The 144179-nt window shown below is 32.7% G+C and overlaps 1 protein-coding gene across 1 annotated transcript; it reads right to left on the bottom strand.

The window, feature by feature from the left end:
• Positions 1–45019: 45019 nt before the first annotated feature.
• Positions 45020–140753, bottom strand: LOC143914732 (zwei Ig domain protein zig-8-like). The gene is made up of 7 exons (XM_077435036.1): positions 140645–140753; positions 50282–50420; positions 48242–48377; positions 47406–47499; positions 47148–47335; positions 45218–45323; positions 45020–45129 (listed from the first exon to the last, which is right to left on the bottom strand). Exons 1-7 carry the CDS (start codon positions 140751–140753, stop codon positions 45020–45022), a joined length of 882 nt encoding a protein of 293 aa, XP_077291162.1.
• Between the last annotated feature and the right edge of the window lie 3426 nt (positions 140754–144179).

Here is a 144179-nt window from a genome sequence, read left to right as displayed (position 1 = left end):
TAACTGACCATATATGTATGTACATATATGATCCAATTTAAATTATATACAGCTCACATATAATGGTTAACGTTAAAACATTTGATTCAGATATGTCGACGAATACTTACATAAATGAACTGTTTTTCTCTCTTTGCTCAAAAAAAAAATCATAATTTTCGAAGAATTTCACGTTTTTCTGCAATTCAGATAATTTTATCGCTTCCAATGTTCACTTAATATTATGAGCTGGTTTTTCAACAAGAGAATCATCATACTCGTCTTATGATTTCAACATTTCGGTTGCAAATCTTATCAATTGATCATCTATTTAAAAAACGGTAAAAAATTTGCGTAATTATCAAAGCATTGAACATTCTTCTGAATTATATGAATCTGAAATTAAAGCAAGTTTTAAGCGATAAACGCATACAGATAATTTCTAACGTTCACCAAACTCAACCAAACGTATCATCAAACTCCTCTCGTGAGATGATCATGAGATTAGAATAAGATCATGATCTTAATAAAAACACTTATTTGGGCCAAAGCGGATTATTTAGAAAAATATTTTAGTTTTAAGTCAAAGGTTAGAATACTACTAAGTTACAATACATTGGCGTCAGTTTATGACAAAACATTACTCACTTTAAAAACGAACGGAGAAACGTAAAATATAAAATAATACATAAGGTGAATCTTCAAGGGATTGAATCTGCTTTAGGGATTTTATAGCTACCGAAAGAAATTGAGCAAATATTAATATATTTTTTTTTATTTTAAAACTTAGTATGCCACCACCTGTGTTTAGGTAATCTGTGTTTATATCTGAGGGCTTAGACATTTTATTGACATCACCGAAACTCTTCACAAGTGTGTTAGTATGCTTATTAGTGATTCTGTCATAGAATCTACTGGTTATTTTGTTAGCAATGTCTGCGACTAACTGATTATTATTTATAGGCATACAGTTTTTTCAAGTTAGTCGTATTTGAGGCGTTATTCCATATAGGTGAAGCATAGGTTAATTATGGTAATATGATCGCGCGATATGATTTTATTTTATTTTGAGTTGATAAATATTGGGTATATTGAGGATATACCCGGCATCGCCTTGCATTTCGCTGCCTCAATGTGATGTGTCCATCGCATTCTTTTATCGAACATTACTCCTAAATATTTTATTACTGATTGCTATTTCAGAATTTCTCCAGACGGGGATTTTCAGATCTGAACTTGGCTTATGCTTTCTTACACTAAAGTGTTCCGTCATTGTTTTAATTGCAAATTCAAGATTTTTACTAAGTGTCTGGTTTTTATACCTACATAGGTGTGTTATAAATTATTTTTAGGGATCTATTTTGTATTATTTGGAGCTTGCAAAGGTTAGTATTGGAATTTTGAAGATATATAATGACAAAAGTATCAAACAAACTCTGAATCGTTTTAGCCAGCAGTATGGCTTAATGGTAGCGTGTATGTTTAGCACCAAGTGATCAGTGGGTTCGATCCGCCATACCGCTGGGTTAGATTTGGGGGTATTTGTGACTCCAAATCGATCGTTTCTTATCAGATATTACAAATTTTATCTGATCATTATTGAAACGGTTCCTCAAATTGGCAAAAAAATCCTTTCCTGTTGTCACAAATCTTCTGTATTTATTGTGTGTATAATTTGTAAAAATTATGTACAAAATCTAAATCCATAGATGTCTCAATGGATTAATTCTGTAATTAATCTATTAATTGTTATTTCGTGTTCTTTAGCTTCTGGAAATACAGTGATTTATGTAATAATAAAATGCTGCATTGTTTGTAATCAAATGTCCAGGAAGGCGCATTGGGGTCTTCCTGGTATATATCTATGTAAAAATAAAAAAAATAAAATATATATGCAAAGCTGTGAGGGGGGGAGGGTACAAATTCCAGGGGCCCATGCAAGTGATCAGTGGGTTCGATCCGCCATACTGCTGGTTAGATTTGGGGGTATTCGTGACTCCAAATCGATCGTTTCTTATCAGAGTTGGCCAATTTTATCTGATCACAGTTCTTTTTCGAATGGCTCCTATTCCAAGAGCTATTCGACTTCTTAATGAAATCGTTGCTGCCGAGACTGAATGTGATATTTTCCACCTTAGTGAGCGTAAATTGTCGGAAATTACTCCAACCCATTTATCTGGTAGTCTGCGCTCATCATTGTTTTCATGATTGATTGTGATTTATGAGTGAAATTTTGATTAACTCTCTTCCATTTGGGCCTTACAGGGATGTTTTGTATTTGTAGTTGTTTCTTACATATTTATTGAAACTGGCTGTAGGTGCAAGGCATTCCTTATGCTATATTTTTTATTTGATATTTTTACTTTATCTGTTATTATTAAATGCTATTTTTTATGTTTATGTATGGATGTATTTATGTTTATGTTCAAATGTATTTTTTTTATGTATAATTGATGAGTATATTATTTTATGTTTAATTGTTATTTGTTTTTTTTGTGTTATATTTTTTGATCATTGTGGCGCTTTAGGAATTCCTGTTATGCCACAATAGTCTGTTTAGAATAAATAAATAAATAATGAAACGGTTCCTCAAAATTGGAAAAAAACATCTTTCCTGCTATCACAAATCTTCTGTATTTATTGTGTGTATAATTTGTAAAAATTATGTAGAAAAATCTAAATCCATAGATGTCTCAATGGATTAATTCTGTAATTAATCTATTAATTGTTATTTCGTGTTCTTCAGCTTCTGGAAATACAGGGATTTATGTAATAAAAAAATGCTGCATTGTTTGTAATTAATTGTCCAGGAAGGCGCATTGGGGTCTTCCTGTCAAGCCTTCCTGGTATACATATATCTATGTAAAATAAAATAAAATAAAATTTATATTTTTAATAACCTATTGCATAAATTAAAACCTATTACATACGTACATACAAACATATATGATGATGATAAAACTTTTAAAAATCAAATTGACTCTATTTTCTTTCATAAAAGTTTTCCATTCATTTCAAGTGATAGTTGAGTCTTTTTTATGTGATTTTAAGTGAGCGAGAGTGCAATAAAGAAGTCGGCATTGTATATATACTGCAAAGATTTTTTTCTTTTCGTAACTCAAACGAAAGAGACGTGCGTGGGGAACAATTTTTATTGTCCGTCTCAATGCGCTCTTCGACAATGAGGTTTTCGCGGATGAAAGGATAGAGGGCGCTAGTGGAGACTTACCTCTCCCGGGGGGAGGCTGAGCTGGCGGGGGTGTGAAGGAGATCCAAGGGTGGGTGGGATGGGGTGGAGAGGTGCGTGGAGTGATTGCGTTAGTTTCGCGGTGAAAGCGGCCAAACCTCCGTGCGCCTATAAACGTGAAATAACACTCCTTGGGAGCCCACTCGAAATGATTTACAGGGCCTATTGTGAGCGCCGACCCCTAAAATATCGACGTGGCCATTTCGCACTGGCCCACCTATATATCTTATATAATAATTTATATACAATATACATACATACATACATATATGTACAGGTATACTATTGCGTTTTTACGATACGCTCGCAGCATAGAAATGTCGTATTAAATTTGCAAATAATTCATTAGTCCGAGAGAATTGAACTGGCATGTATCGAAGCCGCCCACCGTAATGATTCATAAGCCAGCAGTTTGGCTTAGTGATAGCGTATATATTTAGCATCACTGAGGTCATAGGTTCGTGTCCTCGCCACTGCTGGTTAGATTTGGGGGTTTTGTGACTCCAAATCGATCGTTTCTCTATCAGAGTTTGCCAATTTTATCTGATCATTGCTGAAACGGTTCCTGAAAATTGGTATTAAAAAAATCTAATCATGTTGTCACAAAAATCTGCCTGTGTATAATTTGTATTAATTATACACAGTAATCTGAAATCCATAGATGTCACTATGATTATTATTTCTGATTTGTTTATGTATTTCATTATTGTTATATTCTATATATTCTGATTGTATATGTATGTATTACTGTATTTCTGATTTCTGATTGTTTATGTATTTCATTAACGTACACCCGTCGCATTGGAGCAAATCTGTAATGGCGAGTGTGTATTGATTTGTGACAATAAAATAAAATAAAATATGGTCATGTTATTGTATATAGAATTTTGGGACTTGAATATCGATAGGTATGCTGATATATCGATAGGTATGAGTTCGCCGTCGTTCGTTGTCGATCGATGACGCATTTGCACCGTTATTAGCTCTTCCATAAATAATATTTAATTAAAGTACCTAAACGGTCTTAAAAAATAAAAAAAATAAAAAAATCTGTCAACAAAGTTTGTTCCTGTTGTGCTATTTTTAATTCGTACTTATAAAATATACTCAATATACTCATAATAATTACAAAAAATATAAATTCAAGTTTCAAGTGGGTAGTCCATACATTCTCGTTCGCAGAGTGAATTTCATAGATTGTCAACCTTTAGTTCAATTCAATTTGGCAATCATGCAGTGTTGTGCATCTTGTGAAACGCAATTTTCTAATGGTGTTCAATGTGCTAATTGTAAGAGGCATTACGATTTTAATTGTGCCAAAATTACTGAAGGCGGCTACAATAGATTGGGAGCTACTAAAAGGGCTACATGGAAGTGTCCAAGATGCCGTAATCCACAAAGTCCTCAGTCTTTGACCGAGTCACCTTCGCCGTCATTGGGTACACTACTTAAGGAGATCCTTGATATCAAACGTAACATATCATGAATGCCGTCGCTTGCAGAGGACATAAAAACGATAAAAACTGATATTAGCGACCTCAAAGCAACATGTGAATTTAACAGTTCAAAGATTATTGAGGCCGAAAGTAGGATAAGTGCAGTAGAGGATAAAGTGAAAGACATCGAGTCACTTCAGAATATTGTTAATGTATTACAAAATAAAATCGCAAGCAATGAACAGAGATTAAGGCTCAACAATGTTGAAATAAAAGGAATCCCTTGTAAAAATAATGAAAACGTCTTTAATATTTTTGACTCGATCTCCAAAACTGTAAATTGTAATATTCCAAAATCAGAAATTAATTATATCACAAGAGTTCCCACCCGCACTTTGGATAAACTACTTGTAGTGAGCTTCATCAATAGATATATTAAAGAAGACTTTGTTGCGACTACCCGTAAACACAAGAATCTCACAGTTAACGATATAGGTGTTGGTGTTGATAATACCAAAATCTACATAAATGATCAATTAACCATTGCCAATAAACAACTTTTGACCAAAACAAAATCCTATGCTAAAGATAAGGGGTTTCAATACGTCTGGGTAATAAATTCAAATATACTTTTAAGAAAAAACTCCACTTCAAAGATTCTACACATAAAGACTTTGGACGACCTAAAAAAGATTATATAAATATTTTTTCAATGAATAAGCAATCAATTCAAATTTTTTATTTATATTTTTCTTACCTCCTCTTTTATGTGATAATTATATTTACCGATCCTGTTATTCTCTTCTCTTTATTTTATATCTACATTTCTTACTTTATTTTTTACTGTATTTTCCACCATATTTTTTTACTATATTTTCACTTTTATTAATAATAATTATTTTAATAAAAATATTATTATCAAAGAATATACACTAACTAATTCCATATTTTATTTTACTAATACTTATTTCAATTCAATTGCTATCATCAATAATTGTTGTTGGATAATTGATTCTATATCTTCATTTATAATTACATATACTTGTACATGCAATTACATTTTTTACTGTAATTTCTTCCATACTTTTTGCTCTATTTATAACTATAGTTTCACTTCTATTATTGAATATTGTCTTAATATTAATATTATTATTAAAGAATATAAACTGGTTAATTCCATATTTCACTTTGTTAATATATGTTCAGATTCATTTACTACCATCAATGATTATTATTTGAACAATAGTTCTATATCTTTGTTTATAATTATTGATGCATGTTCATTTGTATACATATGTCTATGCTTACCTACGCATGTAGGCTTATACGTCTATCTTTACGCACTCTATCAATTCTGCCCATATATTATGGTTTTTGTTTTCATTATTAATTATTGGTTCTTTCTTATATTTCTAAACGCACTTTATTTTCAATTCTATCGTCAATTGTCATCTAAATCATTGTTTATTATTATATTATGAACAAATACTTGCCAAAAAACTATTTAATTCGCTTTATTAATTTTATTTTAACTCAATTGGTATCACGAGTGATGGTTTGCTCGGTAATTCCGTATCGCTTCTATGGATGCACGTATGTATGTGTATATTTATATTCATATACACATAACTGCTGATATTTATGCTTCTGGATATCTACACGTCTATCACTACGTACTCATCAATTGCCAATTCTATTTACGTTTTACAATTTATCTTATTTTTATTACATTGCTATATTTTATTCTGTGTACTTTCCATGTTCCTTATTTCCATGTGCTTTATTTTCCTACTCTTTTCTTATTTTAAATGTTTGAGCTTTTCTTTTTTTTACCTATATGTGAAAATTATTAATGGTTTACTTAACATAATTATATTTTTTTTACTATCAATCTATGTAACTTAATAAACTGTAAATTTTCCAAATAAATAAATAAATAAATAAATATAGTCATGTTCATTTGTGCTAATTGTACATACATACATAATACATATGTTTTTACAAACCTCCTTTTAGCTTCACTTACGAAAAAATTCTGAAAAAAATTTTCCTCTTATCCGATCGTTTTCATACTTTGCCATATCACTCATTTTGGTCATCAATATAAGTAAATGGATCCTTCGCCATTACGATGGTGCAAAAATATCGCGTTAGACGGGTTTGAAACTTCTCCCACGAAACAATGCCGGGTTTTGTGCATCCGCTCTAAAATCGCCAGATTAACAGAACGGCAGCTTTAAACGTAATTCTCGTTTTCTCGAATGATAGATTGCACATCAGATGACGAGTAACCTTTCGATGTGCACAGATGCAATTATTAAAATTGAGTTGGATCTTTCTGGCAAGTTTAATAAGGCAAGATTCGGAATTCGGAATTCCAAAAATGCCTGACGTTTATCCAGCGTTTGTTAAGACTCTTCTCACTTTTCGCCATGTCAGATTTCAATTGTTTAAACGCCTATACCTTTTTCTTTTTTCACTCTATATTTTTTCATTTCGATATTTTGGTTGAATAGATGCAGAATCTATGATAGTATATAGGATGTAAAGATGCAGAAGACAAAATTTATGATAGTACATAGATATAATGCAAACAGACACCGGTGATCTAACGTTGGATGGAGAGATGGACCAAGGTATAGATACCTGGGTACATGGCTGATTGAAGAGATGGACCTAGATGAAGATCTAAGAATCAGCATTGAGATGGCTAGAACAGCATTTATCAAAATAAAGGCGGCGCTTACTAACAAGCATCTCAATCTTCATACTCGTTTGAGATTCACGAAGAGCTACGTCTGGACAGTGTTACTACATGGATGTGAAACGTGGACTCTGAAGACCAGGATAATCAGCTGCATCAAAGCTTTTGAGATGTGGGTCTACAGGCGTATGCTGAAGATCTCGTGGACCAAAAAAATATCAAATGTCTTCGGCATGATAAGGAGACACAGGGAACTTGTTTCTGTCATCAAGAGGAGAAAGATGGAGTACCTCGGACACATGATACGGGGTCCAAAATACGAATTTCTCCGTTTGATAACCATGGGGAAAATAGAAAGTGAAAAATGAATTGACAGGAAAAAGTTGTCTTGGCTTCGAAACATGCACAGGCAGACCGATATGAGTGCCGAAGAACTGTTCCGAGCCGCTGAAGACCGATGCGTTGCAATGCCACAATAACGCATATAATTCCCGTTCCCGTTACCGTTTCAAGTGATTGTTGGAGCTCAACTAACGTCTCTTCAAAGCCGTGTCGTCATAAACCAACTGGTAAGGTTTTTACCAACAAACACATTTCCTTGACTATAAAATGGTGCTTCAAACTTTTGCGTCGGTAAAATCGTAATTACGAATATTACTATTAAGAGGTTTTTTTCACAGTAAGCATCCCGGACATGCATACAACAAATCCTGAAAATTCCATCGTAATCAGTTGAGTGGTTTAGGAGCCTATACGAGACAGACAGACAAACAGACATTCATTTGTATTACTAGCCTCTTCTTTGATTTTTTTTATATGCATACATATGTATATAGATTTGAGAGGTTTATAAAAATTGAGTTCAAGAAAACGACTATTATTCTTTTGAGTTCGTCGAGTTTATAATGTATGTATGTATATTTAGATAAAAAATGTTTGAATAAGTTTTAACACCTTTTTGAATCTACTTAACAATAAACTACGATCGTCTCTTTAAAGGAATTTTTATTTTTTCAATAAATACAAATCTCTTTGTATGTTTTTCGTGTTGTGAATATTTTCTTTTGGGAATATAAAATTCACATATATTTTTTAAATAACGTATTCAAAAAAACATGTTTGTGGTTGAGATTTTTTTTAGATATTTAATGCTTATTTTACTATCCTAAAAGAAAATAAATAGGCTATGAGCTTTCAGAATTTTTGAAAAGACTTTTCTGCTATTGTATAGCTTATATTATATATTTATACAGGTAACGTATATATGTATATATGTATATATCCACTTTTTTAATGCTTTTTCTCTTTTAGTTTAATTTAGACCTATTAAATTAAATTAAATCAAATTTTACTGTTTTTTATTTTCTTCTTTATTTTTTTTTTATTTTTACAAATGTACATGTACATATGTAATCAATCAACACACACACTCGAAATGTTTCCAAATAAAAATCAAATAAACCTGTATGTAAACAGTACAGAATTTCACAAAGCGTATATGCAAACCCGTTTCACAAGCCGAACGAGGAAACTTATAATTGAAAGCTAACATTCATAACTGAATTCGTGATGAATTAATTTAAAAGTTTAACTATACCTGTAAACATTCAGATGGATGCGCTCGCACGCCGGGTTATGCGCTTCTCAATATTTCACGCCATTTAATTCGAATTATAATACTACAGGTAAGTTTCATTGAAACGAGCCAGCCGTTTTTCGCTAAATTAATTATTTATTAACCAACAGTTTGGCCAGACTTCTGTGACAACAGGTTGATCGTTTCCTATCAGAGTTTGACAATTTGTCTGATTTTCATTGAAACGGTTCCAACGAATGGACAACCTTATCAATTTCTCGCAATTCAGTGTTAAAGTGTTCAGCATCTCGTATTTCGCTGATTTGTATAAAAAGTTGCAAATTCCAACGGTTTCACCATCTGGAAATTTGGCCATTTATATAAAAAAATATGTCAAATTTATTCATAATAATAAATAGTGCGATCCATATAAATAATATAAATATTTATAATATATATGATGATATAATATTTTTTTACATTTTGCAAGGTTTGTATGTATGCAAAAAAGTCCTACACTATACAGATCGCTTTGAAACTTTGCCATTTTGCGAGATTTGGCCACTGATAGAGATTCCAATTGGGTTTTCCAAGTCGATGTTGAAATATAGTCGTAATAAACACGTTTAAGTATCCAAAAATTTGACAGAAAAAGGTGACAGCTCACCCACTGCCCAGTAGCCTTGTTTGTTTGACTTTCTGCCCCTCACTCGTTTTATCAGATTGTAATTGTTTAAACACCTATAACTTTATCTTTTTCACACTATATATTATTTCGAAAGATCCTTTGAAAAGGTTTGGGTGGTACAATCAACCTGTATATACATATGTATGTACATATATACAGGTTTTTCCATGTCGATACAAACAATATATATTGTTTCGATACGGTGCAAACGATCGAAAAGCGCCAGACAGACTGAACCATAGATTAACGACACGTGTACCTTATGCGTGCGCACTGCTCGCACTTACACTAAGCGAAATCTACCCGAAGTCCCGACATATCTACCCTGTATACGTTATGTGCTTCTGATACTTTAGTTCCGAATTTTTCCTTATTAAATTATTAAAAACTCGCCAGAGAGATCCAACTCAATTTTAATAATTGCATCTGTGCACATCGAAAGGTTACTCGTCATCTGATGTGCAATTTTTCATTCGTGAAGTCGAGAATTGCGTTTAAAGCAGCCATCCAGTTAATCTGTGGTTCAATCTGTCTGGCGCTTTTCGATCGTTTGCACCAAACCCATATTGTTTGTATCGACACTTCCTCTTGGAAAATACACAAGCATTTAGCGCCATGTATTGAAAAATAATTTAATTTTAAAAAATTAATTGAATTTAATTTAAATAAATTAAATTAATTTAATTTAATTTAAATTAATAAATTTTTCTATTGCCGTTTTATATTGTTTATATGTAGGTATATAGGCTCTCAATGTCTCTCATATTTTTACTTCACTAATAGGTTATATAATGAATTTTAAAATGTTTATTTTATAATGTTGATAATTCGATATGCGTGCTATGGCCAACTCCCCATAATTCACTTTACTTTCTTTGACGTCTCTCTGCACGAACCAGTCTATCTTTGTTTTAAACTCTATTTAAAACTATTTTTTATAAGCGATTTGTTTACTTACTTGCATTGTAGATTTTTAATGATTAACAACTCTTCTGTATTTCAAGAGTTCGTATGCTCTTGTACAGGGCGCCGAACTTCTAGGGGCATAAGAATCTTAATTATTTGTTGCTTTTTTTTACATGCCTCTTTTACAAGGTTCTTTTATATTTCACTTTGCAAACGATACAGCTGAAATTCCTACATTCTTCTGATTGTTTTTGAAACTTTGCTATTTTGCACGCACTGGTCAAAGATATTTTTATTTATTTTATTTTTATTGTTACAATCAACATACACTCGTCATTACAGATCGCTCCAATGCGACGGGTGTACGATAACGAAATACAGAATACATAAACAATCAGCAATCAGAAATACAATAATACATATACAATTAGAATATATAGCATATAAAAATTAATTATATAACAATTAATCAGAAATACTAATCATAAAGACATGTATAGATTATTTTTAGATTTTTGTGTACAATTTTTATACATATAATAAATACGAAATTATAGAGATATCTATAGATTTCAGATTACTGTGCATAATTATTACAAATTATACACAGACAGATTTTTGTGACAACAGGAAAATGATCTAATAGCAATTTTTCAGGAACCGTTACAGCAATGATCAGATAAAATTGGCAAACTCTGATATAGAAACGATCGATTTGGAGTCACAAAACCCCCAAACCTAACCAGCAGTTTTGACGATTCAAACCTTGGGGCTCAGTGGTGCTAATTATATACGCTACCATTAAGCCAAACTGCTGGCTTAAAATATATACATATTTTAAATAATTCCGCCAGTACGATGGTGAAAAATAATCGTACAAGACACGTTCAAAATGCAAATATTTTAGTCATATTGACGTTTAGTGGTCAGTAGCCTTATATGTTTGACGTTCCGCCACCCTCTCGTTTTGTCAGATTTAAATTTTCTGTTTATGTATGTGCAATGAGAAAGAAGCGATACCGATCTTCTATCTCGTCCGTGAGATTACAATGGTATAGTATGTATGTTTTAGTACTTTTCATACAGCAAACAATGAAAGCTGTGGACATTTGAATATTCCATGAATTTTTAAACTTGGGTAAACACGCCTCTTTACATTATGTAGACGGATTGTGGATGTTTCCTGTAAAAATATTTTGTATTTAAATAGGATGCTCAGCTTTGAACAAGTTTTAAATTAAATATGAGAAAATTAATATTCGCCAGAGGCACATTTTCAATTGCGAGTCTTTAAGTTCTCCTTAATTAGTTTTTTATTGATGTCAAAAGAATTGTCGCGGGTGTAAAGATTTTTTTTAAAGTTGTGTTACAAAGTGTTGTTAGGGCGAAATCAGACAGCGGTGAACGTGGTACGTGGTTTTTTTTAGATATAGAAAAAATTTCATATATATGTAGGTCGAAAAAATGTGTCGTTTATGGGATAGTCCTTTCAAAACGATACATTCGACCCATGTCGTTGAATTTGTATGGTAGTGTAGCATATGCTAAAAGGAACCGCCGTTATAATTGGTTTTCAAGGATTATCTCCAGGCTTAAGTGCAAGTCGGCTAACAATGGAGACCCCCGAATGGTCTTAGTGGTCCAAGTCCGAGACCGTGGGACTGCATATCTGTTACGTGAATATAACAAAAGGTAAACAGACGTGTCGAGAAAGATGCACTGAGCAACCTGCCCCTTATAAGCAGGTACTACGGCCATACCAAGGCATTCTGAACGAGCACTGGCAGTGCGTGGATCTCCTTGATCACCCAATAAATGATGTGAAGCGACTTTGGCCTTTTATTTGGATCCCCCACCCACCCTTACGCAACATTATAATATTAGAAGTGGCTTTAGGCGTCATATTGTTGTCAAGTGAGGAATGTCTACAGACCTTTTCAAATAATTTTGGCATCAGTCGTATTTTTGATTTTTAAATGCTTTTTATCATTACAAAATTATGTTAACAATACATCTTATATCTATTTTAATAGCTACTGATCATTTTCTATTTTACAATTTAATTTAATTTGGTTAGTAATCATAGTATTATATTATTCTAATGTTAATCTACAGCATAATAGGGAAAAGAGCTCAACAATCTATTGTTTTGGTTTGATTAATTTGAATTTTCCACTTGAAGTGAAGTGTTCAGTCATTGTTTTAATTGCAAATTCAAGATTTTTAAGAATAGTGTCTGGTTTTTTGGTACTTGTGAAGCAAGCGGTATCATCTGCATATAGGGCTATGTGACAGTTTTTTGGAATAGGTATGTCATTTATATACATATATGGAGAACAAGAGTGGGCCAAGCAAGCTCCCCTGCGGAACGCCAGCTGCGATTATTTTTGGAGACGATAATTCATTATTTACGCTAACCACTAGCTTTCTACGGGTTAGGTACGATTTGATGATGAGAATTAGGTAGTTTGGTATTTTCTTAATAAGGAGCTTATGAATGAGTCCATCGTGCCAAACCGTGTCGAAAGCCTTTTCTATGTCGAGACATACCATTCCGGTACTTCTCTTCATATTAAAGTTCTTCGTCACGTATTCATTTAGTCTTGTTAGTTGTTGGGTCGTGGAATGTCCAGTGCGAAATCCAAATTGTTCATTTATTAATTTCTTATTTACGACTTTAAGTAAACGTGTGTAGATTATTTTTTCCAGAATTTTTGAAAGCGTGCAAAGTAAGCTAATGGGTCGATAATTGGCCGGGTTTTTTGAGCTTTTATCGAGCTTAAGTATGGGAATTACGTTGGCTGTTTTCCAGTATTCTGGGAAATACCCGGTGAGTAAACATGCGTTGAATATTTTAGATAATGAGACTAAAGCTTTAAATGGAAGTTGTTTGATTATGATGTTATCTATTGAATCTCGCCCAGGTGCCTTTTTATTTTTTAAATTACGTATTATATTTTGGATTTCACACGGATGCATCAATTTTAGTTTTTGATGCTTGGTGCTCGACGTATATCCGATAAAAACTTCTCTGTTTGTTTATATTACTCGCAAGCACTGGACGGAGCACTGGCAGTGCGTGGATATCCTTAATCACTCAATAAATGCTGTGAAGCGACTTTGGCCTTTTATTTGGACGCCACATTTTTTCTATATATTTAAAACTATCTAAAAAAAACCAAGTGCCACATTCACCGCTGTCTGATTTCACCCTTATGCCGTTTCAGGTACCGTTTTTTTTTACTATATTTACAACTCAAAAGTTAATTAATTGAATTTCAACTTTGTTGAAGATGCCCTGAGCGCTCAATCCATCCCTGGGTATATGTGGTGACAGTACTCTTTGCGCGAGAGATCATCGACGCTGTGGCTCATTGTCTGCGCCAAAGTTTTGATGAAAGCCCCACAGCGGAGGCTTTAATGCCCGAGCTGCGTCGGCCTTCGGAGGCCACTTTGTGAGACCCTGGGCCTTTGTGAGCCCCTCTGGCCAAACAATGATGGCCGGGAGAGGGTTGAGGAGTGGGCCACCCACCCCTCCCCCTCGCCGTTAGCCGAATGCGAGATGAATATGGATGTGACCCAGTGTCCGACTGGCCCTGTCTTCCCCATTGTCTGTGCGGCTTTAAACTACCACTCTGGTGGCCGCTTTAAACTCTCGAGAAATGCTTATTAAACACTCTGAGATGGAAGGAGCTTCCGCATGAAATTAGCGCGATTGCTCTTTCGATATTAAACTTTTCAAGTTTTATCTCCGACTCCATTTTCAATGTGTACGTTTGTTTTAAGTTTGCCCGGCTCTCCGTTGCCTTTCGCAAAGTGTTCGGATGGGAATGGAGGTGTTGTTTTTAATTATGACTGATTTTTGTGTTTCGCTTCACTTCTTGTATATTTGGTTAGCTCTATTTCTTTTGAATGGAAATATTTCGATTATTTATTATTATCATTTATTTTATTCAAATAATCATGTGCACTCGTCCGTGCTACATAGTTTAGTATGCGGTCTATCTTTGAATCGCAGTTAACTATTTTTTACTTCATCTATGTACATACATACATATGTAACAATAGATGAAATTTTGTTATCATGCGGAAATTCTAACTTAAGATTTTGACTGATTCGAACTCAGAATCGATTACTGATCACGTTTTCATGATCTAGAAAATGTGTGTATTTTAGAGATTTATTGAAGATCGTTAATCCTATCGAACTAAAACTTAGTATTGATAACTGAAATTCTTATAGACACGACGTAAATTTTTAAGTTGACCGGAAATGGTACATCCTCTTATAGATCTCCCAAACCGCTAACTGAATCGGCCTAATTTTTTTTACATGTAATAGAAATTATAATTTTTATGGCCTAATATTTTATAACCTAGTACTTTTACTCTAGAGAATCGAGGTTTTTATGTCTTTCTCAGAAACCTTTTGGTTTATTGAATTTAAATTTCATATCTAGAAGTAACAGCTTAATACCAAGACAACTTAATCACCTTAAAACTAACAGCTTAATACCAAGTAATGTATCCTTTAGCCGGAAGTGGCAGTTAACTCTTGTTCTTCCTTTTTTTTTTTTTTAATATTTCATTATTTTATTTTGACCTTTTTAATTATTTTTATTTTCTTGACATTTAATGTGTATAGTACTGAAAGTAATAAATTTTTTTTAACAAAATCCGACAACCGGAAGTAGATCTTTTATCTTTTGCAAGTTTTTTTATTTGTACCGTAGCAACGACCTGTTGATTATAATTTTTGTTTTTTGCTGCCGCCCCATAATGTTGTCGAAGCATTTCTATCAAAATATCGTCAGCAGCGAAGAAAATACTGATCCTAACAACCTAATGTTAAATGAATAGGGCCAACCCTTACTTAACCTTACCTAACCTGACCCTTAAATAAATAGGTGTTGGCTGCTTATATATGTTTTTTTTTAAGTTTTATTTCATCAACATTTTCAAAAAATTCTCACGAGCCGCCACTGCTTAGCGGGTAGTACTATTGTTTATTTTTTGTGAAAGATAAAATACCCGACTATAGATTTCAATATTCTTTTTGAACAGGAAAATGACAGATTTTGAGACATCGACCGAACAACACCAAGTATAGAAAAATCGCGTGATTTAAAAAACACATACATATATCTCCGAATCTCGAGCCAATCAAAATTTGTTATTACCAGATTCGTGTTTACTGGGCATATATTCTATAAGAAAAGTCATATCTCGTCTCTGAACCATTTTTCGTGTCGAACAGTGTTATTAATAAAAAGCATGGTAACATTTATTTCCATAACTAGTATATGAAAAATTCAGTGCGGAAAAATAGAGTGCGTGAAAATTTACTCACCATCGCTAGGTATTTTTGGAACAATAAATATATATTTTCTTTATTGCTTATCATCTCCATAAGCGTAATAGGTGAAACGTTGTAGAATAATGTAAATGTGTGCATGATTTTCTTTTTATTGTGCAGAAAATGAAAAAAAAGTGTACACGTCCTGAAGAAGGCGAGAGGGGGTGGGGGTGTCCCCTAAATTAATCTCCATTTTGTTTTCGGCTTCGGGCCCATTAGCGAGCAAAGCAAATAACATCTGTACGTAGGGACGGGCGGGTGCAAGACGCGAATTTACTACACTCGCCCAACTTTCTTCATATTTTATTATGCCAAGCTGAAATATGATTATTTTGCTTCCAGTTTTATTATCGTCCCCGGCGCACGCGGCCGCGAGGACGTCTGCGCCGACGACGCTCGAATATGATTAATACTTGTTTTACTTTTTTTTTTCAAGTTTTCGCATTAGTCACGTTTAATGGGGCGAAACGCCGATTTGCGGAACAGACGTTGCCCCGGGTGAGATATGAAGGTAAGTGGTGGCTCTTCTGCGTTTTTTTATAGCCAGTGTCTGTCCTAGACTGCGCTCTGAGGGTAGAGAAAATTCTCCCGAAACGCAAAACTGGGTCGGAGGAAAATCTTCCCCTCGCACGTACATACATATTATACAGATAAGGGTAAAAGTGCGCGTCAATCGTTCCTCAAAAATATATATACACTTTCCCAGTCTCCTCCAAGTTGAGGTAAAATCCACCGAAGAATATTAACTGTTCTTAATTCGAAACAATTCATAGAAAATTGTCTATAGAAATATTTTTACAATATTATGCTACTAGTTTTTTAACCAGCAGTATAGATCGTATTCCTATCGACTCGGATTTTTAACTTTGGTTAGACTTCGATTGAATAAAGAGGACACCTGTAAGGGGAGGTACCATTTCCGGTCAACTTGATTAGTAAGATATATTATACATATATATTGAACCCGGGTCTACACCACGGGATCGAATTAGAAATGCACGAAAAACTAAATATCGGAAGGCAAAGATCGAAAATCGAAAGATCTTAAGTCGAAAGATCAAAAAAAAAGAGTGCATGGTAAACAGTACATACTCACTTAATTTGCGCGAGCAGGATACAACAGGAACAAGAGGAACGGGCTTTTCATCCCATATTAATGTGCGCGCGCAGAATACGGGAGGAAAAGCCTGTTCCTCTTGTTCTTGTTGTATCCTGCTCGCGCAAATTAAGTGAGTATGTACGTGAGTATGTACCGTTTACCATGAACTCTTTTTTTTATCTTTCGACTTAAGATCTTTCGATTTTCGATCTTTGCCTTCCGATATTTGGTTTTTCGTGCATTTCTAATTTGATCCCTTGAGGTGCACCCATTGAACCCATTTGTATTGAGAAAAGCTATATTTTGATTTAAAAATACTGGGGTCTTACTCGACCCAGGTTCGGGACACTCATTCGATCTCAACGCTCCGTCCTTCAAAGGTTAAGTTTAAACTTCTAGATATGAAATTTCAGTTCAATAAACCAAAAGGTTTTTTTAGAAAAATATAAAAAACCTCGATTCTCTAGAGTAAAAGTATTACTTCCGGTTCAGATAAAAATATTTAAAAAATATTATATTAGGTTATAAAATTTATAATTTATATTACATGTAAAAAAAATTCAGTCCGATTCAGTTAGCAGTTAGCAGCAGAGATAATTGAATTCAAAAACTTTAAAAAGGGGACACCTACATATAAGGGGATGTACCATTTTCGGTCAACTTAAAAATTTGAAAAAAAATTACAAAATACACAGACACACACACAAATTTTTTCTAGATCATGAAAACGTAATCAGTGATCGATTCTGAGTTCGAATCAGTCAAAACCTCGAGTTCGAATTTACGTTGATTCTAATCATACGTTGTATGATTTGACGAATTTCTGAGGTGATTCCGGTCAGATTTGAATATATAGTTTCTATATAAAAGTCGAGTTTTCACAGCTATGAAGTTCTTACGAATGCTTTAGAATTCAAACATGCGTTAATATTTGCTAGGTTTTATGAATAAAGGTAACGAATATCGTATTATGACAGCTCTAAGAATGTGTTCAAAACAAAAAAAAATGACTTTCCAACTCAATTTACTAAACCTATTGACGTTTTCACGTAAAACCTTACTTCTCCATCTAACCTGATATCAACTTGTAATTGAACTGTATCAGTTATAAAATATTGTTGACCAGTTAGAATATAATTCGCCATATGAATCAACTTACGTGGGTTAGACGGAATATATTCCAACTTTGTCAAAGTATATTACAACTGAAATACACTTCCACTATAACGGTAGTTGGTACCAAGTTAGTAGGAATATATTCTAACTAGTCAAAATATATATTACAACTGGAAGATACAGTTCAAGTGTAACATATGCACTGAGCTTTTGTATGTATATATTCAGAACATTTTTTTTTAATTACTACCCCTAAATGCTATGTACTTACAATGTAGATGGGTTAGAATAGAAATTTGTAAGCCAAAAGGTTTGATATTTGAAATACTATTACATAAAAATTGATAACAAATATCTTTTATTCGGATTTGAAAGAAAAAAATGATGGAGATACATACAGTTACCTTATTTGACTAATCAGGTTTTGAAATAACTTTTAATTTGCGCGTGCTCCGTAGTTTATGTTTTTTTTTTCGAAATTGACTTTTTTTCTCGTAGCTCGCTTGATTTATGCGTTTGCACGCTTAAACGCAATTTTTTGCGAGTAAACTTTTCGCTAACCGTCCACCATTGATCCGTGAAATTCGATCGAAAAAAGAAAACTATGCTATCAACGCTGAGGAAATTTGCGTAATGTTTTCTATAGTCGTATTAAATTTAAACCGTCGATACAGCTCACATATGAAATACCAACTTTGCGAATATTGATTTATTTGATAATTAAAGTAACAAAATAAATACTTCACTCTTTGATTTATGCGGTAGATGAGTTCAACGTTAATCGAGGCAAATAACTATATAACTATAAAATATATTAGGTGATTCATTCTAGATAGTAGAATGCAGGTGAATCGAGATAATTATCTCATTCAATATTTGAAGACATGCATGTATTTAAAGAATAACACGAAAGCCATGTGAAACGTATAGGAGGTATGTAAAAACTGATTCTTTTACTTAGTTAATTGTGACATTTAAATTTTCCACAAGATTTCTTCCTCATAGAATTAAGTATTTATTAAAGTTTGGACCATCGTGGAATTATATAAATCCCTAATGCGCCACAATGGTCGAAAATATAATAGAAAAAAGAAAAATACACATAAATACACACAAAAACACATTAATAAATAATTATTAAAAACAATAGCATTATTAATATTAGATACAATAAAAATATCAAATAAACACAATACATACTTTAAAATGTCCTGCATTTACAGCCAGCACCAATATACATATAAGAATCAGCCGTAGGATAGAATATCAAAATTCCTCTCATACTTCACGTACAATTATAAAAAAAGTATGAGCGCAGGCTACCAGACAGATAGGTTAAAATAATCTACGCTCACTATATGATATGAGATCTACCATACAAGGGTGTTCATTTTCAGCTAAAAGTCATATATTTGTGAAATTAATTTGCAATGCTTTGATTTACTAGTAATTGGGCTGTTGAAAGTTCAAAATAAAAGTTCAATAAAAAATTCAAAGTTTGGACCATTGTAGCATTACAGGAATACCTAATGCGCCACATTGGTCAAAAAATATAACAGAAAAGAAACAAAATAATAACTAAAGAAATTAGACATGACATAAATCAGCTGGTAACTAAAAAAAAGTGTATGTGATGTATGTATTTAAGCTTATTGTAAAAAACTAAATGTATGTAAGCTTATTGTAAATCATATTAACAATTAGACACAACATAACTTCTTATTGAATACTTATCTCGCAGATAAAACCGACTGAGGAGATACACAGTGAAATGTCAGATTTGACATATTTGGCCAAAAATCAATATATATCGTGTATTACATTACATGAAGCTAGACGCCAAATTTGAAATTTATATATACATATGATAGTTAAAACTATAAATATTTAAATATTAGAGATAACGAGAACCTATAGAGCAAATTTTATAAAATATAGAGTGAATTATAGGCATTTAAACAATTAAAATCTTATATGGCCATATCAAGGCGAAAAGGTTGGAAGACACGGAACGAACGCTTATTAAACGTCAGGAAGGTTTACGGGCCCCGTTTTTAAAACGCGTTGTATACGATATTTTATCTCCAACGTAATGGCAGACGATACATTAACGTGTATTGATGACCAAAATGAGCAATATGGCAAAGTATGAAAACGATCGGATAAGAGATAAAAATGACCACTAACACGAAAGCCATGTGAAACGTAAAGGAGGTATGTAAAAAATAAAATATACATGTATATACACAAACAACACATTTAACACAATCATAAAAATAATAAGCTATATAATAGCGGATAATAATAATAATTACGAATTATAAAAAACAACAAAGAGGGGAATATCTTATAAAGAAAAAAGAGAAAGAAAAATAAATATAAAAATATGTATATACACAGACAAAAATACATTTATACATAATCATAAAAAACAATAGTGATTAATAATACCAGATATCAAATATGTATGTATGTATTTATGTAAATGTAGACACTGTCAATTTATTCGAAAGAATATATCATTATTAAGAATATATCGTTGTTGAAGAAAGAGCATTGATATATGTATATATGTATATACATATATATATATATATATATATATATATATATATATATATATATATATATATATATATATATATATATATATATATATATATATATACATTGAAAAAATTCAAACATTTCATAATGAATTCGTTGAACTTTAAAAATTGACATTTAAATTGCCTCACATTAAAAAGTATCAAAAAAAAAACTTCCCAAGCGCTTCTTCTCGTTGTAGAAAAGCTTCGAAATAACATTCAAGTTTTTGAGAAATGTACAGTTTTGTAAGTATCAAAATGTAAGTATCAAAAAAACATCTCACAAAGTCCCAAGCGCTTCTTCTCGTTATAGAAAAGCTTCGAATAGCATTCACGTTTCTGGGAAATGTACAGTTGGGTTATTTGATACATAATCCGGCTACTTAACGGCACAAATCGTGTTATTCGAATATCAATCGGGATTTCACATCGTAAGCGTATTGTATATATTCTATGCGAAACGTTTTCCGTTTTATTGTAATATTACCGTATTGAGCAGGTAAACCCGTTTAGAAGCATATCTCCTTTCACCCGCTTCGCAACAAAGGACACAATAACGACAATATTTAATTATACGAGCGTATCCCATGAATTGAAAATGAGTTTTTTTTTTATATTTCATTTTATTTCACGGACGTCTCTGTGTGCGATAACAGAAGTTAAGCAAATTACATTACGCTCCTGTGACGGACGCGAGGCCGAGAGCCCTTTGCATAAAACACTCGCCGGCAAAATAATTAAACGGAAGGGAAAAACCATTCAGGACGCAACAACAAAGGGACGAATTCAATTTGAAGCATAACATTTTAAGAGAATCATTATATAATATTAGGGATTGTGGGGCAACAGTGAACGCGCTGAAAGAAAAGGTGTAACGAGACGTTTACGGTTCACCTACTTTAAAATTGATAATTGCCTCAGCAAAAAAATAAAATAAAATTGTATATTATATATTTTATTTTTTCCCGAGTACTTTGTGTTTTATACCATCTAAAATACAAGTATGTATGAAATTTTCTGACGAAATCCCAATTATAATTAATAATTCCAGGTATTTTTCAATTAATTTGGCGACCTTCCATATTTTGTTTATCGAATTACATTTTTAATTAAAATTCTTACGTTTGAAGTTTCAATTTTCAAAACGTTAACAATATTAACAATGACAACTTTTTGCAAATTTTACAATATTTGATTTTTGAATATATGTATCTCAAGCAGCAGCATAGATCAGTAGTTGACGTGTAATGCTTTCAACTGAGTGTTCACAGGTTGAATCTTTGGCCCAGTGCTGCTGGCCAGACCTTGAATATGTGACTCCAGGTTGATTTTGTCTTACCAGAGCTTGCCAATTTATCTGATTTCATTGAAAATGTTCCAACAAATTGGCAACATTCTCCTATTTTTGACAAAATTTGAGTTTTCAGCATTTTGAATTCTGTAAATTTTTTTGTCAAATACATTCATATATGTCTCTTTAATTGCTCCATAAGACCAGGGAGATGCATTGGGCTAATCTGTTAGGCTTTCTTGGTATATATATGTACATACATACATATTTACTTTATTTTAGCTGTTTTCTTTTCTTTTCTGTTATATTTTTGACCATTGTGGCGCATTATGAATTCCTGTAATGCTACAACGGTCCAAACTTTAAATAAATAAATATGTATGTATATAGATACATACTGGACTAGTGGTTAGTATATTATGCTTTCGAGCGGAGTAGTTACCGTTCGATTCCCACTAGAAGCTGTTGGCCAGACCTTGGCTTGTGACAACATGTCGACCGTTTCATTTCAAATTTGGCGAATTTTTCTGATTTTCATTGAAACAATTCCTTTAAATTGGCATTTTCTTTTCAAAATTTCTTGCAAATATCAAGTTATTCAGCGTTTTGAGGTTCATCAATTTCTATAATAAAATGCTGCAAAAATTTCTTCATAGATGTCACTGTGGATGATGTTTGTATGAACTCGCATTGCATAAAAATGCTTGTATTAATTGTATTATTATTGTATTGTGTCTGTATTAGTATACATATCGCTCTGGAGCGATGTTTAAAGGTGAGTGTACATGTTCGATTGAAATAAATTGTATAAAAAAAATTAAATTGCAATTTCTAAATTCAGTCGTGAGAAATCAACTTAAAATTTACATAATAATTTATAGTAAAATAAATCTCATTGACTATCCTGTAGTATTAAATAAAACAATCTTGTTTAATGTTTATTTATATTTATATTTTATATGTATGTATGTATTTGTCAGTTCTTTTACCGAACCTTTTCACGTATTTTCATTATATGTAGTTTAAAATCACAATGGAATTGGTCTCGACCTTGTAAAAAAAAACAATTAAGGAGTTTAAATAACTTTCACCACGTGATCAAAATAGATAAATAAAATAAATAGTTAATAAATAAATAAAACAATTAAATCTCTGTGCGAGCAGAATTCCAACTTAATAGTATAATACTTAATTGCATGTTTGCCAGCAGGATACGGAATATAAGCTTCTTCTACAAAAAGACCCTAATTCCAACATTATGTATGTAAATATGTTACACATAAACAACTGTTTATGAATAAGCAAAGCTTGCTCTTCCCATTATTATATTACACTTTGAGACAAAAAGTGTGCAGTCAAAAATTTTCAACAGTTCAATTCCGTAATCATATGACTGTTAAAGTTTATCCCGATTTTCATCCTTCAGTTAAATTATCCTCCGAATCGTCTCATTGTGGGCGGGCGGTTCCTGGTGGAAGGAGTGGTAAAAAAGGGATTTTTAGTAAACCTCGAAAGCCTTCTAATTATAATTTCCATCCGCCCGCAACCCTTCCGAGGGTTCACTTAACGATGCCCCTTCACAGCTGCCGCAGATTGCCCAGTTACCCTAATATAGTCGAATAAAAAAATTGGCCAAGATAGAGCTGGTGCCGCCCCCGAATCCGAAAACCCTCATCTGCCGCCCTCGGCCCGATTCAAAAGGAAAAATTCAATAACGGACGACGCTGGCCCCCCGGTCTAGGTAATATCATATCGAAATTAAATTTTATATCGATGCAAATCTTGCGGCCGCCAGCTCGCCCCCGGGGGAATGCGATAAAAATGACAGCGTAATTTATATTCAACGTGAATGTAACCCCGTTTTCATAATAGAAAAGTAATCTGATTCAGATTATCTCCTCTGTTCACTTATAAATGATCTAGCGGGTCGGGACGCTTTCGACTGTTTCAAAAATTGTCACATAACTGTGTATGTAGATATTTTGTGTTTGGTCATTTCATTTCATTATTATGTTATTTATTTATAGTTTTGGACCACTGTGGCATTACAGTAAAAGCTTATGCGCCACAATGGCCTACATTTGAAAATGAGAAGAAAACAAAAATAAAATAATGTAAAATAAATAAAATAAAAAGAAAAAAGCAAAAGCAGAAAAACATGATAAAAAAATAGTAAAAGAAAAAAAAGAACAGAAAAATAATACATAAAAATGAACATAAGGTAATAAAATCAAATAAAAGAATAAATAAAATCTTCAAATCATATTCCTAGTTTCACATTGAATATAAAGTGTGTATAATATTTATTTAAACATTAGTTTGGACCATTGTGGCACTACAGTAAGATCCAAATGCGCCACAATGTCCTCCACAAGAAAATAAGAGAGAAAAATACAAACCATAATAATAATAGTAATAATTCATACATTGAAAAGAAATAAAAGGTAAAAGCAGAAAAATACTATAAAACAAAAGAAAAATTGTACATAAAGAAAAAAAGTAAAAAAAATCACAGCGAAGCCCAAATGGAAGAGAGTTGATTAAGATTCCGCTCATACATCACATTCAAATTAAGAGAATAACGATGAACGCAGCTTACCAGACAAATATGTTAAAATAATATCCGATATACTGTAAGCTTACCACTGTTTATTCTAACCACAGAGCGGGTTTCAATGTTTAAACTCTGGGTTGACTTCGATTGAAGATAATAAATTCCGAGTATTTCTACAGTGCTGCTGGTCAGACTTGGATATTTGAGACTCCGAGTCGATTGTTTTTATAAGAAAGTTTGCCAATTTATCTGATTTCATTGTTGAAACGGTTCTTCATCAAATTTACAAAACCACCCTATCTACTATTTTTCACCACTATTTGAATATGATTTAGAAATTATAATTTATAAATGTATAAATGTCGACGTCTAAAATAAACATAATAATATGGCTGAATGGAAGTGTTATATTTAATTATTCTCCTATACATGCATATTTAAATAGAAGATTTCCTAAGCGAAAAAAATAAACAGATAATATTAAAAAACTATTAAAAATCAAATCGAATGTCTATGAAGTATAAACATTTCAGTATATTCTTTTAAATATGTATTAAAAATCCATAAATAAATATGTACATATTTCAGCGGTTCTTACCATTTCGTACTCTCAAAAATAATAATTAAATATCTTTTCAAAAAATTGAAAAATATAGAAAAAAATTTAATTTTTAATGAGATTAAAATTTACTCTTTATCATTTACAATCATTTTCATATTAAAATGTCTCTTTTACCTGCATATTTATTCTTCTTCTCAATGCCCTGTCCGCATGCGGACGTTGGCAACCACCTCGTCGATTATTTGAAGATATCCGCATCGGTCTTCAGCGGCTTGGAACAGTTCTTCGGCGCTCATATCGGCGCTCATTTCGAAGCGAAGATAACTTCTGCCAATCCATTTTCTACCTTCTATTTTTCTCATGGTTATAAAATGAAGAAATTCGTATTTTAGACCCCGTATCATGTGTCCGAGGTACTCCATATTTCTTCGCTTGATGACAGAAACATGTTCCCTGTCTCTCCCTATCATGCCAAGGACAGCTTCATTTGATATTTTTTTGTTCCACGGGATCTTTAGCATATCCCTGTATATCCACATCTCAAAAACATCGATGCGGCTGATCATCCTGGTCTTCAGAGTCCACGTTTCACATCCATGTACATATAGTAACACTGTCCAGACGTAGCTCTCTGCAAATTTCAAACGCGTACGAAGATTGAGATGCTTGTTTGTAAGCCGCCTTCATTTTGATTTCATATTTCAGATTTATACTTTACCTGTATATGTATGTAGGAATGATTTTTAAACGAGCCGAGCCGTATGTGTGGTTGGTCAAACTGCTAGGGATAAAGTATGTGTGTGGTATGCATGGGAGAGACCGGATGCGTGTTGCTATGGTCACTTGTTGGAGAACAGGCCGGAAGACATGTTATAATAAATAGTTCTGACTTAATCTGCGCGTTTCGCTTGGAATCCTTCACATTTGGATCCTATATGTATGTACATGACTTCTTTGATATTAATGTAGAGTTCGATGGTATAGGGAGGATTGCGGGAGAGATAATCAAAGGCGATCTTTGTCCATCAATGTACGTTTATTGTACATTAAGTATACACACGTGCACGTACGCACCTACCGGTGGCCGTCCGGCCAGCGGCTCTACTACCAACTGTCAGTTGGCGTCACACTTCTGCCAACTCCCAAACAGTGTACACTCATGTATACCACTGTTTGTACATCACTCCTCAACATTACTCATTACATAATTCACTCACACACATAAAATCCCACATTAATATAATAATAAATATACAATTTCCAATCTGTAGTGTCGGATTGAGAAGATTCTTAAATTTTTCAATCCATCACATGTCACACTCAATATTACAGTTAATATTTGAACAAATTTATACACATTACAAATTTGAATTAAACCAAAATTTTTCACATAATATATTTAAGTATATTTTATTTTATTTTATTTTACATATATACCAGGAAGGCCTTACAGGTAAATCCCAATGCGCCTTCCTGGCCAATTACAAATACAAATGCAGCATTTTTTTATTATAAGTCGTTGAATTGCGAGACACTGAAAAAACTCGCAAATTAACGAGACATCTATGAATTGTACATAAATTTTTATTGTACATCCATCAAATTTCAAATAGTGGTGACATAGTAGGTAGGAAGGATTTTTAGCCAATTTTTTTTTCCGGGAACCGTTTCAACAATGAAATCAGAGAAAATTGGCAAACTCTGATAGGAAACGATCAACCTGGAGTCACAAATCCAGGTCTGACCAACAGCATACTCTGAAAAATTCATTTTCATTCAGGGATAGAACCCGGCACCTTCTTGACGGTAAGCAGAAGCTTAACGTCCGAGCTATGCTGCTGGCTATATATATAATTAAATAACTTTAATACACCCCTCAAAAATAGCAGACTTTTAACGATCACATTTCAATCGACAAAGTTTGCCACATAACGTCGTTTCTCATAACAATTCCAATAGAAATTCATATGTAAATCACCCATTTTTTCATAGACCCATTACGCGCATACTTAGCGTACCACTTTAAATACAATTTGCTTTCGCTTGGTGACCCACTATTTCAATTTCGATGCCGATGTGTGTCAAATCCAAATTTATTCGTCCCCATATCGTATTCGTCAAATCACAAATAAAAAAAATGCACCCCCCCCCCTACACACACACGACTGGAAAGCTCGATTTTTATCGATCATGTCGCCGTGGGGATGATCACCCACCCCTTTTCCACCAGCGACAACATGTAAAGGGCGTATTTTATTATTGACTTTATATACAGGTCGAGTGCGTTAATGTCAACCGTGGAACACACATACTTTTATATTATACACATGGGGCACGAAAAACGTATATTTTTAAACATACATACATGTTTATATACATATATTATGTACTATGTATGTTTGTACATCCCATTTCTTTTAATGCTGTTTGACCTTTTTTATTAATTCGCTAATTATAAATGAAAATTTTTAAATCAATATTTAAACTAGCGATGAAAAGAGATGATGGTTTGATTAGTTTCATTCAAAAGTGATTTGCAAAATGATATAATTTGAATTGCTTACAGTTATAATAAAATTATTTATTATTTCGTTAACTATTGAAGTCTGTGAACATCGTAGAAAAAATAATTATTTTTAATATTTAAATACTCGGTAATTAGTATTTGATTGATGGAATTTTAAAATTCTTTAACTCAAAGTATATTATAAAAATTGAATGCTCAATCATAGAGCCATTTATTTTTTACTTATATTTAAATTTAATATTAAATATACATTTATATTAACTGATATTAAATTAGAACATAAATAATTGTTATGATTTTTTTTGTACAGCATTCTAGTCATAATAATTAATTTAAATCCAAATCATAATGCCTACAAAAATAATTAAAATAAGCGATCTAACTCAATAAATAAATATACAAAAGAAAATGTGCATAAAAAATAAACAGTGATCGATTCTGAGTTCGAAACAGTCAAAATTTTGAGTTAAAATTTTCTCATGAACACAAAACTTCATCTATTATTACTACGTACATAGATATAGTAAATATAGAGCAGCATAGATTTGTGGTTGGCGTGTATTGCTTTCAAACCGAGTGGTTATAGGTTCAATCCCTGCCCAGTGCTGCTGGCCAGACATTGGAAATTTAACTCCAGGACTCCAGACATCCTATTTCTCGCAAATTTTGAAGATTTCAGTTACTCGAATTCGCTGATTCATAAAAATCTTAAAATCAAATTTGTCAAATATGTATATCCATAGATTTATCTATGATGCTCTTTAAATTACTCTATTTATATATTATTTATCGATGATTATAATTGACCAGGAAGGCGCATTGCCTTTGCCAAATCAGTAATATGTAAAATCATTGTGTAATGATTATTTCAACTTTGAACTACATACATATGTACATTATATTATTCAAAAAGTGAAAAAATACTCAATATGACCATTCAAACAAAAGATTACCCCTAATTTCTAACCCTGTTTATTTTCAGCTTATTTCTAGATCTTAGTTTCGATATATTTATTTATTTATTTTATTTATTTATTTAATATACTTGGGGGAAGCGGCAAAGCCGATAGACCTAAGGGGTTTGATCAAACATATTTTAACAACTTATACATATACATATGTATAAGCAATTAAAATGAGAAAAATTAAAATACATTAAAAAACAATATTAAAATATAAATAAGAGAGCAAATAAAATATAAACAAAAAAAACAGAAATACGATTATGGGAAAGAAGAATTACAGAAATCCTTTAGTTTTAAAAAAATATCAAGATTATTCTTAAAAATATTAAAATATTATCAGAGGTGACTATATCATTGGGAAGACTATTCCAAACTGAAACCACACTGTATGAAAAGAAGGAATCTCTGATCAATTTATTAAATTTTTCTTTTTGGAGTCTAAGCGAGTGACCTCTGAGGTAAGTGTTTACGTTGAATGTAATAAGATTACACATATGACAATTATAGTGATTATTAAGTATGTACATACATACATAGTGTTAAGTACCTGGCTTATCAATGTAGTTCCCACAATAATCAAATTCATTTTCTTACATTCATATACGTGAGTAACAAGTCCATTAAAATTCCTGTACACGGACAGTCAGATAAGACGAGAGTGCCAGACTTTGTCCAACCTAGGAATGCCAGACTTTGCCAAACCCAAAAGATAAAAATCATTTATATAGATCACAATTCGATCACATAAGTTAGTCATCACCATCGAGACTCCGAGAGTGGTAGTCATTTATATCGACCCCGCAAGTGACGGTCAGCACAGCAGCAGAACAAAGTTAGCCAAAGTTAATTACACTGTTCGACACGAAAAATGGTTCAGAGACGAGATATAACTTATCCCAATAAACATGTTTCAATAGAAAATGCTCATTATAAAATAGTATTAACAGTGGGAAAAAATCCCAAATGAAAATACGTACTTTTGACTTGATTTGAACTGGACGACTACTTAGAGAGACTTGAAAGCTGAAAAGTACTACAAATGAAAGATGAAATATCCGACTATAGATTACGATATTCATTTTGAACAGAAAATTGACAGATTTTGAGACATCGACCGAACAACATCAAGATATAGAAAAATCGCGCGATTTAAAAAACACATATATCTCCGAATCTCGAGCCAATCAACATTTTTATTACCAGATTCGTATTCATTGAGCATAGATCTATAAGAAAAGTCATATCTCGTCTATGAACCAAAACAAAAGTCGTCAGTCGTCTGTCGAACAGTATAATTAAATCTGTAGTTTTTGAATATATCTACCAATAGCATTAATGTAACGTTTTTATGATAATAAAAAAATATTGGTTTGTAAACCAAGTAATTAAAAAAATATATATAAACCGCGTTTTGGAACATGATTACATTATATACACTTATAATTACTTCCTCTTACCTCTTATGTAGTACTATATATGTATATTATATTTAACTTATTATTTTATATATTATATTTTATTCTTGTTACGGAAGCTACGAGCTAACAAAAAGAATATTTTTTGGCACACTCAACAACATACATACATACATATTCACATACACACGATCCAAATCCCGATAACGCGTCGGGTCGCGCCATTAAAGTCCAACTTGACGGGTCGTATGGGTGGGTATGGGCCACTCATTAGTGCGGTTCGGATCCGCTAAAACCCCATCCCTAACCCATGCCCTCTCACCTATTGTTATTTTTACTGAGATATGAGTAAATAAATTAAGACGCGGGGCCATTGTGTGGTCGCCGGTGCGCAACGGGTTAAAGCACTTGATAGCGCTTTTAATTAACCGTGACTGCGTATCAGATGATAAGTCGCGCTTTCCAAACTTATACACATACCTACATACATACTTGTATGCTATATAATATATGTATTTATGTACTCGCAGACTTTAACCCTTTGAGTGCTCCGTTGATTATACGTATACTTGTGCGGATGTGTTTCCGTGAAATGATTCGGTGTAAGTTTTGGTGCGCGGATCAAAGGACCCATCTGTGGTACTAGCCGATAGAAAAATGCTTTGAAATTCAATATGCGGGAAAATTTTTCAGATCAAATAATGTTTAGGTTCTTTTGCTCTTCTTCCCCTTGCATTCTCCGTATATGGTCGAATTGGAAATTTCCCGTTGGAATTTCAACTGATCAAGTATCATACATATGTACGTTGAATGCGTTTGATCATTTGTGGGGCGTTTGGGTGAGTAAGTTTGCTTATATATGCATGTTTGGGTATATGTAGGGTAATTTGCAATTAGCTCTATGTATATATTGTAAGGGATGGTAGGAAAAATTGGCCATGAAAATGAAATGATCATCTTATTCTATGTATAGATATACATATTTGTTTGTCTGTATATATGTATGTATGTTTTTCCTTATATAAAGCCACATCTAGTACCACCAAATTTTCTATACTATCTCCAGATAGCTTTACTTAGAACCTAGACAGACTTTTAAAAGAGCTCTATATCCGGAATCAAATGGTTGCCTTACAAAATTGAAAAAGTTTTGAGAAAAATTACGTCCTTAGGGCAAAATGATGTTCACGATTTGTCCGAGCTAAGTTATTACCGCAGTTTTATTCCTATTTTTTTATTCACTCTGTCCATGAAAGAGTCCTTCAATTGTGAATGAGGATAGCTGTGAAATTTCAAAGTAAACACTTTTGCCCGGCGTCGCCCTGGCATTTTTGTATGGAAGCTCTTCGATTTCTAGCCTTTCCGAACTCAACTACATATGTATGTAAATTCAACATTGAGGCACTTTTTGATAGTTTATCAAAATTAAGAAGTTCAAATTCAATATTCTGAGCTGTCAAATTAAAATTTATGAATTCTAACTTTAAACTGAAAACACACATCAAGTTTTTCCGGTGAATTTTCAACGGGCAATTAGTTGTATTTATATTTGAAGTTCAGTTACTTTTAAATTTTTGGTGCAGTCCCCTTGATTTATTACAATCTTTAAAACTTTGTTAAAAAAATTCATGTTATGCTATTCTCTTTTAACCCTTTTCACTCACTTAATTTTAATAAAAGGCAACTGAAACATTCCCACTTCACAAAGGGGTGGCCGTATAACTAACCGACGCCATTATGTATATTAAAACTTACCTAACGGCATGTATGACTTAATTTTAAGACTTGCATGGTCAATTTTTTATCATTATTTAAAGAATTCCATACAAACCACTCCAAATGATCAACATCAATAGAATTACACGATTTCGATTAAAATTCATCAAAGGATAAAGTCAGAGAGCGGGCTAAGAATTCGCCGAAAGGGTCGCGGACTATCGAGCTATGCCGCTGGCCGAAAACGCCTAGCGACTTAATTAAGCCAGGATTCCGATGACGTAATAATGGGAACCGGAAGGAAAGTAGGGTACGTTTTAAGCCCATGTACGCAGATAAGAGCTCGAAAAAGAATAGTTAATGAATTCAGTGTAATTGTGTGTGTGTGTTGGGTGGTTTGTGCGGCGGCAAATAACAGGTGAGTCTTGAATAAGTAATGAGGGCAGGTGAGGCGGGCTTATCGGCCGACCGTTAATGTATCCTGTTCGCAATCGCCCCCCACCCACCCACTATCTAATAAAGAATTAATTACTTTAATGCCCCCCGTTGCGCCACAATTGCAACCCGAGCAGTTTGCCGCCTAATAGCCGGGAAATTCTGCTCGATCGCTTCATACACCACTTTTGCATGCGATTAAAATTTGCATGACGATTTAACTCAGCTGTGTTTTAAGTTGGGTATTTTTTTTTCAGGTAGAGCAGTGCTACTCAAACTATTTCAGTTGGCGAACCAGCATATATTTTTCAGTAATTCTCACGGACCAGCATCATATTTTTAAATAAAAAGTTTATGTATGTACATATATGAGTGAAAATTTGTTCATATAAAAAATAAAAATAAATATAAGTAGTAAAATGCTATGGGTGCTATGCCCCCCCCCCCCCTTAGGACGAATTTAATTTCATATATACTGTAAATTTTTCATATTTAAATATATATAATATTATTTATAACGGATTTTTATTTTTTTATAAATATTAATTGAAAAACATTTCTTTCACATTATTTTAATATATTAACACATTTTTCCTGAATGGGGTTTTACATCATAGTAGTTTTCTTTAAAAAAAAATAACTACAATGTAAGTATCATATCTACTATTATTTACATATATTGTAATGTTATCTTAACAAATCTAAAATCAAATAATTTTTGATTTTTTTATGTGCAATTTCAAAATGGCCCCCTCCTTGACCATTTTCTGGATCCACCTATGTTATACGTTGACAACAAACGTATGGCAGCATGCGATAATAGTCGTTTATAATCCGCGCCTATATCTTGGCATAGTATCCTGAATAATCTCGATTTTGTAGGGCATGTCTTTATATAATTTATTATATGAAATGGATGAGATGATGCAACGTTATCATAAGCTATTGTTTTAATTTTTTATTTACTTCTTTGGCCAGTAATGGGCCGCGGACTATAGTTTGAGTAGCACTGCTGTAGAGTCTACTAGTAAAACTATGAATCGGATGTTCAAAATGTCGCATTGAATTGTTGTATATTAGGTAATGTTCCTAGTCTTCGTCAGGATACGCTGTATTCCGCCGGAGAATCAAGATCAAGATCAAATATTTTTAATTCGGAAAATTTTCTAGCAATCTAAAAATCCAGCAGAAACGATTAGTGGTTATTTATTTATTGTATTTAAATTGGCACACATACAGAATAAAATATAAAAAAGAAAGCAATACAGTGAGACCAAAAATATACAAATATAAATGAAAATATTATATTCCATGGTCAGTGAGCACCACATGGTAATATAAAGCAAACAAATAAGAAAAATTACAAAAACATATTAAAATTAATAAAACAATAAATGACAGCTAAGGTGAAGAAGCAAATCAACCACAGATTTGCTTCTTCACCTTAGCCCTAAAAATACTGAAAGACTCGGTATTTTTACATACTTCCATTACGTGTCACATGGCTTTCGTGTCAGTGGTCATTTTTATCTCTTATCCGATCGTTTTCATACATTGCCATATTGCTCATTTTGGTCATCAATGCACGTTAATGTATCGTCTGCCATTACGTTGGAGATAAAATATCGTATACAACGCGTTTTAAACACGCGGAAAGAAAATCTCCCTGACGTTTAATAAGCGTTCGTCCCGTATCTTCCAGCCTTGATATGGCGATATAAGATTTTAATTGTTTAAACGCCTATAATTCACTCTATATTTTATGAAATTTGCTCTATTGGTTCTCGTTATCTCTAATATATAAATATTTATAGTTTTTACTCTCATATGTATATATAAATTTCAAATTTGGTGTGTAGCTTCTTGTAGGGTAATACACGATATATATTGATTTATGTCCAAATGTGTCAAATCTGACATTTCACGGCTTAAAGTATATCTCTTCACGGAGTTTTATCTGCGAGATAAGTATTCAATAATAAGTTATGTTGTATCTAATTGTTAATATGATTTACAATAATCTTACATACATTTAGTTTTTTACAATAAGCTTACATACATACATCACATACAGTTATTTTTAGTTATCAGCTGATTTAATTTATCTGATGATTGAAAAGTTCATTTCTGTAAATACATAAACTCGTACATACATTGATAACCTATTCTAAAAGTAATATTAGTATTAATAAACTATTACTGTAAGATTATTAATAAACTATTACTATAAACTGTAAGGTTCCCGGCATAAGTTCGTATACATATTGCCGACAGCAACTCATAACCTCAAATTTCATTGTTTATTCCTACATAACAAACTTTCTAACCAATACAAGCTACACATGTACACAGATCAAACAGTGATAGTTTTATTTTTTGTTGTTCTAATTGTTAATATGATTTACAATAAGCTTACATACATTTAGTTTTTTTCAATAAGCTTATTAGGGCTAATTTTCTGGAGCAATTATTTGGAGCATTTTCAGATACATATTTTTTTATAAATTCATAATAATTTTTCAAAAATTACTTCACTATCCACTACCAACTGTTAAATTAGAACCGAGTCTAATCTTTGATATTTTAAATAAAATTTTAAAATAAGTTACTATTATTCATATTATATGTATTTTTGCAAAAGAAAAAGTGATTGACTGCGTAACTGACGGACCCTAATATCATCAACCAATCCAATGACTCATATTATTTTTAATTTAAAGATCTGTGACATTTGATATGGATGATTTTCCCTTTTACATTCGTATTTTTCGTTACTTATACAATATGAATACAAAATTTTGAATGGTTAAAATATATTAAAATGTGATATTTTTTACAGCTCCAACTCCAGACATCATAGCCCTGTTTTGTTGTTGTTTTTTTTTAAGAACGTATTTTAGTTGTTGCACGTATCTGTGTTATTATTCAAAGTAGGGGTGCGGAGTCCGTATTTAAAATTCAGAGTAGAACACTTACTTCATCATATGTATGTGTGCTTTTATCTAAAATTATAAAATTATTTTCTCTATTTTTAAGTATGCTTTTAGTCTACAGAGCAGACTTTTGCAATATTAAGTCAAGTTACGTTATAAAAATGTATAACAGCAGCTATGAGATTCAAGTGGCAATGGGTATATCTATGTAGATAAAAAATACGCGAATGCAAAAAGGCCAATGTAATGTAAATGGATGAACTTATCAAAATGTGTAGATGAATTTTGCACAAAATACATACATACATAGGTTGAAATAGATAATTGGAGAAGCTTTTATCCAGGAGCAAATAGTGAAAGCTCGTAATGATAACTACATATATGTAGATTAATGGTAGCTAAAAGGTCTATGATTCAAATGCAAATTAAGTCATATGAGTAATTTCAAGTATTTATTTTGTATTCATACAATTTTATTGATATTATATACATATGTATGTATATAAAGATGGAATATCAACAGTATTGATCCCTTTTTTAGCATTATTAAGACAAATCATTCATTTACAGACTAAATGGTCTTCGATTTGTTGTTGTTGGTTTATGTAATCGGGATTCTTTTATAAAATCCATCAATTTAATCACAGTGTTTTGATCAAATTATAATTGGCAATATTTAATACTACGTAAAAATACTTTGTTTTTGTGATTTTCTATGTATGTATTAGTTAACGAGACAGAGAGCGAAATTTAACCCTTCTTTGAAACGTCTAATAGTATTTTATACTTTGATATTTGTACTAATGACGGAGGAAAAATATATTGTTATGGCTTTTTAACTTTAATTATGGCATTATATTTTCATAATTTTCCGCTACCACAACCCAATTATCAATGCGTCCTTTTTGCTTTCTATCGTATATTCCCTATAAGTGTTTTTAGAAGTTCTCTCAACCACCCCAAATGCCTTATAAAAACATTTCTCACTGACCCAATTGTTTTATGATAATTCTTTATATACGTACGAACAAATTAAAGTGCTTCGCTTTCCAATTTTAAGATTTTATTTTTGCTATATCAATAGATGAAGGTGTGTGTGTAATCGTGAACAAATACAAACTCCACATTTTAATTGAATATCGATATCTAATATGATTTTTTTTAAATAATAAGTGTGTGTTTTAGAGGTATTTTAAAAACCGTCAATATTAATAAATAAATGTAATTTTTTTAAATGCTTACGTCAATTTTTAAAGGTACATCCTCTTAAAATAGGGTTGTCAGGCGTCCCGATTAATCGGGATTGTCACCAGTTTTAAATCCCGGTATCCCGAAAAAAACCTATCGGGATGCCCAAATGTCCCGGTTTACTACTTTTTAAATTCCTACAGAAGTTTTTAACTCTGTAGAAATTCTGTAACTCTGTAAATTAATAAAATAAATATGTAACATAAACTACAAACAGAAAGTCGATGTCTAAACCAGACAGTCTGACACACACTGCAGAAATATTCAACAATTAATTATTTGTCTCTATTTTAAACTTTCTGGAGAACTGTGTGTAGAAAGGAGACAAAAAATGTTTATTAGGCATCAATCAAATTATCTTGAATCGATAATTTTCTCACACTCAGAATGATTCATCAGTGATGAATCATTTATGTTTATGTGTATATTATTTGTATTCTTTTAAATTTAGATAATTAATGGTTGCTTTTGTTGCTATTCGTTGATTTATATCAATTAAAAATTTTATGACAGCTTTTGTTCCTATTAATAAAATAGCTGAATATAGATTTTATTCCTATTAAAGTGTTCATGTGGACTTTACATTGTATTATTTTAATTTAGATGTTTATGACTGCTTTTGTTCCTATTTAAGAATTTAATATATGTAATTTAATTATTTAATATAAATTAAAAATTGTTTGATCTGATTTTGGGGGGGGGGCGTCCCGGCTTGACTTGCATAAAATCTGACAACCCTACCTTAAAGTCTCTTCTTTTTTTTCTATTGCATTTTTTATATTCCAAACCACTCAATGTATTGATCTGCAACTTTAGTACATAAAATATGTTATGTATGTATGTCAAAATTATAAGGTTGTACTTTTTATTTACTTTTATGTATGTATATCATATACATGAAGCTTTTAAAATCTAAAAACACATGCATATATTTATCTTTGAGCATCGTGAAATACGATTTTTATGTAGAAAATTTTAACGAAAATGCTCCATCACAACACCGTGCCGCCAACGCCCGGGAAAAAAAAGGGAAAAACATTTTCCAATTATTTGACGTAATCAAAAAGTTGGTCTACATCCATTCATTGCCGGATCCTAGCCACCGTATGCTTCCTCTTTTAACGCGAAAAAGGGAAAACTTTCTCCGGGTCGGCTTTATTTTTATTTACGTGGAAAAGTTGCGCGCTATTTTTTGTTATATAAACTTCCCAACCTATAAACTTAGATGAAACCGTGTTCACTTTACGAGCCCTCCATACTTGGCCGTGTTCTCGAAATATGTATTATCACGATTTCAATCGACTTCTATTTAAATCGTATAGGAAATTTATTATGATTAGCACCGCGCCACCATCACGATGGAATTGCGGGATTTCACCCCTTTATGGCGAACGAGTATATGAAAGATATTTTCGCCCAAGTTTTCCCTCCCCTTGGAAAATAACCTGAACTAATACACACCGAGAGGATATCGAAGGACGGAGGGACGGGGGGGATGGAAAAAGGGCGTAACGATGCCGGTAATCGAACCCCAGTGGATGAAGAAGCCGCAGCGATTTAAACTTACCCCTCGAAACTCCCGATCTCTAGTCAATGGCGGTACACTATCGCGTTACCGCCGCGGAAGAATCTCCACTCGGAAGGTGATGCTCTCATCACTCGCCGAAGCTCGCAAGGGGGTGTATTAGGGGATGTTTCATCCTCGCTTTTCGGAATTCTCTTCGTTAAAACTCGTGCCGCATCCCTGCACTTTGCAACGACGCGATGCACTCTGTATCGGAATTTTCGATGCAACAAATCTCGTCGTGGTCGATATTTTACGACGTTGAAGTTTACTGTGGCGCAGCGCTTTGAAAGTTTTAAGATTTTTATTGATTTTGCCAATAGTTTCTTGTATAAGCCATTGAGCAGTGGTGTATCACAAGTGTTTTTTTTTTCTAAAGAGTACTCTTTTCGATTAATTTTTTACTGCTTTCATGTGCTTTTACTTCATATGTACTGTTATGTACCTCGCTTATCAATGACAGGAGTGCCGAACTTTGCCCAACCCAGTGTTATGTACCTCGCTTATCAATGTAGTTGACTAACCAGTAGGGATAAGACAAATCATTGATTTATAGCACACCTTAAACACTTCTTCTTCTTGTTAATGCCTTGTCCGCATCCGGACGTTGGCAACCACCTCGTCGATTATTTGAAGATATCTGCATTGGTCGAAACACGTCTTCGGCGCTCATATCGGTCCACATGCGCATGTTTCGAAGCCAAGATAACTTTTTCCTGCCAATCCATTTTTTTTCCTTCTATTTTCCCCAGGGTTATCAAACGGAGAAATTCGTATTTTGGACCCCGTATCATGTGTCCGATGTACTCTATCTTTCTCCGTTTGATGACACGAACAAGTTCCCTGTCTCTCCCTATCATGCCGAAGACAGCTTCATTTGATATTTTTTTGGTCCACGGAATCTTCAGTATACGCTTGTAGACCCACATCTCAAAAGCTTTGATGCAGCTGATTATCCTGGTCTTCAGAGTCCACGTTTCACATCCATGTAGGAACACTGTCCAGACATAGCTTTTCGCGAATCTCAAACGCGTACGAATATTGAGATGCTTGTTTGTAAGCGCCGCCTTAATTTTGATAAATGCTGTTATAGCCATCTTGATACGGATTCTTAGACCTTCATCTTGGTCCATCTCTTCATTCAGCCATGTACCCAGGTATCTATACCTTGGTCCATCTCTCCATCCAACGTTAGATCACCGGCGTCTGTTTGCATTCTATCTGTGTACATCTTTCTCCGCTTGATGACAGAAACAAGTTCCCTGCCTCTCCCCATCATGCCGAGGACAGCTTCGTTTGATATCTTTTTGGAATTTTAATGGACTTGTTACTTACGTATATGAATGTGAGAAAGTGAATTTGATTATTGTGGGAAGTACATTGATAAGCGAGGTACATAAGAGTATATACATATATAAGTAATGAGTAGAAGTTTATGTTCAGGTCAAATAATTGACATGTCCGGTAGTAAAGAGAAAATTATTTATTTGCTTTTGTATTAGTACTTTTGTCCTTTTTTTAAACACTGACTAACCGAAATTGTACAGCAAGAAGATAATCAGACGATAAAAATATACGAAGACGTAGAGAGGCCGCTCTCATCCTGATAATGGCCTCAAAGTGAGGCACATGCCCTTCCACAAATATTTTCGACGCGCTGCAACCCTAGTAGCTCTTGCTCTCTTCAGCGTACCTCGTACCTAGTACCTCGTGCTCTCTTCAGGTAGCGTAGCTAGTACCTCAGGCTACCTGAAGTTGTTATATTTAGAGGTAGGATAGTCACAGTGCTATCCATTGTTGTAAATCCTTTGTAAAAAAGGTTCGGCAAACCTTTACAACCTTTGAAAAATACGCGGCACCTTCTGGGTCCGGTGACTAGTTATATTGTACCTTTATATTCCTCATCGTCTCCCGCTGGTTTATGGTCCATAGTCCATAGTTTTGAGGCTACTACAAAAGGACATAAATAATTTCTCTTAACCTCTACACTGGAGTGGAGCATCTTAGAGTTCAATTTTAGAATTTGTATTTTAATATTTTAGAAGTTGTGTTGCATCTTAGAGTTAAATGTTCAAGTTCCACATGTATACGTCATCACTGGCAAAAACACTTTGATCGAAGATCTTTTTCTTCAGATAAAGTGGCATTTTTTATTTAAAAAGCGCATTCATTCGTCCAAATGCACTCCATCTTAATTACATACGTATCTTTATTTCTTCTTCTTTACTACCGGACATGTCAATTATTTGACCTGAATATAAACTTCTACTCATTACTCACATATACTCTTATGTACCTCGCTTATCAATGTAGTTCCCACAATAATCAAATTCACTTTCTCACATTCATATACGTAAGTAACAAGTTCATTCAAATTCCTGTAAAGGGATAGTCAGATAAAACAGGAGTGCCGGACTTATCACATAAGTTAGTAATTAATATTGACACCGCAAGTGACGGTCAACACAGCAGCAGAACAAAGTGAACCAAAGTTAATTAGTGAAACAAAGTTCTACGTATCTCATTTTAAATTCATCATCGTTCCATAATTAAATCTGCAGTTTTCGAATATACATATCTATCATATATATAAAGACGGTAATCTGTGTGTGTGTGTGGGTGTGTGTGTGTGTGTGTGTGTCCTAACTCTCGCCGAACATAATGAACGAATCGATAAAAATCGATTAATTCATTTTTCGACGAGACGACTTTGTCGCGACTCGAACCGATCACCCCAAATAGCCTGAATATGGGTCTAAATTGAGCTAATGGTCTTGGACATCACGCCAAATCCAATTTTTCATTTCGCCTTTTTTTTTAAACATTAATTGAAATATTCCTTCTCGCCATATAAAAATACGTAATTTTAATAATTTCATTTAGCGAGGTTTTGAACCATTTTTTTATGTATTTATTTTCAATTAAATTATAATTATAATTTAAATTATTTATATTTTGACGATATTCGAGAAAAAAGTTGATTTAATTCACCGCGGGCGCCGGGAATCGAACCTCGGACCCTCCGATCCAAACGCAATGTCCTCATGAGCTCGCGTCGCACGCCATATCCTCGCCCAGAATACGTGTTGTAAATGTATATGCACGTAATTTGTTATGTGTAATAATAATATTCAACGTTACGAGGTCAATGACCGTTTGTGTATAATCGGAAAATATTACATTTTGTTAACGTTAACTTTAAAAATTGAAAATTATTACAAATAAAGAATTGAAAACTGTCTATGAGAGTCTACGAAAATAACGGTTCCGGATTTTTTTTTAGTTTTATACGGGTATATAACAATTTTATACCCATGCGATGATATTTCATCGGGCTATTCACTAGTTAATAACATAAATGTAACGTTTTTATGATAATAAAAAATCAAAAAAAATATATATATATATAAACTGCGTTTTGGAATATAACAATACATACATATAGTATACCGTAAATTTCATTATATTCTTATTATAATGCTTCAAACTGATTATGCCCAAAATGCGAAAAATCAAAACTTCACCCATTAATGAAAATAGCATACGAGCAGCCCCACACATTCGGGAGTAATTTTAGACAAAATCCGATCGCTATCGGGTTATATTACACAACACGCCACCGACCTTTCTTTCAATAATAAAAGAAACAAAATGAAATCGGCCATAAAACGCGAACAATCTCACTTTTCATATCGAAGCAGCTTTATCGAATCGAAGGTCTCTCGCGTCGCACAAAACATACATACGTACATCTGGTATCGTTTTCGATTTGATATTTTAGCGCTTTCGTCACGGACCCGTATCTTATATCTCATTCATACGTTTGATTCGCTAATAAATCTCCGCTCACTCCGTAGCCCATCAATCCGACGGACGTATCCAATTTACAATGAATCCAGTTGACCCTCGGCTGATTTCGAGGGGCAATAGCCCCGGCCCTCACTTATTCGGGCCATAAAGCCCGCTCCAGATACCGTTTCGACCGCAAATGCCTCTAATGCATGACGAAATGGCGAACGGGGTGGTGCTCTCCTCTCGAACCACCCCCTCGTCTATCTATCTATCCATCTCTGTGATTGGAGCTCGCAGGCTTTGGCATTTAGCGCATACTAAATGCGAAATCAGTCAAACACATCGTCGCGATCAATCACAACACCATACTCCACTCTGTGCGATTAATTTGGAATTCTTCGCGTAATCCGATCTGGATAACCTTATTATATGTATGTACGTCTAAGCCTGTGCGGGTGAAGGATCGAATGTGTGATAGGCACTTGAAGGTCGTGCCCTAATATTCCTACTGGAATTTTCAAGGACTTTTCATTAAAATCTGATAATATTCTAAACTTGTTTGGATATGTAAGCCTACAGACATTTTGTAGAATTTCAATTAATGTACATATGTATTGAAGTGCTGCCTTGTGTATTTTATATAAATACTAGCTGAACCCGGCATGCGTTGCAATGTCACAATAACGCATACAATTCTCGTTCCCGTTCCACAGACATTCAATTTTATATACACACTAGTGAATATCATCGCATGGGTATAAAATTATTATATACCCGTATAAAACTAAAAAAAAAATCCGGAACCGGAACCGTTATTTTCGTAGACTCTCATAGATAGTTTTCAATTCTTTATTTGTAATAATTTTCAATTCTTAAAGTTAACGTTAACAAAATGTAATATTTTCCGATTATACACAAACGGTCATTGACCTCGTAACGTTGAATATTATTATTACACATAACAAATTACGTGCATATACATATGATGTATATTTACAACACGTATTCTGGGCGAGGATATGGCGTGCGACGCGAGCTCATGAGGACATTGCGTTTGGATCGGAGGGTCCGAGGTTCAATTCCCGGCACCCACGGTGAATGAAATCAACTTTTTTCTCGAATATCGTCAAAATATAAATAATTTTAATTATAATTTTAATTTAATTGAAAATAAATATATAAAAAAAATGGTTCAAAACCTCGCTAAATGAAATTATAATAATGTTTAAAAAAAAAAGGCGAAATGAAGAATTGGATTTGGCGTGATGTCCGTGACCATTATCTCAATTTAGACCTATATTCAGGCTATTGGGGTGATCGGTTCGAGTCGCGACAAAGTCGTCTCGTCGAAAAATGAATTTATCGATTTTTATCGATTCATTCATTATGTTCGGCGAGAGTTAGGACACACACACACACACCCACACACACACACACACAGATTACCGTCTTTATATATATGATATTTAGCCAGCAGCATAGCTCGGTCGTTAAGCTTCTGCTAAGCGTCGAGAGGCACCGGGTTCGATCCCATGAGCTGACCTCGATTGAAAAGTATTTGAGTATATCTGTAGTGCTGCTGGTCAGACCTGGATTTGTGACTCCAGGTCGATCGTTTCCTATCAGAGTTTGCCGATTTCCTCTGATTTCATTGTTGAACCGGTTCCCGGTAAAATTGGCTAAATATCCTTCCTACCTACTATGTCCTAACTATTTTAGATTGATTAATGTACAATAAAATTTATGTACAATTCATAGATGTCTCGTTAATTTGCGAGTTTTTCAGTGTCTCGTAATTCAGCAACTTGTATAATAAAAAAATGCTGCAATAATATATATATATATATATATATATATATATATATATATATATATATATATATATATATATATATATATATATATATATATATATATATATATATATATATATACAATTTATTATTTAATAAACTTCAATTAAATCGCTTTACATTATTTTCATCTCCAATATCGCGAGATTCATTCTCTTCAATTATACATACATATTTCGCCTTCCAAATCACTATAAATTTGAATTTATCTCTTGAATTTAAAAACTCATATGGTCGAATGGAACAAAAATAACTCCTTAAAACATAATTATTTAGTTGGCTTGATAAAATGTACAGTCAAGCAATGTAAAAATTATGATGAAATAAGTTAATCTTTATAAAATAGTAAATTCGATGGTATTATCCGATGAAATCACTTTGGGCCTGAAAATTCATACACTTTCTATCTTTCTGTTATATTTACATATTAAAATGGATTGTTATTTCACGAAGAACTACGTAATTATTATATGTATTTTTCATTTAAATAAATTATTCAATTCGACGATAACTTATTTCGAAATTAACATACAAACCCACTCAATTCTGTTTAAATTCCTTCGAGTGATTCCACGAATTACGTATAACATGGTTGTACAAATAAGAAAATTTCTCATTCGAAATTTCGCCTCGGACTTTTAGCTTTAATTATTTTTGCAAGAAAAAAAAATAGTGATAATATTATTTTATAAAAATTGAGTGTGTATTATGTTTATAACATTTCAGACAAAAAATATATGCATTATACGTGTACACGAATAAATAAATGTATATGATAAATCTTGTTCCATTTTTTCCTACAACGATAAACTCTTGATTGTACTTCATTAAGTATAAGATCATTTGCGAGAATTTTCCCTTTTTTTAAATCGCTCTGAATTCATTTAATGAAGCTGAGCAATTAGCGTAGAACGGCGTATCTTACGGCAGGTGTAGCTTTATTTAAAATTATAATTAGTATTATGGTATTAAAATAACGCTCCTTTTATAAATACATAGAACATCATGTTTATAGGCACATTTTAAAAATAGCAAGAAGGCGTTCATATATCAATTAAACGAATGGAATCTTGTTGGGCTCTTTGGGGATTGCATATTCAAATTGTAATTAAAACGAATCAACATCTTCATAGCAACAATTTATTTATATACAAAAATATATACACAATGGAATATATCATTATTCACTTCATCATTCATATATTATATAATTTTTTTTAAATATATATAAGTCCTTCATTACGTGTATGTACATACGTATCGACAATTCATTAAAAACTTTCAAAATATTGATTATGACATAGAAACACATGTGAAATTTTATTTCGTGAATTTAACGAAGAATATAAGCATGAAAATTTTACGTTTCACTCACGTGATTAAGAAATCTCACTGATAATGTGATGTTATTACACTTTATATTTATTTATATATTATAATAGTTTTTTATGTTAACTTATTCAATGCAACTATGCAACTAGCCATCTCAAAACAGCCAGTGATAAGCATAGAATGCTGCCTTCACCTCTGGCTATCCACCAACCAGAGTTTCCATGTTGCATTGCAGCTGGTTGTTCACCTGATGGTGATAAATTTAATTTTGTTTAATATTAAAAACAAAAAAATGACGAAAAAAAAGACTTGTCAAATGTCAAATTCACACTCACCATTGAGCACATGTAGAATCGTATTGGCGGCTTGTAGATTCGAGGGGTTGCAGGAATAATTGCCGGAATCTTTTCGCCTCGTGTTGTGAATCGTGAGTTGACTTACCTGAAAGTGTGAAAAATATTATCGTCGATTTTATCACGAATTTGTACGACTACGTCGTGTAAGGGAAACGTGAAATCCGTAACGCATTCGTTAAATGCGTTTCACGTATTCCGGACCGTGACAAATGGCCGAGTCGTTTTATCGATACATCTAACGGTTATTACGATTTTTATTATTTTTTTATACGTCACCTCCTATCCCGGCTTGCTATCGTGCTATATCCGGAAACAGGGAGGAGAAGAAAAAAAAACGGAAAGCCATCTTGAAAAAAAAACATCAGCAAGAGGAAGCCATCGATGGGAAAACGACGAGATAAAAGAGAAAAATATCCCTAGAAAAACATCTCAGTGTTGAGGTCAACTAACCTTATGTAGCTACAAAGAATAAAAAAGTAATTCATAGGAATGAAAACCGTATGAAATTTTCAATTTAATCGATCAACTAATTACTTCAAATTACTAAGGTGATAATTTAAAAACCAATTATTATATACGTACATACATATATTAGATTAAATTAAATTAAATGTAATTATCACACACGTAAACCAATTACAAATTTACATATGCCTCAACTGAGATGTTAGACGTACATATATTATATTTAAATTTTCGTAAAATACAAATTCATAATGTTGAAATTTAATTTAAATTCAAGTGTACTACATATATAAATTTATAAATTATGAAACTTGAAGAGCATTTCCAAATAATTATGTGGAACATACATATATGTACAATAGATCTAAATTGATTAGATTTTATCCAACTTATTTATATTTGAGCCGTTATAGTTGAAGGTAAACATTAAATATAATAGTAATATAATAAAAGAAGGTAAAAAAACATTAAATACGTATACTAGTTTGCATTAAACAATATTAAAAAAAAACCACTGGTAGCCTTTAGTACGTTTATTCTGCTTATCCGAAATTCTGAACGTATCGAATTAAAATAAGTGATAACAATTTGTGAATTAAGTTGAACAGGAATAGTGTTTTTGGAAATGAAATATACACAACCGCCACTTTCGAATATAACGGCTCATTTATTAAAGCTACATAAATCCATAGTAAATACGTACATATGTATATACATACTACGATCAATATAGTAAACTGCGCATTATTTTATAATAGCCGGTTAATGTGATTAATCTAATTAAGAAGGGGGTAAGTGAGGTTAATACGTTGGTTCAGATTAGTTTTGGATTAAAATTAAAAATAATTATACTTAAAATCACATTAATCGTTTATTATTAAAAAAAAGTGGATATTTAATATAAAAAAATAATTAATGTTGGTATAAAAAGTGGTTAGATTCAAATTTTAATTACGCAAAAGCTTGGTGTACTTTTCACGCAACACAATACCTATGCTTACTATAATATAAACATCGGTAATCTTGAATATTTATATAATATATTAAATTAAGTTATTTTAATGTACATATATATATATAATGTTTAATATACATTAGAATATATATAATGTATAAAATAAAACAATATTCGCTTGGATGATTTCGTGTCGCTCTCGATTTACCTTCGTTCTCTGCTGAGGGTTAAAATTCTTGGTTTACTCATAAATTATTCACAACTATTGTTGACTTTGTAGAACAGAATACGAGACCTCACGTCTGGCAAACTTTAGCAATTAGCCTTTTTGACCTAAAGACGGGGAGAAGAGCCATCCGTTACCCAAACAAAGCTTTGGATCAGCGCAAATCCAATCTTCGCTAACCGAACTAACCTCTTTACATACAAATCTTCCGAATACAAATACGCAGTGCCATTTTAAATACATAAATATCAATATGTACTCACTATTGTGTCTACGTTCAGCCTTTCCATACTGATGAAACTCCTGTCGTTGTTCAGGACTCTTTCACTGTCTTGATACCAGAATATATATGCTGGCTCTTCTAAAGTGCGACTTATCGTACACCGCAAGTTCACGGTGCTGCCAGCTTTCACATATACTTCTGGAAGTCCTTCCATTTTAGTTTTAGGAACTGCAAAAATCATTTCAAATGTAATAACAGTTTTATTGCGGTTCAAGCCGGTAGTAAATTTTGAACTCACCTATAACATTTAATTGTATAAAACGACTAATTTTGGGCTCAGTGCTGATTTGACACTCGTATATTCCGATGTCGGAAGGATGAGCGTATTTTATCTAAAAATAAAAAATAATTATTAAATATTTCTCAACAAGATCTCAGAAATCTTAGTCGCAAGGCTCACTCTCTCTCTTTCTCTCTCTTGAAGAATTAATAACGCAAAAATAAAGCAAACAATTTTGCGGACTGAACGTGGGATTTGTGCGAGATGAACAAAGAAAACGAAGTATAAACTAATCTCGAATAATCCCGGCCGATTTGTTTTGAGTCTTTTCCGTGACCGGAGAACGCCATTCGCCGATAGGTCCTTATTTAACTTTACCGAAGATTTATCTGCGTAAAAATCCTTCAGACTTTATCCTTCGGTATCACTTTGAATTTTTTATCGCATCCTCAAGGCTGCCGAAATTCCATTATTTTTTTTATTAAGTATTCAATCAAACTTTACATTAATCAAACTTTAAATAGGACACCGATATAAAAAAACACTCATTCATATATCTTATTTATAATTATCTTAATTTCGGTAGAAGTTCTATTATACATGTATATGAAACTTTAAGTACATTACTATTTATAAACATGATTAAAACATCACAAATATGCTGATTTATTAGAGTTTTTAGGCATTTTAAGCTTTCAGCTTGAATAGTTCTTTCAACTTGAATGATTAATTCTCATTGTTTGACGCGTCTCAGGCTAATACATAACGCAAATCAATTACCAAAAAGTAATGTAACTTATGAATACTTAGTCACAGCTGTGTCTTATTGTATCTATATATAATTTATATAGTACCTGAAGGTTCCAAGTGTCCGTTTCGTTGGTGAAGAAAGCCGTGAAACGTTCGTCAGCAACAAAAGTATACCGTTCGACGGTTAAGATGTGCGAGTCAATTTTCCTGATGAAGGAAACTGGCTTTCCTTTCGGCTTCCTTTCATCCAAGTCTTTGACCTGGAAAGTTATTGATGAATCAATTAACCGAATCGATTAATTATCGGCTTAATAACGTCCAACGCTGATTCTCAAACACAAACGCGATTATTTCGTTTAAGTAAGCGCACTCAGACATTCCTCAACGGTTGACCCGAATATAAATACACACACTCGTATACAATCTCCACTATCGAAAGTGTATAGGGAAGGGGGTGAAAGGGTGGTATAATATAGTTTTATGGTGGTTGTTTGAAATATTCAGCAGTGCTTGGTTTATTGCCGGATATAATGGGGCTCGGTCGGCTGTAACGAGCGTGGCGTACCCGATGAGGTTTTATTACTACTCCGAGTTGATTGGAAACGATTAAAGATCAGACTTTATAAAGATTATTATGAAAATCGTCCCTCACTTTTAACGACCCCCTCCCCACCCCCCACCCATCACCCCTTTCGCTCGCCCACCCACCATAAAATATGATGTTGTGTGATGGCCCTCGTAAATAACACCCCTAAATTGTGTACGACGCTCGCGTTTTTACTACCAACGTGTATATTATAAGTGTGTATGTACAGCGCGATAGCACTTTCGCCCAATTTTGTTTTAGTAATCGAAAATTCAACGCGATAAAAAGATTAAGTAAAAAGCTCACTATCGATATATTGAACCCTTCGACGGAAAGTGTTTCAATGTTGGATCGGATTTTTACGGCCAAATTTGCACTCATATTACATATATGTATATGCATATTCGAGTCAAGTTTATAATTTGAAAGTATCAAACAATTTGAAGAGCGAAAGAAAATAATAGCATATCAAAAGATTCGGTTTTTATACCAATTGATGGGTGGTGGGTGCAAATCCCGCACGAAATTGAAAATTTGATTTTTTTTGTGATTACTTTAGAGTATTTTTTGTACTGCTGGCAATGAATGATTTAAAAATTCAATTCAACCGTTTATTGTAAAGAGTCTGTTGGCTTTATTTTGTGACAACTGTCGAGATAGCTCCATACTAAAATCCAACAAACCTATCAAAATCATGATCCATTCTTTCCAACTGACCTTAAGACAACGAAAAACTACATACTTTTAATGAAAGACAATTATTTTTCAATATACATATGTGATTATGTATATTGAAAAAAAAAGATTGATTTTTACCGTGCGTAATTTTGATAAAATCATAGCCAACAGTTTTAGCTTAAATATATTTAAACACATAATAATTCGGCTCTACCTATTCATTGCTTGGTAAAATTAAGGCTCTCCTGAAATTTTCGCAAACTTAAAATGTGCGCCTTCTGAGCTTATATTTAATGAAATTGTTATTTAAATTTGACGTGTTCATGTGTATGTATTATATGTATTTTGTAATTGTATGTTTCCATTCGAGCATTAAACGCTTCTGCTGTTGTGTTTAAAATGTACGTACAATGTTGAAATGAAATGCGTAAATAAATTATTCATTTGAAAATTAGGTGTGAATATGAGAGATATCAGCTTTTTAATGCCTCCTAACTTTTAATGATTCATACTAATAATAAATTTAAAAGCTCACATACATATGTGTGTGTGTGAATTCAGAGTAATTTTAATATTATGTAAAAAATAAATAAAGTGCTATTGTGAGCTAAAATTGAACCGCCATAGATCACCGAACCAATTTAAATAACCTCCTATAAATTTCCCATTTGTATTCTCCTGTGCCAAAAAAGAATGTTGACCCAAATACGACCTTTGAAGATCCTTTTCCTTAATTTTCGCCGACTGGCAAACTTTTCTCTCTTTTTTCCCTCCACACTCCACAAACGCATACTATACCAAGTAGCGAAAAATTTACATAATACGATTATCTTCCATTCTTACTACGACAAATTTCAAACTATCCAAATACTGAAGACACCTTACCTTACACGGCAAATATGCAGTTGAACCCAATTGCACCGTGATGTTAATCGGCGTCAGTGAGTCTGCTTGAAACGTCGCATTATCCTTTGAAGCTTTCTGCTTGAACTTCCTAATCTCATCGCTCGAAAGTGTCACTAAAATTTAAAAATACCTTAAATATATATTCGACATATGCACATTAAAATTACGCATATATAATATGTAGTAGTCGATGGGACAAAAATGAAAAAAGGCCATTACTTTAACATACTAAAAAAGATTGCATGAAAATAAATAATTGTAGATAGTATTAAATAAATATATAAAAACATAATTTAAATATTTTATAATAATGTTTAACTAATGTTTAAATTATTTTTTTTTTCATTTTTTTGCCTTTATATACATACATACGTATGTATGTACATAGGTATAATAAATGCTTAGGAAAAATGTTTTCTACCTCGAAATAATGTTTCGCATTGTATTGATAAACACATTTAAATACGAATTTAAAATTAAATACTTAATTTAAATACATTTTTTACAAGAATTATTGTTTTTAATTATACTTTTTTTTTTTCATTTTTTTGCCTTTATATTATAATATATGTACATAAATGTAGGTGTAATAAATGCTTAAGAGAAATTATCAAATAATGTTTCGCATGGCTGTAGCCATATTTTATTGAATTAAAAACACTAATGAAAGTTGTTTTAAATAAACAAATTATTTATTTTCATTTTCTTTTTATGCGGATTAAAAAATTCAAATTTGAAATATAAATATAAATAAAAATTTCTATACAAAAAAAATTGATCATCACTTTTGTTGCTATCATTTTCCTCCCAAATCCTCAGAATTGTGTATTTATTACGGTTAAATTGATTTTAAATATAATAATAAATAATAATAATTACCTGCAATCAAATTCGACAGAACTAATATCCAAATTGTGAATACAAACAAACTGTAAGCGGCGAATCGAAAAAATGACGTTTTCATGTTGACGTTCAATTCACACACAACTTCAATTTAGATTACATTAAACGACTTATTATTATTTATACTTATATTCAATAACATAATAATAACGAAACTTCACATTTCGCCGGGAAACATATCACGCGAAGATTAGAACTTTAATCCTTTCGAACTTCGGCGGCTTTTCCGGGGATGGAGGGGCGGGCAGGAGGAGGGGAGCGCGCGCTCGGAAAATCGTCACTTTTCGCACGCGAGCACGTCGTCGCCACGACACTTGAATGACTCAAATGATTTTTGAGGGTGTGGAAAATCGAGGAGGACGCGCTTTCCGGTCAGACGCCGTAGCGAGCGTCCGCCGTCCGGACGTCAACTGAAGATCGTGGGGAGGCTTTCGCGCTATAGGCCCCCATAGAAAATGGGGATGCGCACTATGCGTGCTACTATACCCGCTGCACACGGCTCGAAAACCGCACACGCACCCTCGAATATATTATATATCGATGGCAAACATTATCAACCCCCCCCCCCCCCTAGCCTTATCTATGTATGTATGTGCTGTCTATTAACGAGATGTCCTGTCGAGGTGCGCGCGTCGGTTCTGTTCGACGCTAAGGCACATATCGACGATGTAGTGTGTGTGTGTCGTATTTTCTTAGTGTAAATTTTCCGGTGTGATGTCGTCAAAGTGTGTTGAAAATATGTTGATTAGATTGGATTAGTATTCAGTATATTTCTGGAACGCAATCAATTTCTCGGATGTTACATCGCTCAAAATACGAGTTTTTATAATGTCGATTGCGGAGAAATGTTATTGTAGCATATGCGAAAAGGAGCCGCCGTTTTAATTGGCTTTCGGGGATTATCTTCAGGCTTAAGTGCAGTCGGCTAATAATGGAAACCCCTGGATTGACTTAGTGGTCGGTAACGGCACTCCCGCTAGAGTTCTCAGTTCAGAGTTCGTGGGACTGTATATCTGGTACGTGGCTAGAACAATAGGTAAGCATAGACATCTATGGTCAAACATAGCAAAGTAGTATTAGAAGCATTTACATACATAATAAGATCAATACAAGCATTTACAATGCGAATTCATACAAACATCATCCACGGAGACATATATGGTTAAACATAGCAAAGTAGTATTGAAAGGATTTATATAGCCATTTTATTTATTAGCCATCAGTTTGGCTTAGTGGTAGCGTATATATTTAGCACCACTGAGGTCGAAGGTTCGAGTCCTCGCCATCTGCTGGTTAGATTTGGGGGTTTTGTGACTCCAAATCGATCGTTTCTATATCAGAGTTTGCCAATTTTATCTGATCATTGCTGAAACGGTTCCTGAAAATTGGTATTAGATCTAATCCTGTTGTCACAAAAATCTGCCTCTGTATGTAAATCTGTAGAAATCTATATAGACATCTCTATAATTTCGTATTTATTATATGTATAAAAAATTGTTCACAAAAAAATCTAAAAATAATCCATAGATGTCTCTATGATTATTATTTCTGATTAATTGTTATATTCTATATATTCTGACTGTATATGTATTACTGTATTTCTGATTTCTGATTGTTTATGTATTCTATATTTCGTTAACGTACACCCGTCGCATTGGAGCAAATCTGTAATGACGAGTGTATATTGATTTGTAACAATAAAATAAAATAAATATAATAAGATCAGTACAAGCATACAAACATCATCAACAGAGACATCTATGGTCAAACATTGCAAAGTACCATTGCAAGCATTTATACAATACGATTAATCCAATCAATATATGCATTTATACCATGCGAATTCATACAAACATCATCCACAGAGACGTCTATGAAGAATTTTTTTGCAGCATTTTATTATACAAAACGGCGAACTTCTAGATAGGAAAGAAGATGTCAGTTTTACAGAAACCGTTAGAATAAAAATCAGAAAAATTGGCCAACTCTGATAGAAAACCATCGACCTGGAATCACAAACCAAGGTCTGGCCAGTAACCACTAGTGGGACTTAAACTGAGACCACTCTGCTTGAAAGCATATTCTAAAAGGAGCCGCCGTTATAATTGGTTTTCGAAGATTATTTCCAGGCTTAAGTGCAGTCGGCTAACAATAGAGACCCCCAAATTGACTTAGTGGTCGGTAACGGTACTCAGAAGTTCTCAGAAGTGACAGCGAGAAAGCGTGCCGAGACCGTGGGACTGTTTGGTACGTGATATTTGGTACGTGACTAGAAAAATAGGTAAACAAACGTGTCGAGGAAAATGCTCTGAAGGACCTGCCCTTTATAAGCAGGCACTTAGGCCATACAATTATGCGTAGTTATGGAGACGTACCGCGTATTATTGACACCATTTATTTATTCGTAAAGGCATTTATATTATTATCATATTTCTCTGGTCGATTGCTCGAAAAATAAATAAATCAAAGTTATAAAATACGCTATTATTTTAAATATGCTATACATTTAAATAAATTATTTCTGTATTTTTGTAGTTGTCTCCATACTCGAAAACTATAGATGAAAAACAAGCAGGAGACGATGAAAGGTTGTAGCGCGTCGCAAATATTCGTGAAAAAGTACGTACCTAACTTTGAGTCCATTCTTAGGATGACAGCGGCCTCCCTACGTTGTTACTTTATCTATGTACATAGTTTTTTTTATCTTGTTTCTGTTTCGTAAAACTATATTAATTTCTGTTCATCGCTGTAAATTTGATAGATGGAACTGTTTCACCTACCACCATAAGTTATTTGTCAATTGATTAATTAAATATTTCAATTAATTTTTTATCATTTATGTATGTATATGTACATTCATATATGTACATATGTCATCGTATATTATCAAAAAAAAGTTGTAACTCTTTAAGCATTTCCTTGTATTATAAAAAGTGAAAAATATACTAATTTACATATTGAGACTCGACGAACATATGTATATTAACTTTCAAGCAATTTATTTCAAGCGATTCGATTTTGAACAGTTGATTTCAATATATTTTCACAAAACTGGATGGATTGTTGTTTTGAATGAATTATTTGTTAATTTAAGATATCCAATTTTATTACCTTTTTTTATACTCCTTGCTTTGATTTCGAATTTTTAGTATGATCTTCATTTTTTTCCCAATAATGTATTAAATTTCCAACCTTCCTTATTTTTTATATAATATTTAAAATTTTGAAGTGCTGGCTAATTTTATTTTAGTAAAAAAATGTAATTTATCAATTGCACTATAGCTGTGAGGTATAAGAGAAGGTCATTTTATCGTTAGACGTATTCTTTAAAAATCGATAGAGAATGATTTTTCTATCGAAACAACATATTTATGTCATTTTTTTATGTATATTTATAAGCTCGTCAGATATTGAACACATATTTTAAATGAAATATGATAATCCCATTTCTTGTTTAAGACTCTTTTTTTTTTATTTGAGCTTAGACACTAGCATATATAAATAATATATATTAATATTTGTATCTAATGTATAATCATTTCAACGAAATGTTGCAAAAATTGAAACAAACAGTTCCTATCCGTTTTTTCACTATTTTAACTTATCTATAATATATATCTCTCAAGCTCTTTGATATAATAATAATGCGCCTACATAACACTCACAGACTCGTCGAGAGCGTTTCACTAATTGAACGAAATGTGTCTTAATTTCTTCCCGAGTATTTATAATACCTTAATCTTCCCGAACGTCCTCATTAATATCAATATAAAAATTCTCTTTTATCAAAAATGCACACTTAAATCGTACAACCGGCCAATGAAATATTAATCAAAATAAATTACCCCCGAAAAAGACGCTCTCGAGAACACCGCCAAAATTATTCAATACGATCTTCTAGCACGAAACAAAAACCCTAAGCGATTTGTGATCGATTACCTAATTTTTTGCCATGTACTTATCATATATCGAGCGAGCATACATACTTTGAGTGCGAGATCCTGTCGCCGGGTCTATGGGGTCTCTCACGGTATTGTAACGGGGTCGAGTGACGAAGGACGATATTTAGCCATTGGATTTTGATGGCCACGAGCGGAAAATCATGGTGTACACTCTCGAGAAATATGAACATACATATGTATTATATACTCTTGGTATATATATATATACATATATATATATATATATATATAGCAAGACATCATCCATCACGGTGACGCATGATTTATGGGCGAAAACCTCCTGCCTCCACTTCCTACCCGTTCCACCAGAAAGCTTCGACGTGTGCTAAAAACAACGAAACCTCATCTGAAGAGTGGGCAGGGGGGTGGGTGTGGTTTAAAATACCGGCGATTTATGAATATTTAATGAAGAAGACGTCCATCCTGCCCATCCTCCCCTCCGAACGCTCCGTTTCGAAACGATAACAATTAGCGCGGGAGTCTCTGTGGACCAATATCGGTATATTGAGAAGACTTGGAACGATATAATATACATAAGTACATATATTTATGAATAATATTATATCTAACAAATTTAATTTATTTTAACGTAGAACTATATTTATTCGTGAGGTAATACATAAGCCAGCAGTATGGCGTGTATGCTTAGCACCAAGTGATCAGTGGGTTCGATCCGCCGTACTGCTGGTTAGATTTGGGGGTATTTGTGACTCCAAATCGATCGTTTCTTATCAGAGTTTGCCAATTGTATCGGATCATTATTGAAACGGTTCCTCAAAATTGACAAAAAATCATCTTTCCTGTTGTCAAAAATCTTCTGTATTTATTATGTGTATAATTTGTAAAAATTATGTACAAAATCTAAGCCGATAGATGTCTTAATGGATTGATTATGTAATAAATTAATTAATTAATTGTTATTTCGTGTTCTTCAGCTTCTGGAAATACAGTGATTTGTGTAATAATAAAATTCTGCATTGTTCATAATTAATTATCCAGGGAGGTGCATTGGGGTCTTCCTGTCAAGCCTTCTTGGTATATATCTATGTAAAACAATAAAATAAATTTATTACTAGCTGAACCCGGCATGCGTTGCAATGCTTCAATAACGCATGCAATTCCCGTTCCCGAGTTGAAATTTATATTTGTATTTTGTATGTACTAACTTAGAGCTGATTAGGTTTTGGTTAGAATTCGTAAACCGGAAGTAGTATTTTTTTTTAAAACAATATTTCATTATTTTATTTTGACCTTTTAAATTATTTTAATCTTCTTGATATTTATTGTGTCTAATACTGTTAGTGATTTTAATTAATTAAAAAAATTTGAACAAAATCTGACAACCGGAAGTAGAACTTTTGTCTTGTGCAAATTTCCTTTGCGCTCAATTTGTATTAAAAAATCCTTCACAATATAATCCTTGTTTCAATGTGATGAAAATAAAAAAAATTAATAAACCGGTTGTGGGATTTTTCATCTTCAAAAATGTGTGTCGACACGATTTAATTACTTAATTTTGAACTTTTAAATTATTTTTATCTTCTTAATATTTATCTTTATAATAATGCTAAATATTAAAAAAAATTGATAACCGCAAGGGGATTTCTGTCTTGTTTAAGTTTCCCTACATTTGGGTTCAATTTGTATCGAAAATTATTTCATAGCTGGTATGTATAAACGTGAATGTACATATGTTTCATTATCGAACTTTGTATTTTATACCTATTATATTCCTCAAACACATACATTGATAAAATCGTGGGTTAGTTAGTCACATCCGATTTTTTTTTTATAATATTGAAATTTTTTTTTTATAATTTGAATTTTCTTAATATATTTTACTAAAACTACCCTCTCCATTATACGTATGTATGATATAATACAAAATATACAGGAAATAAAATACACGTGATTTTCCTTTAACTACTTTAACAAATCGGTGACTCCTTTAGTGAAGTTTTTTTCGAAGAATACTTTTCGCTGAATTTCTATAGCCTTCTAGAAAGGACACACATAAAAGAGATGAAAAGGATAGTGAATTGTAAAAATATAAAGTGAATTATTTTATATAGAAGAATTTCACTCCGAAAATCAAATTCTTTTCAAAAAATATATGTATATGTATATATGTACATACATATAATTAATCAAAATTGAAATATTTTAACAAAACCGGAATTTATGTATATACATAAATCTTTCTGACAGATATACATAGCACTTAGAATACCTCTTACTATATATGATTTTTAAATATTTTTATTATTACTAAATTGTGTTCAAACTACATCTTATATCTATCTACTGATCATTTTCTATTGTAAAATTTTAATTTAATTTTGTTAGTAATCATAGTATTACATTATTATAATGTTAATGTACAGCATAATAGGAAAAGAGCTCAAAAACCTATTTTTAATTCTTACTACATATATCTTTTTTTTTTTTTTTTAATGCTTTTTATTATTACGAAGTTATGTTCACAATACATCTTATATATATATTAATAGCTACTGATCTACTGATCATTTTCTATTTTACAATTTAATTTAATTTGGTTAGTAATCATAGAAATGTTGCGTAGGGGTGGGTGGAGGATCCAAGTAAAAAGGCCAACAGTCGTTTCACAGCATTTATTGATGATTCAGGAGATACACGCAGTGTCACTGCTAAGTCCAGAATGCCCTGATATCGCCTACGTACCGCCTTATAAAGGGTAGATCTCCCAGGACGCCTAATCTGTTTACCTGTTGTATAGTCACGTATTCGGATATGTATTTCCCCGATATTGGGTCTCCCCGTACCGATTCTGAGAAATAACTAATATCGGTCATTGTTTAGCCTAAATGCACTTAGAGTCCAGATATAATCTTTGGAAGTAAGTGCATGCATTTAGTTAATCCGATAACAGATATCCGTTGGTCTAAGTACAATTCGCTCAATCCACGGCGTACGTAACAGTATTATATTATTCTAATGTTAACCTACAGCATAATAGGAAAAATAGCTCAAAAACCTATTTAAAATCCTTACTTACTATATCTAAATTTGTATATTATAAATAGATATATAGTATTGCCTATGTATCTATTTTTAATGTAAGCTCAATTTTAAATTTTAAAATATTTTATTAAAACACATCGTTCGTGCACATTTTTTTGCTATTTATAGTTTACGTTTTCATTTTTTTACTTCCAGCATATTCAAATACAGCAGAACTCAAATCAATATATAGAAAATAAAATACAGTATTTACTCCTGAGCCACCGGTTCCCGACTACTACATTAAACAAGCTTTCAAAGCCTCAATCAAATATTTACATAACATAAAAACCAAACCTCTGAACGGGCAAGATTTTTCAAATGAATTTCCACGAAGATGAAAATATTACGAGCCGTTACAAAAACTTCAACATTTTCCTACAATAAACCCGTAATAGAGTTCGAAATTTTTGTTGACTCAGTCTGCCCTTGAAACCGAGTGCCAAAACCAAAGAACGAAACACTTCTCCAGTGGTATGTTTGTGTCTACGAAGACATTAAATTCCATTGCATAATTAAGCGTCGAACTTTCAACCCCCCATACACATCGCGTGAGCATTTAACCCACTCGCTGATCAGCGAGTTGTTAATAAAATAAACGCGGGAAATAGCACCGCAATTTTGAATAACGAACACACGTGTTGAATTACGACCGTACAAGCCGAATTATAGCCGCATTAAATAATTCTCGAGGGTGTGTGCGGGTGCATTACGCTTGTGCATAGATATAATAGAACCAAATATGTACGTATCTACCTGTGTAATATATTATTTACCTGCTGGAGAGCTAGCCGGTTGCGGTGAAGCTGTTTGCTCCGAACGTATACAATTACTCGGCAGTCTTGGAGTTTAGCGTGGTGCCCACTAGAAATAATCGCATATTCGCACTGGCATTAATTAATTTTATTGCCGCATGCCGTGGAAATAAATGCCGTCATAAAATTACCGTCGGTGGTTATTTTATGACCGACCTGCTTCGCTCGTTACATTCCATCAAAGTTTTTCGCCCCAAGGTATATTTGAGGCTGATCCGGAAGTCGGCCAACCCTTTGATACAGAATCGACATGTAAATAGAGTCGATTTATATTTATTTATAAATAGTATTTTTATTTATTTTTAAATGCTTTTTAATATTACTAAATTAGGTTCACAATACATCTTATATATAGTTTAATAACTACTGATCCACTGATCATTTTCTATTATAAAATTTTAATTTAATTTTGTTAGTAATAATAGTATTGTTGCGTAGGGGTGGGTGGAGGATCCAAGTTAAAGGCCTTAGTCGTTTCACAGCATTTTTTATTTATTTATTTTTATTTTAAATATATACCAGGAAGGCCTTACAGGTAAATCCCAATGCGCCTTCCTGGCCAATTACAAATACAAATGCAGTATTTTTATTATAAGTCATTAAATTGAGAGACACTGAAAAAACTCGCAAATTAACGAGACATCTATGAATTGTACATAAATTTTTTATTGTACATCAATCAAATTTCAAATAGTGGTGACATAGTAGGTAGGAAGGATTTTTTAGCCAATTTTTTTTTTCCGGGAACCGTTTCAACAATGAAATCAGAGAAAATTGGCAAACTCTGATAGGAAACGATCAACCTGGAGTCAGAAATCCAGGTCTGACCAACAGCATACTCTGAAAAATTCATTTTCATTCAGGGATAGAACCCGGCAGTAAGATAAAATTCATTTTCATTCAGATAGAACCCGATAGTAAGCAGAAGCTTAACGTCCGAGCTATGCTGCTGGCTATTTATTGATGATTAAGGAGATACACGCACTGGCAGTGCTCGGTCCAGAATTACATGATATCGCCTACGTACCGCCTTATAAGGGGGTAGATCTCTCAGGACGTCTAATCTGTTTACCTATTGTATAGTCACGTATTCGGATATGTATTCCCACGGTATGGGTCAGTCGTTCTGAGAAGTGCAATCATTGTTTAGCTTACTTGCACTTAGCCTGTCGCTAATCCTTGAAACCACTTATACCGGTCGCACCGTATGCACTTAGTTAATACATTAATAGATAATCCTTGAACGGTGATTCTGTCATAGAATCTACAAGACGTAGTGTGACGAAAGGTCTGCGTATATATTATTCTAATGTAATTTTATTATTAAATTTTTCCATCGATAAGTTGTTTCGTTTTGGGTTGAGTTGCTAATGGTCGGTCTATATTTATACTTATTTATTTATTTTATTTATTTTTACATAGAAATATACCAGGAAAGCTTGACAGGAAGACCCCAATGCGCCTTCCTGGACAATTAATTACAAACAATGCAGCATTTTATTATTACATAAATCACTATATTTCTACTTCCGGTTTACGAATTCTAACCAAAACCTAATCAGCTCTAAGTTAGTACATACAAAATACAAATATAAATTTCAACTCGGGAACGGGAATTGCATGCGTTATTGAAGCACTGCAACGCATGCCGGGTTCAGCTAGTAATAAATTTATTTTATTGTTTTACATAGATATATACCAGGAAGGCTTGACAGGAAGACCCCAATGCGTCTCCCTGGACAATTAATTATGAACAATGCAGAATTTTATTTTTACACAAATCACTATACATAAGCTGAAGAACACGAAATAACAATAAATTAAATAATTAATTACAGAATTAATCCATTTAGACATCTATGGTTTTAGGTTTCGTACATAACTTTTATAAATTATACACACAATAAATACAGAAGATTTTTGACAACAGGAAAGATGATTTTTTGCCAATTTTGAGGAACCGTTTCAACAATGATGAGATAAAATTGGCAAACTTTGATAGGAAACGATCGATTTAGAGTCACAAATACCCCCAAATCTAACCAGCAGTATGACGGATCACTTGGTGCTAAACATACACGCTACCATTAAGCCATACTGCTGGCTAATGTACAACATAATAGGAAAAAGAGCTCAAAAACATATTTAAAATTCTTATAAATGCTCATAATACGTCTAATACATAATATTAATTAAAGATTTTCTAAAATCGACGATCTAATGCCGATTGTGTATACATATGACGGATTTTAGACATTTTGTTGTCAACACCGAGACTCTTCACAAGTGTGTTATTATGGTTATTAGTGATTCTGTCATAGACTACCGGTTATCTGGTTAGTAATGTCGGTAACTGGTGTGTTATAAATTATTTTTAGGGATTTATTTTGTATTATTTAGAGCTTGGAAATGTTAGTATTTGAGGCGTTATCCCATACAGGTGAAGCATATGTTAGTTTTTTCAAGTAAGTTATACGTATATAACACTGAAACTTGTACGTATTGTAAAACGATTTTTTTTTATTTGGTTATATGCTTACCATTTTTATATACAGGTATTATTCCATCACAAATAAACACAGTACAGTTGCTCACAGTGATACAAAGACAACTACGCTTTAGTGACAAATACCCATTCAAGCAGATACAATTTTAAATGTAGAATTATATTTTGTCGTCGTTTTAAAATACATAGAAGATAACTTTTTATGTCCGAAAATACACAAAGTTTTACCGTTTTTTGATACTCTACTGTGCATATATGGTATTCGCATAATTTTCCTTCGTTTTGGTGCTGTAAGGTGGTGAAATTATACATAATTAGTATGTTGATTATTCTGCGCATAAATCACTCACAGAATAATGATTTTAAATGAACTTCGTACTAAGCTGAAAATCAGTCAATTCGAAGCCACGGACAGTGTAAAATTATTCTACATGCATATATTATTATATATTTATATAGGGATTTCCCTCAATCGTTTCAAATAATTTTAATAAAATTAGCTTTTCTAAAAAGACGTCCGTCCCCAAATTTTCAGTTACCTCTTCTTTACCTGATTACATAATATATAAGAGAACAATACAAATTAATTATTTTACCTTTCTGGTATATATCTATGGAAAAATAAAATATCATAGGTACGTCACAGTATACTTATGTTTATTTTTTTATTTATTTTTATTTACATATATACCAGGAAGGCCTTACAGGTAAATCCCAATATAAATAGTATTTAGCATTCTATGAATAACACTGCAGATTTCCATAAACCGACCTATGGTTTCCGGTCTAAATGTCCGGTTTGACGTCGTCAATGAACATATTAACGTGTATCGATGCATTCGGACATTAAATCAGGATTTACGGTATTACCGAACACTGGGCAACAAATCACGTATCAACAGGCCATTACGACAAGCCACTGGTTTACATTACGCTTACATCATATGCGAATGTGTGTGTTATGGATATAAGCATATGTGGGTGTATGAACGGGGAAAATCGCGAAGAAAAATACCATTTTTCCGGCGTTCGACCGTCGTTATTTATTGTGCACGGGAAAACGGCAATTCTATAATTCAACGAAACAATAGATGTTGCCTATTTGGTTAAGGTAGTGATATTATGGAGTCGAGTTTTTCGAAAACGTTCAGAAAAATATCGCTCCCGCTTAGTTCAAATACCATGAACGATCGTGACGTTTCCATTTTCCATGGGGCTTATATCGTCTTATTTCGCAGAAGTCGTTTATTCACATTTTAACTGTACGTGTTTTTATTCATTAAAATAAATTTATGAAGTAACATTTTATATAATTACTAGTATTGTGTCCGTTGATTTCAACGGGTGGTTTCGGAAAGGAATTGATACACGAATTAAAATATAGTTACACGTTATCTATATATGTACATTAAATTGAATATCTCGTATAGGCTCCTAAGCCACTCAACCGATTACAATGGAACTTTCAAGATTTGTTGTATGCATATCTGGAAAGCTTATTGTGAAAAAAAAACGGGAAAAACCTCTTAATAATATTCGTAATTACAATTTTACCGACGCGAAAGTTTGATGGCGACCCCAATGCACCATTGTGTAGTCAAGGAAATGTGTTTGTTGGTGTCAAGAATGTGCCGGGTTCAATCCCTGAATGAAAATGAATTTTTCAGAGTATTCTGTTGATCAGACCTGGATTTGTGACTCCAGGTTGATCTTTTCCTATCAGAGTTTGCCAATTTTCTCTGATTTCATTGTTGAAACGGTTCCCGGAAAAAAAAATGGCTAAAAATCCTTCCTACCTACTATGTCACCACTATTTGAAATTTGATTGATGTACAATATAATTTATGTACAATTCATAGATGTCTCGTTAATTTGCGAGTTTTTCAGTGTCTCACAATTCAACGACTTGTAATAAAAATGCTGCATTTGTATTTGTAATTGTAATTTATTTGTAATTGGCCAGGAAGGCGCATTGGGATTTACCTGTAAGGCCTTCCTGGTATATGTATATGTAAATAAATAAATAAATAAATACTCTTGGCCACATACCAACAAACATATATACATCGCATCCGTTTTTATATACATGTATATTGCTAGTGTTGTTCCCGTTGATTTCAACGAGTGCCTTCGGAAAGGAATTGATACACGAAATAAAATAATTATATGTTATGTATAAATATAGTTTAAGGTAATTTATATGCACGCGCGCGTATTATTAATAAAAATTCGATCTAATAATACTTTTTTTGAACCCTTATTATTAGAAAAAAGCACAAGTCAAGGTCGATTCGAGTTTAAATGATGAATTAATGTACATATGTATATGTCTTCATGGATGTGTGTATGTGAATGTGAATCGAAAAGAAAATATATTATAATAGAAACTTACCTGTTTAAAAAGTTCCCAACGACAGTTACATATTTTATTTTCTCTCGCCATTACAGATTTGCTCTAATGCGAAGGGTGTACGTTAACGAAAAACAGAATACATAAACAATCAGAAATATAGTAATACATACATATACAATCAGAATATATAGCATATAACAATTAATCAGAAATAATAATCATAGAGACATCTATGGATTATTTTTAGATTTTTTTTTGTATACAATTTTTATACATATAATAAATACGAAATTATAGAGATGTCTATAGAGATATCTATAGATTTCAGATTACTGTGTATAATTATTACAAATTATACACAGGCAGATTTTGTGACAACAGGATTAAATCTAATACCAATTTTCAGGAACCGTTTCAGAAATGATCAGATAAAATTGGCAAACTCTGATAGAGAAACGATCGATTTGGAGTCACAAAACCCCCAAATCTAACCAGCAGTGGCGAGGACTCGAACCTTTGACCTCGGTGGTGCTAAATATATACGCTACCACTAAGCCAAAAAAAATATGTATATACAAAGTCTCTTTCGAAATTATATGTATACCAGAATCCGGTGCCTGCGCCTTTGGCGCCTCCGGGGCTGGGTGCGAATTTATTTGAATCGAAAAGAAAATATATATAGAAACTTACCTGTTTACAAAGTGCCCAATGATAGTTACATACATATATGTATATATATATATATATATATATATATATATATATATATATATATATGTATATATATATATATATATATATATATATATATATATATATATATATATATATATATATATTTATACAAAATCTCTTTCGAAATTATATATTAGATTCACATACATATAACTGCACATTCATTAAATGTCTCAGCATTCGATATTGAAACACTCCATGTGTACATTAATATGCATCTACGGGCAGGTCGTTTCAAATCAATTCCTGAACCTAGCCAAATGTGCAATATATTCCCCGTAATTTTCATCTGATTACACATCAATTTCCCTTTGCAGAGTATGGGAGATCAAATTGGATGTGCACTTTGGTACTTTTAATGTTCTATTAGACTCCCAACGCATTCCCCTCACATACTTACATATGTATATAGACGTCCAAGCGGATCCGTTTGTTCGTTCGTTCGGTGGCTGAGTACTTATTTTATTTTCTTTTTCAGTCAGGAATCGAGAGCGAGTTTCACTCGTAAGGATTCCACGTCCAGACACATCTTTCACGCTCGAGTAATTAAAACGGTACGGGAGAAACGTCTGACATTAACACGAAATTCTCATACATGTGTGTGTGTGTGTATGTTACTGAGTCTGAGTCTATATCCCGAGGAACGTTCCCAATTTGCTGATTGTATTAGACGTTCAACTATAAGCACTCCATTCGATAGAGCTACGCGCCCAGAATAGTGAATTTAAAAACTCAATTAATACAACCCCACTTAAAGGACTGCGGTACGTGTATGGGTGGATTGATCCAAAATTATGATTGGTTAAAATAATCTTCTCTTTTGCTATATGTTGAAATTGCATTTAGCAAGAAGTTATCTAAATATATACTAAATAAGATATCGTATATTGGTTTGATTAAATTTTGGAAATATATTACGTTAAGGGAGAGACAACTGGCAAAGAAAAACGTCTTAAATACAAGAGTCTTACAATTTTATCGAAACTGGAGCATTTCTCCGTGTATTGATGTACTCTCTCTCTCTCTCTCTCTCTCTTTCTCTATCTCTGTATCTATCTCGAGAATTTAATTGAGTCTTAATGATTTGACTTCTCAACCAGTATCCAATCTACGAGATATGGAAGCACAGTTCTTCAGATGGTAGTTAGGATTATTTTTACTTAAATGTAATAGATTAAAAATCAAGTTATTATTCAATGTACTATTCAATGTACCAAATAATATTATAATATGGAATAAATGAATAAGCTCAGTCTTAAGATTTTTTGTTATTATTAAAATATAGATAAATATGTATATGTTATGCAGTGTTTATATTTTGCGATTCCAAAATTGAAATCAGAAATTTATTGAAAGAAGAAACTCTTTACAACAATTAGCTTTGCGATTTTTTATATTTCGTTTTTTTATATATCATATATATAAAGACGGTAATCTGTGTGTGTGTGTGGGTGTGTGTGTGTGTGTGTGTCCTAACTCTCGCCGAACATAATGAACGAATCGATAAAAATCGATTATTTCATTTTTCGACGAGACGACTTTGTCGCGACTCGAACTGATCTCCCCAAATAGCCTGATATGGGTCTAAATTGAGCTAATGGTCTCGGACATCACGCCAAATCCAATTTTTCATTTAGTTTTTTTTTTTAAACATTAATTGAAATATTCCTTCTAGCCATATAAAAATACGTAATTTTAATAATTTCATTTAGCGAGGTTTTGAACCATTTTTTTATGTATTTATTTTCAATTAAATTATAATTATAATTTAAATTATTTATATTTTGACGATATTCGAGAAAAAAATTGATTTCATTCACCGCGGGCGCCGGGAATCGAACCTCGGACCCTCCGATCCAAACGCAATGTCCCTCACGAGCTCGCGTTGCACGCCATATCCTCGCCCAGAATTCGTATTTTAAATACACATCATATGTATATGCACTTAATTTGTTATGTGTAATAATAATATTCAGCGTTACGAGGTCAATGACCGTTTGTGTATAATCGTAAAATATTACATTTTGTTAACGTTAACTTTAAGAATTGAAAATTATTACAAATAAAGAATTGAAAACTCTCTATGAAAGTCTACGAAAATAACGGTTCCAGTTCCGGATTTTTTTTTAGTTTTATACGGGTATATAATAATTTTATACCCATGCGATGATATTTCATCGGGCTATTCACTAGTTATACATATGTATATTGAGCCGGGGTGAAAAACGAAATTTTGGATTTTCATCGATGGACGTAGTGGAAAACTTTTGTCCTATAAAGGAAACGATAAGTAAAAATATCTTTGATTTAAACAGTGTCTTTTGGCTCCAACCAATAGATTTTTATAGTTTTAAAAAAAAAATAATGGTTTATTATTCTCTTATTGAAGTTTATTTGGTCGATTAAGATAAATTTGGACTAATAAATACAAAATGCTCCGCGTTCGCAATAGCTGTTTGTACGTGAAAGTTTTTCAAAAAATGTCGTAATTATTTTGGAAATAATAGTTGTTGAAAGCTTCCTTGAGTATATATATTTAATTTGAACACAAACATTTCCGAAAAAAATGAGCCTTAAATAGCATTAAAAAAATCTAAACTATTCTTTAAAATATATATACATTTTGAGATAAATCGATTGTTAAGAGGCACAAGACATTGTTTGAAATCAATGACTTTTTTTAAGTTGATATGTCATAAGTTTTCCATTAGGTCCATTGGTGAGAATCCAAAATCACATTTTTTGCTCCGGCTTAATTGACATAGCAAATATTTATATAGCAAAATATGAAAGGACAATTTCAGTTTTGTTCTGGCAATGTGACCATAAAATTACATTTGACAAAAAAAAATTGACCTACAAAGAATTCTCAAAAATATATTACATATACGCATACCTTTCGTCACACTGCGTCCTGTAGATTCTATGACAGAATCACTAATAACCATACTAACACACTTGTGAAAAGTCTCGGTGATTAAACCATTGTGGCGCATTAGGTTCTTCCTGTAATGCCACAATGGTCCAAAACTATTAATAAATAATTACAACGAAATGTCTATACCCTTCAGGTATAAACACAGATTACCTAAACACAATCTGCTTTAGGTCATCGACTTTAGAGAGCCTTTAATTAATATTATGTATTAGATGTATTATGAGCATTTATAAGAATTGTAAATAGGTTTTTGAGCTCTTTTTCCTATTATGCTGTACATTAACATTAGAATAATATAATACTACGATTACTAACCAAATTAAATTAAATTTTAAAATAGACAATGATCAGTAGATAAGTAGTTATTACAATAGATATAAGAAGTATTGTGAACATAATTTAGTTATCGTAAAAAGCATTTAAAAATCTTCAAAAAATTTTAATATTACTTATTAAATATTACAATATTTAATATTACAACCATTTAATTACAATTTATTTAACAATTGAATAGTTGAGAGGTATATAAATAGCCTGTTTATGGATAAATTACACAGTTCGACACGAAAAATGTTTCAGAGATGAGATATGACTTTTCTTATAGATCTATGCCCAGTGAACACGAATCTGATAACTGTATTCTTCTATTGATAACTGGCTTACCTCGATAAAATAAACGAATTTTTGTTATTAATCCACAAGAATAGTTGAAATATGATTTTTCTAAGTGGAATTTTATTAAATTCTCATATAAAGATTATTTAATATATTATCCCTTTTAATTCAATTCAGATTCGTGAATACGAGTAAACACTAGTACGAGCTTTTTGCTCGCAATTTTACCGATTTAAAGTTCAGCACACTTCTAGTTAACCCTTTTAAACAAAATCAAAAAATAGTGTGACCAGAACATTATCCTAATAAACATGTTTCAATAGAAAATACTCAATATAATATAGTATTAACAGTGAGAAAAAATCCCAAGTGAAAATACATAATTTTGACTTTTGATTTGAACTGGACGACTATTTAGAGAGATTTGAAAGCTAAAAAGTACTACAAATAAGAGATAAAATACCCGACTGTAGATTCCAATATTCATTTTGAACATAAAATTAACAGAATTTGAGAAATCGACCGAACAACACCAAGATATAGAAAAATCGCGCGATTTAAAAAGCACATAAATCTCCGAATCTCGAGCCAATCAACATATTTTATTACCAGATTCGTGTTCATTGGGCATAGATCTAAAAGAAAAGTTATATCCCGTCTCTGAAACATTTTAAAAGTCGTCATTTGTCGAACAGTGTTATGTTTGTGGATCATATAGTTGGTATAGCTTTAGCATAAATGAGATGATATATTTTGTTTTTTTTTTTATCTTGTTTATCTGCTTTTTTTAATGCCACAATGGTGCAAAACTACGTCATGTCCACTAAAAATATTTCCATCCATGCCCACATTTACTGTAATAACTTTATAACTTCACGTACTATACCTATCTTATCTCACGTACAGAAAAAAATCTAAGTTTAGAGTTTGCGTTGGATAGTTTTGCTTCAGACGAGAAAGTTTTCAACAAATGACAACTGATACAAAACATGATAACATTTATTTTATGCCGTTCTTTTGAAATTTATTATTCTTTCAAGAAAACAATTCGACACATGAAAAATAGACCGGACTGACAATAGTCGGATATGACGAACGATACAAATTTTTATAGACAAGTAAGAGTATGAGTAAAAATCAAGTATGTGATGTCGGAATGGTGGTGAATAAACTCGCACAGGTGGAGATAGATATGTGTAGCAGGGAAGGAGGTTAAGGAGAGTGTCGAAAGTTTGAGGGCCGCTGTTTTACGTAACGAGCGTTGTACGCGTGTTCCGGTGCGCAGTTAATAACACTCGCGTCTGTTTGCCGGAAAATCGAACCCGCAATCTCCACGTACGCGAGGCAGTTTATTTCGCAAACCGACAGCCGCTCTACCTCCCGATGCCACCCCATTTCCTCATCTCCTCCCTCAAATTGTTCCAGTATCTCTCCCTCTCGCTCTTATGCCGCTGTTAAATTTCCCTATCAACTCCTGCTTCGTTTTACAACTGTGAGAGATCCGGCGGAACGGTCATCATCATCCCTGTCTGTCGACCGAATTTGACGTATTCCACTCGAAAAAATAAGTCGTATTTCAATCCGGATTTGATTTTTTTATACACATACGTTCATATTTATATTCTACATATCGGGAATGTATTGGATATTAATAAATAAAATAAAAAATTGTTTTCATACAAGCAGGTTTTTCACTCAGTATTTTACAAATCAAATTCAACATTCTTCATTTCTAATAAAAAATTTTTCATCTCGACCAAATTCTACGTATTCCGATCGAATCAATTTCTTCTGACTAGAAATCGTAAGTGAAAGTAAGAAGAGGCTAGTAACAAATCGTTTCTGAAGTAGGAAGAGATTTGTAAAAATCGGGTCTACGTGACTTGACAGAATGTTAAATGACAGAAAACGCAAATATCGGAAGGCAAAGATCGAAAATTGAAAGATCTTAAGTCGAAAGATCGAAAAAAAATGGTGCATGGTAAACGGTACATACTCACTTAATTTGCGCGAGCAGGATACAACAGGAACAAGAGGAACATGCTTTTCCTCCCGTATTCTGCGCGCGCACATTAATACGGGAGGAAAAGCCTGTTCCTCTTGTTCCTGTTGTATCCTGCTCGCGCAAATCAAGTGAGTATCTACGTGAGTATGTACCGTTTACCATGCACCATTTTATTTTTTTTTTGATCTTTCGACTTAAGATCTTTCGATTTTCGATCTTTGCCTTCCGATATTTGCGTTTTCTGTCATTTAACATTCTGTCAAGTCACGAAGACCGGTAAAAATCATATTAACAATTAGATACAACATAACTTCTTATTGAATACTTATCTCGCAGATAAAACTCCGTGAAGAGATATACTTTTAGCCGTGAAATGTCAGATTTGACATATTTGGCCAAAAATCAATATATATCGTGTATTACATTACATGAAGCCAGACGCCAAATTTGAAATTTATATATATATATATATATATATATATATATATATATATATATATATATATATATATATATATATATATATATATATGAGAGTTAAAACTATAAATATTTAAATATTAGAGATAACGAGAGCCTATAGAGCAAATTTTATAACATATAGAGTGAATTATAGGCGTTTAAACAATTAAAATCTGAAATGGCCATATCAAGGCGAAAAGGTTGAAGATAGATTATGGTAGCCTTACGTACCGTCATTGACGTCACCGTACCCGAGATTCTGGATATTTGATACGCATTGTATACGATATTTTATCTCCAACGTAATGGCAGACGATACATTGACGTATATTGATGACCAAAATGAGCAATATGGCAAAGTATGAAAACGATCGGATAAGAGATATAAAAAATGACCACTAACACGAAAACCATGTTTACTTAATAAGAGGTATGTAAAAATAAGTCGCATTTCAATCCGGATTTGATTTTTTTATACACGTATGTACCTTCCTTATCAATGACAGGAGTGCCGGACTTTGCCGAACCCAGTGTTACATACCTCGCTAATCAATTTAGTTGAATAACCAGTAGGAATAAGACACACCATTGATTTGTGGCACACCTAAATTAATAAGTAGAACCATTGATTTGTGGCACACCCAATCTACTGACTAACCGAAATTGTATGACACGTGTCTTCAATACTTCATTGTCTTAAAGAAAAGTATATAAACCCATACTGATAGAATTCAAGTCAGTACTCACCATCGACTCCGCAGATGACAGACATTAGTCATCACCATCGACTCCGAGAGATGACAGTCGTCATCATCAAGACTCCGAGAGCATTAGTCATCACCATCGACCCCGCAAGTATCGACCTCGCAATTGTCGGTCAACACAGCAACAGTCCAAAGTGAACCAAAGTTAAAGTTAAAGTGAAATAGTTCTACGTATTATGATCGTTCCATAATCTATCGTTTTTAGAATATATCTACAATATAAGATAAGTGTAACACTTTAATAATAATAAATAAAACTTTCATTGTAACATGACAACACATACGTTCATATTTATATTCTTAATATCGGGAATGTATTGGATATTAATAAATAATAAAAAAAATATAGCAAAAAATAAATTTGTTTTCATACAAGCAGGTTTTTCACTCCAAATTCAGTATTTTACAAGTCAAATTCAATATTTTTCATTTCAAATTAATTATTTTTCATATCGACCGGATTTGACGTATTCCACTCGAAAAAATAAGTCACATTTCAATCCGGATTTGATTTTTTTATAACCTATGTACGATCATATTTATATTCTACATATCGAGAATGTATTGGATAATAATAAATAATAAAAAAAATCAAAGACAAAAATGAAATTTGTTTTCATAATAGCCTTGATCTTACTACACGTTTTTCCACTCCAAATTCAATATTTTTCTTTTCAAATAAAATATTTCAAAAAGTAAATCAAACAATTGTATAGTTTTTTTTAATAAATATATATTTTCATGCCTACATGTAATCATGATTATGAAATTTGGAGACTGGAAAAAGAGAACATTAAATATATATTACATAACATTTTTAAAATACATAATTTATTTATTTTATACATGAAATGAAAAATATTGAATTAGATTTGTAAAATATTGAATTTAGATTGAAAAACTTGCTTAACATTTTATTAGACTATACGTAATTTTTTTTCAAACCTATAAAAAAATTCAGTACAGTACAATATGATAAGCTAGAAGAGTTGCCTGGCGTTGCTCGGGTATGTAAAATTTATAACAAAACCTTTTTAAAGGGCCTAAAACCCTTTCATAAGCCATATTAAATATAGTTTATAGTACCGTGATATAATAACCTCGAAACATTTACTAATCTAATTTTGATTTAATCAAAAATATTGTATACTCATTAATTCCATTTCACACCTGCATAGTTAATCAACTTTCAGTAACAAATAAAGCTTACGCTCAAATACGATTATGAATTATATAAAATCAAACCGTCACAATACTCAAAGTTCACAAGCGGCGTGGACTAGTGATTAGCATATTATGTTTTCGATCAGATTAGTCACGGGTTTGTATCCCATTAGACTCCCGCTGCTGGCCAGACCTTCGTTTCTCATCAGAGTTTGCCAATTTTTCTGATTTCCATTGAAACTGTTCCTATAAAATTGGCATCTCTTTTCCCATATTTCTTGCTAATCTCAAGTTATTCAGCGTCTTTAGGTTCCCCTATTTGATTGTAAAATTCTGCAAAACTATCTCCATAGATCTGTGCATGTTTGTATGATTTCGCATTGTATAAAATGCTTATCATATCACTATTATGTCTGTGTGTCTGTGTTTGTATCTGCGATAACCCTCGCTTTACTATTATATTCGTTTCAGTCGTCACATGTATATAATATAGGAATATAATAACTAAAGAAAAAACTTCTATATATGTATGTATATATACATACATATGTATATATATTTTATTTTTATTTTTTATTCTACCTATATGTACATAGATAAATACCAGGAAGGCTTGACAGGATAATCCCAATGTGCCTTCCTGGACAATTAATTACAAACAATGCAGCATTTTATTATTACATAAATCACTGTATCTCTAGAAGCTGAAGAACACGAAATAACAATTAATTAATAAATTAATTACATAATTAATCCATTGAGATATCTATGGATTTAGATTTTTGTACATAAATTTTTCAAATAATACACACAATAAATACAGAAGATTTGTGACAACAGGAAAGATGATTTTTTTGACAATTTTGAGGAACCGTTTCAACAATGATTAGATAAAATTGGCTGATTTGATTAACTCTGATAAGAAACGATCGATTTGTCGTTTGATCGAGTCACAAATACCCCCAAATCTAACCAGCAGTATGGCGGATCGAACCCACTGATCACGTGGTGCTAAACATACACGCTACCATTAAGCCATACTGCTGGCTAAAGTATATATATACTGTTTGCTATCATTGTTTCGTCTAGGCAAGTGCTAGATAATTTAGCAAAATCTATTGAAAATAATTTAATTAATTAATTTTTCTATTGATGTTTTATATTGTTTATATATATGTAGATGGTAAGTAGTTTTTACCATTTTTTTCATATTATACAATTAAATATAAATATATTTAAAAGGTATTTGAAAAAAAATTCGACCGCGTGCGGATCGAACACAGGACCGGCACATGTATTTTATTTTTTATTTATTTAATAACTTAATATGCCATCACCCATGCGATGATATTTTATCAGGTATAACACTAGTAGTTTAATATTGATTGAATGAATTGTATCTATATGTACATATATGAGTGCACTCGTCGCTTTGGAGCGGCCTGTAAATATATTTATTTATTTCATGTTTTATGAAATAAATAAATAAATTAATAAATTAAATTCAATTCTCCCACTATTCCACTGTTCAAAACGCGGCATCACAGTATGGAAAGACTATATATGGAGAACCTCATAAACTGTTATTAGAAATTTCCGGAAGCTCCCCTCCTAGTAGGTAGTACTTCGCGAAGAGCGAAAACTGCGAAACTCAAAACCTTATGCATTCCGACTACGATCCAGCTATTCAAGCGATTGTCTTTCAGTTTCAATCGCGGAAAACATTCCCTTAAAAACGAGCAATAAAACAAGACACGCTGTACAACACTTTAATGCGGCTTTGCAGCATACAAAGCGACCACTTTGAACCTGATGTAATTACGTCAGGTAAATTTAATGGAACAATACCCCCCCTGCACACACCTCACAGATTTAATATATTCGCTTCCCGAGAATTCTCCTATTGGGTTTGTGTGAATTGTTCCGTTGATTTTGAGTATCGTATGTGTGTGTGTGTGTGCATTTATAAATGCATGAGCATGTGTAAAGTTTGAACGCGAGCAGACTTGGACGTACGTACATACGTACATAGATGGGGTTGGGGACGACTATGCAAACTATGCAAGAGAAGCTGTAGAACAAAAGCTTCTTTGCCTAATCGCGTCATAAGCGTGTTGAATTTACAGCTTTCCCAACTATGTCTTGCGAGATGAATCCTGACCGCTTAAGGCGCTACACTTCCTTCCGGGAAACTGCGGCGGCTTAATCGGCCCACGTTAACTTCAACATTCACTCAGCTAGACTGCGAATTTGACAAATGAAATTTCCTGCATTCACCACCCCCCATGTCCCTCATTTTCACCCCCCAACCCTCCATTCCCACCCAGTTATTTATATTATTTTTTTCGCTTCCGGCCTGAATACAATTTCCACTCCGTGTTTATATTGGAAGCTATACTATGATTACTGTGAAAATGTAAATATTTGAACCTTTTTCAAATTACAGTTCTGTATTTCGATGGTCAGTTATTATAATGAAATATCATTGAGTGCATATACATATATAAGCCAGCAGTTTGGCTTAGTGGTAGCGTATATATTTAGCACCACTGAGGTCAAAGGTTCGAGTCCTCGCCATCTGCTGGTTAGATTTGGGGGTTTTGTGACTCCAAATCGATCGTTTCTCTATCAGAGTTTGCCAATTTTATCTGATCATTGCTGAAACGGTTCCTGAAAATTGGTATTAGATCTAATCCTGTTGTCACAAAATCTGCCTGTGTATAATTTGTAATAATTATACACAGTAATCTGAAATCTATAGATATCTCTATAATGTATGAAAATTGTACACAAAAAAAAATCTAAAAATAATCCATATATGTCTCAATGATTATTATTTCTGATTAATTGTTAAATGCTATATATTCTTATTGTATATGTATGTATTACTGTATTTCTGATTTCTGACTGTTTATGTATTCTGTGTTTCGTTAACGTACACCCGTCGCATTGGAGCAAATCTGTAATAGCTAGTGTATATTGATTTGTAACAATAAAATGAAATAAAATAAAATATATAAAAATGAATGTCTGAGTGTGTGTCTCGAATAGGCTCCTAAACCACTAAATCGATTACGATGGAACTATCAGGATTTGTTGTATGCATGTCCGGGAAGATTACTGTGAAAAGAAAACGGGAAAAACGGGAAAGAAAATGGAAAAAAATGGGAATGAGTGTCATTGCAACGCAATAATTTCAAATGTGTTCACTGCTTGCGTTTTTCAGACAATTGGGAACGGGAACAATTGCATGCGTTATTATGAAATTGCAACGCACTGCGGGTTCAGCTAGTTAACAAAAAAAAAAAAAAAAAAAAAAAAATATATATATATATATATATATATATATATATATATATATATATATATTGTCACGTTCCTATGAAAGATGAATACATTTTTAATTTATTAATCTTTCATTTTATTGTAATGTATTTATTATCTATATATTATTTATATGGGTGATGGGGTTGTCTATCGTCTGGAATAAAAAGTTATTATTATTATTAAACGCCTATAACTGTATCAGTTCCACACTATCTATATATAATATATAAAAATCAATGTCTGTCTATCTGTGTGTCTCGAATAGGCTCCTAAACCACTGAACCGATTACGATGGGATTTTCAGGATTTGTTGTATGCATGTCCGGTAAGATTACTGTGAAGATTAAAAAAACGGGATAAAACCTGTTAATAATAATATTTGTAATTATGATTTTATCGACGCGAAAGTATGAAGCGCCAGTGTATACATAGTTAAGGAAATATTTATAAAATTTATCTTATAAAATTTGCATTATAGGCCCTCATATATATTTTACTTCACTAATAGTTTGTAATTCTAATTGTCCTAATGCATAAAATATAATACAATAGTTCAATATATGTAGTTCAATGAAAATTCTTGATCAGATGATCAGTGCTCGTAAGCCGGTGATTGACGAGCAATCTCTACGTTACAATATTTTACTCTTTTTGTCTGTATTCATGTGAATCACGTTTTTAATATAAAAATATTGCTTGTAGAGATAAAAAATATAATGTATTGGGATTTATATATATTATCTAGAGCAAATAATATAGATTTTCTTTAAAAATTGTATGCATCCGTTCCCGTTCCCGTTTCAAGTGATAGTTGAAGCTCAACTAACGTCTCTTATAAGAGGTTCCCGTTCCCGTTTCAAGTGATAGTTGGAGCTCAACTAACGTCTCTTATAAGAGGTTTTTTCCCTTTTTTTTTCACAGCTTCCCGTACAACCATACAACAAATCCTGAAAGTTCTTAAATGAGCATACAAGAAATCCTGAATGAATTTATTATTATTATTTGTTATTATTATTATTTATTATTATTATTAGTATTTATTATTATTATTTATTATTATTATTATTTATATTTTTTTATTATTATTCAATACTATTGTATTTATTATCTACATATTGTTTACATGGACGATGGGGATTGCACTATTCTCCCTATAGTCTGAAATAAAAAAAATATTATTATTATTTTCATTTACTTAAATACACCTCTTTGTATATTATTGTTGCGTAGGGGTGGATGGAGGATCCAAGTAAAAGGCCAACAGTCGTTTCACAGCATTTATTGATGATTAAGGAGATACACGCACTGGCAGTGCTCAGTCCAGAATGACCTGATATCGCCTACGTACCGCCTTTTAAAGGGTAGATCTCTCAGGACGTCTAATCTGTTTACCTGTTGTATAGTCACGTATTCGGATATGTATTTCCACGACATTGGGTCTCCCTGTACCGATTCTGAGAAAAGCTTAATAACGGTCATTGTTTAGCCTAAATGCACTTAGAGTCCAGATATAATCCTGGAAGTAAGTGCAAGCACTTAGCTAATCCGATAACAGATATCCGTTGGTCTAAGTGCAAGCACTTAGTTAATCCGATAACAGATAACTCTTGAACGGTCACATAGTCTCTGGGATTCTATTCGCTTAATCCGCGGCGTACGTACCATTATCTTCCTAAAACCCTCAAAAATATTTTTTACTATGACATACATATAATCCCAGCTATATTATATTATACGCAATATAAATTTTGACGCATTGAAATTATTTAAAAGTGTATCATATAATATATCATGTACTCGTATATATGTATGTATGTATCTATAATATGAATATATATACATGTTATAGTAGTAGATTGCAAAAACATCCGATTGAAAATCAGCACCGACCGCAATAGCGAAAAGTCACGATGTCATATTGTTTTATAAATTGTTTCGAATCCATTTTTCGCACAGATTTCCCGCCAATTTTATGGGATTTTCGAAATAGCAACCCCTTGGGAATGCAAATATTGTCGATGCATCGTGCAGTTCCCCTACCCTGGGGCATATTGCGTTGCATACGCCATCGGAACGCTTTTATTCAATCCGATGTAATCTTTCGACTGAAATTGCATCAAATCCACTGCATGCGCATAATGTCGATGCATCGTACGTATCATACGTACTCGTTCTACGCACATATTCAATTTCACATACATACATAAATATTCATGTGGATATATGTAACTTAATGTGTCTTTTTTACTTTTGCATACTAATTTGAAACTACATAGATCAAATTCAAATAAAATATGTCTCTGTGAATTACATTGCACAGAGTCATCAAACTTGGTTTCACGACGAAACGTCCCCGTACACGATAGCGAACGACACAACGTCCCCGACAAAGTGAATACGCGACATAATGTCTTCAGACACATTGATAACGCGGCATAATATCTCAAAAAAAATATCATGTATACAAGATTATTAACGTAAAGCATTAATGTAAATAAATATATTCCTTCATATAAAGATATCATACGTATACTAGATGATTAATATAAAGGGTTTATATAATTTAATATATTTCTTAAAAGCACCTTTATATCATAAATTTAAGTAATATATTTAACTAGTGTTGTTCCCGTTGGTTTACAGTTGATTTTTAATTTTGTATATGAAAATATTAATTTTCACCTCTTCATATTACACAGACTACTTAAACAAAATCTGCTTTAGAGAGAGTCTTTAATTAATATTATGTATTAGATGTATTATGAGCATTCATAAGAATTGTAAATAGGTTTTTGAGCTCTTCTTTCTATAATGCTGTACATGAATATTAGAATAATATAATACTATGATTACTAATAAAATAAAATAAAATTGTAAAATGGAAAATGATTAGTAGATCAGTAGGTATTTAAATATATATAAGATGCATTGTGAAAATAATTTAGTATTAATAAAAAGCATTCAAAAATCAAAAATAAAACCTGTTCAAATTCATTTTTGAGTATGTTAAAAAAGTACCATAGTCAAATTCATTTGTTAATAAATAGACATTTATTTTATATGTATATTCAATTATTAATGCTTCAATTTGGAACAACACTAGTATTGTAGCATATGCCAAAAGGATTATCAGCCGCCGTCATAATTGGTTTTCGAGGATTATCTCCCGGATAGTGCTTTATAAGTGCTTTCGGCTGACAATGGAGACCTCCGAATGGATTTAGTGGTCGGTAACGGCACCCAGCCACTTTCCGCTAGATTTCTCAGAACTGACAGCGTGAAAGCGTGGGACTGCATATCTAGTACGTGACTATAACAATAGGTAAACAAACGCGTCGAGGAAGGTGCAGTCAGCGACCTGTCTTTTATAAGCAGGTACTTAGGCCATATCAAGGCATTATGGACGGAGCACTGGCAATGCGTGGATCTCCTTAATCATCCAATAAATGCTGTGAAACGACTTTGGCCTTTTGTTTGAATCCTCCACCACCTCAACGCAACAGTATCGTATAAAATTTGCATTATATGCTCACTTTATCTCTCATATGTATATGATTTTATTTCACTAATAGGTCATTTTATTTCATATTATTAATTCATCAGCGGGGAATTTTTAACGAATGAACTTGACGCTTTTAAAACATACATAGTTATACATATATATATATATATGTGTATACGTACATTTATTTTTATTTATTTATATATTATCTTAGCTATCAAGCTAATTTAAAAATACATCTTAATTACTTAGCTCTAAAATTTATAATGAACTTATATGTACTTTCCCTCACAGAGGTGTCTCTTCGCACCTCGCAAGAATGGTCCTAACAGACTTGATGCACTCAGTGAGGGCATTATACATGAGCACACCCCTGTGAAAAACACCCCCAGCTGTCTTATTTTTCTTACTCTACTTACAACTAGTTTTTCCTTATTTCTAGTATTAAAACTATGTTTATCTCCATTCATTGTTATTTTATTTATTTTATTTTATTTTTATTTTTTATTTAATTTACACCAAGAAGGCCTAACAGGCCTAAACCCAATGCGCCTTCCTGGCCAAAGAAAATTAAATAAACATATATGAACACCATCCATATATACACAAATACTTACACGTATACACAAATACACATACATACATACATAAATATAAAAATACACATATATACATATACATACATACACACCTACACATATATATATTCACATATACATACATATACATATATATATATTTATACATATACACATACACATACAATACATACATCCATATACATACAAACATTACACATGCATATACACATAAACACATAAATAAAGATAAATTACTCATATATTTATAAAATAAAAAAATAGCATACATATATAAATAAAGATACATATACATACACATTATGCTAAATAATAAAATTACAAAATAAAAACAACATGTGTAAATATGTATGTAGCTAGAAGTCATTTAAAATATGCTGCCTGACAGAACTGTATGATGCATTAAAAACATGCTCCCAGAAAGCAGGTTAAATAATCGAATGGCTCTTGAAAGGGGTGAGTCATCAAGCACATTAGTTTTGGCACGAATAGGCAGGAATAGAGTTCTGGAGCCAGATTCTCTCAGTTTCTCAGGTACCCTAACTTTAAGATTACACAGAACTTCAGGAAGATCCCATTTACCCCTTAGAATTTTTAGAAAAAGCTTACCAAGATGATTGTTTCTACGTGAAGCTAAAGAGTCAAAGCCAAAGGAGCCCATGACAAACTTACTATTTTACTTATTATATAATCATCAAAGTACTTAGGCAACAACTTCAGATCTAACTTATAAACAAAAGACAATGTACTAATATTTAGACTAATTCTAATACTCATCCATCCTAATTCATCTAACGTATGTACTTCCAATACTCTTAAATCTACTCACATTCAAAATACCTCTCATAGCTTTATTATATAAATATATTTTTGATTTTATAAATGAATTTGAAAGTGGAAAAGTCCAACGCATACTTTAGTATAGCTTTAATCCCCCGGAGGCATTGTAAACTGCGGTCCAGGGCGGGGCCTGTAGGTTGAGATTTAAAACGGCCACGGAAGGAAAAGTCGCACGAAATTTTTTGATGAATTAAAAACGTGCGCACTTTCGACGACCGGATTTTAAAGCGCGGTGAAATTCTCCTTTATTAAAAGTGGGTTAAATAAATTCGCGGCATGTGCGAGCGGTGGGCTGGACTGGGACTCTCTGTTCGGATTATTCGGCCTCAAACACTCCTCGTCGTAAATTAAATTTAAAACATAAAACCCAATGAAGCGAGCGAGCGCCTCGCTCTCGTGTTATTTCTTTTTAACTTGAGGTTTTGACAGTTTTCCTACTGCGGGACGCGCACACCCGTTGTTCTTGCCTCTTCAAAGTTTCCCACGGAACCCACACAAAGAGATGTTCCCTTTAAAACTCACTCAGCGCCTACGAAATCTACAGATCGACACAAAAACTGTACATTTCAACCAAACAATTACTTATTATTTTAATAATTTATATCTTTTTATATATTAACACACAATATACTTTATACAAAATATATTGTATATACAATATACTTTATACTTCTGTACGCTGTTGATTTAAAAATGTACAAACTAAAATACACCATAGGCGATTGTCATAAGCTACAAGAAGATCTAGATAGATTCTCTATATATTGTTTAAATAATGATCTTTTTATTAATCTAGAAAAATGCTCTATTTTAAATTTCACTAGAAATAAGTCAATTATCACCAATCACTATCAATTAAATCATTAAATCCTTAACACGTCATCTTCTATTACGGATTTTGGTGTAATACTCAATAATAAACTAGATTTCTCTGAACAAATTTATTTTATTACCAACAAAGCATTTAAATCTCTTGGATTCTTACTCCGCTCAACAAAACCCTTTAATGATCCTTATGTACTTAAATTACTTTATTTTTCCTTTGTAAGGTCTTACCTTGAATTTGCCTAAATTATCTGGTCACCTTTTTATTTATCCCATATAAATTGTATTGAGAAAGTTCAACTAAAATTTATTAAACCCTTACGCTAACTTTTTCCTACCTATACCCATTCTACTGTTGCCGATATTTTAAAAATCCTACCTTTTAACAATCTTTCTGTCAGGCGACTACATACTGATGCTATATTCTTCTTTAAGCTCATAAATGGTTTCCTTGATTGTTCTGATTTACTGAATAAGGTTAATTCCAGAATCCCAGTTCGGTACTCTAGACACGTTGCACTCTTTTCAGTTGATCCTTTCAATACTAATTCCCAAAAATATTCTTATCTGCAGCTCGTTTATCGTATGTTTAACGGAGAGCTGAATGAGGTTGATCTATTTGGTATTTCCCTACATCAATTCAGGTCTATCATCAAGAGAATCTTGACCGATTGATTCATTTCTTCTCCTATTCTATTTTATAACCTTTTTCCAATATTCCCAATATTTTTATACTTTAGTTTAATTATGTAATGTGCTATTTAATCATGTTATAGCTTTCATTATTTTGCTTTCCATTTGTTTATTTTGTATTTACCTTTTTCATTTGTTTTATATTTATAAATTTCAATTTCTTCTTATATTCTATTTTATAACCTTTTTTCCAATATTAATTATATTGGGATAAATATATGTAGATTCGACCGACTCTGATAGTCATCTGGCCGATTTAAAAATATAATTTTTTTTTTTTTTACATATATACCAGGAAGGCCTTACAGGTAAATCCCAATGCGCCTTCCTGGCCAATTACAAATACAAAATGCAGCATTTTTATTATAAGTCGTTGAATTGCGAGACACTGAAAAAACTCGCAAATTAACGAGACAATAAGAATTAAAACGATTCCGAATTATGTTGATACCTTTGTCATTAAATATCTTCAAAATTCCAATACTAACCTTTCCAAGTTCCAAATAATACACAATAAATTCCTAAAAATAATTAATAACACACCCATATATACTAACTTGAAAAAACTGCATGCCATAAATAATAATCCGTTTGTTACAGACTGTCAAAACTCAACTGTTATTATTACTAATGGTGCACATTATTGAAAATGTATTTGCGCTTATAGATACATATATAGTAATTTAATAGCCGAATTGTATTCGAATGTGAATTACCTAAAACGTCAATGGGAATACATTAATACTGAAAATACGTTTCGAATGTTACATATACACATATATGTATATATGCATGTATATTTCATTAAGCTGCACATTATACTAACAAACCAACCAGTAGATTCTATGACAATCACTTATAACCATACTAACACTTGTGAAGAGTCTCGGTGATTACAACAAAATGTCTATACACTTCAGGTATAAAAGTCCGATTACCTAAACACAATCTGCCTTAGGTCATCGACTTTAGATAGTCTTTAATTAATCTTATGTGCATATTAGATGTATTATGAGCATTTATAAGGATTGTAAATAGGTTTTTGAGCTCTTTTTCCTACTATGCTGTACATTAACATTAGAATAATATAATACTATGATTACTAACAAAATTAAAGCCTTAATGAATGCAGTTAGATGGGGCAGGCCACACCCGTCAACTTCTTTGTCGCTCACATATCCATGCACTTTTTCTGGTCGCGCAAATTGTCGGCCGACAAAGTCGCACGGTGTGACCCGGGTCTTGGCCACAAGAGATGAGACGATCATGTTGGTACATGCAACAGGGTAAGAAAACAAACTGCATATCAAAGATAGTTGGGAAACAAAATTGGTGATTTACTTAAGAAAGAATTTGAAAGGTGTATATAAACTCATCTCTTGAATAATAAGAAAAAAAACGCATACATATGTATGTATGTATGTACATATATGTATTTGTGATTTTTGCTATTATAGCTTGACATATTATAATTTATTTTAAATACTTGGGGTAAACCAGCTGTTATATCAAAGGGGCCTGTTTTATATTAGAAACATTTAACAAAAGTGAGGAAAATTCAACAATAGAAATATAGCAGAAAGCGGGAAAATAGTGAAAATGTTTAAAAAAAAATAGGTCATGTAGCTAACTACGAATGGAAAATTGAACTTTAAATTGTAAGGTTTTTCTTTCAGGTACCTCTATTTAGTTCTAGTTAATTGATTATTAAATAATTTAGTAATTGAGTATTCAGTTCCAAATATTTATTTCAAATATTACATTTATCATATAATTTAAATTTGTATTTTTATTGTTTAGCCATGTTGATGTATAGAAGTAACCTATAATGTCTTTATGGCCTAATTTGAAAATAAAGAAATAAATATCGTTAGCGCTCTTTTATCAAACGAGAAAACTTTGTAAGCATAAATTTTTCCGAGGGATAAAGCTTTATTGTAAAAAATTCTTAGCACTCTTGTTTATTTTAGTTTATATATTCAAAAATTTTAATAATGTTTTCTTTTGTAGAGAAAAATCTGATTATTTTAACTCTTCTCAGTTTTTAAGCGTTCTTCTCAAATACATGTATATTTTTTAATCTATTTAATAGGTATATATAATGTGTACTTATCTATTTAAATTACTATAAATCACCTTTATAGAAGTATTTTAATATATCCAAAAGCTATCCGAAGAAGATGGACTAAAAAAATGTTTGTTGGATGATGTTGATGGAATGCATCAAAAGTACATTCGAATTCACAATTCAGTTTAAAATGTTTTATATAACTTGATTTATTGTATACACGTTCAATTGAATAAATTTCAAATATAATTATAATGTACATATATCGTTCTTATGCAAATACAAATAGAATTGAATAAAGTTAGATTTCTTATAACAAACCACATCGAGACAGCTTAAAGTAAAGATTGAGTATAGTACTGATGATAATCTATACAATTCATAATATTGAGCCATGTTACAGACAGAATCCGCAGTTTATTTTGGCCGAGATGCGTACAATCCATCTCTTGGCCAAGTATTGATTCTGGATGAAAAATAATAGCGCAACCTGTAACAAATGAATTCTTTGAAACGCTTCAGCCGATGCAATCAATCAAACAAATGGTTCCGTTTCGGTTCGAATCCCAACATTCTTTGTCTTCTATGGTGCGATCGAACCCGTGCAAAAACGCGTCGAAGGGGAGAAAAAAATTAGACCAAGAGCCACCCTTTGATCTTTATTATGCAATTAAAAGGACCCCTCGGGAGGAAAAGCGAGCGGGAAATTCGCATCGTAAGAGACTGCAACACAACAAATACACATAATATAACGGAAGGAATTGGGGGAAAAATGTATACGCACATATTTGTTATTATTAATAGAGCAATTCGGAGAAATTGCCGATAAAAAATAATCGAAACTATTATTAATGTTAGTCTCTACATTGTTTGGGGTATTTTAGTTTCAGTAAGCATATACATATGTACATATGTATCGAATGTTTCAGTAGCAATATTTGTTAGAGGAATTTCAATTAAGTTCGTAAACAATTTCTAATAAATTATTTCATCATTGGAGAATGAAATTGAAATACCTGAAACGCTATTCTAACGTCTTTGAAATATGTATTTATTATTACAGCGTACCTTCTTAATATAATTTAATTACGAAATAGCTCCTCATCCTTAGATAGATCTTTATTTTTGAGTTTTTTATGATAACTCGAGAAATAAAAATATATCATATTATGTGTCTTATATTGATTTCGATTTTTTAATGGTTTTAATGGTCATAAAATCATGTTTACAATACGACCTAAATCTAAGTACTACCTAAATGCTAATTTTAAGTTCTAATTATATGTTTAGGTATTCATATGATCCAGTGTGGAAATGTGTATGTGAAAATTAATAATATGTAATAATTTAAATACTAATAATTAACCGTTAAGATATACCAAAAATTTTACTTTATTGGCTTACGACCAATTCCTCGCCTTTATTAATTGAAACGAATATATCACGAACTTAAATCGCAAATGCGATATCTTTTATTTTATCTTTGATTTATACCAGGAAGGCCTTACAGGTAACCGCAATGCGCCTTCCTGGCCAGAAACAATCTCAATTTGATACAAATATTATTAGAACTATACAAAGTACATACATACATATCAATTAATATCCACTGAGACATCTATGGTCAAATTTGTAAATTTACAGGATTATAAACAATACAGCAAAATTACAGATGGCTGAAAAACTCGAGATTTTGCGAGAAAATGGGTAAGATTGCCAATTTGTTTCAATGAAAATCAGATAAATTGGCAAAATCTGATAGGAAACGATCGACCTGGAGACACAAATCCAAGGTCTGGCCAGCAGAAACCAGTGAGATTTGCTTTGCAATGCTTTGAAACAGTGATTCTGTTTAAAGCATTATATGCTAAACAATAGTCTATTCTGTAGGTTAAATTGACTACATCTAATTATGAAGGCAATTTTATATCAAAACACGTTGATTTATTATTACAATATGAATTTCTTTCCAAATCAATCTATTAAAATTCCAATGGAAAAACACTGGTTGAATATAAAAGCAAAAGAAACCTACAGTTAATTACAATTACGTATAATTAACTGGAGTATCATATTTATGTATATGCAGTCTTCCTGATTAAAATAAAACTAACAATTTAGTCTTGTATATACTATTTTTATCGCCTTTACGCTCTAAGGACTCGATATGGTCTTGTAATTTTAATTATTTACGTTACATTGACCATTTTAAGTGCCAAACGTAGTCCTTTGTGAATAAAAGTTTTGTGAATTTGTTTCGAATGCAATTTAATGTCTCAACTTGCGCAGTAAACTCGGCTATTAAAACGATCCATCAAAAAGCTTTACAGATTTTCTTAAATTTTTTAAGTCCCGAACTAAGCAATTAACTCCGATTATAAATTTTGTTGCTCCCGGTATTTTGAGATTTTTTAAAAACTTTTACGATTAAATTTTGTCTTAAGCTTTTATTAAAAATAATGATGAAGTAGCATGGATCGGGTTGCTCGAAGTACAATTATATTTTCTCTGCAAAATATATATATGAAAACATTTCTGAACAATGCACAATTTCAATTTCAAAGTCCGATGTGAAACTTTGACAAAAAAAACTATGAAACGTATGAAATGAAGGACCGTGTTGCATTTTACGTGCTGCAATATGAAACAAAAGACAGGTACAAAAAAAGCACAGTGCTGAAGTATGCACAGCTACAGTCTCCGTGAGGAAAATGTAACTGAAATAATAATTCTATTAAATTATTCCAAACGGCAAAGTCTGCGAAATCTAATATTTTTAACAAAATTTACTATGAGATAAATGTACATGAACAAAATTTACTATGAGAAAAATGTTAATAAAAAAATTCGGATGTGACCAACCCATGACTTTATCTATGTATTTGAGGAATATGAGAAGGTCAGAAAACAAAATGCGATATTGAACCGTAAAGACACAATCACACATACTAGCAGCATTATAAATACTAATAGCTATGACAGCATTTTCGATACAAATTGAGCGCAAATGTATGGAAACTTGCACAAGACAAAAGTTCTACTTCCGGTTTTTTTCGGATTTAGTTCAAATTTTTTGTATAGCTTAAAATCACTATCAGTATTATACACATTAAATATCAAGAAAATAAAAATAATTATAAAGATCAAAATAAAATAATGAAAAATTGTTTTAAAAAAAATACTACTTTCGGTTTACGAATTCTGAAAAAAACCTTATCAGCTCTAAGTTAGTACATAAAGAATACAAATACAAATTTTCAGCTTGATACGTTCACACAGACACACATATTTTTTAGATCATCAAAACGAGATCAGTATTCGATTCTGAGTTCGAATCAGTCAAAATCTCGGGCTAAAATTTTCGCATTATCACAATACTTCATCTATTGTTACTACGTACATAGATAAAGTAAAAATGGGATTTGAAAGTGACAGGTTTTTATTTGAACTATGGACTGTTCAAATGATTTTAATTAATTTTCAATTTATGACGAAGCATCTGCTTTAAATTTATATTGTATTTTATCATACAATATTTGATCCATTGTAAAATATATGAGGTTTTATTATACGACGTTTATTGTTTTTCGAGTGATATACAAACAAAATTTAACAACTTCTTGGAATATAAATAATCATTATTTTATTTACATACGACAAACACTAGTTATTCTTCATTTCATTTCATATTTTCCGATGTATTCTTATACATTTATATGTACATATATTATAAAAATTTATGACTGTTATTATTAACCAGCAGAATAGAATATGTAGTGGTTAGCATATAATGCTTTTAATAAAGTGGTCACGGGTTCAAATCCCACTGTTTTCTTTTGGCCAGACCTTCGATTTTTGACTCCAGGTCAATCGTTTCCTATCAGAGTTTGCCAATTTATCTGATTTACATTGAAACGGTTCAATTGAGGTTTCACTAATCTCGAATTTCACTGAATTGTATAAAATGCTGCAAATTTACAGATTTGACCCTAGATGTCTCTGTGGGACTAAATTGATATGTATTTACTTTATCTAATACTTGTCGACTTTATCTAATCATATGTACAATGTTTCTGGCTAGAAAACCGTATCGGGGCTACTTGTGAGACCTTCCTGGTATATATTAAAAATAAAATATAAAATTAATGTTTATTTGTCCACTATAAAAATCAATTTAGAGTTATTGTATTAAACTTAAATTAGATCAGTTTTATGCAAAAAGGCTTAGAGCCCTGAAGTCAAAAGTTCCCATGTAAAAACACGTTCATATTTGTCCGCTATGTAATGCCACAGATCTCGACACATGTAAGTTCAACAAACTCAGTCCTTACTTAAAGTCCCAGACAGGTTTAGAAGTAATCGAAGGGCATTTATGCAAATTTTTCAATCACGTCTTCTCTCTCGGGTAAGTGAAAGTTTATATGGGAGACCTTCAATCATGAGCCCCAAAATTTTATAAAGCACGTCTACTGCCTTTTGGGGTACTGTCATATGGTATGACAAATTTATTATAAATATTTTGAAAGCTTCTGAATTGCATGCAGCAAAGGCCACTGTGAATTTAATTAGTTTTCAAAATTTAACCATCAAATTTGGTATACCATCTCACAGTACCCCAAAAGACGGTACACGTGCTTAACCTTTGAAGGACGAAGCGTCGAGATCGAACAAGTGTCCTAAACCGGGGTCGAGTAAGACCCCAGAATTTTTTAATCAAAATATAGCTTTTCTCAATACAAATGGGTTCACTATATATCTTATTAATCATTTTATACATAAACATTAAAAAGTTTTAGTCCTATATCATGTTTTTGACTATTTTTGTATTAAAACATAACGACAACCAAACATGCATGCAAACGTACATAGGTAAGGCCAACAGGTGACTGCATGACTCAATAGCCACGCGCCAAAAGCGAAGAAAACAATAGCTTACGAAAATATAGCTGTCTCTTTCTCTCGCATTGATTCATTGATTTACAAGAAAATGCAAGCGAACAGTCAAAAACATGACTTATCGCTACCGCCTTTAAAATCATACTTTGGAACGTAGAAATATATGAATGTATTTTTTACGATGTAACCCTTTTCTACATCATACAAAATGTATTAAAATAATCTTGTAGTTCACTCTAGGAATACAAGAAATATAGGGTGTATGGCTTTGAAAACCATATAGTTATTACGAAAAACGTAAAAATTGGGGCACTTGCATACCCCACTTCGGTGAGGGAGGGTTAATAAAATATTGGAACCCTAGATTGAAGGATACAAACTTTCACCCGTCCGAGCAACACCGAGTAATTTATCTATTCAACATATTTCTATACCGTAAATTGGCGTGAAATTTCCGCATTAAAGTAGACGAATACAATAAACAAATCTAAAGCCATTATAATAAAGTAAAAATAAGTCGAACGGCCAAAGTATCCTTACACGGTTCGCGGAGAATTCTCGTACAATAAGTAGTGCTTTGTATGCCGGGAATATATTATCCGAAAATGGACTCTTTAATGGTGAAATTATTCAGATTCGTTTCCACCGCGATAAACCAGTAATTTAGATAGGCCAGTGGTGTGCACAACGAAGAAAGTATCGTCTGCCGTCACAAAATATTTCACTTTCGCCAAACGATGACTTAACCGTTTTCGCTAAACCCGCGGATCATAATAACCATCTTTTTCAACTCTGAAAAAAAAATTCAATTTCAATTCCATTCTACCGCGCGTACAATGAAATAGACAGTATTCGAATCCCCGGAAAAAAAAACGAGCACACAGCCAACATTTTAATATTCATCATACGCGTGTCCTTTGTTAGAATTATAAAGTTAGAATTTTCACCCCGCTTAAATGCCGCCAATAAAACGGTAATAAAAAATAATTTATCGGCGCGAAAACACTAGGAAACTATCGCGAAATTCCCTACACGTTTTTGCAGTTTTCCGTGCGAAATTTCGCACGACAAACTTCGCTCAGTTTCGGCCGTTTCCAAAAACTTATCGGACACTAAATTATTGCAAAGTTTTTCAACTGAAACACTCCCCGAATAGTACACTGTCGCGGACCACATCTTCCGATAATCGTGTCATGGGAATTTAGCGAAATATATTAATCACACCTATATAAACAGATAATACTCATCTCTATTTATACGAAAATTGAACTAAAACACTTTCAAAGCAATGACTGATATTCAATTTTCATTCTTTCCAGATTATATGCTTAACAGTATATCTAAATTTATATATATATATATATATATATATATATATATATATATATATATATATATATATATATATATATATATATATATATATATATATATATATATATATATATATATATATATATATATATATATATATATATATATATATATATATATATATATATATGGAGTTCGGTCTTTCGTGTCATGCGGGGAAGACGTGCTTCTGCGTTCTTCCCGCTATTACTCGCTTAAACCCGGCTATTGCACGAAATTTAATCTAAAAACTTAACCATCTAATCACTTATTTTACTAATTGCATCCTAGTATAATTTAAGTGTAAAAATAAACAGCAAATCGGTCGTAAAAAGCGGTTTTATATCAGTTATATCGAAAAATTTTGTGCTAATTTTTGTGTCAAATCTGAGCAAAAGAATATACGAACGAGATATATCTCCTTACCTGAATACAAAAAAAGGGTCCTTCAGTCGGTCCCACAGAAGCAATAAATCTTCCACATAATTGCTTCCAGCCAAAAATCTTTAACGAACTTTACTTAATAGAATAATAGCAAACAGAAACGGTGTTTCCCAACTGTCTATCAGTTCTTTTTCATATTTAAATTATATTAAAGTAATTCGTGTAATTTTATATTCTTTACTAAAGTTATTATTAAAATATTAAATTGCAAACCGCACTCACATATATAAATCCGTTGTCTCCAAAGAGGCGTCTCACGATAAAGATCTATAAAAAAGTAGTATAACAATTGCTAATCTATTATTATCATAACTAACTACTTTCACTTACAAAGTAACCCTGTTAAATGGCATGTAATAACTCATAAGTGATCCAAGTGATACCTAGGATGACTATCTGTCAAAGCTGACCACAGAGAAGAGTCTATGGCGGTAAGAACTCACTCCTTGAATGGAAATCTCTCTCAAGTACCGCCTTTTTCTCAACACATCTTGGATAAATGCGAGAAAAATAATATCCAAACCTCCAACAAGGTAAGAGTGACGATGGATGATAGCTTAGCTAATAGAAACCTGTATTTAGCCACGTACAATGTAAGAACGTTATCGAGTGAAGGAAGTGTGCTTGCATTAGAGAATGAATTAGAAAATATCAAATGGGATATAGTAGGACTTAGTGAAGTAAGACGAAAACAGCAAAACCAAATAATCCTAAAAAGTGGTAACTGTCTCTACTGGAGAGGGCTACCAAATGGTAGAATAGGAGGAGTAGGGTTTCTTATCAATAAGAGAATAGAAAGAAATATTATAGAAATAAGCGACATATCGGAACGTATATGCTATATAGTATTAAGAATCTCGAGCAGGTACACTTGTCAAATCTTCCAAGTGTACGCCCCCACATCTAGCCACCCAGACGAGGAAATAGAAGACTTCTACGAAAAAATACAGGACGCATACGATAATAGCCGTCACCACTTTAAAATAATCATGGGCGACTTTAACGCAAAAATAGGACAAAAGGCAAATACAGAAAGAGCAGTAGGCAATTTCGGTACCGGCCAAAGAAACGACAGAGGCGATCGCCTCATAGAATTCGCAGAACACAACAGGCTCTTTATCACTAATTCATTTTTCAGGAAAAACACCAACAATAAGTGGACTTGGGAGAGTCCTAAAGGAGACAGAAACGAGATCGATTTCATCCTAACAAATGCCCTGCACTCCGTTAAAGACGTTAGTGTTTTAAGTAAAGTAGATATAGGTAGCGATCACAGATTAGTCCGTGCCAAGATGGCCATTAATATAAATTGCGAACGTAGGAAATTAATAAAAGGATGCAGTAACTCTCCAGATTTCGCTCAACTAAGGTCTAGGAAAAAGGAATTCGAACTCGAACTTGGAAATCGATACGGGAAATTAAACCCAGAAGCAGACATCGAGGAATTGAACACTGTAATTAGTTCGGTTCTAACCTCAACAGGTAAGAAATTAGGTGGATTCAGGAAACAGATTAAATTAAGCAAAATTTCAGCGGAAACGAAAAACCTAATTAAGCATAAAAGGAATTTAGATAGGGATAATAATAAGCAAGAATACAATCTAGTAAATAAGGAAATTAAAAAGAGAATAGTCAGGGATGTCAGGGATTTTAACAGCAAGCTAATAGAAAATACCATTAAGAATAACCGTAGCCTGAAAAAGTGCAAACAGGATCTTTTCTTAGGCAAAAACCAAATGATCGCAATCAGATCAGAGAGCGGAGTAATAATTAGGAATAGAGAAGAAATCATAGACAGAGTTTACACGTTCTATGCAAAACTATACGAGAACGACAACGGCCAATTCCCCGCTCTGGAATCGACACACGGCCAAAGGGTTCCTGCAGTATTGCCTAGCGAAGTAGAGGCCGCGCTAAAAACTGCAAAGAACGGTAAAACCCCAGGGGAAGATAATATTCCCATTGACTTACTAAAATGTGGCGGCCCCCCCCTAATTAATATCTTAGCTAGGCTTTTCAGCAAATGCATCCAGAACCAAGCTATACCAGAAGGATGGAATAACGCAACTATCATTTTAATACACAAAAAAGGCGACAAAAGCGATATCAAGAACTACCGACCCATTAGTCTACTTTCAGCGGTCTACAAGCTCTTCACGAAGGTTATTACAGAAAGGCTGAAAAATATCCTCGACGAGAACCAACCTATAGAGCAGGCAGGGTTTAGGGCAAATTTCAGCACAATGGACCACCTCCAAGTAGTTGGCGAACTAATCGAGCGCGCCAACGAATATCAACGGCCATTGTGCCTAGGTTTCGTCGATTATGAGAAAGCCTTCGATACAGTTAGTCATAATGCAGTACTTAACGCTCTAAAAACACAGGGAGTGCCGGAACCCTATGTGGGACTGTTAGCTGCAATATATAAGAATGCCACAGCTTCGGTTAAAATTTTTTCAGGTACAGATAGATTTAGCATAGGAAAAGGAGTAAGACAAGGAGATACAATCTCGCCCAAGTTATTCAATGCGGTGCTTGAGGGAGTTTTCAGGAAATTGGATTGGGATACAGCCGGAGTAAGCATCAATGGTCGCTTTTTGAGTCACCTTCGGTTCGCAGACGATATAGTTTTAGTAGCTCGTGATTCAGCTGACCTACTTATCAGACTAACACAGCTGGACAGGGAAAGTAGAAAAGTAGGATTAAAAATTAACGTAGATAAGACTAAACTAATGTTCAATAGTTATTGCATGCCTGATAGCATCCCCTTAGATGATAAACCAGTAGAAGTAGTAAATAATTATTTATATTTAGGTCAAATAATTGATATGTCTGGTAGTAAAAATGAAGAGATAAAGAGACGTATGAAATTAGGGTGGAGTGCATTTGGACGGATGAATGCTGTTTTTAAATCAAAAATGCCACTCTGCCTGAAGAAAAGGATCTTTGATCAATGCGTTTTGCCAGTGATGACGTATGGATGTGAAACTTGGACACTGAACGCCAAGATGCAAAATAAAATCCAATGCACTCAAAGAAGTATGGAACGCTGTATGCTTGGCATAACGAGGAAAGACAGGAAGCGGAACACGTGGGTGAGAAATATGACAAGGGTAGTGGACATAGTGGATAGAGTGAAGAGATTGAAATGGCAATGGGCGGGTCACGTAGCTAGGAGGATGGACGAAAGGTGGACAAAAGAAGTGCTTGAATGGTACCCGAGAGAAGGCAAAAGAGTAAAAGGAAGACCGCAAGGAAGATGGGTGAACGAAATTAGGAAAATGTGCGGAATGAGATGGATGAGTGTTGCGCAAAACAGAGACGAGTGGAAGCGTGTTGGAGAGGCCTTCATCCAGCAGTGGATGGCGAATGGCTGTAAATGATAATGATGATGATGATGATATATATATATATATATATATATATATATATATATATATATATATATATATATATATATATATATATATATATATATAAATATATATATATATATATATATATATATATATATATATATATATATATATATATATATGTATATTAACCAGCAGCGTGGTCTAGTGGTGAGTATTGAATTATTTCGTGCTTGATGTCACGGGTTCGATTCCCACTCAGAGTCTCGTTGTTGACCAGACCTTGATTTGTCGAAGTCGATCATTTCTTATTATAGTTTCGTTGAAACGGTTCCTGTAAAATTGGCTTTTTCTTCCCAATTTTCTGTTGCAAACCTTGAGTTATTGTTATATCTCAGGTTTCGCCAGATTTCTCACCATAGATTTCTCTGTGGCTGTTTATCGAATGAAAAAATTGTATTGCACATGAAAAATGTTATTAATCGTATTTATACGATGTTTGTAATATCTGATCATAGATATCAGGTATTGTTTCGATTTACATGTGTATCTATGCAATAATTATGTATTTAAATGTCTCGTTGATTATGAGTTTTCAATGTATTGTAATTAATTAGCCGTAGTGGCGACCTGGAGCTAATCTGCAATGTCACTGAAGCGAAATTGTAAAAAATAATTGAATAATTTCAAATGTGACTGCATTTTTCCGACAAATGGGAACGGGAACGGGATTTGTATGCGTTATTGTGGCATTGCAACGCATGCCGGGATCAGTTAGTCATTTATAAAATTATATAATTATTTATCACCAATGGAACGATATATTGATTGTAATTATTGGTGTAACGTGGGAACATGAGAGTGAGAGTATCCACTGTCTAAGTGCATTCGTAGGTGAACAATAGAGACCCCAGATTAGGTTAACGGGACTTAGTGCCCGAACAAAGGATACGCTGGAGCTTTCACTGACCTGGGCGAGTGCATGCATAAACAATAGACTCGCCACGGTAGACCTTTTGGTGCCTAAACAATAAACACATTAGTGGATCGGGGAAGATATGCTGAGTAACTTGTCCTTTATAAAGAGGTACACAAGGTAGATCAGATCATTCTGGAGCGAGCGGTGATCTCGTGTGGACCTCTTGAATAAATACTGTGAAGTGACTTTCGCCTTTCATTTGGATCCTGAACCCACCCCTACCCAACAATATGTATTATATAAACGATCGGGCTATGAAAAATTTCATGAACTACGTATTTATGGAAGTTTTACAGAAATGGTTTACTCCACCTTCATTACAGCTACCACAAATTATAGTGCTTAGTGTTTTTAATTTAAACCGTACACGTTAGTGATATTGGAAATTGAATAATTGGCATCAAATCAGTACGTTGTGGCTTATTAATTTAGTTTTCATCTCAGTGCGGTTATAACAGTTAAATCCAATTTGCAATTAAACTCAAAACTTGTACAATTATACGAATGATATAATTTCTCGTCGAAATTATATTATACTAAACAATCAATCAAAGCATTTCGCCACACTTTAATTATACACAGTGCGTCGAAAGCCCTTTCAAAAATTATATTTCAGGTTTTATTTTATTGCAAACGAAATTTAATTAATAAAAATATTAAGTTTTGTAACGAACGGTTTTACACGCGCTTTGTGATCTCGCGGTGGGTGATGCAGAGGGCGTTTAGGTCGTTCTTCTTCCAAGGGTCGGGTTATATGGAAACGTGGACTAACCTTGGGATACAGTTTATATAGTCGGGGAGGTTCCTGACTGCAAATCGTCTCGTTGATAACAGCTTCCTCGTGGTTGGGAGCTAGCTCTGCGGTCCTCTCACGGCTGATGTTTTTCCGGAAACGGCGTGAGGAATACAGGGGACGTTGGGCTGGTAATCTTGGGAGGGAGTGATGCTGCACTCGACCTCACAGCGGTTCTTCAGCAAGATGGTGGATCTCTGGGTTCCGTCTCCCCCTGGAGACGTGCACAGGAGAGATCTTTCTTCCTCGGTGGACGGCGGGTGAGAGAGTCGCTCTTGAGGCGCTCGAGAGGAGCATGCTAGTTGGCGTGGTAAAGTCACTGGTGCCACCCTAAATATTACTACCGCTACCAACTGAAGGGACACTCGGGAGAACGTCGCGTTACAGTTTCAAATTACAGCTTTTTATTTCTACGTTCTGTGCAAAAAAGATATGAGATAATTCCACTGAGCAACAACAAAAAATTACTACTCAATCTTTATTAAGTTTGACTCACTAAATTCGAATATGCTAACAATTTTTGTTGGCTTACAATCATTTGAGAGGTATGCGCGTTTAAAAAAAGTGTAATTTATACAGATTTTTGGCTTTGGCAGTCTTTTATTTAAAAAACTAGTATTGCTGTGCAAAAAGTGAGTATTTTAATCAATAGTCAGATGTTTTTTTCTATTGATTGTGATTTTTTATTGATCTGAAATCATTACCTAGCGAGTTTTAAAAATCAAAAATATCCTTTTCAAATAAAAATACACATTTTTTCCAGTGATATTATGAACTTTTACTATAACCTGCAGTACATATGTATGTATGTACATATGCACAAATTCGCGTCTGGTGTAGATGTTTTTGAAGTATTTATATTCTAGACTCTGCGACGAACGAACATCTCCGAGGGCTTTCGAAATTCGTATAATGGGCTTTTCTCCGAATCGAAAAATAATCCTTTGTTCCGAATTTAAATGTTAACAAATCAAATTAGAAGCGGAATCACGTGCTGCGGACGCCTCGGGCCCGCCCCAGATCGCTGAAACTCTCTCGCCGAGGCTGAAATTGACAAAATTAAAGGTTCCAGTATCGTGGGAGGAAACCCTAAGGTTTTCGAGACACGAAAAACGCTCCGTTTTAACGAATCTTATCTGCGACAATTGTCGCTCTTCAGCGATGATAACGGTTGATTTCAAATTAGCAACTCGAGCTCCGTACACTTTTCCGTTGACGTGTCGATTTTCCATCTGTCAGGGTGATCCGTCAAACTCTTCACTTTTGAATCTGACATTGTGAAAGCCCCTCTGCAAGTAATCGTTAATTCTTATACTCAATTTCTAGAGACACTTTTATATTTATTTAATTTCTTTTGTTAATCGAACATTTACACTCGCTTTACATATCACTCTAAATCACGGAGCGTACTAATACAGTTAACGAAATACTAGATTTTATATACCTACATAAATACATACCCGTTATTAGAATTTTTAACATTATATACGACATCTATGCTCAAACATAGCAAAGTAGCATTTTATACAATACCATCAATACAATCAATACTATCATTTATACAATTCGAATTCATACAAACATCATCTACAGATACATCTATGGTCATACTTGGAAAAGTAGTATTAGAAGCAATTATATTATAAGATCAATACAAGCATTTATATAGGTATTATGATAATTTCTATGGTCAAACATTGTAAAGTACCATTGCAAGCATTTATACAATACGATCAATATAATCAATAAAAGCATTTATATAATGCGAACTCATACAAATGTCATCCACAGAGAAATCTGCAAACACAGCAAACAGTATTAAACTGTTAAACACAGCAAAGTAGTATTAGAAGCATTTATATAATAGGATCAATGCAAGCATTTATACAATGCGAATACATACAAACATCTTCAACATAGACATCTATAGTCGAACATTGTAAAGTACCATTGCAAGCATTTATACAATACGATTAATACAATCAATACAAGCATTTATATAATGTGAATTCATACAAATGTCATCCACAGAGACGTCTATGGTCAAACATAACAAAGTAGTATTAAATAAAAGCATTTATATAATAAAATCAATACAAGCATGTATACAATGCGAATTCATATGTACAAGCATCATCCACAGAGACTTCTATGGAGAAATTTTTTGCAGCATTTTATTACACAAATCGGCGAACCTCAAGATAAGAAAGAATATGTCAATTTTACAGGAACCGTTTCAACTAAAATCAGAAAAATTTGCCAACTGTGATAGGAAAAAATCGACCTGCAGTCACAAACCAAGATCTGGCCAGCAACCACTAGTGGAACTTAAGCTGAGACCACTCTGCTTGAAAGCATAACATTATAGCATATGCTAAAAGGAGCCACTGTTATAATTGATTTTTGAGGATTATCTTCAGTCTTAATGTAGAGTCCCAAATGGACTTAACGGCATTCGGTCACTTCCCGCTAGAGTTCTCAGAACTGACAGTGCGAAAGCGTGAGATTGCATGCCGAGACCGTGGGACTGCGTATCTGGTACGTGACTATAACAATAGCAATATAATATAAATGCGTCGAATAAGATGCAGTGAGCGACCTGCCCTTTATAAGCAGGTATTTAGACATATGAAGGCATTCTAGACGGAGCACTGGCATTGCGTGGATCTTTTTAATCACCCAATAAATGCTGTGAAGCGACTGTGGCCTTTTATTTTGATCCTCCACCCACCCATACACAACAATAAGCTAACAATTAGTCCACGCTGCTGGTTATTTGTAATTCGAATACTACGTATATTTAAATATTTTATAAATTAATATGATAGTATGAACCATAAAAAACATTATATATATAGAGGTATATGTATATGTAATTTATTTAAAATAAAAATCCACAATATGGCATACGTACAATATAATTAGCTCAGACCGATGAGTTTTGTATGCGATAAAATATGCCACATACAGAATATCTAACACTTATAACGTATAATTTTTCATACAACTGTTATAATCACCTGTATGGAATAACGCTTCGAATACTAACCTTTCCAAGCTCCAAGTAATTTTTTTATTTATTTACAAATATACCAGGAAGGCTTAACAGGTAATCTCCAAATGCACCTTCCTGGTCCACATAATTATTACATAGATACATGTAAATCTAAACAATATCTGACATCTATGGTCAGATATTACAAACATCGTATTAATACGATAAATAACAATGAATAACTTTCATGTAACAATACGAATTTTATATTCGATAAACAACCACAGAGACATCTATGGTGAGCAATATGGCGAAACCTAAGATATAACAATAACTAAAGTTTCGCAATAGAAAATTGGGAAGGAAACGCCAATTTTTACAGGAATCTTTTCAATGAAAATCAGAAAAATTGGCAAATTCTGATAAGAAACGATCGACCTTGACAAACCGGGAGGACAGCGAGACTCAGCGGGAATCGAACTCGTAACATCAAGTACGAAATAATTCAACATTCACCACTAGACCACGCTGTTGGTTAAACAAAATAAATCCCTTAAAATAATTTATAATACACCCATATATACTAACTTGAAAAAACTGCATGCCATATATAAAATTCCGTTAGTCACAGACATTACTAACAAACTAACCAGTAGATTCTATGACAGAATCACTAATAACCATACTACCATACTTGTGAAGAGTCTCGGTGATTACAACTAAATGTTTATACCCTTCAGGTATAAACACAGATTACCTAAACACAATCTGCTTTAGGTCAACGACTTTAGAGAGTCTTTAATTAATATTATGTATTAGATATATTGTGAGCATTTATAAGAATTGTAAATAGGTTTTTGAGCTTTTTTTTTATTATGATATACATTAACATTAGAATAATATAATACTATGATTACTAACAAAATTAAATTAAAATTGTGAAATAGAAAATGATCAGTAGATCAGTAGCTATTAAAATATATATAAGATGTATTGTGAACATAATTTCGTAATAATAAAAACCATTTAAAAAATCAAAACATTTGAATTCATCAAGAAAAGAATACATTAGCACATTTCTCGTTTAATTAATCTCAAATTTCGCGTTCGATATCATCTCTTCAACCCTTCTCCGTCTACTGTCTGAATCCTCCATTTCTGACTCCATACCCTTTCGGCCGGCCGAGACGCCATGTTGCCATAATGTAATTACAAAAATTTACGTTTGCTCATCTCTATTCACATTTCGTTCCCTCTCGTCCCTAGATCGTACGCATCAGATTAGAATACTCGGAAAACGGGACCTCGAAACGAAGAGGAGGGCTTAGGGTCCTCCAAACCCCCCCCCCCCCCGGGCGATAGGTCTCGTTTCCTTCCCGACTTCTGAAACGCGAATTTGCATCGTCGGTAATCTTAGATGACAGTATTAATTACTTTAAGCCCTTAACGGTCACGCCACACGTCACCGTGATTAAGGTCCTCGTTGCTGGACTGTCGAAAACCCACCGGTCAGATAAGCCCTGTCACAGACAATACCCCCCCGGTTAGCTTTTTACGCATTCGATTATTCGCAAAACGTGCCGACGAGTGTTCTAAATCCTTTCCTCGCGTTGATGTTACCTTTGCCATGATGGGGAAAAAATAACCGAACAGGTTCAAAGGCGACCCTTCAGCATCCGCGACTTCAAAGGGAAACTTTCGACTGGGCTAGACGTTTTGTGATTTCGGACTCGCCCACGCGAAAGCCTCAATTTTTTGCGAATAATTTGCAATTTGAAAATCCGTCAAATCCTTTCACTAAATTGTTACAATTATTATTTTACATAGATACATACATACACAATCCCTCAGACAGGTCAGCATATTTTATCCAAGCTAACAGAAATCTGGTTGAGGATCAAAATTTAATATGTATAGACAAGAACTAGCATTGAATACAAAACATCCCCATGAGGCGTAAAAAGAAGAGAAAACATAAATCACATAAGTTGTGAAAATAATTATGAGCGCAGGCTACCAGGCAAATGGGTAAAAATAATCACTGTGGTGTAAATATCACATTCAGGCACGGCAGTAACGATTTAATTAAAAAGTCGGATAGCTCTTGGAACAGGAGCCATCCGATAAAGAACTGTGCGGACAGATATAACCATCAAATAATTATTTCTACCACGCAGATAATTATTATTATTGTTGTATATTTATATAAATAATTGGCAGTATGGCTCGGTGGTTGCGTTTATGTTAAGCACCGAGAGGTTACCGGGTTCTATTCCGTGCTAATATGTAATACTGCTGGTCAGACTTGGATATTTGTGAATCCAAGTCGATGTTGTATATTTATATAAATAATTGGCAGTATGGCTCGGTGGTTGCGTTTATGTTAAGCACCGAGAGGTTACCGGGTTCTATTCCGTGCTAATATGTAATACTGCTGGTCAGACTTGGATATTTGTGAATCCAAGTCGATCGTTTCCTATCAGTTTGGCGAATCTTAGAGTAAATATTAATTTTTTTTTTATTAAATTTATTTGAATCGAAAAAAAATATATATGTATATTCAAAGACAGCCAATCAGAAACGAATGATTTTTTTATATATGTATAAGGGAATTGGAATCCGGATCCGGAACTGAAATAGGAATCGGTAACCGCAACTGAAAAATGATTCCAGATCCGGAACTGAAAAAGGAATCGGAATCTGGAACTGAAAAAGTAATCGGGATCCGGAACTGAAACAGGAATCCTAATCCGGAACTGAAAAAAGAATTCGGATTCAGAACTGAAAAAGGAATCGATATCGTCGTCATTGAAAATTTGACTTTTTCGATAAAATCATGGATTCAACGAACCAAAACTTACATACATACATTCTTTCGAAATTATATATTAGATAATAATGCAAGTCAATTTTTTCAACATATACTTAGATGAGATATGATCGACAGCTTAAGTGTTTGTTTCTACATTTAAATTTATTTGAATCGAAAAAAAAAATTCAACCAATCGAATCGTCATAGAAACTGACTTGTTTTCGATTTACAACCAACTATAGTTATTTATTTATTTAAAGTTTGGACCGTTGTAGCATTACAGGAATTCCTAATGCGCCACAATGGTCAAAAATATAACAGAAAAGACAAGAAACAAAATAATAAATTAGACATAACAAAAACAAAACATATATATACACAAACAACTAAAAATAATAATTATTATTATTATATATCGTTTATCGTCTTGAATTCATTCTATGTTTACAAGGTTTTTGTATTTCGTAATATTCTTTCTCGATTATGATTTTCAAGTTATGAATTCCATAAGTCCTCACCAGATAGAGTTTCAAAATTTGTCATCCGGACTGACCGAAACCAATCACGACAAGCAAATAATACATCACCACCACGTCGATCTACTCTATCGCGACGATGCAGCCTCCAGGAAGAATCAAAAAGTTCAGCATCAAAAAATGATGAAGTCAACCATGTTTCCGTTAGTGCTACCATATCATCACAAATATGTAGTAGAAACGGCTGAATTAAACGCAGCCAGCTTTGTCCTGAGACCTCGTGCATTTTGGTAATAAATTACCAATTTTCGGTCTCCCAGTTTGGCGCGTGACTTTCTTTGAGACAAGAAATGGCAGTTTTGATTGAGCCAACGGAGGTTGAGCCAATGGAGACGAAACGGAAGAGGAAGCAGAAGAAGAAGCCAACGCAGTCACAACAGAATCACGACTATCAGGACCATTTGAGCAGGCAGATGTAGGAGAAGAGGCAAACATCGACGTCACTGCGACCGTTTCCATAGAAGATTCAATAATACTTGCAGACGTAGTTTTAATATCAGGCTTCAAACATCTAGCAGCTCCCGTACAAACATCAGCAAATGAAACAATTGGGCGCAGCTCTAATGATGAAACAACGTCAGTGGCAGACATAGAAGTAGTATTAGTATTCGATTTTTTATTCTTAATGCTCATTCCCCAATCTTTAAATCTACCAAAATGAACACCAGCAGGCCAAGAACCAGCAGAAAATAACAGGCCAGCGACAGAAGCAGGAACAGATACCTTAAAGGATGTATAAGATCCTCGTGCATTAAGAGGGGAAACCACAATGCCATCCTTTAATCCACAGATGGCACTAACGTGAGTCAAAACCTCGTCACACGAAGTGTCCAATGAGAGTTTCCATATATGTATATTGACATTCCTTTTGACGGAAACAATAATTCCAGAAGCTGCTGTTCCCACCTCAAATTTACGTCTAAGTGGAGGTTGTTTAGCCGAAGGTCGGTCAGGTAATTATAAACGAAATTATACATTAGATGTATTATATATTATACCAGAATCCGACGGCTCCCCTGGGCATTCACCCCCGGCGCCCCCTGTTCCCGTCCCCATGTCGTCATAGAAATTTTGACTTGTTTTCGAAGTTCCCAACCATTTTCCAACCAACAATACTTACACACAACGTCTCTTTCGAAATTATATATTAGATTCTTATTAATATCTCACACTTTTTACGGTCGATTGGGGACCTTCAAACCAAATTTCACATACATCAGTTTTCGCATAACTCTTCAGTATCGCGACTACCACTGGTATGCACCTTTACGACTAGACATAGTCCTATTTCAATAGATAAGTTCTTCAAGCAAAATATTACCATACTTTAATTGAACACATACATTTTTTACAACAGCGTAAGCAAACAAGAAGAAATAGTCAGGGGCGGTTCGTGTGGGGGGAAGGGGGGGGGTGGTGGCCGAGTATTCTTGGGTACATGAATAATGCATTTGTTTTGCGGGACGAGCCATACCTACCATTCTACCTACCTTGGCAAAGGGTCCGCAACATGTCAGCGAAATTTATCATGGACGAGTGGAACGCGAAACCCTAAATTGCCGGGGCTACGCCACTTCGCTAATTATACACTGGCATCTTTCGGGACAAAACAACCCACGGAGGAAACGAGACACCACCCTTAATAGACTACGGAGGCTGTACGGCTGACTCGGCGACTTTTTGGCGTCGAAATGGAAAATAATGCGAAGAAGGATCCCCAGGATCGGCCGGCTGACAAATCACCTCCTTACATTGGAAATTACGGTGGCCCTCCCCCCGATCCTCCCGGTTGAAGAACGACCCTGATTGAATACTTTTTTCAACTCGCTTTTTCTCTATTTTATTTTTTTTACACGGAACGTATCCATATACGTCACGGGGAATGTGCGTCTTCGGGTGAATGTGAACATTCGCCGTAAATATGTGCATAAACTGCGCGGATTCATGTGCGAGGTGATTTAGGATGGGCGCAGTACGTTTTTGTATGAGGTGTTTTGCAGAAGTTATTTCGTGGAAAAATTATATAAATTGTACGTCTATTTGTCGCATTTGTGTGTAAATAACATACATAAGCAGTTATATTTTTTTATGAATTGAATTGTGAATAACGCAAACCATTGCTTTATGGTTAACTAGTGGTTTTTCCCGGCTTCGCTCGATATTTGTAATATAAACATGTCTAATATAAACATTTTATCAAATTTATTTGAATAGTTTTATTTTATCAAATTTATTTGAATATTCATTTGGTCACATATTATATTTAACGTCACGGAATCCACGAACCAAAACATACATACATACATAAAAAGTCTCTTTCAAAATTATATATTAGACTAGTAGTTTTACCCGGCTTCGCTCGGTATTTGTAATATATAAACCGCTGAAACAGGGCTAATCTAATACTAAAAATTCATTTTTTTTTATTAAATTTATTTAAATCGAAAAAAATTATATATGTATATTCAAAGACAGCCAATCAGAAACGAATGATTTTTTAAATACGTATAAGGGAATCGGAATCCGGATCCGGAACTGAAATAGGAATCGGGAACCGGAACTGAAACAGGAATCCTTATTCGGAACTGAAAAAGGAATCCGAATTCAGAACTGAAAAAGGAATCGAAAACGAAAACGGAATCGATATTGTCATCATTGAAAATTTGACTTTTTCGATAATGTCACGGATTCCACGAAGTCTCTTTCGAAATTGTATATTAGATAATAATGCAAGTAATTTTTTTTTCAACATATACTCAGTTAAAATTTGATCGACAGCTGACGTGTTTGTTTTCGACATTTCTATAATTAAAAAAATAGAATAGCATTTGCATTGTTTTCTTTACATCTGTAACACTTACCTTATTGTGCAAAAAAAAATCCGCTAGCCACTGTGTTGGACGCCAAGCGTCCAGTAAAAAATTTGTGTTTTAAGTTAAAATCTACAAGGTTTATTATTGTAATTAGCTATAAAAATCATTTTATTATGCATTAAACGTCGAATAATATAAACTAAAATCAGGAAAAAAAACAAATGAAGGAGAGCCGATATTCCAAGGCGGATATCATTCTCACACTGACCGTTGAGCGCGGCGTACTAAATCCCCCCCTCTGTCTTGCATCTGTGAGTCACGTGTACTACAAGGGGCTTCCCACGAAAATAATTATTTCTGTTGATATTGATAAATATTTTTATTCCGTAATGTCATAATATGAATCATAGAGGTTTTAATGAGGAATGCATAAAATATGAAGACCTTGCATCAGTATATTTGGAGATATAAAATAAAATATAAGTCCTGGTCACTCAGTATCCAGCACAGTATGGCCGGTACTAAAACTATTTCATCGCCGTATGCCCACCGGTGGGCACTTAGGTTAATAGTTTTTAATACCAATAAAATTGAAATAAATTATGCTTATATATGTACATGTATATAAAACAATATTTTTCTGTAGTATTAAAAATTGTCGTACTTACATATGTATGTATGGATAATACATATGCACAATGTATAGAGAGGCCAAAATGACCTATTTTGACGTAATATATGAATCGGTTATTTTGAACTCCTGACATTGTATGCAATTCTTATTTTTTGTATTGAAATAAAAAAATATTTAATCAAGGAATTTGTTTTCAAAATTATCAAGGAAGCAAGAATACTAGTAAAGTTTTCACACTGGACTCATCGATGGAAATCCAAAATAAGCGTTTTTCACTAATTCATTCAAAAGCACTCATTCATTATTACTCAAATAAAAATTAATTATATACCTACATATATTTGTACACCTATATTTGTTTATTATTTATGTAATTTCAACAAAATCTTAGACCTATGTATTGGCAATGTCAATGTCAAATTTTAATTAGAAAAGTTTTGAGTAAAGTCTGGTAGTTAAAACGAGTGTGCCATAAAACGTGAATCACCCACCCCATTTGCTCGAAACAATGAATCCAAGAACATTTTACAGGTCTATAAAGTATTTTAATTTGTCGCAAATACTATCACCAATATATATATATATACATATAATATGTATATTCACATACATACATACATATGTATGTAGGTAAATGATCTCGCATTGTTATAAAATAGTCATTGTCTAAAATTGGCTGTGGTAGCGGATTATTTCGCCCAAATTGCCAATCACGTCATAATACCATACAATTGCTTCCAACATTATTAATTCGTTCAATTTTCAATGCAATATCATAGACTTGTAATTCGATATGAATTTTTGAAAGGGGTATACAAAATCGGCGAGAATATTTGGTATCCGGACATGTACCCTCTGGAAACGTACCCCCCGGACACATACCCCCAGCCAAAAAGCCCCTGGACATTAACCTCCCCAGACAAATAACCCCCGGTTGATTGAAAAATTGTTTAAAAATAGTAATAAATCATTAATAATTAATAATAAAGTAAAGTAATAAATAAGAATAAATTAAGTGTGGTAGAGCATATTGAATTTTGTAACGAACGGTTTTACGCGCGCTTATCTGCTCTCGCGGGGGAAGATCTAGAGGGCGTTTACGTCGTTCTTCTTCCAAGGGTCGGGTTATATGGAAACGTGGACTAACCTTGGGATACAGTTTATATAGTCGGGGAGGTTCCTGACTGCAAATCGTCTCGTTGATAACAGCGTCCTCGTGGTCGGGAAGCTGGATCTGCGGTCCTCTGGTCGGTCGGTCCTCTCACGGCTGAGGTTTCTCCGGAAACGGCGTGAGGAATACAGGGGACGTTGGACTGGTACTCTTGGGAGGGAGTGATGCTGCACTCGACCTCACAGCGGTTCTTCAGCAATATAGTGGATCTCTGGGCTCCGTCTCCCCCTGGAGACGTGCACAGGAGAGATCTTTATTCGTCGGTCGATGGCGGGTGAGAGAGACTCGCTCTACATGCGCGCGCGCCTATTAGGCTTTTTCCTGGGTGGCCACTCGAAATAAAGGACGAGTTTTGCCCTATGGGGCTATGGGGAGAACGTCGCGTTACAATTTAAATTTATATACAATATTTAATTTCAATTTATTGTTGTAAATAGAATAAATATCAATTTAAAAGACTTTTAGTCACCAGTTAGCGTTTGCGTTCTGTGGTATTGAAAGTAAATTTTAATAGAAGTATATATGACGGGCTGAAAACCAGACTGGTACAAGTGACATTAAAAAAAAAACCTGGTTTAAGTGTTATAATAGCCCTTCATATATGCTATTATTTTAGCACTTAAACCAGATTTTTTTAAAAATGCCACTTGTACCAGTCTGGTTTTCAGCCCGTCATATATACTTCTATTAAAATTTAAAATATTTTTGGACTATCCATGATGGCATTTGTAAACTCGAGAAAAGGAAAAGAAGATAAGAGATTAAAATACAATTGATTTTTGAGTATTGTATATTTTAAATTATTATTATTGATTATTGATTACTTATAAAGAATCTGATATATGTATTTTTCTGGCTGAAATAATAAGCATTGATACCTACTTTTTATTAAAGAAACTCTCAATTTTTATAAAATACTAGCTGAACTCGGTATGCATTGCAATGCCACAATAACTCATGCAATTCCCGTTCCTGTTCCCGTTCCCATTCCTGTTAATACTGTTACGTACGCCGTGGATTGAGCGAATTGTACTTAGACCAACGGATATCTGTTATCGGATTAACTAAATGCATGCACTTACTTCCAAAGATTATATCTGGACTCTAAGTGCATTTAGGCTAAACAATGGCCGATATTAGTTATTTCTCAGAATCGGTACGGGGAGACCCAATATCGGGGAAATACATATCCGAATACGTGACTATACAACAGGTAAACAGATTAGGCGTCCTGAGAGATCTACCCTTTATAAGGCGGTACGTAGGCGATATCAGGGCATTCTGGACGGAGCAGTGACACTGCGTGTATCTCCTGAATCATCAATAAATGCTGTGAAACGACTGTTGGCTTTTACTTGGATCCTCCACCCACCCCTACGCAACAATACGTTTCACTTACGATTACTATTATTTTATATATAGATTTTTATCCTTGACGGGGGGGGGGTTATTTGCACGTGGGGTTAATGTCTAGGGGGTTTTTGACCGTGTCCAGGGGTAAGTGTGCTAGAGCCAGAATTGGATTAAAAAATCTCAACAGACTCCCCCATTACATATAATACTTTTCCTCTTACATTTTTCCCCGATTCTAAAATGCTTCAACTTTAATATCGTTTGGCGTTTCTGTTTTATACTCCCTACTGAAGAAACTACGACGAAGACTGCTGTGATGGCTTAAAACCGAGGGAAATTCAAATGCATATATGGAGGAAGTACTGAATAAATTTCGTTACATATTATTTATACAGATTTAAATTTTCATTGAAAATCAATCGTATTCGGATTGATTTTATAATAAAATGTCAGAAATCATAAAATTTGCGTGATCTGGCATATTTTTTTTTTTCATTTCAAGGAATGATATGAGATATTTTATAGATTTCAAGTTTTCAAAGGACATATACATACATATATACATAATTTGAATTCCAGATCTGCTTTGACAACATAAAAATATTAGTACGACGCTATTTCGTAAAAAGTTGATCGTTTACGTAATTTTAACCAATGTCAATTTCTACAGACAAATGGGCAAACCCCTTAAAATTTGTATAACAGCTGTTTCTCTTTATTTAACTTATCTACCAACAGGTAAAGCTATTCTTCTACTTTATTTTTTTTAATTAATCATGTAAATTTGACTTACAAATCACTCCAATGCAACGAGTGTACTATACAGATCAAGAAACACACCAAATTCTCTATAAATGTTGAATAATTAGATGTCGTGTATTTTCACATAATCCACGACATATATCATCAAAAATGTCATAGTAGCATTGCAAGCATTTTATACAATACGATAAATACAAGCATTTATACGATCATCATCCACAGAAACATCTATAAAGATATTTTTTGCAGCATATTTATACTATGAGATAGGGGAGGGAATATAAATTTTTAAAGGAACCGGTTCAATGAAAATCCGAAAAATTGGCAAATTACGTACGGAAACGATTGACCTGGAGTCACAAACTAAGGTCTGGCCAACAGCCTTTAGTGGGAATCGAACCGTGACCACTACGCTCGAAAGCATAATATGCTAATAACTAATCCTCGTTGCTAGTTGTATTTATTTATTTATAGTTTTGGACCATTGAGGAATTACAGGAAGTAGTAAGGGGCCTAAAGTGGACCTTTGAGTTCCACCAGATCTTGTAAAATATAGAGGAGATTCCAAATAACCATATCCACTTCGTAAAATTCCGCTAAAATTCCAACGATCGAGCTGGAGCACAAACCAAGGTCATTGGGACTCGAACCCGTGACCACCCAATTCGAAAGCATTGTATGCTAACCACTAGTTCATGCTGCTTGTTATATAAATAAAAGGTTTACTATTTTGTTTATAGATAACAACCAATTATAATATTTTATAATAAAATCCCAAAATTACATTGAGAAATTTATATATGGATACGTTTCCCATTAGAATAAATATCAAAGTCAAAAAAGATGCAAACAGACAATATTTAAAATCCCTATTGCTTTTGTATAATACATAGCCTCTTTTATACATATTTGTTTATTTTTGTTTGGACCATTGTGGCATTACAGGAGTGCCTAATGCACCACAATGGTTGAAAAAATACAGAGAGTAAAGAAAAATAAAAATATATATGATACATATATGTATACACAGACAAAAAATACATTTATATATTTTTTTGATTTTTAAATGCTTTTTATTATTACTTAATTATGTTCACAATACATCTTATATCTATTTTAATAGCTATTAATCTACTGATCATTTTCTATTTTACAATTTTAATTTAATTTTGTTAGTAATCATAATATTATATTATTCTAATGTTAATGTACAGCATAATAGGAAAAAGAGCCAAAAACCTATTTACAATTCTTATAAATGCTCATAATACATCTAATACATAATATTAATTAAAGAATCTCTAAATTCGATGACCTACAGCAGATTGTGTTTAGATAATCTGTGTTTATACCTGAAGGGTACAGACATTTTGTTGTAATCACCGAGACTCTTCACAAGTGTGTTAGTATGGTTATTAGTGATTCTGTCATAGAATCTACTGATTAGTTTGTTAGTAATGTCTGTAAAAAACGGAATATTATTTATGGCATGCAGTTTTTTCAAGCTAGTATATATGGGTGTATTATAAATTATTTTTAGGGTACAAGTATCTACATACATATCAATCAAGAGAATTTACTACTATATTGAATATAATTACATTCACCGGTTGGTTGTAAACAAGTGTACGTACCCAACATACATATATATATGTAGGTATTATAATATATGTATGTAGAAGTACCCTTCTTGAGGTGTGCGACGAACGAAGGCACTATGGTAAATTTGTTGGTTGAAGATCATGACGATGATACTGAAGTGATTAAACAAGTAAACAGGATGTCGGGGGTCTGGGGGTATTATACACCCTTTTGTGAAGGGCCGAGGCCTATATCGTGCGTCGGGCAGGGTCCCTCGAAGGCTTTTGTGACCTCAACGAGACAGCGAGTATATTGTCCTCCGGCAATTCCGGAATGCTTGTGATGCTAATGGAGGCTGAGCCGGTGTCGATAAATTGGACCAGGTGTATTATACCCCGGGGACATTCACCAATCACAACATCGAGGACACAGAACGCCAATAAGGATCTACAATTCAATGCGAAAGCGTATTAAAAACACTCAAACCCTTCCGAATCTACATACAAACGAGATTCGAACGCCCAAAAGTGCTTTTTGTAGCGTATTTTGCCCGGTGGTTGTATAATAATGACTTTTCGGGCGGATCGCTGAAATTAAACAATCTATTTATTGTTATTTCATACGCATATTTAGTATTTTAAAAATACATACAAGGCACAATCTTTTAAAGGCATAACCTACGCTTATCAATGTAGTTCCCACAATAACCAAATTCAATTTTTCACATTCATATACGTGAGTAACAAGTCCATTAAAATTCCTGTTAAGGGATAGTCAGATAAGACAGGAGTGTCGAATTTTGCTCAACCCAGGTATACATATACCAGGAAGGCCTTACAGGTAACTTTAAGTCATCGACTTTAGAGAGTCTTTAATTAATATTATGTATTAAATAGGTTTTTGAGCTCTTTTTCCTATTATGCTGTAGATTAACATTCGTATAATATAATACTATGATTACTAACCAAATTAAATTAAATTGTAAAATAGAAAATGATCAGTAGGTCAGTAGCTATTAAAATAGATATAAGATGTATTGTGAAAATAATTTCGTAATTATAAAAAGCATTTAAAAATAAAAAAAACCAGGTAACCCCAATGCGCCTTTCTGTCAAACATTGGAGCTTTTTTTATTATACAAGTCGATGAATTACGAGACACTGAAAAACTCGCAAATTAACGAGACATCAATGAATTGTACATAAATTTTATTGTACATATATTAATCAATCTCAAATAGTGGTGACATAGTAGGTAGGAAGGATATTTAGCCAATTTTACCGGGAACCGTTTCAACAATGAAATCAGAAAATTGGCAAACTCTGATAGGAAACGGTAAACCTGGATTCACAAATATCCAGGTCTGACCAGCAGCACTACAGATATACTCGGAAAAATTCATTTCAATCGAGGTCAGCTCATGAGATCGAGCCCGACGCCTCTCGAAACTGAGCAGAAGCTTAATGACCGAACTATGCTGCTGGCTTATCAATGTAGTTCCCACAATAATCAAATTCACATTCATATATGTACGTGAGTAACAAGTCCATTAAAATTCCTGTAAAGGGATATTCAGATAAGACAGGAGTGCCGAACATTGCCCAACCCAGGAATGCCAGACTTTACCCAGCCCAAAAGATAAAAATCATTTATATGGATCACGATTTGATAACATAGGTCAGTTATCACCATCGAGACTCCAAAAGTGGTAGTCATCACCATCAACACAGAGAGTAGTAGTCATTAATATCGACCCCGCAAGTGACGGTCAGCACAGCAGCAGAACAAAGTGAACCAAAGTTAATTAGTGAAACAAAGTTCTACGTATCTCATTTGAAATTCACCATCGTTCCATAATTAAATCTATAGTTTTCGAATATATCTACCAATAAATGTAACGTTTTTATGATAATAAAGAAATCTTGATTTGTTAACCAAGTATATTAAAAAATATATAAACTGCGTTTTGAAACATGTCAGTACATATTCATATCGTTTATATAATATTTTTGCTTCTTCAGTCCACTTTCAGCATTTTTAAATGCAAAATTATATACAAAGCATATCCAATTATTATGTTTGCTGCTTTATTTTTAGTATCGTATAAGTGCTTTGAAAATATATCATCCACAGATTTTCCACTTCTTTCTGGAGTTAATAGAAAATGTAGATGAAAATAACAACAATTTTCTGAAAACTAGTCATATTATATAAAAATATAACCAGCAGCGCGGACTAGTGGTTAGCATATATGCTTTTGAACATAGTGGTCAGGGGTTTGAGTCCCACTGGTTGCTGCTGGCTGGACCTTGGCCTGTGATTCCAGGTCAATCATTTCCTATTAAAGTTTTCCAATTTATCTAATTTTCATTTGAAACGGTTCCAACAAATTGGCAACCTTAACCCGCAAATTTCTCGCAATTTTCGAGTTTTCACCTTCCTGAATTTCACTGATTCTTATAAAAATGCTGCAAAATTGATCATAAATGTCTCGAAAATTTCATGTCTGTCTGTCAAAAATCCGAAAATGTAAGTTTATCAAAAAATTTATCCCTCGATGTCTCTATGAAGCTTTGTTAAAATTATTCTAAAAATTGTATATTAATGTTTGTAGCTGGTCAATAAGGCGCATTGGGTATGTAAAAAATAAAAAAAACAACATGGTATTTGCATCATAACATTACATATCATGTTTAGTTCATTTCTTTCACTCAATTTCTTAATGATTTTAAACAAAACTAATAGTTACGACCGTTTGAGGCTTAAAACTCTTCAACACCCGTAAAAGAAATATTTTTTTTGTCAGAATAAGGGCTACTTATAAAAAAATTCAAATATATCTAAATATATATAAAATTCAAATATATCTAAATATATTCAAATATATATAAAATGATTCTAAAGTATCGAAAAATCGATTGAAAATTTAAGTTATAATACGTTTTAAATAGGACTACTTATTTTCAGCTCATTAGTATATTGCTCTATAACTTAAATATTCAGTAAACAGTTTTCCAGTGAAGCTTTTGATAGTCTAAAAGTTTTCAGGTTGCAAGCACTTGTCAAAACTTTGATAATGAATCTTGTTTACCAGGCACTTCAAATAGCAGGTGAAACTTAATGAAATTAATTTGATCAGAGCATTTAACATTTTTTTATATGTTTTACTTTCCGATAAATTTATGCATACCGTATCTTTTATTATTAAATGAGCTAAGTTTTTATAATTGAATATATGTACACATATGTATGTTTATATATACTTGATAATTTTTTCCCCAACACTAGAAAAACGATTCTGCCGAAACTTTTCACATCCTTTGATTCCGAAACACAAAAAGATTGATCTTGACTTTGGGGAAAATCAGAAGGGTAACAAATTGGTAATATTTATTTCATTCGTGAACTCGTTTAACCCTTTGAATTCTGACGTCTTTTTTGTTGAAAGCCTGTCACGCTGAAAATTTCGCCAACATTTCCAACTAGAACTATTTAGAAATCAAATAGAAAGCAGGTATAAAAATTGTAGCTAATCCAAAAAACCCTAGATAACTACTGCCGAGGATTTCGGGTTTTGTAAACGTGTGTCTAATATATCTTGCAAAAATATAAAATAAACAAAATAAGTCAATTAATGAATGTATATTTCCAAAACTAGTTCCAACTTCTTCATTATTGTTAAAATGTAATGCTCACAATCTTAATTCCAAGTCACAATCTATAATACTTAGCACTTAGGGATTTCCATCGGATAATTCTACTATGGTTATGAATTCAGAAATTCCCGAGTAAGCGAGTCTTTATAAATGTTTACAAATGAATGACACGGATCACATGACCTATGTTCAATGCATTTTTTTTTCAATGTTACCTTTAAAGGCTTAGAAGGTAGTATTCTTGTTTACTTTATACATTTAAAATTTGTACAGCAAAACGCCGATCAGCGTTGGTCGGCATTCAAAGGGTTAAGCTTTCATAATTGTTGATATATTGCATCCAAACATGTCTAAACCTGTTCAAAAGTGTTCAGGTAATAGCAATTCAGTTAAATTAAATCATCCTATCTTTACCGAGCAAGCTCAGTTTTCCCATTATACATATATACATATGTTATGGTTTATGTTCCTGTCATAATTTATTAGATAGCACTTACCATATACATAGGTTGATGCCTCGTTATGTTCTATCAAATGTTCTACACAGATCTGTAAATTATATTACGGTGGTACAAAGCACCCGGCGAAACGGAGCTGACTTGTCATTTAAGTTACATAAAATCATATACAAGGTAAACAAACGTCCCACGTTGAATAATTAAGGATTGGAGCACCCTACAAATACCGGGTCAGTGTGAGAATATCACAAGGAAGCAATGGCAAACGGTCGGACTCCCAAAGTAAGCAAAAGCATCCCTCACCCACCCACCCACCACCTCATCCCATTTCACTTCCTTCATACGCAAACAAACTGGATGGGGACTACGGTGGTGGGATACAACAATGTGTACACATAATTATATTGCGAATTCACAACCCCTGAAATTGAATTATTACCTCTTCTCCCCCCACGCTTACCTCGCTATTCCCTATTGTCAGGGGTAATCAGCCATTTTTCCGGGACGGACGCGTGTGAAGGCTTTTAATTCGATTTCCTATTTGCAATCAAAAGCTCGTCTTTTGGGAGACAGCGCCCTCCACTCTCGTGAAAATCCAGCGAAAAGCTCTCTTTTTGATGTATGAATGCGTGTACAAATTGGCGTGTGGGATACATTTGATTCGGTGGCGTTTTTCATTTTTGTTTGGATGCCTGATGAGCCAGAAGGGGTAGGCTATTTGATAACCGAGCAACTGCGAGTAGGAGGAGAGGTCCGCGAGGGATGGGAGACAAAAGCCTTTCCCGGATGACGTTTTTGTTTGCGCGCTTTTGTTTGACATGTTGGCGGCTTTTTGTTTCACGGACCACGCGAAAGCTCCCAGCGGGTAACTTTTTTCTGCTATCATTTTTCAAGTGATTTTTACATACGTATACGTTTCTGAATAAAACACGAAAAAAACTACTTTTAACATTGCCGGAACGGCGAACGGATCTTCTACTTGTTTTATATTTAAGCATGAAAATAGATTTTCCCTGAGCACGCACTCTGCGCTCGAACCCTCGGAAAACTCACGTTCGACGCATCCTGTATGTAAGTAGAAATTCTGTCACACATTTCACATCGGTATACCAACTAGACAAGACCTGCAAAATTTCTGTCTTTCAGTGACCCAATTTTCGTGTATTCTCGCCTATGTATTTTCCACATTATTATATGAAGAATGACGAGTTTACAAATAGCAATCTTCTTTTGATTAAAATGAAAACAATACGAAAAGGAAAATTGTTATCAAAAAACAAGAACACAAAAGTGATTACCATCTTTAGATTTAAAAATAAGTTCTTTGTGAGACTAAAAACTCTTCTACCATTACTAATTTCACTGTTCGCCTATAGTATGGGCCCTATACATACATATATTTATATTTCGACGGCGACATTGACTTTTTTTACTAATTTCTCTCCTGAATATATTTATTTGTTTATAGTTTTGGACCATTGTGACATTAAAGGAAGATAATGGCCTATATTTGAAAAAGAGTAATAAAGTAAAATACATAAAATAAAACGAAAAAAAGGAAAATCAGAAAAACACAATAAAAAAATATCCCCAAAATACACACACACACACAGACACACACACAGACACACACACACAGGCACACACACAGACACACACACACAGACACACACACAGACACACACACAGACACACACACAGACACACACACACACACACATTTTTTCTAGATCATGAAAACGTGATCAGTGATCGATTCTGAGTTTGAATCAGTCAAAATCTCGAGTTCGAATTTTCGCATGATCATAAAACTTCATCTATTGTTACTACGTACATAGATAAAGTAAAAAACAAAATATATCATCTCATTTATGCTATAGCTATACCAACTATATCATCCATAAGCATAATTTATCCATAAACAGGTTATTTATATACCTCTCAACTATTCAATTGTTAAATAAATTGTAATTAAATGGTTGTAATGTTTAATATTTAAATATTGTAATATTAAAATTTTTTGATGATTTTATTTTTATTTTTAAATGCTTTTTATTATTATTAAATTATGTTCACAATACATCTTATATATATATTATTATAGCTACTGATAAACTGATCATTTTCTATTTTGCAATTTTAATTTCATTTTGTTAGTAATCATATTATTATATTATGTATTCTAATGTTAATGTACACCATAATAGGAAAAATATATCAAAAACCTATTTACAATTCTTAAATTCGTATAAATGCTCATAATACATCTAATATATAATATTAACTAAAGACTCTAAAGTCAGATTTTGTTAGGTAATCTGTGTTTATACCTCAGGGGTATAGACATTTTGTTGTAATCACCGAGACTCTTCACAAGTGTGTTAGTATGGTTATTAGTGATTCTGTCATAGAATCTACTGGTTAGTTTTTTTGTAATGTCTGTAACAAACGGAATCGTATTTATAGCATGCAGTTTTATATTTAAGTTAATATACAAGGTTTATTATAAATTATTTTAAGGAATTTATTTTGTATTATTTGGAGTTTAAAAAGTATTTATAAATCGGTAAAATGATCATCAGAGGGATTCGAATCTATATTTATCCCAATAAGAAGGGATCTACGAAAAATGTGAGAGTTACAGAACAGTCTTACTCATCTATCACCCAAGTAAAATATTGGTCTATACAATGAAAGCAAAATTGAAACACTACATAAACTTTCGATCTTTCGATTCGATTTCGATTGTTTTTACCATCTAGAATTTCGGTGAATTGTATAAAATGCTCCAAATTTAACTATAGATGTATCTGTAGATGTTAATTGGTATTTTTATTTGCTCTGTATGATACTTACAATACTTTGTATAATGTTTGAACATATTTAAATGTCGTATTTAATGAAAATATAATATATATATGGGTGCATGCATACATGTAAAATAAATAAATAAATTTAACTAATATGTTTGGCTATAATTGCGCATTGAATCACTCTGTAATGCCACTACGGTATAGTAAAATAAATTAAAATTAAAATTTGTTAAAGGATTTAAATAAAATCTAACGTAAATGAAAAAAACGTGATGCTTTTTAAACTATATAATATTTCTTCGTGAATTTACATAGAACGGATGTATTTTTCTGTATGAATTTCAATGAGATATCTCGTGATTGAAAGGACTCTCAAACCTTTTTTTTCCGTAGTTAATCTGTTCTGTTGGCTTTGAGAATATCTCGTTCGTCTTACTTTCTGGTTTGTTTTTTTAGGATACGCAAATAGTGCTCAGATATAAGTGCACTTTACAGAATGGGCTTGCGATCGCACACACCATCGACGGGGAAATCGATACACACACGTGTGCATATAAATTTTGCAATTATTATTTACGTAGCGAAATCAAAGATTTGCAAACGTCGGAGACTTGTTGCTCGACCCATTCTAAAAAGAGATGGGCACAGATTTTTTTCTAAGCGGAATTGTCGGGGAATGTAGGTCGAGCGACCCCCGACATCGAAACATGCGAGAATAAATAAACGCCCAAGACACCCTGCGCTATTCCGACTCGGGGAAAAGAGGGAAAAAAGACCAAGATTTATTGACCGGTGGCGGTATTTATTGCTCGATAGGAGAAAAAAATGCCATTAAGGGCGCGATCGGCAGATATCAATGAGAGAAATGGGATGGAAAACCTCCGCTGAACCTCCCGGCCGTTATGAGGTGTCATCCGCAAATTGGTTCTTATTATGTCACGACAAAGAAGCAGATACTCGACCACGTTTGTTCTCCAAATTTAATATATAAACGTTTTTTTGACATTTTCATCCAAATGGAAAACTTAAACGATATCACATATATAAAAAAACGGATGTAACCAACCCACGACTTGCACTATATATTTGAGGAATAAAAGAAGGATAAAAAACAAAATTTGATAGTGAAACATACGGTTCTAGGACACTTACCCTCTGGACGCATACCACCAGGATACATAACCTCGGTCAAAAACCTCCTGGACATTAACCCCCCGTGCTAATAACCCCCCCACGACAAAGATTTTTTTTTTTACATACATATTTTTACATATATATATATACAAATATACCAGGAAGGCTTAACAGGTAAACCCCAAATGCGCCTTCCTGGTCCACATAATTATTACAAAGATACATGTAAATCTAAGCAATATCTGACATCTATCGTCAGATATTACAAATATCGTATTTATACGATAAATAACGATGAATAACTTTCATGTAACAATACGAATTTTTATATTCGATAAACAACCACAGAGACATCTAAGGTGAGCAATATGGCGAAACCTAAGATATAAAAATAACTAAAGGTTCGCAACAGAAAATTGGGAAGGAAACGCCATTTTACAGGAATCGTTTCAATGAAAGTCAGAAAAATTGGCAAATTCTGATAAGAAACGATCGACCTTGACAAATCAAGGTCTGGCCAATAGCGAGACTTAGCGGGAATCGAACTCGTAACATCAAGTACGAGATAATTCAACATTCACCACTAGACCACTCTACTGGTTAAGATAAAAATATTGTTGCGTAGGGGTGGGTGGAGGATCCAAATAAAAGGCCAAAGTCGCTTCACAACATTTATTGGGTGATTAAGGAGATCCACGCACTACCAATGCTCCGTCCAGAATGCCTTGGTATCGCCTAATTACCGCCTTATAACGGATAGGTCGCTCAGGGCATCTTCGACGTCCGGTTTCTTCCGGTTGAGATAAAAATATTAAAAAATATATTAGAGCATGAATGTTAGTGTCTGATCTGTTGAGTGGTTTGAGAGATAATTAACTCCAAAACTTAAAAAAAGAGAACACCTATAAGGGGAGGAAACATTTCCGGACAACTTAAATTTAGAAAAAAAAATACGTCGTAGAAAAAGCATTTTAGTAACTGATACTATGTATATACACAGTTTCAGATCGATAGAACTAACGGTGTTCAAAAAATTCCCAAAATACACATTTTTTCTAGATCATGAAATCGTAATCAGTGATCGATTTTGAGTTTGAATCATTCAAAATCTTTCGCATGATCACAAAACTTCATCTACTGTTACTACGTACATAGATAAAGTAAAAACAATACATATCACTGGAGAAATTGAAGTACATTTAATTTCTTATGAATTTGCAGTTAAGATTCAGTACTTACAATGCAATACTTTAAACATAATTTATTACAAATATTTGATTTATAAATGCTTTTTATTATTACGAAATTATGTTCACAATACATCTTATATCTATTTTAATAGCTATTGATCTACTGATCATTTTCTATTTTACAATTTTAATTTTATTTTGTCAGTAATCATTATTATTATATTATTTACATTAATTTTGTTAATATTATATTATTATAATGTTAATATGTATAGCGTAATAGGAAAAAGAGCTCAAAAACCTATTCACAATTCTTATAAATAATATTAATTAAAGACTCTCTAAAGTCGATGACCTAAAGCAGATTGTGTTTAGATAATCTTTGTTTATACCTGAAGGGTATACACATTTTGTTGTAATCACCGAGACTCTTCACAAGATGGTTATTAGTGATTCTGTCATAGAATCTACTGGTTAGTTTGTTAGTAATGTCTGTAACAAATGGAATATTATTTATGGCATGCAGTTTTTTCAAGTTAGTATATATGGGTGTATTATAAATTTTTTTTGGGGATTTATTTTGTATTATTTGGAGTTTGGAAAGGTTAGTATTCGAGGCGTTATTACAAATATATATGTATATAAGTTCCTCTTATATTCAAAATCATGCAAAATTGTAATCATTATTTTACATTTATCAAGATCAAATCATATATTACCAACCATGAATATCAAACTTCTCTATACTCGTGCCTATACTCACATAACAAACTTTGAACCCAATGCATTGTAAAATCTAATACAGTTTTTGTCCGCTTTTTGACTCACGTATACAGAACCTTTCAGACTATCTATTACAGATAGGATAGCGTCTCTTCGGGGTGCTGATAATGGAATTGACCATCGTTTAGCGTGCCGAGTTCAAGCCAATATTATTTTGAGGGTCCACCACATAAAATTTAACGGTTGCCGCCATTGGTTTTCGTCGAACGAAACGCTCCGCAGGTAATAGGATTTCGGATATAAATATTTGTTATGGCCTCGTATTTATCGAAGGTCTGTGACGCCGAAATTTTTGATTATCAATAACGACGTCAAAGCGTCGTCGGCGTTTTTGTATCGCGTCGGTCTCTGAAAGAGAATTTTCCAAATAAAAACTGCCAGTGGAAAAAGCGCGCTTTCCCTCAGAGTGTACGATACTTTTTATTGTACGGGAAGTCATTAAAGCGATGCTCAAAACTTGTCCAAAGTGACTACACGCCCACGTACATATATGTACAAAAATATATACTGTGGCAAGACGTTGCTAACCACATAAATAGCTGTTGAAAGAAGTAAACTTTTTCCAATACTGAGGCTTTTTCCCGTTGCACAATTCTGAATGCAACTTGCAGGATAATAAAAGAAAATAAAAGCCACTGTATACGAACTCTATTTATTTCTTATGTGTTATTTTCCGTTATGAAACTTTCGTATGATACGAACGAGAATAACAATAACTTGCATGCTTAATTTTACTCATTAAAAATACTGAACAATTTTTAAAAATACAAATACTTTATCTTATTCTATAAAATAGAATATTTCAATTAAAATCATTTTCAATTAAGTAAACATTCTATTTTTTATATTATATTATATATTCTAAATTATATATTCTTTTGTTTTTTGATTTTTTAATGCTTTTTATTATTACTAAATTATGTTCTTAATACATATTTATCTATTTTAATAGCTACTGATCTACTGATCATTTTCTATTTTACGATTTTAATTTAATTTTGTAAGTTATCATAGTATTATATTTTTCTAATGTTAATGTACAGCATAACAGGATAAATAGCTCAAAAACCTATTTACAATTCTTATATGTAATACAAAAAATGCTGGGATTCTTACTACGAGTTAGTTAACCTTTCCAAAGTGCGTTGGTGCTTAAAATTCTTTATGAATCTTTAGTACGTAGCATTCTAGAATTTTCTTCCATTATATGGAATCCTACCCATATAACTCATTCATTGAAGGTTGAGAGAATCCAAAAACCGTTTCTCAGCTATCTTTATATGAAACGGTATGGTTATTATCCTTGGCTATATCCTAGTGCATTCCTATTAGGGGCGTTAGGTTTCAACTCATTGGAGTATCGTCGGAATATGTTACTGGGAACGCACTTTTTTAAGCTTTTGTATGCGATAATACACAATCCTCAGGTTCTTAATGAATTTAGGTTTTATACACCTAGCAAATTCACGGACTTGAGGAATCGTGATTTCTTTGTTCCTCCTGTGGCTCGCACAAATATGTTGGCAACGGCTCCTATATCTAGGGCGATATATGTATCTGCTGAACCGGATTGCTCGTGAAATTGACCTCTTCAATATAAACTATGCTAATCTGTTTGAGTGGTTGATTTTGCTAATTATAAATGTGAATGATTGTTATTTGTTATGATTTTATGATTATAATGATGTTGTGCTAATATTGTTATTATTATAAGTTATTATTATTGTAATCGTGTTATTATTATTGAATGGCTGGCCACAGTAACGCGTTGGAGCTCTCTGTAATGTCACTGTGGCTAATATGTTAAAATAAAATAAAATAAAAAATAAAATAAAAATAAAAAATAATATTAATTAAAGACTCTAAAGTCGATGACTTAAAGCAGATTGTGTTTAGGTAATCTATGTTTACACCTGAAGGGTATAGACATTTTGTAGTAATCACCGAGACTCTTCACAAGATGGTTAGTATGGTAAGTCCTATATTCTATATTCGAAATTCTATATTCTAAATTATTTATTCTAAATTCAATAGTCCAAATTCTATATATCCGAAAATTTCTATATATCCGGTTAGTATGGTAAGTCCTATATTCTATATTCGAAATTCTATATTCTAAATTATTTATTCTAAATTCAATAGTCCAAATTCTATATATCCGAAAATTTTACATATATTCTAGTAAAAAAAGCGTTTATTTTTTAAACGATCCGTAATATAAATCTTTGAAAACCGAAAAAAGATCCTTAATTATATTTGTTTATAATTTTGTCACTGTCGCTCGATTTGTATATACATACGTAGTCTTGAAGAATAAAATAAAATTTTATTGAGTCAATTTGAATACAAAAAAAATAATATCTTTTATCCAATGTGTGTATACAGATATAGAATTTCCGTCGTAAGATGATTTGAAATATTATTGGAAACGTGAAGGATGATCAAAAGAGTTATAAATCCGTGCAAATCCTTGAACTCAGCGAAGAATCACGTATGATGCGGTTTAATAATTTGAAGAAAAATCAATTGACGTCGCTTTTCCGACAAACATTGATAAAAGGTGTGGAAGGGGAGGATTTGTATGCGCTTTGCTTTCGTCGAGTTTTCCTTCACCGAAGAAAACTTTCTGTATAAAGTTCAATATTGATATAAGAAATTACACTAAGCGAAAATATGTAAAATGTATGAAACTCATCGACGCTATTGAGCTAGATTTTAAACTTTGTTATTTAATTTATGCATATGGAACAGTATGATACTATTAAATTTTCATTACGTTACAATCAGTGCACTGATGTATGTATAAACCGGAATATGTGTTTTTAGTTGAATTAATTTTTATTTCATTTAAAAATACAGTGGTTTTGACATTCGGGAGCGAAAATTTAATGGCGAAATTCGAAAAAGGAATATTTAATTTGTCTCTCGAAAAGTGAAATAAAAAACCTCGTTGTAAGCTTTGCGACAATGTAGTGAATTAAACGTGTTCCGTAATTGTGAATTCTGAAAATAAAAAAAAATGATCCCGTAACGCTTGTGAGCTTTTCGTTAAAACGAATAGGAAAAAAATTCAACACACATGTGAAATAATAAATTTCGCGAAAAGATGTAAATGACATAAAATTTAAAGCGCGCCATCTTCGCGGCAATAAATATGGGCCGGTATATATATATTTTCCGCCGGCAAAACTTCAGTTGTAAATTATTTCCTCCGATAAAAAATAGAATACATACCTTGAAATATGAAAGGAAAGCTTCTTCCGAAGCCTGAAAAATTTACTACCTCGGAAAATAGTTCGGGTGAGTCGGGCGACTGATAAAAACTTAGTTTTCAAATAATGGGGACACCCGGATTTGATCGGTAAAAACGTGCCGAAAATTTATACGTTATTAATGTATGGAAGAATCAATTTTAGAATATTTTCTAATATGACGTTTGGTTATCTGCAGTTGAAACTTCGTTTTATCGAAGTTTTAGTATGCACTCTATATTGATAAAGTTGAATTAGTCCCCGTCGGCGAAGATGTGCCACGCAATTAAATGGTTTTGGAATTTTCGCGCAGATCGGAAACGGAAGTTGGGAACTTTATAATTATTAGATTTTGTCGCCGAAACTTTGTCGAACTAATGAAGTCTCAAAATCAACTCTTCTACTCCATATTTTAATAATTATCGAATTTTCCCGCTGAATGATAATTGCCCATTACTGAAGATCGTTAAAGCGTTTATATTTACATATATCAAAGTTGCACAAAATAAATCAAAATCTGTATATAAAAATGGTTCTAGGACAATTTACCCCTGGACACACACCCTCCAGACACATACCCCCGGTCAAAGCCCCCTGGACATTAACTCCCCTTGCAAATAACCCCCCCCCCCCCTACCCTTCAAGGATAAAAATATTTTATAATTACGGGCCCCGTTTTTAAAACGCGTTGTATACGATATTTTATCTCGAACCTAATGGCAGACGATACCTTAACGTGTATTGATGACCAAAATGAGCAATATGGCAAAGTATGAAAACGATCGGATAAGAGATAAAAATGACCACTAACGCGAAAGCCATGTGAAACGTAAAGGAGGTATGTAAAAATTGACAGTATCTAATAAAAAGTTAGTATTAATGCTAATTTATTTCAACCAGAAAAATAAAGATTCAGAAATACAGATATTAATAATACATATGTATATCAGATTCTTTATAAATATTCAATAAACAATCAATAATAAAAAATCAGTAATCAATAATAATAATTTAAAATATACAAAACTCCAAAGTCAATTGTATTTTAATCTCTTTTTCTTTTTCTTTTCTCGATTTTAAAAATTCCATCATGGATAGTCTAAAAATATAATAACAATAATATAACAATAATATATGGAAAGTCTAAAATATTACTAATATAATAATAATAATATATGGAAAGTCTAAAAACTATTAAAATTTACTTTTAATAGTTAAGTCATTTTTTGAATAATCTTTTAATTTAATTTCTCAGTTTTTTCTTATGTTTATTTGAAATTGTATGTATGATTACGTGTATGTTTCAGTTTATTATCACCAGCGGAAATCTATAATTGGTCTTTTGTTATGTATTTTATTATTTGTTCTGTTTTGAAATTAAGACTGTTGGTTTTCCTTAAATAAAATAAAATAAATAAATACCATAGAACGCAAACGCCAATTAGTGACTAAAAGTCTTTTAAATTTATATTTATTCTATTTACAAGAATAAATTGAAATTATATATCGTATATAAATTGAAATTCAATATGCTCTACCACACTCAATTTATTATTATTTATTACTTTACTTCATTATTAATTATAAATTATTTATTACATACCTCCTTTACGTTTCACTTACGATTACAATTCAGGAAAAAATTTGCCTCTTATCCGATCGTTTTCATACTTTGCCATATTGCTCATTTTGGTCATCAATATAAGTAAATGGAGCCTCCGCCATTACGATAGAGATAAAATATCGTATAAAAAGCATTTCAGGTCCGAAGATTTTTAATCTCGGTGACAGTTGGTAGTCATTAATTTTATACATAGATGGCGGTAGTAAAAAAAATTATTGGTGTGTATTTTATTTTATATACAAATTATACAAGAGGTATGTTTTTAAAAAAAAAATTATTAAACAATTTTCATCCATGGCGGGGGTTATTTGTCCAGGGGGTTTTTGACCGGGGGTGTGTCCAGGGGGTACATGTCCGGATACCTACATATCTGTTTTATTATGGAAATGTATGTGAATCATCTAATATCAAAATAATCCTAAATGTTTATATCATTAAGATATTAACCATCCAAAACATTCAAAACATATTTATCAATTAGTAAACTTCCAATTCAAATACGGCATAAAATCGTATGAAACTGATATTTTCGGCACACACAAGACTAAAGGGTAAACCGCTTGGAAATACGATCTTTGCAAACTTTTTGCAAAATTATAGCGGCTTGCCAAACATAGACCATACGATGTAATACCCAATTACGCGGATTAATTACACCGCGAATATATACGTACCATATATCGAAATGTTTAATTAACAAACACACGCGTATCACACATTGTATGCAAGTTTTCCGTATTCAACGATATCGGAACGCAAATTCGGACCGTTTCGAGCCACTGGGGGGGGTGAAAAAATAATATAAAAGGGGTTTTAATTCAAATGTCAGCGGCAAAGAGTTTCAAAAGGATCCGTATTAATAATGGGTGTATAGTTAGGAGCATTCGAGCCCGCCTTCGAGTGTAGGGCGTGTCCAGCAGCCTTCACTTGCACACTTGCAGCCAGTAAAAATGCACTAAAAAGTGTCTAATGTGTCTTCTTAATAGGTTTTGTATTCAAATTGGCCGTAGCGCTAAAGCTATGATGGGAGAGAAAAAAATAAATAAAATGGAACGATGCGATAGAGACGCCGAGGCGACAGTGCATCTATTAATATGAAGTGTCACTTTGTATGCTTGTGAATTTTATCTTATTTGTTTATTTTTTTATATGGAGAACTTAAATATACTTATGTTTATCATACAATGACGATAAAGATCGAAGCTATACATACATATTATCTATATATTGTCACGTTCGAATGAAAGAATAAATCATTTTTCTTTTTTTTTTAAACTACTTGGTTAACTAACCAAGATTTTTTTATTATTATTAAAACATTACATTTATCTTATTCGTAGAATTGAATTATTGAAAGGAGAATTTAAATGAGATACGTAGAACTATTTCACTTTAACTTTGTTCTGCTACTGACTACCACTCTCGGAGTCCTGATGGTGATGACTTACTTAAATTCTAACAGTAATCTAACTAAAAGACACGTGTCGTACAATTTTGGTTAGTCAGTGTTTAAGGTGTTCTATAAATCAATGGTGTTACTTATTAAATTCGGTGTGCCACAAATCAATAGATGCCTTTATATGAGGAAATATAAATATTACCCTTATTTATTTCTCAGTGCCTATTTAAAATATATGCTATGCTTTGACTCACTATCTTCGAGAAGAATTTCACTGTTCGACAAATGGTGACTTTTTTTTTGGTTCAGAGACGAGACATGACTTTTCTTATATATCTATGCCCAGTAAACACGAATCTGGTAATAAAAAATGTTGATTGGCTTGACAATCGGAGGTATATGTGTTTTTTATAAAATCGCGCGATTTTTCTATATCTTGGTGTTGTTCGGTCGATGTCTCAAAATCTGTCAATTTCCTGTTCAAAATGAATATTGTAATCTATAGTCGGGTATTTTATCTTTGATTTGTAGTACTTTTCAGCTTTCAAATCTCTCTAAGTAGTCGTCCAGTTTAAATCAAAGTCAAAAGTACGTATTTTCACTTGGGATTTTTTCCCACTGTCAGTACTATTTTATATTGAGTACTTTCTCTGTCTCTGAACCATTTTTCGTGTCGAACAGTGTTATTGCCGTTTCCAAATATTTCATTGGTGTATTAAAAGGAAGTATTGACAACCCTTCGATTTTATTGGAACTTAAATTTTGGGCGCCTGAATGCGGTAGAGTTTTGCGTCATCGTTTACTTTTCCATGCCTATTCCTGCGGAAACGTCTACTTTTTTGTCAAGGCTATTCGGTTTCTTTATGTGAAAGATGAACATTTGGACCTGTTTAATTGTCATGTTGATGAACTGGTCAGTTTTATGAGATTCAACACGAGTCTATTTGAATGAGATGAATGATTGGTAATTTTTATTGTTCTTTTCTTTTTTTTGTGAGCATTGGGGCAACCTGCCAAGTCACACTGGTCATAATATTGTTATTATTATTATAAATAATAAATAAATATATACATACATTAAAATATACTTACATAATTTCGATTTATCATTTGAAACTGGAGCTTCTCAAACAAATATAAATCATATGGATCAGACTGTATATGAACCCACTTTCTAATTCCAAATTCATTAAATTACATATGCACAAACGTGTTAAATGTATCGTACAACACTCGAAGTCACAATCTTTCAATTGAACGATTATTCAGGCCTCAAATTAAAACCCCCGAAATTTCCACGAGCGGCCAACGGAACAATTGGCGCCTTTTTTCGCCACGTTACCCAGGACAATTGTGAGCCTCGGTAAATGTAATATGTCCTTTATATAATAATTTCATGTACGTATGAAGCGGACTTGTGTGTGCGTTGAATTTAAAGCCTTTTGTACCGGCATTACTGACACCAGCTCGCGATTATGTGCCAGCCTAAAAGCCTCCATTGTCAGTCAGATATTTTTAACGTTCGCATTCACTTCATTTAACATTCGCGTCGCATTTTCACCAGCATACGTAAACGACTTTTCTATACAAATATTCATACGCCCGTACATACATATATTTTTACATATAATGAATAAACGGGATGGGTGGCGTTTTCCACGCCATCCCCCACCCCTATCATCCCCACCGTTCATAATCTGTATATCTTGCACGGTTGCGGAACATTTTTAATTATCGCCATATATTATGCGCACCGCTCTGGGTGGACTCCGGGTAATTGCAAAACACGAAACGTGTTTGTTTTACTAAAGTCTCGGTAGTTAATTAATACCGCAACATTCCGCAGATATTAATTTGAAATTTTCCCCGGGCCGACGTCCTTTCGACTCGCCGCTTTTCCACCTTGGCGGGAAAATTTTCCCGCGAATAAATACGGCGCATATTTATTGCTCGAACCCCCGGATATAATAATGAGAGTCGACTAAGATCGCAAAATCTCTAATTAATTCGTCTTGAGACTTGCGACTTCTTAAACTAGATGATATGTCTATGTATTATAATTTACAATATAAAGTTTTAATATTTACATGAACAGTGTTTGATCTATGTACTTGAGGGGCCAATTATCTTCATCGTGAAACGAACTGATTCATATATTCATGATAATCTCGCATTGTACAGTTTATTTTAATCTGAATAATTGACGCGATTCCTCGAAATATACAACTCAATTTTATTCGTATTTAGGTTCATTGAATAATTAACTTGAATTACAATGTGAATACATACGTATGCTTCAGAGAATATTAATCAGTTAACCGAAAAATCAATTATGTGATCACGGTCCACATATTTCTTTGATTTAAATTGTATATATGTCTTAATTTCAAACTGATTCCAATTTCATATTTTTGTTTAATATGTACATACATATTTCATAACATTCAAAATTATCAATTATGAAAAATACCATATCAATCAATCTCAATCTTAATTCATACTTGATCATGCATAAACGAATTGTTTGAAATTGTTGATACTTGCTTAAAATGCTAAGTACCTTAAATGTCAATTGCTGGAAAAAAGTACGTGGTTATTTAATTAAATTTGATAATTCATGTTATACAATATTATATTTTCATACTAGTTACCAAAAAAACGTATAAACATACATATATAAAGACAATGTATTATACATACATATGTACATCCATATTTAATGAAATGGAAAAAAGTGCACTTTCATATGTCAATCTGAAATTACATATGAACAGTTTGCTGAATATTTTATTTTATTTTATTTTATTAATTGAAAAATCAACAGACAGAATGTACAGAGATAGGTATAAAAAAAACAAAAAGTAAATAAATAATATATGTAACATCCGAGTCCAATAATAGATTTTTACAAAAATGAAAAAGATAAATATAAGGAAAACAAATTAAAAAGTAAAGAATAAAGGCATGACAAAATATGTAGTACATTGCATAATTAAACTATAGTATTAAAATATTTGGAAAAGGTTATAAGATAGAATATAAGAAGAAATTGAAATTTACAAATATAAAAAACAAATGAAAAAGGTAAATACAAAATAAACAAATGAAAAGAAAAAGAATGAAAGCTATAATATGATTAAATAGCACATTACATAACTTAACTAAAGTATAAAAATAATGGAAATATTGGAAAAATAGAATAGGAGAAAAAATGAATCAATCGGTCAAGATTCTCTTGATGTTAGACCTGAATTGATGTAGGGAAATACCAAACAGATCAACCTCATTCAGCTCTCCATTAAACATACGATAAACGCGCTGCAGATAAAAATATTTTTGGGAATTAGTATTGAAAGGATCAAGTGAAAAGAGTGCAACGCGTCTAGAGTATCGAACTGGGATTCTGAAATTAACCTTATTCAGTAAATCAGAACAATCAAGGAAACCATTTATGAGCTTAAAGAAGAATATAGCATCAGAATGTCGTCGCCTGACAGAAAGATTGTTAAAAGAAAGGATTTTTAAAATGTCGGAAACAGTAGAATGGGTATAGGTAGGAAAAAGGTAGCGTAAGGATTTAATAAATTTAAGTTGAACTTTCTCAATACAATTAATATGGGATAAATAAAAAGGTGACCAGATAATTGAGGCAAATTCAAGGTGAGACCTTACAAAGGAAAAATAAAGTAATTTTAGTACATAAGGATCATTAAAGGGTTTTGTTGAGCGGAGTAGGAATCCAAGAGATTTAAATGCTTTATTGGTAATAAAAGAAATATGTTCAGAGAAATCATTTATTTATGTATTTTAAAGGAACTGAAGGGTTATAATTTGCATAGATTATGGTCATCAATATTTTTATAAACACTGTTTATCTCAAATTAACTGTATTTACTGATATTTTTTACATGATACATAAAATATACTTATTATTACGTATCTCGCATCTCTACTAAGGTATATTTGTTAACAAATTGACGTCATTGATAAAATATTTGCGATAGTAAAAACATTGACATCATCAAATCGGCTGCATAAACCTTACTGCAGTACTAGAGTTAGTCAGAACAGTCAGTAGTAGTAGAGAAGCTCATAAATATTTAGCCAATAATTTATCTACTACGCATTTCTTCAGTTCATCGTTTCAAGTTCAAAATGTATTATTCGAATATACTAAGCGGTCGTTAAAAATTCAAATTCAATATTAATAAAACAAATCCCTTTAATTTCCTATAACTCAATAGAACTTATTAAAATTATGATTTAAATAAAAATAGAGAAGTATTGATTGGAATGTTGACTAAATCGTGATCATCTTAATCAACTTTTTAAAAGACAAACAGCCTCTGAAGTATATTTGAAAAGGAAAGGTTACAAATATACACAGTTATATACATATATAGTTAGGTGTACAAGTTTAACTACACTTAAGTGAAACTACGAATAAGTGAAACATGATAAGTTATATAGTTTTGTGTATATTAGAACTATACCTATTGTAAGGATTGTAACATAATATTGTATAGGTATATAGTTTGAATAGGACTGTTTGAAAACTGAATCTATTTTCGTTCTTCGAAATAGTACACACATAGCACATTTATACGTTAAGGAGATACGCTCGTCAAAAACTTTCCACGCACCCTGTGTATACATTATAAATTTAAAAACTTTTCGACGACAGAGTTGCGAAAACGCGGGGCAAAATCCACGCGCCAGACGTTTTCCTCACCTCGCCCGTTCGGAAACTCGGCTTTTCCGGCGTCTTTGTGTTGTGTTAACTTTATTCGGCGACATCTTAGAGGACATTATTCCGAGTCGTAAATTAACATAAAACAATGTCTAGTCTGAGACAACTTGCGGCAGCTAACCGGGAAGGCGTCAAATAATTTGCAACTAATTCCGCCTAATCCCGAACAATTTGGGCAAAATGTCCCACTTCTGCGACTCAACCCCCGAACGACCCCTAACCCACCCACGGAAAACCCACCCTGCAATACCCAAAGCGACAACCCTCCATTTGGTCTGATATCGTGCTTTTCTAATACAAACTTCAGACCAATTCTCACCGGTTACTCCAATTGGTACACTTCTGCATACTGACTCGTGTCTTCAACTATAATATTATACAAATATGCATTATATCATACAAATGTTGACATTTTTTAACTATTTACATATCTATTCTGTATATATATGTACATACTTAAATTAAAAGAATACTAAACAAATCCAAAGATCATATTATTTTTTGCATAAATTTGTTGCAAATCTTGCAAAAACGCAATTACCGCTCGAGTTAGTATGTTTAGATAAAATAAAATTTAGATAGAAAACAAATCCTTATAAACGTGGTTAAATAAAAAAATGGCCAATTAAACGCATAATTGATAACTGACTTACCTCGATAAAATAAACGAATTTTTGTTATTAATCCACAAGAATAGCCAAAATATGATTTTTCTAAGTAGAATTTTATTTAATTCTCATATAAAGATAATTTAATATATTATCCCTATTAATTCAATTCAGATTCGTGTAAATACGAGTAAACACTAGTACCAGCTTTTTGTTCGCAATTTTACCGATTTAAAGTTCAGCACACTTCCAATTAACCCTTTTAAACGAAAACAAAAAATAGTGTGGTCAGAATATTATCTTAATAAACATGTTTCAATAAAAAAAACTCAAAATAAAATGGTATTAACAGTGGGAAAAAATCCCAAGTGAAAATACGTAATTTTGACTTTTCATTTGAACTGGATGACTACTTAGAGAGATTTGAAAGCTGAAAAGTACTACAAATGGAAGATAAAATACCCGACTATAGATTCCAATATTCATTTTGAACAGGAAATTAACAGATTTTGAGAAATCGACCGAACAACACCAAGATATAGAAAAATCGCGCGATTAAAAAACACATACATATATCTCCGAATCTCGAGACAATAAACACTTTTTATTACCAGATTCGTGTTAACTGGGCAAAGATCTATAAGAAAAGTCATATCTCGTCTCTGAACCAAAAAAAAGTCGTCAATTGTCGAACAGTGTTATTCGCTATTTGTAGATACATAGTATAATACATAAGAACATATATTATTTATTTACATATATTATTTATTAACATATATTATTTATTTACTTTTTGTTTTTTTTATACCTATATCCTGTCTGTTGATTTTTCAATTAATAAAATAAAATAAAATAAAAATAAAAATAAGAAGTTTATAAGAATTAGGATTTAAGATTAATAAATTATAAGATTATAAATTTAAAGTCAATTAAGAAACTTTTCCTTCGGCCGTTACACATAACCTAAAAGAGCAACATTGGACAGCGAAAGTGAAGTTTGGTATAAACTTTTTAAAAGTCAACAAAACTGTTGACTTTTAGAAAGTGCTCCGTCCAGAATGCCTTGGTATGGTCTAAGTACCTGCTTATAAAGGGCAGGTCGCTCAGTGTATCTTCCTCGACACGTTTGCTTACCTATTGTTATAGTCACGTACCAGATATACAGTCCCACACTTTCACGCTGTCAGTTCCGTTACCGACCACTAAGTCAATTCGGAGGTCTCCATTTGGAAGCCGACTGCACTTAAGCCTGGAGATAATCCTCGAAAACCAATTAAAACTTCGGCTCCTTTTCGCATATGCTACAATAGTTTTACGTCATAACAAAAAAAAAATAAAAATTAGGGAATGCTCTAATGTATATATGTACATATTCACATACATTATCATAATGGCCCATACACATGTCCTTAAGTGATATAGCAATCCACTGATTATTTTGCATATCCACATCCGGTTAAAAGCCTTCATGTGTGTCGTAACAGGCTTCCGGGCTGATTACAATACCCCGCGAACATATAAGTAATTCGAGTCGGCAAAAGTAGACGTATTAATTCGATTTGTGCACATTATTCGATAAAACGTAAGCGCGTCTCGCTCATAATGCTATTTATCCGCAATACGCCAATTCGATCCCCGGAAAAGTGGACCAAGACCCACCAAAACTAATTGACCGTATTTCCCACATAAATTAACCCATTCACGAGAAAACCCATCCGATTTGCTGTAATATTAATTCGCTCGTATCGGATGCGGAGGCGATTAAGTGTGGTGATTGTTCGCGTGGATTTTATCGGTTTATTTTCGCGTGTGGGCTTGGCTCGTTTTTGGCGTGTTGTCGCGTGTTAAGGCGTTTGTGTAGGATTCCGAAGGTAAATCAAATTATCGGCAAAACTAATACACCTTGTCGCGTATCGTGTTCGCCTTCTATTAACCACTTGTTTACGACGTATTAAAATACACGCTGAATTTCACTTAGCGGTGTTCCTGTTTGCCAATTTTTCCAGATTGTTTCATATTATTGCACATATTATAACTGTAGATTAATTTTATATTCAATCATCTCGTGTGAATGCAATTTCAGTTCAAATATAACTGCTGCGTCGATTAGATTGGCGTTTGATCTTGTTTAAAAGTTCTTAAATATAAATCTGCTAGTATAATATATGGGTTGGTTGTGTTTTTAAAAAGTTGATTAGAATGAAATCAATTCAGTCAAAATCCAATTAATATTTATTTTATTATTCAGGTACACTTTTTACTATCTCTAGTATATTCGAAAAGCACTGATAGTCGATTTTGGAACGATAAACATGAAGAAACGCGTAGTAGGTAGATCGATGATTAGAATGATGGCTTGGTCTGATGCTTTGACCATACTGTACTCAACTATCGTACTGAGGATACGGTTTATATATCAGTGATTTGATAATATTAATGTTTTGCGTAGATTGTGTGAACTAAGAACCGATGTAAATGAGCTTAGCATCTGGCGTTCTTGTCATATCGAATTCTCGTATTATTTTAATCTAGACTGCGAGAATTCGATGATGTCGATTGAGTACGGTTTTTTTCTTATTTTAAATCAGCTCGTGTAAATATAAATAATGTCAATGTTTGAAATTCTTGTCTAGCTACTTTTGTACAAGTGCATATGTATTATATTACTATGAAAATAATTCGTTTGTTATCCATAACAGTATTTACACACATATGCACACCCATAGGTCAAATATATGCTACCAAGGGGTTGTAATGCGTCGCAAATGTTTGTGGAAGGACATTTATCTCAATCTGAGGACATCCTCATGATGAGGGCGGCCTCCTTGCGTTATGGTGTCTTTGTATCTTCAAATTATATTCTTGTTGCGACGACCACTCATTTCCATTTGTCACTGTTTATTCGATGGATGGAATTGTTGCATTGAACACCATAAACTATTGGTTAATTAATTAATTATTTATTTATTATTATTAATATATTTATTTTATCATTTGTATTATCTACGTACGTACATATATTATTCATATGGATGATAGGGATTGCACTATTCTTAAGAATAAAAATTATTATTATATTATATAATCAGACCTAAATTAGAATACGCTTTTAGTGTGTATATAGAATCCTCATTTTAAAAAATATGTTATACGTATCGAAAGGGTACAAAAGACAATTACAAGGATTAATTCTGTACTTTAATCACTTTCTTGTAAAAATAATGAATCTCACTACATTGGAGAGGTGAATACAAGGATAAGGAGCAACTTAATCGAAGTCTTTAAAATAATAAATAATCATTGTCATTGTCGTATGTCCAAAGCCATTACGTTCAATTAGAGGTCTCAGACTCCAAAAAGAAAAATCTAATAAATTAACCAGAGATTCTTTCGTTTCAAAAACAAAGTGGTTAAAGTTTAGAGTAGTCTTCCCAACAATGTAGTAAATTCTGAAAGGCTTAATATTTTAAAAAACAAAATAGATGTCTTTCTTAAACTTTTTGTATTGGATTTTTGTAATTCTTCTTTTCCATATTTTTGTTTTCTTTTAGTTATTTTGTTACCGTTTATATTTTTATCTTTTGGTATTTTCTCTTATTCGGTATTTTTTTTGTTTACTTTTTTTTATCTTATTTATATAATTCAAACCCCGTGTGTCTATTTTAAATAAACAACATACAGAACAAATTTTCATTAATTTATTAAATCGCTCAATAACAATTTCTTTAATAATTGTGTAAAAAAAAGTAAGTTTGCCTTTACATTTGAAAGACCTTTTTATGATTTTTTTTACAATAAAATTTAACCAACTGTTTTGTTGATAAAAAATATTATATGAAATCACGTGCGTACAGAAAATAATTACGGTTAATTATAAAAATAAAAAACCGATCGGGTTATAACCAATTTATTTTATCTTAATTTTTACTTGCAAATATTGTATCAAACACGATAAATATAAACATTTTAGCAAATTTACATCGCCGATATTTTTTTGCAATTTATTTTCAAACGTTTTTATATATATGTATATACCTACAATATTTATATAATACATATATTACATTGAATCTTATAGTAATACAAATATTATTTCGCTAAAAAATATAAAAACAGTTCAAACACGTACTAAAAAAATATATAAAGTTGTTGAAATACAATAAATATGTTGTTAAAAAGTAATAAATGAGCTACTTTACACTTTGTCTCTACATTTTTTCTTTATTTATTTAAAATTAATAAAATATTTCATTTCAACAAAAAAAACCCATACAAACATACATAAAAATATGTAAATTTCAAACAAATAAAAAATTAAATAATATTGTTTCAATCGAATTCATTTGTTTCAGTTTTCAATTTTTCTTCGTCGAATTCGGCAGCCATGTTTTCACAGTAAGTTTTTTCATTCCAAAAATAATAATTTTCCGACAAATTGACATTAGTAATGTTTCAATTTCAACCCCAAAATGACGCGATATGATATTTTAACATTTATTCTATAAAAAAACAATGCAACTGATTTACGATTGACATTAATTCTAACGACCACATTACGCTTCGTGCGGCCTGAGTAAAAATGAAAAATTGAACAACAACCACAAACACACACACACAAAATAAAAAATATCTAAGCTTATCTTTATGCCTCGATCAAAATTACAATGAGTGGCTCGGTTCGCACAGGTACGTGAGCGAATTCAATTTAAAATTTACACACGTTTCCAGTGCAAATAAAAAACCGTCATTAAAAAGCCACCAACTATTTATTCCACGTTGTTATATGTAGAAACTTTCACGTGCCCACTTCATCAATACGTAGTACATATGTACCTACATATGTATATGCATATTTGAAGAACAAAATGAGCTTCAAAAACAAAACTCACTTTATTTCTATGAACACGAAACTCAAGTGTACTTCAGTATTGTATACATACATACATATATGAATTTTATTAAAAAATTTTAGTTTACTAGTTATATAACCGGAGTAGAACTTTTAAATCAGCTGATAACTAATAACTAAAAATAAAACTATCACTGTTTGATCTGTGTTCATATATTAAGCCTGTATTGGTTAGAAAGTTTGTTTTGATTTGAGGTTATGGGTTAAACATCATTCTGTCACACTCACCGAACAGTGTTGCCACTCTGCATAAAGGCCGGTGTGGCAACACCCAAGACCGTTGGCGCAGCAAGCCTCCACAAAACTATAAATATTTATATATTAGAGATAACGAGAACCTATAAAGCAAATTTTATAAAATATAGAGTGAAAAAATAAAAATTTATAGGTGTTTAAATAATTAAAATTTGACAGCGAGATGGCAGTGCGAAAAGTAATGAAACTACCGATGTGAATGATGAATGTGACAGATAAACGTCACCGTGTAATACGATGCAGTATTTTCAAACGTGTCTAATACGATATTTTTTCACCATCGTAATTGCGGATGATACCTTAACTTATATTGATGACCAAAATGAGCAATATGGCAAAGTATGAAAACGATCGGATAAGAGATCAGGGGTATAAAAAATTAACCGCTTACACGAAAACCATTTGAAACGTATAAGAGGTTAGTAAAAACGTAAAATTTTCTATTTTAATGACTTTATATGTACAACTAAAGTAAACATTGAAATATAATATTTATTCAGATTTGAGTTAATGCTAACCACCGAGAGGTTCCTGGGCTCGTGCCTTGGCTAACCTTGATTGAAAAGAATTTATTCGGAGTATTTCTGCAGTGCTGCTGGTCACATTTAGATATTTTCGGGTGCTACTTTAGTATGCGGTCTACCTTAGCATGCGATCTACCTTTGAATCGCAGTCGACTATTTTTACTTTATCTATGTACGTAGTAACAATAGATAGCAGTACGTAGTAACAATAGATAGCAGTACGTAGTAACAATAGATAGCAGTACGTAGTAACAATAGATAGCAGTACGTAGTAACAATAGATAGCAGTACGTAGTAACAATAGATAGAAGTACGTAGTAACAATAGATAGCAGTACGTAGTAACAATAGATGGCAGCCAACATCTACATATATATTTAAGGGTCAGGATAGGTTAGGTTAAGTTAAGGTTGGCCCTATTCATTTAAGATTAGGTTGTTAGGGTCGGTATTATTCAGTCTCAGTGTCACACGCGAGAGCTGAGACAGTGAGACCGCTTATTAAAGTAAAAACGTGAAGGTAGATCGCATACTAAAGTAGTTATGTGAAGGTAGTCCGCATACTAAAGTAGCACCTATTTTTGACTCCAATTTAGGATTAACAACTCCTATCAGGATTTGTCAATTTATCTGATTTCATTGTTGAAATGGTTCCTCATGAAATTGGCAAAACCTTCTACCTACACCACTATTTGAATAAGATTTCAAATTTATAATCTATAAATTTTAATATAAAAGTTTAATAACATCGCTTAGGTTTGTCCGTAACATCGTCCGTAATGGTTTCATGATGAAATATAAATTTTTGATAAAAAACTTTCAAATTAATGATTATATTTAAAAATATGTAAAGTCTATTATTCCTTTAATGCATACGAACAAACTATTAATTTTATTGACTATTTTACATAAAATTGAATTACATAAATTGAAAAATGTATACAAGAATATGTTACTTTCGATTGATGAAATAATTTTCAAAAAATCAAATAATTAAGCTTTCTCCACTTGTGAATATGAAACGTCTATTAAATAGAACGAAAGTTGATTTCAGAATACAAAGACACTTTGTTTATTTTGTTTATTTATTACAAAGACACTTTAGATCGCCCACTTTAGAGGGTCTTTAGTTAATATTATGTACATACATATTAGATGTTTTATGAGCATTTATAAGAATTGTAAATAGGTTTTTGAGCTATTTTTCCTATTATGCTGTACATTAAAACTAGAATAATATAATACTATGATTACTAACCAAATTAAATTAAATTGTAAAATAGAAAATGATCAGTAGATCAGTAGCTATTAGGGATCCCAATCGAATATTCGAATATTCGAGTATTCGAACTATTCCTCTGATTTTTCAGCCATTCGTTATTCGAATATTTCATCAACTATTCGAATATTATTCTTGTATATATTTTTTTATAAACTAAATAAACAAAATCAACATGAAAAGAGTGATGACGAAGAACCCAACGATTATGAAGAAAATGAAATATATAACGGGGATAATTGTGATAAAAATGAAGAAGATGAAATATCTACATGTGAAGAAACGGATTTTTATTCATTAAATACAGAAATGTTTAAAGAACATCACTTTTCGATCGATAATAATCTATACGAAATTTTAGAAAACATCAGAAAAATAGTACGAATATTTAAGAAGTCATCGGCAAAATATACATTTTTACAAGAAATCATAATGAAAAAAGAAAATAAAAAATTTAAATTATTATTGGCTATAAAAACGAGGTGGAATTCAAATGGCAACTATGATAAGACGATTCATTCAAATTTATGCTTGGTACATATGTATGTAATTACCTTTTTTTAAGCTTTCGAATATATTCGAATATTCGAATAGCTCTTGATTTACTATTCGATATTCGAATAATTGAAGTCGAGGAATATTTGGAATCCCTAGTAGCTATTCAAATAGATATAAGATATTTTGAACATAATTTAGTAATAATAAAAAGCATTTAAAAATCAGAAATCAAAAACAAATAATAGATAAAAAATATTCGTATGGGAAATAATCCTTGAAATAATCATACATAACATACTATGTTGTACTACTTGCATGTAGCGTAGAATATAACCGTTCGAAAATAATGAGTTAAGTTGGATAATTTTTCACTCCTGGGGGGGGGGAGGAGGTGGGAGTTTGTTTTAGAAGGTGTTTTTTTCCCCGTTCGTTCGGTCGATTCATTTTTCATATGCCTACGGGAACGGTAAATAAAAGTCGGGAATCGCGTTATTCGGGGGTGGTATAGTGGAGGGTTCGCTTAAACAAGAACAATTCATTGTCGAGGCTGTAGCAAGTCTACACAGTAGACGTTCGTACGTACGTACATATGTACATACATACATTGCATACCTAGGTGAGGGTCGTTTGGATAGTTGAACACTAACAAAAGGTTGTGGGGTAGGTGAGGCGGCATCACACCCTTGGGAGACATACTTCTTAGTTCCTGTACGAGACCCATTCTGACCTATCATTTGGACGGTCGGATTTCAGGTAATTCGCATTCCACTTGCTCAATCTTACTGCAAAGTTTACTTAGAGATTTTCGCCGCTGCCTACCTTCGAATTCGATAGAAAAGTTTCGTATAAATAATGTATCTATATTAGACACTAGCTACATATGTAACAATACGAATATTTTTCATGTAACAATACGAATTTTTACATTCGATAAACAACCACAGATGGATAAACAAATAGATGGTGATAAATCTGGCGAAACCTGAGATATAACAATAACTCAAGGTTTGCAACAGAAAATTGGGAAGAAAAAGCCAATTTTACAGGAATCGTTTTGATGAAACTATAATAAGAAATGATCGACCTCGACAAATCAAGGTCTGGCCAACAACGAGACTCTTAGTGGAAATCGAACCCGTGACATCAAGCACGAAAGAATTCAATACTCACCACTAGACCACGCTGCTGGTTAACATTATTTGACTACTTACTGCTATGTTTATTACTTATATATTATTATAAATCATATTTTTATTCAAATTATCATATGAAGTTTACTGGAGTCTTGCTCGTCCATATGGAATCTTAGACAGACGAAGTACAGTTTGGAGTATTGTCTATATTTATTTCCGAGTGGATTCGTAATGGTTTCAACTCAAGTATAGATCCTCAAGTCACTTCACGGCACTGCCCATGTCTCCTAACACCAAGATTCGACAATATGATTTTTTTTTTATTCTTATTTATTTATTTTGCATACAAATTTTGTTTTATGCGCCCAAATGACGTCGCACCGAAATGTCCGCGCTGAAATGTCGGGGTACCAAATTGAGACAGCTAGATTTTATAAGTTGAATATTTATTTTATTATCACAATTAATTTGTCAAAAAAAGGCGCCTCCTGCACTTCACAAGATTACACCTGAATTCACCATCGGGTACAGCAAACTTCATAAAATAGTATTTTTCAATATTATTTTTCTCGGAAATTCAATCGTCTGTAACTCTTGAGTTTCGTCGTGTTTCAAGTTCATCTTTGATTTTTGCCGATGCTCAAAACTCTTTCTGACGAAATTATAGAGCGAAAAAGTAAATTCGAGATACAAAAAGTTTATTTTAAAACCGTTTTTCATATCGTTTGACCAATCGAGAATAAATTTAAAAATACTAGAAATATTTTTAAACCATATTACGTAATTTTGCAACCCTACCTTAGCCCTTTGAGTGCTGGCGTCTTTTCTGTTGAAAGCCCGCCACGCTGAAAATTTCGCCAGCATTTCCAACTAGAATTATTTAGAAATCCAATAGAAACCAAGGTTAAAAATTGTAACTAATCCAAACAAACCCCAGATAACTACTGCCGAGGATTTTGTAAAGGTGTGTTTAGACTCTCTAATATATCTTGTAACAATATAAAATAAACAAAATATGTCTATTAATGAATGTATTTTTCCAAAACTAGTTTCATTTTCTTCATTGTTGCTAAAATGTAATGCTCACAATCTAAATGCCAAGCCACAATCTTAAGTACTCAGCAGTTAGGTATTTCCATCGAGCAATTCTGCTATGGTTATAAATTCAGAAATTCCGGTGTAAATTAGTCTTTATAAACATTGAAACAGATTACATGACTCATGTTAAATGCTACCTGGAAAGGCTTAGCGGGTAGTATTCTTGTTTACTTTTTACATACACAAAAAACAACTCCCATTGGTGTTTTTCAGTTCCGTTGACCTGTTGATAAAACGCCGATCGGCGTTGGTCAGCATTCAAAGGGTTAAGTACTTACTATGAGGTAAATACTTTATATCTTTATTTCGTTTATTTTTTTACATACATACATACATACATAGATACTATACCAGGGCTGTGGAGTGGAAAGAAGTAGAGGAACTTGAAGTCTTGCTTCGTCATCCTTATATCGTGACAAAAGTATTCTAAGCAGAAGACTTGACTCCTGGTGAATTTTACAAGGAGTAGAAGAGCATTATTTTTCGTTTATCTAAAATTCAGAATGCAGAGAAAAACATTTACTGGATAAGGATATTCTATTGGCTGGAATCTATGTATGTTGACCCCATGGTTTGATCCATATTGACGGAAGAACAAGTAAATAGAGCTAAGAACGCTCTGTTTGAATTAACGATTCGTATGAAAGGTCTTCGAGTAGGAAACGAGACGACATGAGGCAGCTTTGATCAATCAATACTTGAATTATCATCATCTTCATCCGACACCGCTGAATCTGAAGACGATTTTGAAAAATATCTCAATGAACAAGATGAAATAAAACGTTCTCATTTGAGTCCAAATATAGCAGACGAAGGAGACTCTATTTCAAAATTTAAAAATGAATTTTACGATGAATTGAAAATGGTGGAAAAAATTGACCGAGCTTATAATTTAAATGTTAAAATGGCAATACAGCAGTATCCAGAAATCGTAAAAGATTCAGCGTTGGTCGTTACAGTATTGCCGCCAACCCTAGTATCCGTAGAGCGGTTATTTTCCGCTCTTGAAATCCTCAGTTTTGATTTGAGAGCTTCTACTAATAAATATTTAATAGAATCAATGTTGTTTTAAGAATAAATTCAAATAAATAATTAATAAAGTTTGATCTTGATTTATTTTTATGCCTATAACATGAAAAATATTTGCAAAGGTAGGAAAACAACCTGATAAAATTTAGCATTTTTGATTGGGAGTCGGTGTCGGAGTCAGAGCCGGAGTCATGTTGTTGGTAAATATCGGAATTGGAGTCGGAGTCGAAGTCGTGATTTTTTTAACGACTCCACACAGCCCTGTAATACATATATACAATCTTGAAACCAGCTAATTTCCAAATAAAACTGTCGATTAAATGCTCTTTGATACGGTATTACGAATGCGTGGCACTGATACAAAATTCAGCGTATCGATACACGGTTAATCTATTATTTGCGCATTAGTGCTATTGCTAATTTGCGAAAGCCCGGGCCACGAGGCACGCGCAAGATCGAGTTATTTTGAGGCAATTTCGAGTAATCCCTTAATCGAACCCTATATATGTACATACGTACGTGTACGTATGTATGTATAATATTGAACAAATGTACGTAAGAGGGAACATGCTCCATATATTATAATGCGGCTTAAAATCGCACGTGCTATATTGCCTCGTCTTTGCGTTACCAACGTTTCAATAAAACACGGACGATGAAAAATTTCGAGCCATTTTACTCGTAGGAAAACTTTGCAATGGAATGTTTGCAAGCAGATTTTCGTTTTTCTTTTTTTTCTTTCGGTTTTTCTCGCATCGAAGCGGAGGTACGTTGAGCGAAGTTGACGATATTTAATCCGACGAAAAAGCTTCGGTTATTTTTTCAATCGAAATCCATTAAATGACATCGACGAATTTTCCCTCTTCGCGTGTGCGAGTTTCCCACTC

This window comes from Arctopsyche grandis, chromosome 7, assembly GCF_051622035.1.
Source record: "Arctopsyche grandis isolate Sample6627 chromosome 7, ASM5162203v2, whole genome shotgun sequence".
NCBI classification, from domain to species: domain Eukaryota; kingdom Metazoa; phylum Arthropoda; class Insecta; order Trichoptera; family Hydropsychidae; genus Arctopsyche; species Arctopsyche grandis.
This window is presented reverse-complemented; position numbering and strand designations above follow the sequence as displayed.

What these genes read in the sequence shown, in the direction of transcription:
- LOC143914732 (XM_077435036.1), bottom strand. Translation starts at nt 140,753, where the DNA reads ATGGGTCTCGTACAGGAACTAAGAAGTATGTCTCCCAAGGGTGTGATG. An exon ending in GGCTGAACGTAGACACAATA is followed by an intron (nt 45,324 to 47,147) that starts GTGAGTACATAT and finishes TCACACTTTCAG; the next exon opens with GTAAGTCAACTCACGATTCA. An exon ending in GATTCTACATGTGCTCAATG is followed by an intron (nt 45,130 to 45,217) that starts GTGAGTGTGAAT and finishes TATCACCATCAG; the next exon opens with GTGAACAACCAGCTGCAATG.